The sequence below is a fragment of the Heliconius melpomene genome, unplaced genomic scaffold (genome assembly GCF_056956725.1).
Source record: "Heliconius melpomene rosina isolate 202511_hmr_F unplaced genomic scaffold, ASM5695672v1 ptg000031l, whole genome shotgun sequence".
NCBI lineage: Eukaryota > Metazoa > Arthropoda > Insecta > Lepidoptera > Nymphalidae > Heliconius > Heliconius melpomene.
The window spans coordinates 771,997-916,175 of NW_028181865.1; the positions used below are offsets into that span (position 1 = coordinate 771,997).

Here is a 144,179-nt window from a genome sequence, read left to right on the forward strand (position 1 = left end):
GGCTGTGCGCCTTCCTTACTAGACCTTATGATAGTCTCTTCAACAGAGAATGTTGCTACATTTGGCCAAATATCAGCTGATGCCTTTTCGTATCACGACTTAATTTATCTATCTTATAAAATCCGCCCACCTAAGCCTAAACCTACAGTGGTGATGCGAAGATGCTTTAATAGCATAGACAATGAAAAATTCATGCATGATTTAAATTGTATCGACTGGGATTGTATATTTGGCGCTAAGTCTGTCAACGACCAAATAAACATCTTTAATTCCCTTTTGATCGAACTATTTGATATTCATGCACCTCTTAGGCCTATTAAATTAAAACATCTCCCTGCTCCGTGGTTGACTAAGGATATTAAGCTACTTATGGCCAAACGCAATACTGCAAAGTCCAAATACAAGAAAAATCCTACTAATGAAAACTTGCATAAGTACAAAATACTACGGAACAGATGCAATAGGACTTGCAGAGATGCTCGGCGTAGCTACATTTACGCATCAATTGACAGCAACAACTCTAAAAAAACTTGGAAATTTCTGGACGCGATGGGTATAGGCGGAAGGCGTACAAAACATTCATCTGTCATAAGCAACTGCATGGATTTAGAAAGCCTAAATAGGTTTTTCTCAACTGTCAATCGGATGAATAGTAATACCAAAATGAAAACCCTCCAATCACTATCACTACTTCCTGATCCTTTAACTATCCCCTTTCTATTTACATCTGTTACTCCAGCAGAAGTACGAAGGCATGTGATGGCTATCAAATCTGATGCGACAGGTAGCGACAACATAAGCCGACGCATGATTTTGTTAACCCTTAATTCAGTTCTTCCTATCCTATGTCACATTTTCAACTGCTCCTTATCCTCTTGCGAATTTCCTGATGCTTGGCGTCATGCATTAGTGATCCCTATTCCAAAAATATCCAACCCCACTTCCTTTTCAAACTATCGTCCAATTTCCATACTTCCTTTCCTTTCCAAAGTACTTGAACGCATTGTGCACGACCAGCTATACCTGTTCCTATATAAAAACAATATCCTGTCCTCTTTCCAGTCCGGCTTCCGTCCTGGCCATAGTACAGTTACAACACTCAACAAAGTATGTGATGACATTAGACATGGCATTGATAACCAACAGGTTACTGTACTTGCGTTATTGGATTTTTCTAATGCGTTCAATACAGTTGACTTCGACATCCTTTTAGCAATTCTAAGGTCCATTAACATTTCTTCAAAAGCTACTGAATGGTTTTCCTCATATCTTCACGGCCGCACTCAAAGCATTAAGCATGACGGGAAGCATACTTCTCAATGTCATTTAGGCGCTGGCGTACCGCAAGGAGGTGTGCTGTCTCCCTTACTGTTCTCCATTTTTATTAACAATCTCACTCCACATATATCAACATCTTATCATCTCTACGCCGACGATTTACAAATTTATAAGACGGTACCTGCTAATGACACGCCCAGAGCGATAGATGAAATTAATTCCAATTTACAATTAATTAGTTCTTGGAGTAAATCGTTCGGACTATCTATTAACCCAAGTAAATCTAATGTATGTATGTTTGGGCATCCTAAGCAGTTATTTAAAATAAAACCAAATCTCCCTCAAATCCTTTTTGACAATGTCTGCTTAGAGGTTAGTGATAGTGTCAAGAACTTAGGAGTCAGAATGGACAGCACATTTTCTTGGTCGCCTCAAATTGCCGAGCTCAGCCGTAAGATCTTCTGTGCTATAAGAAGTTTGAGAAGATGGAAGAACCTACTACCATTAAAGACTAAAATCTCATTGGCTCAAACTCTTCTTCTCCCTATACTTGATTATGCCGACTCGTGTTACTTAGATTTATCTCAACAACTACTAAATAAGCTTGAACGGATGCAGAATCTTATAATCCGATTTATCTTTGGATTGCGAAAGTTTGATCACGTAACACAATACCGTACTCAGCTTAAATGGCTCACTGTAAAAGACCGACGACAATTACACTCTCTCACTCTCCTTTTCACAATCCTTTACCACCCTGTCACTCCTTCGTACCTCAAAGAACGGTTTAAGTTCTTGGGGTCGAACGCCCTCCACTCCCAACACCTTCGTTCCCGCAACAACAACCTCCTAGAAATCCCCTCATGTCACACTAAATGCTATGGAGACTCTTTTACTGTCCAAACAGTAAAACTCTGGAATGCTCTGCCAGGTGAAGTTAGACGATCTCCGTCAGTAAATATTTTTAAGCGTAGGCTTAAAAATTACTACTTAGAAAAATATTTAAAATAAAGTATCATAATATGTACGTATGTATACATTTCCGTATTATTTTAATATGTATATATGTATGTGTCTATGTATGTATGTATGTATGTATGTGTATGTATGTATGTATGTATGTAGTTTGTGTGTATATGTTTCTATTTTTGTATGTATGTGTATTAAATAAATATATATATATTATTTATTTAATTATATATATTTTTTTTTTACTTTGTTAAATAATACTTTTTGCGCTACTACTTACTACTATAATTTCTTGCATAAGTCCTGCACTTTTAATGGTTGCCTGTAAGAGATCACTTGCAGTGATAAGGCCGCCATTGCACATGTTAATTTAAGTACCTATGTATCCTTCTTTTTCTTTTTCTTTTCTTTCTTTTTTTTTCTGTGTAAATTTTATATGACTCGGTTACGTCGGAGGAGGTTGCCGCAGCTGTCAGCAGAGTCGGTGGTTGCGATGTCGGCGCCATCAAGGTCGGGGAGGTTCGGCGTGACCGTGGCAGTCTTGGCACTGCCTGGGTCCGCTGTCCGGTAGTGGCTGCCAAGAAGGTGAGCGGAGGTCGCCTTCTGGTGGGTTTCGTGTCAGCGAAAGTGACGCTGCTGCAGCAGCGGGTGCTGTGTTGTTTCCGCTGCCACGAAACGGGGCATGTAGCGGCAAAATGTGTGGGTGTGGACAGGAGCTCACAATGTTTTAGGTGTGGGCGTCCCGGGCACAAGCAAGCCACGTGCTCGGATGCTCCACACTGCCCGGCGTGCGAGGATGCGCAGAGACCTGCAGACCACTTGGCCGGCAGCGCAGCATGCGCAAAGATCTGTGCGCAATCGAAGCGCAGCAAAGGCGGAAGAGGGAAGGCGACGTCGAGCCAAGCCCAACCTGAAGCCCAATCTAGGGCCGCGGTGGAGCAGCCTATGCTCGTTTAACAATGGCCGAACGAGTTCTGCAGGCGAATATCAACCACTGTGCCAGAGCCCAAGACTTATTGGTCCAAAGCTTGGCGCAGTGGTCGATACATGTGGCGGTTGTTTCGGAGCCTTACAGCGTTCCCGACAGAGACAACTGGGTAGCCGACAACACCGGGGTGGTGGCTGTGATCACCCAGGTCGCCGCGGGCTCCCCGCCTTTCTCACGAGTAGAGAGGGGTGCGGGATGCGTCGCCGCACTTGTCGGCAACCTCGTTGTCGTAGGGGTCTACTTTTCCCCCAATCGAACTCTTGCGGAGTTTGAAGAGTTCCTCATACGATTGGGGGAAATGGTAGAGCGATTTCGTCCGGCGGAGGTGTTGGTGGCCGGCGATCTCAACGCGAAGTCCAGCGTGTGGGGCTCCGCAACGACGGATGTGCGTGGTGTGACGCTGTCCGAGTGGGTGATTACCACCGGTTTGTCAGTACTCAACCGGGGGACGACAAACACGTGCGTGCGAAGGCTGGGCGGATCCGTCGTGGACGTTTCGTTCGCGAGCCCGGCCCTAGCGAGTCGTGTTCGGGGTTGGCGAGTGCTGGATGATGTGGAGACTCTCTCGGATCACCTTTACATCTCTTACGAGATCTCCACACATTCGGCGGTGCAACCAACCCCCAGTCCAACCTCGCGAGAGTGCGGACCGCGGTGGCAATTGGGTCGCCTCGACAGGCAATTGTTGGAGGAGGCCGCGATAGTGGAGTCCTGGCTGCCCCAGAGCTTGGCGTCTGCAGAAGACGCCGCATCCTGGGCGCAGGGGGCGCTGACGCGTATTTGTGACGCGTCAATGCCCCGTTCCGGGCGCCGCCCTCAACGGCGGCAGGTGTACTGGTGGTCGTGGGAGATCGCGCAACTGCGTACCATCTGCGTTGCGGCGAGACGCCAGTACAGCCACTATCGCAGGCGGGTACAGAAGGTGCAGGAGGAGGAAGACCGACTGTACCAATTGTATGTCGAGGCGAGAACGCGGTTGCAGGAGGAGATCGGTCGTGTGAAAGGCGAGTCACACGACCAGATGCTCGCGGAAATAGACCAAGACCCGTTTGGCACGCCTTACCGTATGGTACTTGGCAAGCTACGGGCTTGGGCTCCGCCACTGACGCAGACACTCCGACCGGACATTCTCCGAGGGGTTCTGTCGTCACTGTTCCCGCAGCGGGCCAATTTTACACCACCAACTATGGCCCGCCCTGCACCGCAAGAGGAGGAGGACAGCGTCGCACCACAGGTGGAGGAGGAGGAGCTGGAGGAAGCAGTTCGCCGATCTCGCGGCAAGAGCACCGCACCCGGCCTTGATGGCGTTCCCGGGAGGGCGTTAACTCTGGCCCTTAACATCCTTGGGTCCAGAGTGAGAGGACTATTCTCTGCCTGTCTGGCTCAAGCCATAATTCCACAGCGGTGGAAGACAGGCAGGCTAGTCCTCCTTAAGAAGGAGGGTCGCCCGGCGGACTCGGCCTCGGCCTACAGGCCAATTGTGCTCTTGAGCGAGATCGCCAAACTCTTCGAGCGGGTTGTGACGAGGAGGTTGCAGCGTCACTTGGAGCGGACAGGTCCGGACCTCTCGGACCTCCAGTATGGCTTCCGCAGGGGGCGCTCGACGGTGGATGCCATACTGAGGGTGAAGTCCCATGCGCAGGATGCGGTGGCCCTGGGCGATGGAGTCTTGGCGGTGTCTTTAGACATCGCCAATGCCTTTAACTCCCTGCCCTGGCCCTGCATTGAGGAGGCACTCATCTATCACCGAGTGCCTCCATACCTGCGCCGCGTCATCGGGGCTTACCTGTCCGGGAGGTCCGTGACGTTTCCGGCTCCTGGAGGAGGATGGGAGGCGTACGAAGTGTCGTGCGGTGTTCCACAGGGCTCGGTTCTCGGGCCACTCCTGTGGAACATCGGGTACGACTGGGTGTTGAGAGGCGACACCCTACGAGGAGTTGGAGTCCTCTGCTACGCCGATGACACGCTGGTCTTGGCGCAGCAGAGGACTTATCGCGAGGCTGCGGTGCTCGCGACGGCCGGAGTGGCCGACGTCGTCGGCCGAATTAGAAGGTTGGGCTTGGAGGTTGCCCTGAACAAGTCCGAGGCGTTATACTTCCATGCTCCTCGAAAGGGCCCACCGGCAGATGCCCACATCGTCGTCGGTGGCGTCCGAATCGACGTCAAGAGGAGTATGAAGTACCTCGGACTTGTTCTAGACGGTCGGTGGAGTTTCCGGGGCCACTTTACATCCTTGGCCCCGAAACTGTTGAAGACAGCGGCGGCATTGGCGCGCCTTTTGCCCAACGTCGATGGGCCGAGCGCCTCTAGCCGTCGGCTGTACACCGGAGTGGTCCGATCGATGGCGCTCTATGGTGCTCCCGTATGGGCGGACGCCCTGGATCGGCACAACATCACTCTGCTGCGACGTGCGCAGAGGGTGATGGCCATCCGGGCGATACGGGGGTACCGGACCATCTCCGGTGAGGTGGCGTGCGTGCTGGCTGGAGTCATGCCGTGGGATCTGGATGCTCTGTCTCTGGCGTCGGTCTATTGCCGGCGTCGAGGCCTAGTGTCCGGGGAACCGGCAAGTCAGGCACGCACGGAGGAGGCGCGGGAAACCGCGGTAAGAATGTGGGAATCCCGGCTGGCGACAACATCTGCCGGCCGGTTGACGATCGAGGCGGTTCGTCCAGTTTTCCGAAAGTGGTTAGCGCGGCGTCACGGCGTCCTAACCTTCCGCACCACACAGGTGCTCACGGGGCATGGTTGCTTCGGGGGTTACCTGTGTCGGATCGCTGGGAGGGAGCCCGACGCTCGCTGCCACCACTGCGACGACTGCCTCGACGAGACGGCCCAGCACACGTTGGAGGTGTGCACAGCCTGGGCGTCTCAACGTCTGGCGCGTGCGCCAGAACCAACAAATCCCAACTACTCACGCCTCAACTCAAACAAATACATCATTAACAACACTTCAATTAGAACATGAACAAAATCCGGAACAAAGTCCTTATAAGATGCAACTAAATATCAATAAATTAACTAATGATTTGGAAACTGCTCTTATTCAATATACAGGAATAGATCCCACAGCCCGTCCTAAATTGCCTAAACTAAAAGAAAATAAGAGGCTATACGAGTACTTAGATATATTTAATAAACAAATTCTTAAACAATTTTACTTCATAGATTCTGATTTAAACCATATTCATACTTTAATTTACTGTAGTGCATTAGTAATAGCCGAACATTCTGGATATAATATTCGTCACTTGCAATCAAATTTACCAACTACAAACCGTAAACCTCAAAAACCTGCATGGCAAATTAGACTTGAATTAGATATAAAAAAATTAAGAGCCGATTTAGGAAGAGTGACACAGTATATAAATGGTAATAGATCTTCAAAATTAGTTAAAAAAGTCCAAGATATTTTTAAAAGATTATCAGTACATTCTATACACGAAAGCAAAAACAGTAGACCTGAAGAATTCCTTGATACGCTTAAGCAAAAATTAAGTTTAAAATCTCAGCGATTAGCAAGGTACAATAAAGCATTACGGAGAAAAATAGATAATGTTTTATTTCATAATAATGAGAAAGTATTTTATAGGAACTTAAACGAAAAACAAGATGCGGTTAATAGTGAAATACCTGAAAAAGAAGCACTCACAAACTACTGGACAGATTTATGGAAGAAGAAGGAAAGCCATAACGAGGAGGCCGAATGGTTGAGTGATGTGGAAAATAGATGGAAAGATGTAAGCGATATGGAATTTGTACAGTTTACCAGAGAAGATATTGAAAAAGTAGTCAGGCATGTTAAAAACTGGAAAGCAGCAGGAATAGACGGTATTCACAACTTTTGGTACAAAAAGTTCTACGTTCTTCATGATATATTAGCTAATATAATTACGGATATTGTCAATAATAAGCAAGTGCTACCAAAATTTGTTACAAAAGGAATTACTTATATGCTTCCTAAAAATAGTGATACAATAAACCCTTCCCAATATCGACCTATCACGTGCTTACCAACTATTTATAAACTTATTACAGCTTGCATAACACAAAAAATTAATAAACATTTAATTGAAAATAGTATACTTGCAGAGGAACAAAAAGGATGTAGGCAAAACCATAAAGGATGTAAAGAACAGTTAATAATAGATTCAATAGTTTTAAAACATGCTAATACAAATAAAAAAAATCTTCACATATCATATATAGATTATAAAAAGGCATTTGATAGTGTCCCTCATTCTTGGTTACTTAAAATACTTAAAATATATAAGATAAATCCATCTATTGTAATTTTTTTACAAAATGCCATGGCGGAATGGAGAACTACGCTGCATTTATCAGTCGGAAATAACAAAGTTATGACTGACGAAATTTATATTGAAAATGGTATTTTTCAGGGAGATTCTCTTAGCCCGTTATGGTTTTGCCTCGCCTTAAATCCCCTATCTCATCTTCTGAACGCTATGTCATCATGCGGATATAAATTAAATAATGATACTGCTATCACACATTTGATGTATATGGATGATATTAAAATTTTTGCAAAGACTAAGACTTCAGACTTCAAACTCTCCTCAAAATGACTACTCAATTTAGTCAGGATATAAATATGTCTTTTGGGGTAGATAAATGTAAAATAATTCATATTAATAGAGGCAAAATCGACAGTAAAGTTAATAACGAAGAAAATATTTCATTTAATTTAATGGAGTCAGGTGATACATATAAATACCTAGGAGTACATCAATCTAATAGTATAAATCATATTCAAATAAAAAAACAGTTAAATATGGAATTCAGTAAACGATTAAATGCAATATGTAAAAGGCAACTTCATTCAAAAAATCTTTTTAAGGCAATAAACACTTACGCTATCCCAGTTTTAACATACACCTTTGGAGTAATAAAATGGACTAAAACTGACATCAAACGGCTTCAGATAAAAACAAGAACAACTTTAACTAAATATAATTATTTACATCCAAAACCAGCAATAGAGAGAACCAATATTAAAAGAATAAAAGGCGGTAGAGGACTAATAAATCTGGAAGTGTTATGGGAAGGACAGGTCAAGAACCTTAGAGATTTCTTTTACACAAAATCAGAAAGCACTTTACATTCTGCAATAATAGATTTAGATGATAATTTCACTCCACTTAATTTAAAAAATAGATCAATTTCATTCAAACCACTTCAAGACCATGTAGAACAACAATTCAATAATTGGCGTAAAAAAGAACTGCATGGTCGACACCTTCATGACTTGGAACAGGTGCATATTGACTCGGAGGCTTCGAACAAATGGCTAAAATTAGGTTCTTTGTTCCCAGAAACCGAAGGTTTTATGATCGCCATCCAAGATCAAATCATAGCAACAAAAAATTATAGAAAATTCATTGTCAGGGATCGTAATATACAAAATGATAAATGTAGAAAATGTCATAGACAACCGGAAACTATTCAGCATATAACTAGCGCTTGTTCTTCCTTAGCACAGACAGATTATACTCATAGACACAATCAAGTTGTACAAATTGTGCATCAAAAGTTGGCAATAATAAATAAGTTAATACAAGATAAGCCCCACCCATACTATCAATACGTACCAAAACCTGTGTTGGAGAGCCCCAATTGCAAGATGTACTATGATAGAGCAATTCTAACTGACAAAACAATACACTACAATAGACCTGATATAACATTTATAGACAAAATAAATAAACAAACATATTTGATAGATATCACAATTCCGAATACCCATAATCTGCAAAAATCTATAACAGAAAAAATTAATAAATACACCGAATTAAAAGAAGAAGTTACAAGAATATGGAAAATGAACAAAGTATATATTGTACCATTGGTGCTTTCCAGCACAGGAGTTATACCAAAAAGTCTTTTACATTATTTAGAGCAGATAAAATTACCTATAAACATATACATAACTATGCAAAAAGCCGCAATCCTTAATACTTGTCGCATTGTCAGGAAGTTTTTACAGGAAGACATTACTTCCCAACCAATTCCAGGAAATGGACCACACTTGGCTTGAAGCTCGTGGGGTTCATATTAACCGAAATTATATTTCGAGAAAAATATATATAAAATAATAATAACAAGCCCCCCAAAATCCTACCTTACGTCCTAGCTGAACACCTTGCTAACGTGGGGGGCGGTAACGTGTACTTACGAAACTTACACGGCTAACAAGGTAAAGGTTACCCATAAAAATGGAGACACGGTTACAAAAGAAACTGACAGGGGCCGCTTCCCGAGGGTGATCGTCGGGGCACACCTGGAGCTGACGCTGGGTGTTTCAGCATGCGAACCGTCGGCGGTCTGGAGTTGAACAGGCGGGCTCCCACCGACAAATATACTACAGCCGAACACACATCCCAACCTAATAGTCCAATAGAACCATATAGTCCAAGTAGTGAATCTTACACACCTTCTATACCATCATCACCTTCTTCAAACCATACAGTTGAACACGTACTAACTTTGAGTGTTGCGCAGGAGGCAAACGCCTTTTTGCCTGCGTCCACCAAAGCTGGAAAGCCAAGAGTACGCATGAGATGGAGTTCTGAAGTCAACATGTTTATTATGCGTACCTACTACCGAATCACAAAGTTAGAAACAGATTTTTCCACATATAAACAACGCCTACACGAACTATTCTGTCAAAAATATTCTTACATTACCGTTTCCGAGCAAAGAGTATCTGATCAAAGGAGAACTATAGTTAGAAATAGGTTGGTACCTCAGGACTTACTAAATCAAATAAAAGGAGAAGTAAAACGTGAAATAGAATTAGAAGAAATAGAAATGGATAATATAACTAGAAATCAAAATCAAAGTCATTTAGTTTTATCAAACATAACAACTGCTGTATCCCAAGTTGGCGAACAATCACAAAATTATTTTAATACCCAAACAACACAAACTTCTACGCAAACAGAATCCTTAAATTGTTTAATAGAAAATGAAATAGAAACACTAATAGTACCTACTAATTACACGGACGAATTTATTACAAATTTAAGAGAAAAATTATCAACCACACTGAATCTTTTTTCTGGACTTGATCCATCAATTCGACCAAATTTGCCAAAATTAAAATATACTCGTAAACTTACTGAACTAATACAAATATTTAATTTTAAAATATTAGGTAACTATAATTCCAATGACATTTAATTAATAGACATACATGCATTGATATATTGTACAGCTTTAGTAATAGGAGAAGAGTTAGGTTATAAAATCATACAAAGAACAAATACGGGACAAAGAAAAAAATACAAAAATAAACCATCATGGCAAATAAGATTAGAAAAGAGTATAGAAAAACTTAGAGTAGATATTGGACGTCTCACACAATATATCAATAACAATAGATCCAAAAAAGTAGTTAAGACAGTCATGAAAATTTTCCGTCATACAACGTTACATACTAAGCATGAAAATGATAACCAAAAATTAGAAGAATTTCTAGATACATTAAAACAAAAATTAGCTCTGAAATCACACAGATTAAAAAGATACAAAAAGGCACAGAAAAGAAAAGACGACAATATCTTATTTACAACAAGAGAAAAAACATTTTACAGACAACTTTCAAAACCACATCATCAATCGCAAGATATAAATAAAATGAGCATCCCTACAGAAGAACAGTTAACTACGTATTGGTCAGACATATGGGAACAAGAATTAAAACACAACGAAACTGCTAAATGGATTTTAGACGAAACAGATAAATATAAAATAATAGATACAATGAATTTTAGCGAAATAACCGAAACCGAAATTTTAAAAATTACTGTCAAACTACACAATTGGAAGTCACCCGGTGCTGATAAAGTACATAACTTTTGGTATAAGAAGTTAACCATATTTCATAGAGCATTAGCAAAAAATTTTACAGATATTATTTTAAATAAGCAGAATATACCCAATTTTATGGCAATCGGAATTACATACATGATACCAAAAAACAAATTTTCGTCAGAACCTTCACAATATAGGCCCATAACATGTTTACCCACAATTTACAAGATCCTCACTTCAGTTATAACATCTAGAATCACGACACATATAGAAAAGTACAATGTAATAGCAGAGGAGCAAAAAGGGTGTAGGCGAGGCCATATGGGATGCAAGGAACAACTCATTATAGATTCTACCATCCACAAACATGCTACAACAAAAAATAGAAATTTACATTGCACATATATTGATTACAAAAAAGCTTTTGACAGCATACCTCACTCTTGGTTAATACAAATATTAAAAATATATAAAATAAGCCCATTTATCATAGAATTTCTGAACATTATTATGTTTCAATGGAAAACAACCTTGCAGCTTAATTACAATAGTACTACGGTGACTACCAGACATATTCAAATTAAAAGAGGAATCTTTCAAGGGGATTCCTTGAGTCCCTTATGGTTTTGCCTTGCCCTAAATCCGTTATCTAATCTACTACAAAATAGTCGTTTGGGATACAGCTTCAGTTCACGCACACAGAATTCTCTAATATCACACCTTATTTATATGGACGACTTAAAACTATACGCCAAAAAAGATAAGGACATGAAAACGCTAATAGATATAACTACAGAATTTAGCAACGACATTCAAATGCAATTTGGCCTAGATAAGTGTAAAACTCTTCATATAACTAAAGGCAAAATCCAAAAAGGTAATTATTCTATAAATGATCATAACACTATTACAGCTCTTCAAATACCTAGGATATAATCAACTAAAAGGTTTAGATCATACAATTATAAAACATGTTTTAATTACAGAATTTAAAAAAAGAATATATGCTATTTGCAAAACACAATTATCCGGGAAAAATCTCGTTAAAGCGATAAATACCTATGCTATCCCAATATTAACTTACTCCTTTGGTGTTATTAAATGGTCCAAAACAGACATAGAATAGTTAATTTATAGAACTAATTGTGAATGATTTTAACTATTATGTAATATTAAGTAATCTTATATTTTTGTTATATAATTATTATTATTTTTTTCTATAGTGTAAATTAATCATTGTTATTATTGATGAATGATGTGTTCTCCTATAATCAGTTGTACATAATAGTATTAGTATATCCTAAGAATGTATGTAATGTAAACCAATATGTACGACAGTTGGAGATCCGTATAAATAAATAAATAAATAAAAAATAAAATAAATAGAAAACTTAGAAAGACTTATACGTAGTACATTAACAAAACACAATTATCTTCACTGTAAATCTGCAATAGAAAGGCTTACCATAAAAAGACTGCATGGTGGAAGGGGTATTATTAACATTAATACTTTATGGCAAAATCAAATAAAATCGTTACAAAAGTTTTTTATTAATAAATCAAATAATAGTAAAATACATAAAACAATAATAGATAATGACCATAATTACACTCCACTAAATTTGAATCAAATAACTGATATACAAAATGATCAAAATATAAATCAACAAATGCAACAAATAGATAACTGGAAAAGAAAAGTGTTACACGGAAGACATCCTCATGATTTGGAACAAGCGCATATTGATTCAATAGGTTCAAATATGTTTCTTAAAGTTGGTAGTTTATTCCCCGAAACTGAAGGATTTATAATAGCCATTCAAGACCAAGTCATAAACACAAAAAATTACAAAAAATATATAATTAAGGATACCACAGTCACAAATGATAAATGCCGTAGATGTCACAGTCAGCCAGAGACCATTCAACATATCACGGGTGCTTGTTCCAATCTTACACATTCCGACTACACACATAGACACAACCAAATATGTAATATAATACATCAGCAACTTGCACACAAATGTAAATTTATTAAGAATATTGATACTCCTTACTATAAATATGCCCCTGAAACCATACTAGAAAATTCTACCCACAAATTATATTATGACCGGGCTGTTCTTACTGATAGTACAATACATTTTAACAGACCAGACATAATATTGCAAAATAAAAAACATAAAATAACTTACCTTATAGATATCGCCGTGCCTAATACCCACAATCTCCAAAAGACAATTGCGGAAAAAATAAATAAATACGAAGAATTAAAAGAAGAAATAGTAAGAATTTGGAAACAGAAAACAGTATATACAGTACCTATAGTTCTATCTACCACCGGAGTTATACCAAAACATCTTCACCATAGCCTAAATATGTTAAATTTAAAAAGTACAACTTATATTACATTACAGCGAGCAGCAATATTAAACACGTGTAGAATAGTAAGGAATTTTTTGCAAATAGATGAACAAAACACTAATATACCACATTAAATAAATTGTATCTACTTGGTGACAACCCGTAGATACAATAGAAACCAGTTTCGTACTGAGTAAATAAAACATATACAAATAATAATAATATTTTATTCAGATCAAACAATAACATTTTTTGAGAATTACAACACAATACACATACTTATTTAATTTAATTGTAATATTTGATTTTTCCTTATTATTTGTAGATCTGTCTGCCAATCGGCAAAGGCCTCCTCCAATCTTTTCCATTCAGTTCTCTCCAGACTAACCATCTGGTTACGACAATAAAATTTTTTAGTGCACTTTTTTTGGCCACAAGTGTATGTCATCAGAATTTTTTTTAAAAGTTCACTAATACCATCCCACTTTGTTTTTGTGCGTGAGGTCAAAGATAGGGGTTGACAACTTATGGCTCTCGAGCCGCATGTAACCTTTTAGCTCCATATGCAATTTTTTCAAAAAAAACATTTAAAACTGGTTCCGATTAAATATTAGAATAAGCCACCGAATTGTTTTCTCAACCACTTATACTCATTTTTTATCACTTCATCTGCTTAAAAAGCGTCACTGATCCGTTAGATGTATGATTTAAATTTACTTTTGATGAAAAACAAGCTGGCATTGTTACTTTACTACTATACGATTTTATGTACAGTTTGTTATAACTAAAAGGCTTTGCGGCAAATTATCTTCGCAAAATATGTATGTGCTTATATTATTAGTAATAATAAATAATTTTATAAAGGTAGGTAGCATAATCACTACCATTTATCCTCTTAACAATATCGTGTATTGAAATAATTTTTCCCCTCCTTTTCTAAGAAAAATGAAAAAAATAAAGCATAAATAGCTGTTTAAACTTTTTATTGAAATATAAATAGAAATTTTCATATGTTTAATGAACATTTAATGCGCATTAAGTTCAAATATAATTGATTTTAATGAAATCGGTTTAATAGCAACTGATGCAGCCAAAAGCTTGACAGGAAAAAATAATGATGCAACGACGATTCTTTAGAGCAAAATAAATCATTAAATACTACTTTTTTACCGGATAATACACTAGGAAGCGCTTTTCATTGAAACATTTTCGGACGAAATAATTCGGATCATGAATTTTGTTATCAAGATTATTAACGACATCTTATCAAAAGCACTTAATTATTGTCAATTAAAAAATTTTGTAGCTAAATGAAACTCAATATTTCAACCATTTTCTTCTAATAAAGTGCAACGGTTTTAAAAGGTAAGGTGCTAAAACGCTTTACTTTGTGTCGAATGAAATTAACACATTTATAAATGAAAAAGGTTTTAATAACCTGAACTAGAGAACGATAAATAGCTGCAAGAAATTATTTTTTTTGCGGAAGATATGCAGTGTTGTAAATTACTTCGTTTTCGATTTTTAAAGAATCAGAAAAACCCCAATTTAATTTTTGATTCAAATTGTTTCAGCGCAATTATAAAAAATAAAGGATAAACTTGTCAACATATTTAAGCTTTTCTTAGCTTTGAAACTACACTAGAATTTATAGTAAATCCACGTTGAGTCATTTAAACCTGATGCTGAATCTTTAAAAATGCAATTGATCGGTTTAAAAAGTAAAGTTTTGTGAATTGGAAACTTTATAGGGTTAAAAAGCAAATTGGAAGAGTTGATGTACAGAAATATATGTACAAAAAGCAATAAAAGTGAATAGGTGAAAGAAATGCCGAAAGAAGAACACCTATATCCAATGCATGAAAAAATCTTTTAGATTGTTACAGTACGTTAAAAAAGTCGGTATTAGAAGATTAATTATCTTTGGAATGACTAATCATTACGAGCGCGCGTTCTCTTGCATAAATATATTTAATGTAAAGAAGAGGCCTATTTACAAATAAAAAATTAGAGTCATGTTTAAAACTTTAAACAACAGATCATGCTTAAAAATTATTTAACTTTGTTAAAATCATGTAAAATTAGCATTCTCATTAAATTTGTTTCCAAACCTTGATTGCATGTACATATTTTCTGATTTTTCTTGTAAAGAAACACATATATATAAAATTAGTTTTTTTATCAAAAAACTGCATTTATACGAGTGCTAATTGATTTCATTACACATTCACAACATAAAATACTATATTTTTCTTACCCAAACCCTTTTCTCACATTAAATTTGACGTATTTTAAGGATTTTTTGATCAAGAATGGAGTAGAATAACAAATAGATATTTATAAAATCTTACCATGCGACAGCTCCTTGCTATAAAGAAGAATCTAGTTTAATGTGACACTTGTTAAATCTAATAAATTTAGATCCTTTTTTGGTAATATATGCGTCTAGATAAATCTTATGTGTTATAACAGAGGTGCGCAACATTTTTAGATTCATGGTTTCATTAGATAAATAATTATTTAAAAATCCTGGAATTTACTCAATTTCTCTATTATAAAATTCAAAAGTTTTTTCACAAGAATTTTCTTCAAAACATAAAAAAACATATATAATTCAAGTTATTCTGCTTAAATCCTCTTTTTAAATTTTTGTGTAGGAGTATTAATATATCTTATATGTGTCGCAGTGGAATGATACAATTAGGGATTTGACCAATTCCCGGTAAATGATAAAACAAAAATTTTATGGGTCATTTCACTAGAGAAAATTAGTAAGGTGATTTGACCAAATCACCTTACTGTTTAGTGAAATGACCCATAAAATAAACAATTTAAATTGATACGACTTCTTTTTTCCTTATATTCATTCATTCTGGTATTTTTGAAGGCGGTCGCTTGAAAATTTTGTATTTAAGCTTGTATGCATAAAAAATAAATAAAATACTTTTAATGAGACTATGAAAAAAAGATTGTAGGAAAGACCAAAAGAGAACCACAAACACCTAGCAGAACATCCACAAGGGCAAACCAACAGAAAAACTTTAGATTTATCAAAAAAGAGCTACACCATATCAGCCATACAGCCAGCATATCTTCATACGAAGACTTCGCTTATAAGGGAAACAAGAAACCAAAGAGATACAAGCCATAAGGTCGACCCATTTAGCAACAGGAGAACAGTTCATACTTTTAAAAGCGGATTCGACCGCCGTATCTCAGCGATGCAGCATCATGCAGTCCTTTCCAGGACACAATTCGACCTGATGGAATTTAATCCATACTATTTAATGATAGTTTTATGGAAAACTACCAAACCATACTTTATGGAATGATTTTTAAAGGAAAAACCATCAAAACCACACTAAGCACATTTACTAGAACAAGTTAGATACAATCTAGGGGCATTATCTCGTACGATAGATCTTAATTCTCTGTATTAACAGTAGCTCAACTCTCAGCTACAGCGTAGCCTCTACCATTTGAGAGTTTCTCGGACATAGAACATAATCCATAAGACCTAACTGGTTATTCAAAACACGGCGCACTCTTTTCAAGCACATTGTACAGGGTTGTAACTTGACTCCGATTAATTTTTGGCAGGAACCTATAAAACTGAACCTCTCATACGATCAGTTCGATAGATCTTAGTTACTGTAGTAACAGCTATCCCGCCCTCAGCCACGTGGAGGCCTCTATCCCTTGAGGGCAGTTTTTTTGTGAAGCATCTATTTTATTCTTGAGACTGAAAAGTTATATTTTCTCTAAAAAAACTTGTATTTGAACCATTTAATCTTTCAAAAATATTAATCAAATAGCAAAGCTTACAGATCCCGTCCTTGTTTGTGAACTAGTTTGACAAAAAATTTAAATAATAATTCTCAATTCGTCCTAAAATTTTGCCACGAGATGACTATCTAACTTCTTTATGAAGTAGTAGAGTTTCATATACAGAGTATTGTAAAGAGCCGACTACCTAAACTATATCATTTGATTAATGCTTTCGAGACGAAAGCTTGTATAAGTAGAATGCAGTGAATAAATTCTATAGCAGAAGAAATAAGCTTTATTAATTCTTGCTAAGAATCCTATAGCTCAATGAGTTGGCTACTAGTCCTAGGGGATGCTAATAACGGGGTTGACTCCCAATGGAACCTAAACAGTATTCATGAGGAGGGCTAGACTAAGTAGGGAAAAAGGTTCTGCGGATATGACCTATCAAAGAATTGGGCACACGGCTCGAAACAGATAGATGACTAATGTCCAATCTTTATGAGAAGTTAGTGTGGAAAAGTGTGCTAGCAATCAATTAGAACAGCGATACACAACGTTTTTATACTCATGGCCCCTTTTTAGTCAAAAAAAATCTGGCAACCCCTCTTTTTTTACAGATCAACATGAAAATACTAGAGTCAGGGGTTAACATTTTTATATTCCTCTTCTTGTTTTTTTCGTATTCCCATTTTTTTATGAAAAATTGCAAAATTATTGTAGGAATTTAAAGAAAAATATGGAGGTGTGGTAATAAATAGCAAAGCAAAAATAGAATAAATTTAGTTACAACTTTTATTTTTAATTAACTTTTTATATGTATTTTAATGTTAGAAAGTAAACTTAAAGAGGTGAACATGTAAACCTGTAAAATTTTTGTTATTTTTTTGTGTCTTGATTAAAAATATTAAAAGTTAAGCAAAATACATATATTTCTTTATTTTATACAAATAATTCCAGTGTCTCAAAGAATAGCTGAATAGCTATGATCTAGTTTATAGCTTTTACCATATAAGTAATCTTTTCTTATGATTATTTACAAATACATAAAGGATGTAAAGATGAGAATTATCCTGAAAACGATAAAATACTAAAGACTAGGAGAGCTGTTCTGTTTTAAACGGGAATTATGAAAATTTAAATCCTTTATTAAGCTTTTTTCACGGCATCATAACTCCTATCTAAATTTTTTTCTAATTAATAAAACTAGTACATAGCACGTATAAAAATGCTTTAAAAATATATTCAACCCCAAAAATATATAATAATTTCTTATTTGTTTTTTTAAATTTTTAGAAGAAGAGAGCTTAAAAAATTATTTAAAAAATCCTTTTCTTAATGAGATAAATTTTTATATCCAACAAAAACATTTTTATTTGTGTAAATTAATTAAATAACAATGTAATATTTACTACGCTAAAAGTGACACACACAACTTTGTGCTCTGTGTTTTTAGCTTCTGCTCTTATCTCTTGTATAATAGACGAAATTTTTATTTTTTAACAATGTCTAATTTAGGCTATCATTGTGGCTAAAAGTTTTCCGTGAACCCTGGGTGCGCACTGCTGTAGGGGAGAGCGGCGCCAAAAGTTCCGATTTTTTTAACCTCAAATATTGTTACGAATACTTGATTTCAGTATTTATACAATATAATCAAATTCAACTTACATATCTAGACTTGTAATTAAAACAGTAATTTGGGGTATTCTTTATAAGGCTTTTTTATTATGAATTTTTTTATGACTGAAGTCGGAAAGTAACAACTTACCCCGACTTGGGGCAAGTTGTTAACAGACCGGGGTAAATTGTTACCATATTTTTGAAAGCTATTATTTGCAAAATAAAAAACAAAAAATAATGGAACAAAGCCGGTTTATTTAAGGACTTACTATACTATATTTTTATTTGTAATATTTATAAATATAAATATTATAAATATAAATATAAACTGAACCATTCAAAATATATTATATTTTAAACATATTGGTATTATAAAAATTATTATTATTAAATATTTTATCATTAAATTAAATTAAAAATTTGAAAATAATCATTTCCATGAGTTCGAATTATTGAAACTAAAATTGATAAGCCTAAAGCCCCCTAACAAACTGAAAAAACCAAAAAAAACCATTAATATATATATTATAATCAACTATATAACAATATATAACAATAACATCATTAAAGATAATAAAAAAAATATATCTTAAAACAATAAATTCTAATCTTATTAAAACAATTAATAAATGTATTTGTTTTGAAACAAAAATTATATTACCAATAAAAAATATAATAATAATTAAACTTATATTTATCATTTGTTTTTATAGTTTAAAAAGAAACTTTGGTCTTGTAAACCAAAAATAAGATTTTTCTTTAAAAACTTCAAAGAAAAAGATTATCTTTATCTATAATCTCCAAAATTATTATTTTTAAAAAAACTATTCTTTGAAATTATAATTTTTTTTTATCTAATTTAATTATATTTATTTCTTTTTTTATATTTTTTACTAATAATCCTTTATCAAAAGGATTATTTATTTAAATTCAAACTTTATTAACTTGTATTTTATCAGGAATAATAATCAATACTTATTGATTTTCATATATTTCATTTTTAATTTTTTTAGGAGGTTTATTAGTTCTATTCATTTCTGTTTCAAGAATTGCTTCTAATGGATTATTTAAAATTTCAATTTTTAATAAAATTTTAATATTATTAAGAATTATTTTTTATTTATATTATCATTTTATTTTAAAAATAATTTATATTGAATAAATTTATATTTTAATGATGAAATATAATTTTTTTTTATTTATTTCTATTTTCAAATAATGAATTCAGACAATGTATTCTCTCCTCTACCCAAAGGTTGCCTGGAAGAGATCGCTCTCTTAGCGATAAGGCCGCCAATTGTACTGTTCTATGTATTAATACATGTATATGTGTCTTTTCTATGGTACAATAAAGAGTATTTTGTTTTGTTTGTTTGTTTGTTTGAATATAATTTTAATTTAACAAAATTATATAATGAACAAACTTATTTTTTAATAATAATATTAATTATTTACCTATTTATTACTCTTATTGCAGTAGTAAAAATTATAAATATTTTTTTTGGGCCTTTACGTTCAATTATATAAATGATAAATTTATTTAAACCAATTCGAAAAATTCACCCTATTATAAAAATTATTAATGGATCTTTAATTAATTTACCTTCACCATCTAATATCTCTTCATGATGAAATTTTGGATCTTTATTAGCTTTATGTTTAATAATTCAAATTATTACAGGATTATTTTTAACTATATATTACTCAGCAAATATTGATATCTCTTTTTATAGAGTAAATTTGTAGTATTTTCGAGATAATAGAAGAATAAAATGTCAACTGATTTGTACACGTTTAATGTCCGATCACAACTGGGTAAGTCAACGCTTTATTTAGACTTACCCTCAACTTATAATAATCACTGCATCCCTCCACCAATAATATAAAAATATACAAATAAAAACAATTATCCAATTGACAAGTAATCGAAACTATTTTTTACAATTTTACAATATTACTAGTTTATTACAATTATACATTTTTTTATTCCATGTCTTACGAATAGGATACCTTCGACCACTCTCGGCCGTGACGGACACTGGAGTAGTGTCCTCACCAGGTAACATGTTAACATTGTTTTTATCAACAACAGGCAGTGCCTGTTTAGTGCCCATCCTAGAATTTGAATCTACATTGGATTTATTACTCTGGTCTACATTAATTAGAACATCAGGATCCGATGATTCTGTTGCCTCCGATAACTTCTCTCTCTCTCCCACTTGATCCAATGTAGTTTCAGAATTCGCTACAGGGCCGACTTCATCTGTTTTTGGAACACAAGTTACACCAGTATACTTTAACAATTGATCAAAATGTTTCTTAATTAATAAATTTAACACTGGAATGTATACCACAAAAAGTCTAGAACCAATCTTACTTCTAATTACTTCTAAATGGCATGTACATTATTTCCATTATAATAAAAATGTTTAACTAAAACCTGGTCACCTATGTTAAAACAAACATCGCGTACACCGCCATATTGTTTACTTTGTAAATCTTGTTTATAGTTAACTGCTGTTTTAGCAGCAGATGCCAACGACATCGAATTAGGTGACGTTCGAGTATCTTTTAAAAAATCTAATGTGGAAAACAACTTCCTTCCGAGCATTAGTTCTGCGGGTGAATATCCCGTAGTGCAATGTGTTGAATTTCTGTAATCAAACAGAAATTTTAATAATTTTACGTTTGTGGGCTACTCCCACTAATTCTAATTTATTTATTTAATATTTAATTATATATTTACATGTCCCATATTTATTTATTAATTTAAAATCACTTTATTATATTAATATTAATTATTTCTAAAACAAAATTATTTATTTATTTCCTATACAAAACACACAACTCTCATATTATTTAAAATCCGTTAAAACCGCCGGTTCAGGTAACGACGACCGCGCGGACCACGTCACCGTCCGTCGCACGCGTAAGGTGCGTGTGCCAAGTGAACGACACGATTCGTCGTTGGGATGTCGGAATAATTTTAAAATTCCACAATTTTCTGCGGACGATCCTGAGATATGGTTTGCGTTATTAGAAGGACAATTCGATAATTATAATATTACCAACGACCATGCTAAGTACACTCATGTCATAACTAACCTGGACATGACGAATGCGAAAGCGGTAAAAGATATCATCATTAACCCTCCAACGGAAAATAAATATAAGAAAATTAAAATGGAATTAATTCGGCGACTTACTGCTTCTCAAGAAAAGAAGGTTAAACAATTACTCACACATGAGGAGCTTGGGGACAGGAAGCCCTCGCAATTTTTGCGACACCTTCAAGACCTAGCAGGACCTTCGGTGCCGGAAGATTTTGTTAAGACGATTTGGTGTAACCGTTTACCGAAAAATATTCAAACCGTCCTTGCGTCTCAAACTACCCCACACCTCCACAAAGCACAGATCTTTCTGACTTTGCCACCCGAATACGACATTTCGCTTCCCAGTTGCGACCGTCACCAGCTGCACGACACAGCAAAAATAAGATTTTTATATTCAAGGATCTGAGTTCGTGCAGCCATGTCTTTCTCAGGGATGACTCAGTTAGAGGTGCATTACAACCTCCTTATTCTGGTCCTTTTGAAGTTTTGGAGAGAAATGAAAAAACATTTACAATCATGGTTAGGAGCAAACACGTGACTGTATCGATCAATCGCGTTAAACCTGCATACGTACTTGCAGATCCAAATTCTACTCCTCCCTACAGCCACAAGCTCAGTCCAACTCCCGATCCCTCTTCAAATCCTCAGACTAGACTACTCCCACTAATTCTAATTTATTTATTTAATATTTAATTATATATTTACATGTCCCATATTTATTTATTAATTTAAAATCACTTTATTATATTAATATTAATTATTTCTAAAACAAAATTATTTATTTATTTCCTATACAAAACACACAACTCTCATATTATTTAAAAACTTAATTTACTATAATGTAATTGCTACATTAGGCGAGCGGCGTCATTTTAGTCAACAGGTGATCGTTAGCGTTAGATCGTCGCTAGACGCAAATCACCAGCCAGTGAGTCGCAAACGTCCAACTAACGCGGATCCCTTGTCGCTCGCTATTCTATCGGCCATTTAATTAATTACGTCACTATTTTCAACGTTCTCGTATTTTAGCTATTCACTCTTACTCCTTCTCTATTCTTTACATGTGTGGACTATTGTTGTATGTGCAATAAATATTTTGTGTAGTAAAAGACTATTTATTTTTACTAATCACCGCACCAACCACTAAACGTTAATATTTCTTTGGTTAGACTCAGTTTTTAAAATAATTTTTAGTGCTTTTTTAATAGTTTTCACCGTGTTTTCCGCTTGGCCATTTGATGCCGGATGATAAGGTGCAATCGTGACATGTTTTATATTATTGCTTATACAAAAATTATTAAACTGACTCGAAGTAAAATTCGTTGCGTTATCTGTAACAAGAGTATGAACTAAACCAAATCTACTAAATAATTCGTACAACTTCATAAAAACAGCGTCGCTATTTGTGGAAGACATAGAATAACATTCTATCCACTTGGAATGGGCGTCAACTACGATAAGAAAATTTTTCTCGTGCAACGTAAAAAAATCTAGATGTACTCTTTCCCATGGACGTTCAGGATAAGGCCAGGGAGCCAGTGGAGCTCGAGGCGGGGAACTGCGGAAAGATGCACACAAACTGCATGAACCTATCTTTTCTTCAATCTGTTTATCTATATTAGGCCACCACATACGACTCCTGGCTTCCGTTTTAATCTTTACTATTCCGAAATGAGAGGAATGTAATTCATTTAGTAACCTATCTCGAAAAACTGCTGGAATTATAATCTTTTGTCCCCGTAACAAGCAACCATTTTTTAAAGACAATTCTAAACGACACAAAAAATAAGGTCTCACTTTCACGTCATTCACGTTACGCGGCCACCCATTTTTTAAGTGATTAATCACTATTTTTAGAATTTCATCCCTCTCAGACTCTTTCCTAATTTCATTAACCGTTACAGGTTTTAAAAAAATATCCGATACAAAATTTACAATACTAGACAATAATTTCCTTATCGTTTATCTCACTGTTATATCCAATGGGCACAGACCGCGATAAAAAATCAGCTGTATTATTTTCACCCTTAACAAATTCTATATTATAATTATACGCGGATAGGAATAACGCATAACGCTGCAAACGGTTTGCGGCTAGTTCAGGAATGCCTTTTTTGTTCCCATAATCGATAACAACGGCTTATGATCAGTGCGTAACGTAAATGGAACCGTACGGCCGTATAAATAGTGGTGAAATTTCTTTACTGCAAATACTATCGTCGTCGCTTCTTTCTGTATTTGTGCATAATTACGTTCCGCCTTAGACAAAGACCGCGACGCGTACGCCACCACGCGCTTGATAGTATCTTAAAATTATACATTTATTGTATTATTCTAAATTCTATCGTTAAGAATATTATAATACTAAAATAAAAAAAATATGAATTTGACAGTATCTTAAAATAATACAATTTATTAGAAGTATTTTGACTAAATTTATGATGGTGGTTCCCCACCATTATAGGTCGGTAGTTTATAAATTGAAGTGCAGTGCTTTGTAAAGACATTCTGTGACGAGCTGCCGGACTGAACAGACGTAAGTGCTGCTTTCTATTGATTTTTTTTTTAAATGACTACAGATAAATTATTGTGCTTTTGCTTATTATTTCTATTATTTAACTGAATATAAATTATCTTGTGCTTTTATTTAATATTTCTATTATTTATTTAATTATCAAATATATAATGATGTATTTACTGAATTTATTAAATAAAGGAAATATAATAAATTAGTTTATGAATTATGAAATTGGTATATATTCAAGAATATTTAGAGGTCAAACATGTATGGAATTAATGTCTATTAAATGTAATAGACGTTGCTGTCAGCTAATGTAATAAATTGTATCATTGATTTTGAAAAGAGCAACTGTTGTTGTTTCTTGCCGGTTCTTCTCGGTAGAACTGCTTTCCGAACCGGTAGTAGCTTTTTGTTCATATGTTCATTCGACAATTCAAAGTGCTTATAATAAAAGTCTATTTGAATAAATATTATTTTGAATTTATTATTTGTTTCTCTTATCCCGTCCATATAAAGCAGTTATAAGAATTTAAATAACTTTTCAGTAATAGATTATTTTTATACATTTTAAATTATTAAATACTTAAATATTATATATTTTTACAAATATTATATATTTTATATTATTTTTGATATAATTTCTATTATAGAAATTAATAAATTCTAACAAGTAATAGATTACTTTTATATAATATAAATTATTAAATACTTGAATATTATATATTTTTATAAATATTACATATTATTATTGATATATTTTTTTATTATAGAAATAAAGAATTTCTGACATCAGAAGTGGGATCGTATAGCCATAATTGTTAACACCTATTTGTACAAGTTTCAGAATGGATTCCGAAGCAATAAGTGGTCTTCTCCGAGCAATTCGCGATGCCGTTACTGCTACTCATCAAAAGGATGATGACATTGCACTACCAGTGTTTGCCCCGATCACGACGACTGTGGAGCCGCCAGCTGGTGCAACAGTGTGGAGTCCCTCGCTAAGGAGTTGAACTGGAGCAGCATTCGAACAGCGGCTAAATCCGGTAAGGCCCTTAAGTAAGTCATGTAAGTAAGTCATTAAGTAAGTCATGGGAGCCTTCGGACGGCAGATCTTGGGAAAATCTGCGTCAAGACATTATTGACGCTTACCCTGAGAAAAAAAATCTGTCCGAGAGACTTTCAAGAGCAGTCCTTTATTCATCTGATGCCTTAGAATCCTATGGAGATTATGCCAGAGAAAAAATAAGGTTACTACGCATCACTAAAGTAACCTTTACAGATTAGCAACTAATTGAGCTGATGTGTGGAGGCATAACTGATGTTGATGTCAAAATGGCATCTTTAAATAGCGTTGTCACCACTACTGCAGCCCTTATCTCCTTGTTGTCAACCTATATGAAAAACAGGAAAAGAGCTTTAGACAGTAGTAGTAAGAATACTGGCACAGGATTCAGTGGAGCTAAACGGTCTAAATTTGAAATGGATAGAAGAAAATGTTTTCTTTGTAACCAAACTGGACATGTACAGTCTCAATGTTGGAAAAATGTGAAAAATAAAACGGACCAGGCTCCACAGGTTTCGAAGCAAAATGATATTCATGTAAAGTCATGTACTTATTGTAAAAGAGTAGGTCATGCCGAAAATCTTAGTTTTTATAAACTAAGGGCAGATTCAAAAAGATCTGTAACTTCAATCCCTACTAAAGACGTTATTTTTTTAAGAAAACCGAATTAAGCCTCGCACCAGTTTCTATTAATGGTTTATTACTAAATTCCCTGATTGATACAGGGGCAAATTGTAGTTTAATTAGAGAATCCGTAGCTAGAAGACTGGGGTGTCGCTTAATTCCTTTATCCTTATATTTAAAAGGAATAGGCAGCAATAATAAACATGTATTTGCACTAATTACTGTTTGTGTTAAGTTTGAAGATGTCAATTTACAACTCGATATACATGTAGTTTTTTTTTTTTTTTTTGATCAAAAAGTACCTTAAAAGCAATATTCAAGAATTTGTTGGAATCTCAGATAGAATAGCGGTACTGGTAATTGCTCTTCCTGAATATAAGAAGCCATGGTCTTTAATACAAGTTTACGCTCCGACTGAACAAGCAGAATTAACTGAACTCGAACACTTTTATGAAGATTTATCACATACAATAAAAAAGGAAAGAAGTAACAATATCCTCCTAATGGGGGACTTCCTCCTAACTTTAATGCACAAGTAGGCACCAAAATGAATACTGCAGAACATGTCCTTGGAGAATTTGGTCATGGCAAGAGAAGTCGCAACGGTCAGAAACTGGTTGAATTTCTTATGGAACATAACTTAACAGTAATGAACTCAGTTTTCCTGAAAAATTACAAAAATAAATGGACATGGATTTCTCCTGGTGGCAAATACAAAAACGAGATAGATTATATTATAAGCAACTCACCAACCAGTTTCACGGATACTACAGTTATATCCAGACTAAGTTTCTTTACCGATCACCGTATGGTTCGCAGCTCTCTAAAGAAATTCCCACCCAGAACCTGCCAAAACTTCAGAAGCAACACTAATCGTCCTGTAGCAAGAAACCTGTGCAACGTAAGTTGCATAAAATTCATAAAAGATTCAAAAAGCATTATGATAGATAAAAACACAGAGGCAACACAAAAATATACAAAATTGGAAAGCCTATTACAGAACCAAGTAGCTTTAAAAAAGGAAAGAAAAAGCAATAAACTTGAATTAAGTGAACAAACTATGCAACTAGTCAACGAAAGGAAGGAACTATTAGGGAAGAAAAGAAACAAAGATAACTTGAAAGCTATTGCTGAAACGAGCAAGAACATAAGAACTAGTATAAGGAAGGATCGCAAAACTAAAAGACTGCAAACTCTGCAATACTATATACAGAGAACTGGAGGTGTGAAAAAAGCACTAATAGAGCTCCGAGAGTCAGGTAAAGAATGGGTACCGAAACTGAATAGAAAGTCTAAAACTATCACACAAAGGAAGCATATAAAAGAAATCGCAACAGAATTTTTTAGCCAGTTGTACCAAAAACAAAATCTTACTGCCGAACCCAAACAAATCCAAGAAATAATCGAACCTAATCTAGATGCTGTCCCTACTATTTTGTCAAGTGAAGTGGAAAAAGCAATAACAATCCAAAAGCTAGGAAAATCCCCTGGGCCAGACTTTATTACAAACGAACTCCTACAAGGAAGTAAAGAGGTGTTGGTGCCTATTCTTACCCAGATCTTCAATGAGTTGCTAAAGACCAATTCCGTACCAGAGCGATGAAAACAATCGCATATCATCTTGATTCACAAAAAGGGCGATAAAGAAGATATAGAAAACTACCGACCCATTAGTCTTATCTCTCACATTTATAAAATATTTGCAAAGATACTACTGGATAGAATAAGCCCTACATTAGACGAACAGCAACCTGTTGAACAAGCAGGGTTTAGAAAGGGGTTTTCAACCATTGACCACATCCATACACTCAAACAGATTATTGAAAAGTACAAAGAGTTCAATAAAACTATATATATAGCGTTTATCGATTACGCAAAGGCATTCGATAGTGTAAGCCACGACTGCATAGACGAGGCCCTCTTACATCAAGGTATACCAGTAGAATACATAAAAATCATTAAAACCATATATACCAATAGTAAAGGTAGGATAAAATTAGAAGAATTAGGGGACGAATTTGAAATAAGCAGAGGAGTGAGGCAGGGAGATCCACTGTCTCCTAAACTGTTTTCAGCAGTCCTGGAAAACACTTTCCGAAAATTAAATTGGGAAAATTTTGGTTTAAATATAAATGGGAAAAGGTTGAACTATCTACGTTTCGCCGACGACATAGTGTTGTTCGAAGAAAACCCAGCTAATTTGCAAATTATGTTGCAGAGCTTAAACGAAGAGAGTGTAAAAATAGGTCTTAAAATTAACACCAACAAAACAAAAGTAATGACCAATTCATTTAGGCACGAGATGAAAATAGAAAACAACACCTTGTCATACACGGACAGCTACACATACTTAGGCCAAATCATTTCAACCAAAGACCAAATTTCAGCCGAAATAAATACAAGGATTGCAATTAGGATGGAAAAAATACTGGTCCCTTAAAGAGATAATGAAATCTAAACTCATAAGTATGGCATTAAAAAAGAAAACCTTTGAGGTCTGCATTCTTCCATGCCTAACATATGGGTGCGAAACATGGGCATTGACAAAATCTCTAAGAGAAAAACTTGCTAAATGTCAAAGGGCTATGGAGAGGAGCATATTAGGTTGGAAAAGAAATGACAGAATAAGGAATACTGAACTCCGAGCCAATACTAAATTGGTGGACATACTGATCAAAATAGATCAACAGAAATGGACATGGACAGGGCATATGATGCGAGACACGAAAGGTAAATGGAGTCAGGTGGTAATGGAATGGTACCCAAGAGATGGCAAGCGAAGCCGCGGGAGGCAACACACAAGATGGGAGGACGAAATTAAGCTAACGGTAGGATCAAATTGGAGAAGAGTCACACGGGACAGGATGCAATGGAAGATGTTAGAGGAGGCCTATGCCAAGAGGCACACCGAATATAGAGACATTCTGTAACTTTAGTTGTAATATTTTGTACTAAACATGAATGTATAAGTGTAACTTAATTTCGGAATAAACGGGCTTATTATTATTATATTATTATACATGTAGTTAGAGATATTGATTTTCAGTATGACCTCCTTATAGGTATAAATGCAGTACAGTACCCGGATATAGAAATTGTTACTGATTCAACTTGTTGTTGTTGATAAATTAAAATTGTCAAATATAGACACTTCTATGATTGATATATCACATCGCCTGGGTACGATAAAGAGTAAGCCCAGGCCCATACTGGTCCGCTTTTCTAATTTAAAGTCAAGAAATTTAGTGTGGAATACCAAAACATCCCTTAAAGGTTCCGGTGTAACTATGTCAGAATTCTTGACAAGACCAAGACAAGAAATCTTTAGTGCAGCTAGAAAGCATTTTGGCATTAAGAATTGCTGGACGGCTGATGGAGTGGTTATGGTGATTCTCCCTGACAAAAGTCGCAGAAAGGTGGTAACAGTACAGGAACTTCAGATCCTTATCAGCAATCATCCCCAGCCAATTAGTTCCAAAGATCCAAAGCCTTCCAGGGTTCGTTGTGGTGTTAAAAACGTTAAATAGTGTGCTTACTACTATATTCTCCTATATAGTTATAGTTTCTAAACCTTGTATTTATGTTAAATTTATTTTATACACTTCATTCATACTCAAATCTCGTTGGCGGCTTACGGACGACTTTTCCTTATCTTGTTTTATTAAAATCTTTTCACTTAACACATTTTAAAAACGCACCACTACAAAGTATATACATTAGTTTTGACAATCACACGCGAGTAACCTTTGTAATTGCTTTGTAACTACTAACTTGCATTGTATTATAGTCGTGCCGCTGACGTCACACTGTTAGCTAGTTCGGATAGTCGTAGTTCGGTAGATGTGTATGCTAAATGTATGGATAATCGAAATATATATATTTATATGTGTATGTGTATGCATGTGTATATGTATTTATATATGTATATTTTGATAAGGAATGATATAGGATTAACTGTGTTTTACTTTCTTTGTTCTATTAAACAAGGTACAAAAAGATAATATATTTATATTGCTTGTAATAATATATCATTGTACTGTACCAAACTTATTAAGTTATGCTTATTGTTGTTTACATTGTGTAAAGAATAATGTGGTTTTTAGTGTTATTGATATTGTAATTTAGCATCCTCTCTTCCGAGCTGCCAGCGAATGTGGGTTTGATTATATTAAAATCTTTTTTTTGGTATAATTATTGGTGTTACTGTGAACATTAGCTGATATTAATATATTAGAAATATTTATTTTTTATTTTTTTGATTTATTTTAATTTTATTTTTATCGTTTTATTGCTGTAAGTATATACATATATAGGATTCATAAATTGTAAATTTTATATAGTATAGTTATATATTTATTTAATTTGCCTTTATATATTTATTTTATTATATTATAAATATAAAGTAAAGTAAAGTATAATACTCTTTATTGTACACCAAACATGTATCACAATCAGGAGAGATAATATTGTTATGATAGTACAATAGGCGGCCTTATTGCTAAATGAGCAATCTCTTCCAGGCAACCTTGGGGTAGAGGAGATCATTAATTAAATGGGAAGAGGTGCACTGAGTATGTCATTATTATAGATACGACAATACATACACTTATAAAAATAAATATTATATATATATATATATGTATATATATGTGTGTATGTATGTGTAGGTTTATTCATATATATATATATATATATATATATATATATATATATATATATATATGTGTGTGTGAAAATATATAAATACATACTTAAACACATTATTTGGGTACATAAATATACAATAAGTGCATTTGTTAATTATTCTTAGGATTATAGTGTCATATAATATTCCTTAAGTCTTTTTTTAAAGGTTGGTAATGTTTTAGCTTGTCTAATTGTTACTGGTAGAGAGTTCCACAAGCGTACGGATTTGATTGAAAAAGAATTTGTGCAAAAGGAAGATGAGTGGGAAGGAATTTTTAGAGATAAGGTATTCTGGGAGCGGAGAGAGAGATCATGTGATTCACCTAAAAACTTGAATCGTTCTTTAAGATATGGAGGGGAAAACTGGTTGAAAAGAACGTTATACGGAAGACAGAGAACATGTGTATTCCGGCGAAGTCGAATTGGGAGCCACTTGAGCTTTGCACGGAATTCGGAAACATGGTCATATTTGCGGAGTCCAAATATGAACCATATGCAGATATTTTGGAGACGCTCAAGCTTGTTAAATTGCTCCTCTTTTAAGTCGAGATAAGAACAGTCAGCATAATCAAGAATTGGTAATAGGAGGGATTGTGTCAGCGCAACTTTAGTAGGAATGGGTAGAAAGTTACGTAATCGACGTAATGATGCAATAGCTGAAAATATTTTTCGGCTAAGCTCACTGACTTGTGGTTTCCAAGACTGATGCTGATCAAATATAATTCCTAACTTTTTGACTTTCTCGGTAAAAGGGATTATTATTCCGTCAAGCGATATATTAGGTAAGTCGTTTAGAGGAATTTGACAAATAAGCCTTGGGCTACCTATTATAATAGCTTGAGATTTTTTCGGATTAATCGACAAGCCCAGAGATTTGCTTCGTATTGAAAAGTTTGTGAGTTCTTCAGACAGTGTTGTTATAGTAAACGGAAGGTCGTGCAACGAACACTGACGATATATTTGAAGATCGTCAGCATAAAGGTGGTAGGGAGAAGCAAGATTGTGACAAAAATAGTTAATAAAAAGTGAAAATAAGAGAGGAGACAACACGCCACCTTGCGGTACGCCAGCAAGCACCGGTGACCATTCAGAACAGGAATCCTGAAGCCGGATACGTTGCTTGCGACCATACAAGTAAGAGTGAAACCAATCAATCACTTTAGGAGATATGTTAAGAGAATACATAATTGCCAGAAGAATATCAAAATCTACGGTATTAAAGGCGTTACTAAAATCAAGTAAAATCATCAATGTCACCTGACGATTCTCCATGCCTAATCGAATATCATCTGATACGTTAACCAATGCAGTAGTCGCACTATGACCAGGCCTAAACCCCGACTGTAAAGGATTAAAAAGGTTATTGCTTATCAGATATTTACTAAATTGCTGGTGTACAAGACGTTCAAGAACTTTTGATAGGAATGGCAGGATTGATATAGGACGGTAATCGGACATGGCGGAAGGATTGCGATTCTTAGGCAGTGGTATTAATTGAGCCTCTTTCCAAGCTGAAGGAAAGGTACAAGTATTTATAGAAAAGTTAAGAATTGTCGTTAGGATAGGAAGCAGGATATCGAGGATTGGTATGATCATTTTACTACTAATACAATCAGAACCAACAGCATCAGAGGTAATCGCCAATATATTCTCTTTAACACCACTTTCAGTGAATTGAGCGAAATTGAAATTAGGATTTTTAGGAGTGGGCAAGGCGCGAATTTGACTTTGGGAACTTAATTTAGCAGTTACATCAATTGTTACAGAAGGTGAGAAATGTTTGTTTAATTTGTTTAAATCTAAATTACAGGAGTTGATATTTTGTTTTGCCTTCCCAACTCCAAGTGTTCTTAGAAAATTCCAGATTTTTTCTGTGCTGTCTTCTTCAACAACAGACTTGTGGATATGGCGTCGTTGATTATCCCTACACACCCTGTTACATCTATTCCGAGCTTTAACATATTTCTCACGGTTAATGTCGGATGAATTACTTTTATATTTGGTCTTTGCATTATTTTTCTTCTCTTGTAGTTTTTTAATATCATCTGTAAGCCAGGGGGCTGGTAGATGCTTAACACGTATTGGTCTAATAGGCGCATGTTTATCGTACAGTTGGATGATAAGCGAATTGAAAACTGATATCTGATGTTCTAAAGTACTTTCTTCATAGATCATGTTCCAATTAATTTTTTCAGCATCCTTACGCAAACTCTCCAAATCCAAACCTGTAAAGTTACGCTGGAGAAGAATTCTTGATTTTGCTTTGGGAGGTTTAACTTTATAAGAAAGAAAGATGAGGTCATGATAAGAGAATGCAGTTGCATTGCATTGACCATGTAGTTCAACATGGTGAATGGAAGAGACTAAAATTAAATCCAAGAGGGAAGGAGTACAGTTCGGAAATGAGTGAGTAGAAGATAGAGGGAGAATGTGCATATTAGTGCTATTTATTACAGCCTTTAACCGACCTGCTCGACTATCGTTTTTCAGGAGGCAGGTGTTAAAATCTCCCATAATCACTGAGTGCTTATACAAAGGAGTCAGTCTTTCAAGCAGCATTTCAAGAGATCCGAAATAGTCCACTGTGAGGGATGGACTATAGTAAACGCCAAGAAGGAATTTTGTATGCGTGAACATCAGTTCAATGAAAAGATGTTCCGGGCCGGCGGCATCACTTGCATTATATTGGGAGTAATTGAGAACTGTAAAAGGTATGTGAGCGCGAAGATAAATGGCAACTCCCCCACCGGTACGACCAGTGCGGTCATTTCGAATCAAATTAAATCCAGGTAACGAATATGCTATTGATGGCAGACAAGGCTTTAACCGTGACTCTGATATTAATATAGCGTGCGCATTAGTATTTTCAAAAGAGGACAGAAGATCAGGATAGTGTGCCGGAATACTCTGAGCATTTATGTGAACCACATTAAAATTTTTTGGATAGGGAGAAAAATGAGAGTTCAAACAGTCATTTAAAGAAGGAATGCTTTGAAAGCTATTTTCAGATGTACTTTCTGAAACAGAAGAAAAAGACAGGAAGGAATCCGTATCATATGAAGTGTCAGACATTTAATAAATATTATAAAGTAACGTTTCAAATAGATTGACAATAATATAAGTTATAAAATAATTAAATTAATATATATATGCACGAATACAAGATATATGATACACTATATGATATGATAAGCTACAAACTACACAGTATATATAAATATAATATAAATGTATAATAAATAAGTAAATACTATAAGTAAGATTGTGATTGTAGTACTTAACTAGTATATAATAATTAAATATATATTATTAAATAATATATATAAAAAGAAAATAAATAGTCTTTAAGTTTTTGAAGTTATTGATTTTTAAAGTTTTTAACCCACCTGCCAGCTGCCAGAAAGATCTTTTACAAAATGCCATTTATATAATGTAATCCATGCAAAATGTTGTACATTCATACTAGTAGTGCTATTATTATTGATATAATTTATTGTAAATGCTTATAATGTAACTGTTGCTTATTATTTATATAATAAAAGCTTATTATTTATAAAAAAGAAAAAATAAACCATACTTGAGGGTAAACAAAATAAAAGTAAATAAATAAAATGAAGGTAGTTATGTTGCCTCATGGTGTGAGAACGGTACAGGTAAACGCCTAATCAGCGTTCCGAGTATGCAACGCGAAACCCCTCACGCCATGGGAAACAAACGTAATGTTTTAATATTAATTTTTCTATTTTTTATTCTTTAGTTGATTAGAGCTTGCACTTCTGCTCAGTCGAACCACTAGTTAAGTTAATTTTAGTTCAATTATAAGAACATACATTTTTGTTCAAGTTTAATAAAAATAAATTTAAATTTAACTTTCTTAGTTATTTTTAAAAGCCCACTCGCGCTCCCGTAAACATGTCTAGGTTGGCATATTATACACACAATATGTAGTTGACAGATTGTAAGCAAACAAATAATTAGTAATTATTTCTTTACAATTCGTTTCGGACGTGCAGTTGTTGTTGTGTGTGCAATTTTGTTTGCGGGAACTATCTTAGGTGGTGACTTAGAATTCATTAAGTTTTCCAGTTCAATGACACATTCGATACGATGCTTTGCTCCGTCAGGTGTTACTACATGAATATTGCCTTCTCTTGTCCAACACTTGTTGACACCGAAGCGCTGCCTCACCTCAAGGAATACAGTATGGCGAGGCTTTGTTAAGAATTCGGACTGTGTGATACCAGTACCTTTCAACTTGGTCTTGGCGTACCAAACCTTATTTCGCGTAGTAACATCCACAAATTTGATAACAATGGGGCGAGATTTTTCCGAAGGCCGTCCCAACCGATACGATGATTTAATACTGGAACTTGAAAAATCGGTTAGATCCAAATTATCACCTATGATAGTGACAACCCTTTTTTTTTTTTTTTTTTTAACGTGAGGAAATTGTTCAGTCCAAATGTTGTAACCGAACACCGCGGCATAGCCTTTGAGCACGTTCCCGGCGCTACTGTTATAAGGCAGTGCATACTCGGACCGCGGACCGGTAGCATTCATTAGCGTATTATCATATAGCAAGCAATAAAGCAACTTTTATTTAAAATATTATCTTTTATTATCGAGCCGCTAATCTCCAGCTAAGCTAGTGTAGGCCACGTCCCCTATATTTTGGTCCTTCGAGCCGGATTAGCATCTAGCGAATTTTGTAAGCAATTTTGTAAAAAGACATTTTTAGCAAAGACTAGCATTTAGTGAATTATCGTGACTTTAATAATTATTTAAGTGAGTGAGTGGAACGAGCAAGCAGAAGAACAATATTTGGCCACGAGGCTAAAATATATAATCAGCAAATAGCAGCAGGACGTAGCGTCACATATCAAGTAAGATCGTTCCTATTTTTTATATATCTAGCTTTATCATCTTTAAAAAATGGAAGACTTATTTAAAACACAAATCGAGATTAGCGAAGCTATTCATAAGATTATAATTAATATTAAAAAAGAAAGCAAGGAAAGAAGATCAGAAACGTCTTTGAAAAGGCGATTAAATAATTTAGAGGCATACTGGTCGGATTACGAGGCCAATGATGATCGTTTACGCGAGTTTAAAAATCTGAGTCATCCGTATTTTCTTAACTCTGAATACGAGAACACAAAGCAGAAATATAATGAAATAAAATCTTTCATACTTAATCAATTAAATCAGTTAGGGGAGCCTCAAGATGAATTTCAAGGAGCACAAGCGGGAACTTCCGCGGCAGGACAGCAAGCGAGCGAGTACGTAAGTACTAAGAAGGTTAGCCAGGGTTCAAATAGCAAACTGGATGACATGCTTAAAAAGCAGTTCGTTAACTTCAAAGCATTTTCTAGGACTATATCAGCGATTGATATGGAATCAATATCGGAGAGATGGGAATACGAGGATATTCTCAAGCAAATACAAGCCCGTTGGACAGCTATAGACACCTTACATTGGGAAATCGATGCTGAATTGAACGGAGAAGGCGGAGAGTACGAATATTTATTTAATAAACATGAAAAAGAATATAGCAACATAAAGAAACTTTTAAACTCTAATATGTTTTCGGTGTCGTATCGCGAAAAGTACACACCGCAAATAAATATTCCATCCTTTAATGAAAATTATCAGCATTGGTTGGCTTTTAAAAATCTTTTTACAGAAGCCATACATAAAAACTCTTCTTTATCTAATTCGCAAAAAATGCAATTTCTTAAAGGTAAAGTTCAAGGGGAACCCGAAAGATTAATACAACATCTTACTATTAGCCATGAAAATTATTTAACATTTGGGAAATTTTAAATCATCGTTATAATAACAAAAAACGTATTTTTACTGCTCATATTAACACCTTATTAAACATAGCGACGGCACAGCAACAATCATTATCGCACATTAAAAAGCTACATGATACAACTTTTGAATGTATCCACGCCATTCGCAATTTGGGTGTCGATACTAGCTCATGGGATCCACTTATTGTGCATATTTTGTCGCAAAAATTAGATTCAGAATCGTATACGTCTTATATAGAATCTTTAAAATATCCATAAGAATTGCCGACTTTACAAGATTTTTTAAAGTATTTAGAAGGGAAGTTTTCTACTCTCGAATCAACAAGAAAGAAACAGGAAGCATCTAATAACCATTTTAATATTTTTAATAATAAAAATCATCCTCAGCTGCATAAAAATTATACACTTCGCAGCAACAATAATTACAAGCCACAAAACTCAAGGCCTTTAAAATCTTTACACGTGGCAAGCACAAAATGTCCTATTTGTTCAGAAGCGCATGGAATTTTCCAGTGCAAAAAATTCATAGAATATCCATTACAAATAAAACATAAAATCGTTTCACAAAAACAATTGTGCAATAATTGTTTGTATAATCATAACGGAAATAGGTGTATTTCATTGAAAAGATGCCGCCTTTGCAATGGAAACCACCACACGCTGTTACACGAAACCGGAATAAATACGACGCCAAACGGACATCAAACAACAGCCATTGCGCAAAATAATTATGTGGAAAACAATGACCACTCAGTCAGCACTTTACATTTACCTAATAATAATTGTAAAGAAATATTATTATCGACGGCTAAAATAAAGGTCATATCTTCAGATGGATCAAAAATCACTATGAGAGCACTTATCGATCAAGGTTCTCAAATCTCTCTAATTTCTGAAAACGCAGCACAAAGGTTAGGCTTAAAGAGATCACAGTGTAAGGGTGTAATTTTCGGAGTACGTGAAAAAGAAAGCAATTGTAAAGGGATGCTCAATATCACCTGTTTTTCAATACACAATAATTTTTCTTTTGATACTGAAGTTTATATTATGAATAATTTAATTAAAAATTTGCCTAATAGAAGTTTCGTGAAGCCAACGTGGACGCATCTAGAGCATATTGATCTAGCGGATCCAGAATTCCACATTAGCAGCCCAGTAGATCTTTTATTAGGGGCCGATATTTATTCAACCATCGTTTTAGCCGGTATTATAAAAAACAATAGCGAAAACCAACCCATAGCACAGCAAACTCAGTTAGGTTGGATTTTATGTGGGAATGCTCAATTTTTTAATTGCAACGTCGTTGTAAATAACATTGACGACATACAAAAATTTTGGGAAATAGAGGATATTTCCGAGGTATCAAATATGTGTTCAGAAGATCTTGAATGCATAAATAAATATAAATCAACAACGCAACGATTAAAAAGTGGTCGATATGAAGTTCGGCTGCCCTTGAAACCCGAAATTCAGAATTTAGGTTCGTCAAAGCACGTAGCTGTAGCACAATTTAAAAATTTAGAGCGTAAATTTAATAAAAATAAAAAATATGCCGACGATTACAAGTTATTTATAAATTAATACATTAATTTAAAACACATGGTATTGTGTACAGAAAACACTAGAAATACGATATCGGAGTGTTATTTGCCACATCACGGTGTGGAGCGAGCGGAATCTATTACTACTAAACTACGTGTAGTCTTTAACGCCTCAGCGAAAACTTCGAACGGAAGTAGCTTAAATGATTTTATGTACCGTGGTCCACATTTACAGCAAGATTTACAGATGCTTATATTAAAATGGAGGAAATATGAATACGTTTTTACAGCGGATATTGAGAAAATGTTCAGAAATATTTTTGTACACGAATCTGATCAAGTTTATCAAAAAATCGTGTGGCGAGAGTCTCCTGAGTGTCCTATTTCATTTTATCAGCTTAAAACTGTAACGTACGGAACTAAAGCAGCGCCTTTCTTAGCACTTACGAGTATGACATTAAGGCAACTCGCAGACGATGAAAGACATAATTATCCCGAAGCAGCAAATATGTTAGAAAATGATTTTTTTGTCGATGATCTAGTTAGCGGAGCATATAGTATTCAGCAGGGTCAAGAGCTAGTTAAAAATTTGGATATGCTTTTAAGGTCTGGAGGATTTCATTTGAGGAAATGGAGGTCAAATCAAGCGGAAGGCGATCCCGGTCGTTAGAACGTCTTTGTTGCCAATAGGGTTAAAAATATAATTAATATAATGCCTAAAGAAAATTGGAGATACGTAAAATCGACGGAAAATCCCACCGATATAGCGAGCAGAGGAAGCTTAGCAACAGAATTACAATTAAACAAATTATGGTGGCAGGGACCACCTTGGCTATTTAACAATGCGATTCCACAATATAAAGAATATTTTAATTAAATTCAGTGACTATTTAAATTCAGTGACGCGCGCGCTTCCGATGTGAGAGCACGTCACTTTGCTCCCAAAGTATTTGTCAATATGGCGTCGTCCAATATAGTTAAGTGTAACAACTGCAATATAGTTATCTCCGAAATATTAGCATTCATTCAAAACAAAGTGGACATTATGGATGAAGAAAGTATTGTGCGTATTTGCGTCTCATCCTTCTCTTCAACGGATATAGAAAGTGCAAAGTGTTTGTTGTTCGAATCTATAAAAACGACAAAGCGAAAAATTAACCGGAAGAGAAGCGGTCGAACTAATCGGGATATATACGATATAATTGCGCTGCTCAAAGAGATTGACCCTGATGAGACCCCGATTTTTGTTGCAAAGGAACTGCATAAACTACCTCCAGTGACCTTTGATCACCTAGATGCAACAAGGCTGTTAAAGGACATCATTTTAATGCAGAGAGAAATAAAAACACTGCAAGAAACATGCTTAACGATAGACCGTTTTAATGATATTAAGTGTGAACTGCAAGGCATTAAAAAACTATCAGTTGATACAACATATGACCGTTACGTAAATAAAAAGCGTGGCGGTAGTGGTGTGACAAATAGTTATTTTATGGATAGCGGGCCTACCGGCCTACCGCATTTTGCAGAAATAAATACAACGCTGATAGGTGGAGACCGCTTAAACAAAAGTAAATCACCTGACAGAGACGACCTTAGCTCGTCCTTGTCGCACACTGACGCCGTTCGGCAATCCGTCTCACTCGTTCAAACGCTTAACGAAAAGGAAGATGGACTCACAGGGGCCTCCGTCATCGCGGATTCGAACAAAAAATAAATTAAAGAAATATATTAAATTAAATAAATTTATTAAAAAAACTAATAAACTTCTGAAATTAAAATTTCCAGCTAGGCAAATAAACATATTAAATAATAGTAAATTAAAATTAATAAATAAACTTAAATGTTATAATAATAGATTAATTCAAAGCAGGTTTATGTATGACCGAGACACATTCCAGCTGCATGATGAAATAAACAACTTAAACAGCTCCCTCAGAGCACTAAGTGAGAAATATGAATCCTCACAAAATCAAATTAAAGAACATATTTTAGCTGCAGGTGATTTGGTTGACCTTTGCAATTACAACATGGAAAGATTTGAATCACTAACAAATAAACATAGTTGTGGTTGTTCAGTTGTAGGTTCCACTGAATCAATTCCCTCGCAAGAGGCTGTGGGTGACTCGGCCATGCATAATTTACTCAATAAAAATAAGAAAAATAATTTACATATTGTCAATTCCTCCCGCTCCTCATCAAGAAATATTTTTGTTATATCTGATAAATTAGGTCAAGGCTTTGGGTCCCTACTTAGTCACCACTTCTCAAATTCAGTATTTAATGCATGTTCGCCTGGAGCCAGTTACCAGTTTAATATTAAGAAAATTATGACTATGAATGTAAATGAGCATAGTACTATTGTACTATTACATGGAAATAGTTTGTCAGTGAGGAGACAAGATGTGGTAAAGAGTATAGAAAACTTGCTTAAATTACATAGTAAAAGTAAATGTAAATTTGTTATATGCTCTTTTCCATATTCTTCTTGCCTTACAGATAGACAAAATAGGTATATTTATAATTTAAATATGACCTTGTATAATGCGACTCAACGTCATAGTGACGCGTTTTTTTATTTAGATTTAAATAAGTTTATTTATAATAGCTGTAAGTTGACAGAAGATACATTGTATCTACCTTTACATTTTAAAAAACAAATTGCTACTTTAGTAGCATATAATATACAAAACCCCGTTGTACATGGTATAACGATAGAAATAAAAAGTACTAATAATACTTCTGTAAAGTATAATGATGTAAGTTCCAATTTAAACTAGACAATAAAACAACGCCTAGGTCATTTAAATTTAAATTTAACATTGTACATCAGAATATGCAAGGCCTAGGAGGCAAAGAACTGGAACTAGAATTATTTCTAAAAAAATTCAATATTCATGTAATGTGCATAACAGAGCACTGGATCTCGAAATGTAATATAGTAAATATTGAAAATTATAAATTGTCAAGTTCGTTCGTTAGAGAGAAGGCCATCCGCGGCGGCTCGCTTATATTAATAAGAAATGATATACGTTGTAAATCACGACCAGATATAGTAGCTCTCTCCGACGAACGTTCTATTGAACTGTCCTGCGTTGAATTTAATAGACATATTATAGTATGCGTGTATCGACCCCCCTCAGGTAGTTTTGAAGTATTTGAAGAGAAAATGGAGGATGTTCTTAATAATTTGAGTTCGAATAGTAAATCTTTAATAGTATGCGGAGATTTTAATATAGATATACTACAGGTGACATCACTAAGCCTTCGTCTTCTAAATTTATTTAAATCTTTTAATTTGTTTAATATTTTCTCTGAACCAACTCGTATAACGAATACGTCCGCTACTTGTATAGATAATGTTTTTTGTCATTGTGAGACTGTAGAAAACCAAATTATTACTAATCTAAGCTCGGATCATTGTGGTCAAATGTTTTCGGTAATAGATAAAACAGTCGCAGAACGTAAACAAATATCAATAAGACCAATTACTGAAAATAAAATTAATCTTTTTAATAATAAAGTGAGTGAAAAAATAGCAACCTTAGAAATAACCGGATTAAATCCGAATCAGGTATATTGTAAAGTTTTTAATTTACTCTCTACAGAGTTTGATAACATTTTTAAAGTTAAACAAATATATAAAAACTCGAAGTTAACTTTTAGCGACTGGGCAACTGCTGGTATATACCGAAGCAGAAACACACTATACGAATTATATAATATGAGGCAATGGAATCAACATCCGGCGTTCTTGTTAAAAGTTACAAATTATTCAAAAATATTTAAAAAGGTATGTGTCCAGGCTAAGTCTATGTATATAAAAGCAAAAATTTTGAACTCTAATAATAAAATTAAAGCTACATGGGATGCTATTACTACTGTAACTGGGAGATCTAGAGCTGTCAGTGAACCTATTAAATTAAAAGTTAATAATATAATCTTAAATTCAGATTTAGAAGTGGCAAATACTTTTCAAAATTTTTTTTCAGATATATCTACTGAAGTAACACGTTCACTGCCATCATCTCCTTCGGAAGCAGAATTAATACTAAAAACTCATGTAAATTGTTGTAGACAAATTTTTGTGTTTAAGAATGTGTCACCGGATGAAATAGTCAAAACTTTTAAAAGCCTTAATTTAAAGAAAACTGGTGACCTATGGGGCATGTCTGTTAAGGTTCTTAAAACAATTATACCTAACATTGCTCCTTATCTAGCTTTAATTTTTAACAATTGTGTAGAATCCGGTACTTTTCCTGATTTAATGAAATATAGTAAAATAGTGCCGCTTTACAAAAGTGGAGATAGATCTGAGCCTGGAAATTACAGACCGATTTCTGTTTTGCCATCCTTAAGTAAAATATTTGAAAAAATAATGTTCAACCAGCTCACAGTTTTCTTAAATATTAACAATTGTTTCCATAGTGAGCAATATGGTTTCACCAAAGGCAAGTCCACTACGGATGCGGGTGCAGCACTCCTAAAGCACATTTATGACGCATGGGAGAAGTCACAAAATGCTATTGGAGTATTTTGTGATTTATCCAAAGCCTTTGATTGTGTAGACCATGAAACTCTGTTATTAAAACTATATCATTATGGTATACAGGGTACCGCCCTTGATCTTATTGCCTCATATCTAAACCGAAGAATCCAGAAGGTTAGTATAAATAATGTAAAATCATCTGGATCTCCTCTAAAGATGGGCGTTCCACAAGGATCTATTCGAGGACCGCCTCTTTTATTTCTTATTTATATTAACGATCTGCCTTTTTATGTGAAGAACCTATGTGATATTGTACTTTTCGCGGATGATACCTCTTTAATATTTAAGGTTGACCGAAATAAAATAAACTATGACGAAGTGAATAGTGCATTGTCGCATATTCTTCGTTGGTTTGATGTTAATAATCTAATGTTAAATGCCAAAAAAACTAAATGTATTGAGTTTACTTTACAAAATGTTAAAAAACATAATTTTAGCCTACTAATTAAAGGAGAAGCTCTTAATTTGTCGGAATCAGCTATTTTCCTAGGTGTAACTATAGATTCCAAACTCCAGTGGAACGCTCATCTGGAAGCACTTGCGGATAAACTCAGCTCTGCCGCGTTCGCAATTAAAAAAGTAAGACAAATGACGGACGTTGAAACTGCCCGACTAGTCTACTTTAGCTACTTTCATAGTATTTTATCTTATGGAATGCTGCTATGGGGCAGTGCTGCAGATATCAATTCAATATTTGTTCACCAAAAAAGAGCCGTGAGATATATTTATAATCTAAGAGCTCGAGATTCTCTGCGAGATGTTTTCAAAGATGCAGGTATTATTACAGTTGCTTCCCAATTTCTATATTATAACATTCTCTTTGTCCGACAAAATATAAATTGTCATAGCAAAAATAGTGACAGTCATACGATAGGAACGAGAAATAAAGATAAGCTTGTTACACCAAGTTTTCGCCTCCAAAAAGTTAATAAATCCTTTATGGGTCTGAGTATACGTGTATATAATAAAATTCCGCAGTGTATTCTTAGTTTGCCACTACAAAAATTTAAAATATCTGTAAAAAAAATTCTAACAAGTAAAGCGTATTACACTGTTCAAGAATATTTAGAGGATAAGCATGTATGGAATTAATGTCTATTGAATGTCGGGCAGGACAGCTGTCAGCTAATGTAATAGATTGTACCATTGACTTTGAAAAGAGCAACTGTTGAGTTTCTTGCCGGCTCTTCTCAGCAGAACTGCCTTCCGAACCGGTGGTAGCTTTTTATTCATATGTTCATTCGACGATTCAAAAGTGCTTGTAATAATTGCCTATTTGAATAAAGAATATTTTGAATTTGAATTTGAATTTGAATTTGATATACAAGCTCTTAGGCAAGATAACCTCACCGTTCCGGGCGGCACTACGGTTTCAAACAAGGAGGTACGACCGTGTATATATGACGGCCTCAGCGACGCGGCCGTAAGCGCAGGGGTGCGTCAACCGCGACTTTTGTCGGGTAAAGCGACGGAGACGGATACATTAGCGGGCATCGTAGGAGTTGGCGGCCAGTGGAAGAAAGAGAAGCGAAATCACGAGTGGGAATTAGTACAAAGAAAAAGACATAGAAATCGTTTTAATACTAATTATCAAGCAATTAATAAATACCTTTCGGCCGTGAATTGGGACCATAAGTTCTCCACTTGTATAAGCGTTAATGAGATGGTGGATGTTTTATATGATGTGATATACGAATCAATGAATCTCTATATACCAAAGAAAACAATTACACAAAATTCAAAACGTCCACCTTGGTTTACTAAAACCCTACTTAAACGTATCAGGGAAAAAGAAATCGTTAGGCTAAGATATAAAAAGTATAAAAATCCAATGGACGAGGTAATCTTAACGATGTTAGAAAAAAGATGCCATAAGCTATCTTTACAGTGCTATAACTCCTATATTAATTTTACTGAAGAGCAAATAACTTCAAATAGTAATTTTTTCTGGTCATTCTTAAAACGTAAAAAACAAAATATCACCAACTCATATCCAGCTGAAATGAATAATGATATTATCAATGTGTCAGGAGGTCAGAATATCTGTAACCTATTCGCAGCATACTTTTCATCTATCTATGATCTGAATAATGTTTCTCAATATGACTACGACAACGTCGAACGGAATTTATGCCTTGATAAATTTGACAGTCGCAGCCTATCTAACGTGCGCCTAAACCTTAGTGAAATCATTAATGTAATAAAAAAGCTCGATCGCAACAAAGGTGCTGGAGCAGATAATATATCTCCTATCTATTTAATAAACTGCGCTGACTCGTTGGCTTATCCTTTAGAAAAAATATATAACAATTCGCTTAAAACAGGTATCTTTCCTACGAAATGGAAGATCGCAAAAGTTGTTCCAGTATTTAAAAATGGTATTAAATCAAGTGTCAAAAACTACAGACCTATATCCATACTTTCTCTATTTGGTAAAATTCTTGAATCTCTAGTTTACCAGAGGATATCTAATTATTTTAAGCATTTTTTTGGCATTCACCAACATGGCTTTATCAAAGGTAGATCCACTTGTACAAATCTTGTTAATTCCTGTGAAATATTGATTGAAGAAGTCGACAAAAAGAATAGAGTAGACGTTATTTATACCGACTTTAGTAAAGCTTTTGATTTGGTGCCTATTCCCTTGCTACTACATAAACTATCTAAGTACGGAGTAGTTAATGCATTGCTCGAGTGGTTAAAATCATATCTCACGGAAAGGCAGTTTTATGTGGTTGCGAACGGATATGAATCAATTAAATGCCGCATCACTTCAGGAGTACCACAGGGTTCTCACTTAGGACCACTCTTGTTTAATATATTTATTAATGACCTGCCAAATTGCTTCTTATTTTCTACACCACTAATGTTCGCAGATGACCTTAAAATTCTCAAACCTATCCGAAATCCAAACGATATTTGTTTGCTACAAAAGGACCTTACTAATTTGAGTAATTGGTGTAAGCTAAATGCTATGGTGTTGAATGTTAAAAAATGTTTTCACGTTACGTTTACGAGAAAGAAACTTAATATACCGGCTAAATATTATCTGGATGGTTCCTCTGTCAGTACAGTGGATATAATTAGGGACTTAGGTGTTATATTCGACAAAGAGCTGACATTTGTACCGCACCTAGAAAATATCGCTGCTAGAGGGAGCAAAATGCTGGGATTTGTAATACGAAACTCAAAATTGTTTAAGAAAAGTCGTACGAAGTTAATCTTATACAAAAGCTTAGTGAGGAGCGTATTGGAGTACGCCAGTGTTGTTTGGAGGCCCCATTACGCTTCTCACTGTCTCAGAATCGAAAGGCTGCAAAAGCGCTTTTTATACCACCTCACCTTTTCATGTGGAAAATTGAGTTCACTTAAAACCTATGCGGATAGGCTTGCGTACTTTAAGTTAAGTAGCTTGGAAAATAGAAGAAAAATTATTGATTCGCTTTTCTTATATAAAACTATCAACAGCTTGTACGACAACCCGTATCTAGTACAAAATTTCTATTTTAAAGTTCCTAGGAATTCCCGCAAAAAAACTAATCTTCTCAAAGTTCCCTGTCGGAGGTCTGTTTTGGGCAATAATTCCCCTATGTCTCGATTTTGCTCTATTGTTAACGAAAGGACCGCTTTCGATCCTTTCGGTGACTCTATTTAATATTGTATTTACTGATGTTTATGTAACTTAACCTCAATTTTAAATTTAATATTTTTGTGTATATTATTGTGTAGAATAATTAGGTACATGGCTATATAGTTACATTAACGCATGTGGTATTCACCTTAAAAGGTAATGCATTTAGCTGTAATTATTTAAATATAAGAAACTTACTGTATGATTAATTTAATGTTATTACCACTGGTGGATCTTAATAAATAAATAAAAAAAAAATACAGTTGAAGGTAAAGCTACAACCAGCCCTAGCGAAAGATTTAAGGCTGCGAATATTAAAATTTCGTTATTTATAAACAACGTATCGAAAGAAACTACGGAAAGCGACATATCCAATTATATCTTTGATAGAACGCAGGTTACAGCTGTTCCTTATAAAATAAATGTAAAGACGCCTAGAGAATACAACGCGTATAAAATCGAGGTACCGAAACCCAAGGTAGCCCTTTTTCTTAAGGATAACTTTTGGCCGGAGGGTGTTACTTTCCGAAAATTTATTGATTTTAAGAAGAAAATAGATGAAGGACTCACCAATAAATAATAGTAACAGGGAAACTTGCACCCGTATGGTAACATTCAATTGTAAGTCGATTAAAAGATCTATAGACGGAGTGAGAATGTTATGTCGGAGTGCGGATATTGTCGCCCTGCAGGAGACTTGGTTATTTCCCCATGACCTGCCTTTCCTGGGGACGGTGGATGGAGATTTCGGCAGCACGGGAACATCAGCTATTGACACTAGTGCTGGCCTTATCGCGGGACGACCTTTCGGAGGAGTGGCGCTTCTGTGGAGATCTAGTGTTTTTCCGTGTGTGTCGGTGGTGGAGTGTTCGAACCCTCGCATATGTGCTATTAAGATATCCCTTAGCAACAAATCCGTTTGTTGTGTGTAGTGTATATATGCCTACGGATGGTCGCGAAAATCTGGCGGAATTCACGGACTGTCTTAGTGCGCTTAGTGCAATTATTGACGAGTGTGCTGTGGAGTCAGTTTTTATGCTGGGTGATTATAATGCCCACCCGTGCGAGTTGTTTTACGGTGAGTTAGAAAACTTTTGTTCAGAACAGTCATGGATTTGTGCGGATATACGCAAGTTACAAACTTTACCGCAGTCTTTTACGTTTGTTAGTGATGCACATGGTAGTAAGAGATGGTTGGATCACTGTGTGGTTACCGAGGCAGCATGGCAATGTATCACTAGCATTTCTATTATATATGACATGTATTGGTCTGATCATCTTCCGCTTACCATTAATTGTAATTTAAATTTAACTTTAGGAAAAGTCAATGTCAACAAAATTGTTATTAATAAAATTAAGTGGGGATATAGAAACGATGAGCAAATTGATTGTTATTTTAATACTTGTAACGATCAGTTAAAACATGTTATTCTCCCAAGTGAGTGTGAAAACTGTTTTGAAAAGTTTTGTCATAATAAAAGTCATAGATGTATTATTGATAATTTGTATGACACTTTGATATCAATATTGTCTAAAGCAGCTACAGTATCTTATGACATTAAGGGTGATAACTCGAGTGCTCGTTCTCCAGACAGGCTGAGAGGCTGGAATATACATGTAAATAATGCGCATAGGGAAGCCAGGTCTAAGTTTCTCATGTGGGTTTGGTATGGCAAGCCCAATAGTGGTACTCTGTACAATGATATGGTAAAGAGTCGTAAAATCTTTAAAAGTAGACTGAAATGGTGCCAAAATCATCAAGAACAAATAAAGATGGATGCGCTTGCCTCTCATCACAGTAAGGGTGATTTTAGTAAATTCTGGAAATTCACTAATAAATTAAGTTCTAGACCTGGGTTGCCGGCGGTCATAGACGGCGTAGGTGAGCCCCAAATTATAGCGAACCTTTTTAAGAATCAGTTTACTGTACAGTCTTCGCAGAAATTGTCAGTTGGGGTGCCTGATGCTGAGATTAATTTAAAAGACATTAACACTTCTGTAAATACTAAAATGGTTACTAAAATTATACAGTGAATGACTAGAGGCAAATCACCTGGCCACGATAGTCTCAGCATCGAGCACCTCCAGCACGCGGGGCCTCGCCTTGCAGAGTTGATAGCGCTTCTTTTTAACTTGTGTATAGTACATTCATACTTACCTCCGAATTTGATGAGAACGATTGTGGTACCGATAGTCAAAAATAAAACAGGAGATTCGGCTAACAGTTCGAATTATAGGCCTATTTCTTTAGCAACAATAATAGCTAAGATACTCGACAGTGTGCTTAGCGCTCAGTTAGACTGTTATCTTCATATTCACGAATTGCAATTTGGATTTAGACCTCAGTTATCCACGGAAAGTGCAATTCTGAGTCTGAAGCATGCTGTCAGGTATTACTCAGATAGAAACACACCTGTATATGCCTGTTTCTGTGACCTGTCGAAAGCTTTCGACCTAGTCATATTATTAGCTGGTGCTGCCGCGGTACTGTAGCGCCTCGAGTATGTTCGCGCACGCAGGGGTCGACAGTTTCCCGGCCATCCTCCGCAAGAAAGCTAGCTCTCTTTTAAGGCGAGTGCGCGGCAGCCGCAACAGTGTCCTGAAGGCTATCTCCGACAGCGGGGACTGTCCGCTGATCCGGCACATGTGTGACATTACAATGTCACTATTAGTTATTAAGTACTAACACTATATATTAAGTTTTATTGTATTATTACTAACATATATGGATCATGTGTTGTCCGAACAATAAACATTTTTTTTTTTTTTTTTTAATAATAATAATAATAATATATACTTTATTGCACTTAAAAATTACATACAAGTAAAACAAAATTGAAAAATTCGTTAACAATGGTGGGCTTATTTCTAAAAGAAATCTCTTCCAGCCAACCAAAGGAAGTGGATATGACTGTCCAACAGCGGGAAGAGATTACAGTGCAGTTTTAAAACAGAGAGAAAAATAAATAAGAAATTAAAAATTATAATAATAATAAAGAAGACACATAATGATTCCAATACATAAATAGCGTATACATATACGTCTAAAGATTGTAATTAAATATTAAATAAATTAATAATAGCAAATACATACATTCTAAATTTATGATAATAAAGAAGTATACATAAATAACATACATATTTATACTTACATACATACACACATACTTACATACATATATATATATTCATATACATACATAAATACATATATACAAACAAGTGGAGTGCGGTTGTTTTACACACGAAAAAAAAATAAAAAAAAAAAAAAAAAAACTGTCTGAATCCAGTGAATTAATTGTTCACAGTAGTGAGTAAATGTTTTTTCAATTGGGATTTAAAAGACATTAGTGAAGGACTTCTTTGGATAGGGATGGTGGATAAATAGGATTCAGAAGGATGGAAAAATAATTCACTCGCAAGGGTGAACAAAGGGCTGCGCAGCCATTTAATAACAGATTCACAAGAGAATGACAAACATAAACGTCAATAGTTGACAGATTATTAACAACTTACAAATAAAATGTTGCTACTTAAAATTTGTTAATTATAATGTATAATAAAGTTAATTATTTAAATTAAGAAAAATAACTATTATTTTAAAATTATTATTTGGTCTTGAACATGCCCCCGGCCGTTGAAAGCTGGCCTTTCAACACGACTCGTTGGCTACTGGAAGTGGACATATTTTACTGAAAGACCTTCGGACCACTCCTGTTGAAGTTTTAATATCGGCCACTCTGTTAACTCCATCACTACCAGGGAATACAGCAACCACTCGACCCAGTCTCCACTTTAATGGTGGTAGATTGTCCTCTTTGAGAAGAACAAGGGAATTCATAAGCAAGCCATCTTTACAGGTACGCCATTTTATTCTTTGTTGGAGCTCCGAGATATATTCCTTGCTCCACCTGGACCAGAAATGCCGTCGTAACTGTTCGATCCGCTGGAATCGAGTTAAGTGATTGTAAGGAGAGTTGCTGTGATCAGGAGTCGGTAAAGACATCAGTGGTCGTCCGATGATAAAATGTCCTGGAGTAAGAGGCATGAAGTCTTCGGGTTCTGGCGATAGAGGTGTAAGCGGTCGGGAGTTGAGGATCGCCTCAATTTGAACTAAAACTGTGTAAAGTTCCTCAAATGTCAAATTACAATTTCCCAACACTCGCTGAAGATGAAATTTGGTTGATTTTACACCTGCCTCCCATAAGCCTCCGAAATGCGGCGAATATGCCGGTATAAAATGAAATTCAATTTGGTCATTGGCGGCAGCCGATGACAGCGAATTACAATTATGCTTTAAAAATTTTGATAATTCGTTGTAAGCACCAACAAATGAAGTCCCATTATCCGAGTAAATATTTAAGGGTTTTCCCCTTCGTGCAATGAACCTCCTTAACGCTAATAAATAATTATTGCTGGTCAAATCGCCTACTAGCTCAATATGAACGGCTTTAGTTGAAAAACAAACAAAAAGTACAATGTATACTTTTACCAATCTGCATCCACGACCTTGACGGCTAGCAGCATAAATTGGACCGGCATAATCAACGCCTACAGATTGAAAAGGAAAACTATTGGATAATACGCGATTTTTGGGTAAATTACCCATGATAGGTGAAATAACTTGACCCTTCATACGACTGCACCTTACGCATTTCCGATAGCAAGCTTTGACGAGATTACGGCCACCGATTGGCCAATATTGTTCTCTAATTGAGGCAAGTAACAGCTGAGGCCCTGCGTGTTTAAGTCGCTGATGTTCGTGATTGACAAGTAACTTAGTGAATTGATGTGTGGACTGTATTAATATAGGAAACTTTTTATCATATGGGTACTCTGAGTTACCCAAGCGACCACCAACACGCATAATGTTATTTTTATCAAGAAAAATATTAAATTTGAGTAATGGGCTCTTTTTTAACAAAGGCTGGTGGTTCAATAGCAACGAATACTCTGGAAATGATTCCTGTTGTGAGACTCTTAATAGTAAATTTAAAGCGTCTTGCAAATCCGTTTTACTTAAATAATTATGACTAATTTTATTCTTTTTACATAATTTAATAAATCTCAAGGCGTACGCAGTAGCACGTATTAATCTAGACATATTCGAAAAACGATTAAAATCTATGAATTGATTATTACTGGAAGACATTTCACACGTGGAAGTAGTGAATAATGAAATTTCTGGTCGTAATTCAGGTAGAATTTTATCAGAGTTCACCGTGACTGGCCAACATAATTGATTCTCCTGTCTTTAAATCTTTTACATTATTATTTAATGTGTTCAGTTGAAGTGACTCATCAATGTTAATTAAATTGCATTTTACATTTGACAACTGATTAGATGAGACTGAACCACATACTAACCATCCAAGCTTAGTTTCACATAACGTAAGGGTACATTGACCTTGACCTAATCTTATGCGCTGAGATCCTAATAGGACCCAGAATACATCAGCACCTAATATCATATCAATCCCGGCAGGTGAATGAAAGTTCGGGTCCGCTAAGCAAATATTGGATGGGAATTTAAACTGCGATAAATCTAATTGCTGAGATGGCACGTTACTTGTAATAGATGGTAAAATAAAACATTGCAAGCTAGTAGTATATTTATTATCCAATGATTTTATTGAAACTGTGCACATTTTATTTACCTGTGACAGTACGCTGTTAACGCCCATTAAGGATTTATCAATTTCAGTTATATGTGTATTCAACTTACTATATAAACGTTCCGTCATAATACATGAAGTACTACCACTGTCGAGAATAACGCGAGCAATAATTTCACGATCATTCTTATCACATATTTTAATAAGTGCAGTAGACAGCAATACTTCATGCTGAGCGCATGGGAGCGGTGACGTAACGCTCGTTGATAAAACAATTCCGTTTTCGGAGCCTGACCTAGAAGGTTCGTTAGATGTGCGTGCGCCATCGACGCTAACCTGTCGGTTACCTTTCTGTTTTGTTTTATAACCAGACAAATGAACAAGAGTGTGGTGTTTACGTTTACACAATTTACACCCTGACTTTTTACATTGATTGGCATAATGTCCTTTTTGAAAACAATTATAACATATTTTAAAAGTAGATAAAATTTGTAATCTCGCGTCAATGCTCAATGAAAGAAACTCAGAACAATTAGACAAGTGATGTTCACCGTTACACTTAGGGCACAGTGTTTTAGGTGGAGAAGATAAAGAAGATGGAGAAGGTATAGTCTCACCCTTGTGGTATGAAATCATAGCTTTATACCTTGAAGGTTTTAATAAGTTACTGTTGTTATTATTATTATTATTAACTGACGATTTAATATGGTGGGATTCCAGTGTCTCTAATAAGTCAGCGCGATTACGAATGAATTCAAGAAGTGATTCTAATTTAATTGGTTGATCCTTATCTAAGCGACCTTTGAACTCCTCCCAGTCACGGAATGCTTTCGCATCTAATTTTTGAGTGATAATATAAATCAACAGTGTATCCCAGTGTTCCGTGGGCTCCCCAAGGGAGCTTAACGCACGAATATTTTTATTTATCTGATCAATTACACTTTTAAAAATAAAGGAGGACTGTTTGTTTATTACCTCAATATGAAATAAAGCTGAGATGTGGTGCTGAACTAATAATCGCTTATTATCAAACCGCTCACACAAAAGAGTCCATGCAGTAATGTAATTCTTCGCTGAAAATTCAATTGACTGGATGACAACTGCAGCAGTCCCTTCTAACGAAGCACGCAAGTAATGAAACTTGTTTATATCATCAATTTCGCTATTTAAATGAATGAGACTGGTAAATGTATCTCGAAACTCGAGCCAATTGCTATAGGAACCACTAAATTTTGGCAATTGAATAGTAGGTAACTTGACCAGCTTATGATTATTTATATGAGACGCTTCATTGATTAATTTACACCTAACATCATCTCGTTGAAAATTTTCTATTAATTGTTGTGCTTTAACAACGCAGGTGAAATATTGAGATTCAAATGACATGCGTTCTTGCAACTGTATATCTAGCACATCTAAACATTCTAAGTTCGTTTGAACCTCATCAAACTGATTATAAACAGTTTCGATCTTACCTAGTCTTAATTGTAACTCACTGATATCGGAAGCCGTCAACGAAGCAGGATCCAATGAATTAATATAACTGACAAACAGTGTCAGTCGACCCTTATAGCTTCCGCGTCTCTTAATGAATTCCTTCTCTTCAGGCATTATGGGAGATAAGCGTTATCACCTGGAATTGTTTACAGTAAACCTTAAATTAATACAATTCCTACCTGAACAAATAGAAAAAGGACATAGAAAAACATGTGAGTACAAATTATAAACCTTTGACTAGTATTTTAATGATCTGACTTTGTTAATTAAATTAAAAATAACAATGTTTGTTAATGAATGCTGTTAAACCAAAGAATGAAAGTTCAATGAACTAATGTGACCAGTACATTGTATTAATGAATTAATGTCTTACTTGAGTGAATATTAATAGACTTGAGTATATTAAATTTATAAAAATTACAGTATTTATAATATATTTCTCAAATCTTACTCAAAAATGACTAAACTTCACCAATTACCTAGTTACATGAATAAATTCGTGTTTATGACACGTGTAAAATTAACTATTTAATTTTACTAACCTGACACAGCATTAAATTTAATTAAATACCTTGCGAGTGATGGGTTGTATTAAGAGAAACACTTAATAATAAATATCTAAAGAATACTTCTTCAAATCGTGATACGATTCCCCGTGACCTTACTTGACCTCTGCACACGTTGACAAATATTTCCTTAAATATTCTTGAAATCCTTTAATTTAATAGATTTTCCTTATTTCTTCTATTTCAGAGAGTGCTCTCAACATCCCGGACGATTTGAATCATGAATACTTCAGATCGTGATGTGATATCTCGCGTGCTTACATAACCTCTGCACACGTTGAAAAATATTTCCTTAAATTCTTGAAATCCTTTGATTTAATTGATTTTCGTTAATCCCAGACGGTGTCCTCAACATCCGGCTCGACATGGACCATGGATAAATAGGATTCAGAAGGATGGAAAAATAATTCACTCGCAAGGGTGAACAAAGGGCTGCGCAGCCATTTAATAACAGATTCACAAGAGAATGACAAACATAAACGTCAATAGTTGACAGATTATTAACAACTTACAAATAAAATGTTGCTACTTAAAATTTGTTAATTATAATGTATAATAAAGTTAATTATTTAAATTAAGAAAAATAACTATTATTTTAAAATTATTATTTGGTCTTGAACAGATGGGGAGATCGTTCCAAAGTGATGCGGCGTACACTGTGAATGATTTCTGGAGGAATTTCGTATTGCTCCTAGGTATGTCGAGCGCCGGAACAACGCACGACCGCCTAGAACGTGAGGGACGAGGAAGAATGTTGAAGCGGGAACGTAGGTAAACAGGAAAATTGTGGTAATTAAGGATCTTGAAAAGTAAAGTAAGGATGTGCATATCACGGCGAAGGCGAATTGGGAGCCAATTAAGTTGAGCACGAAGTTGAGAAACGTGGTCATACTTACGTAGATCGTAAATGAAGCGTATGGCGAGATTTTGAAGTCGCTCTAATTTATTAAGTAGCTCCTCGGTCGCATCCAAATAGCAAACATCAGCATAGTCGAGAATTGGAAGAAGAAGACATTGCGCTAGCATAATTTTGGTTTTTCGAGGCAGGAAATATTGGAGACGTCTAAGAGAATGGAAGGAGAAATGCATGCGCCTGCTGATTGCATTAATATGCGGTGCCCAAGACATATTACAATCCATTATAAGACCCAAGTTCCTAACCTCACTACAATACGGTATTGGCACTCCAGAGTAGCGTATCGCTGGTACAGAATCCCAGTTGATTTTATGTCTAAGTCTATTACTGCCTATAATAATAGATTGTGATTTTTAGGGTTAATTAATAGACCAAAAGATTGAGCCCACGACTGTATAGCACCAAGATCGCTATTTAAGCTTTCGATGGTTTCAGCCAATTCATTTAAATAACTGTGACGGTAAAGCTGCAAATCATCCGCATACAGATGAAAGGGAGAAGTAATGATTCTAGAAATATTATTAATAAAGACAGAAAAGAGAAGTGGAGAAAGAACGCCGCCTTGAGGAACGCCAGCAGTGAGTTCAAGCCAAGTCGATGTGATATCGTTTGCTTTCACACACTGTCGGCGGCCGAAGAGATAAGAACGGAACCAGTTTATCGCTGTAGTAGAAATATTGACTGTTCGAAGAGTGCCAAGAAGTATATCGAAGTCCACAGAGTTAAAAGCACTGCTGAAATCCAGCAAAACCATAACAGTAAGCTTGGTGTTGTCCATAGCGCACCGTATGTCCTCCGTAATATTCAGCAGCGCTCCAACTGTGCTGTGGAAGGGACGGAAACCGGACTGGAAGGGACACAGTAGATTGTTGGATGAGAGAAAGGAGTAAAGCTGGGTATTGACTAAAGATTCGAGGACTTTGGATAGAACAGGGAGGATAGATATAGGACGGTAATCAGTGACATCGGAGGGATTAGATGTTTTGGGTAATGGAATGACATGAGCATTCTTCCATTGTGAAGGAAAGACATTACTTGACAGTGAATAGTTTATAATGTGGGTGAGCACTGGTGCAATGCCCTCCAACACAGGAAGAATCATCTCAAGGCTGAGATTATCAACTCCAAAGGCTTTAGTGGAAATGGAGCTAACACACTTCTTGACATCATCCTCAGATACAGCTGTAAAAGAAAAGGGAATGGAGTCTGGTAGGTCAATATGGGACAATAAACTAAGTGTTTCAGATTTTACTATGGGATTTATATTCAATGGTGGGGTAGTGAAAAAAACATTGAGAGTATTAAGATCCAATGAAACTTGACGAGTTTCAGTGGTTTTGCCTACACCAAATGACTCCAAGAATCTCCATACTTGTGCCTGACTGAGATTCTGAAGAGTTTTATGGAAGTAGCGACGCTTAGCATCCCTACACATTCTGTTGCAGATGTTTCGCAGCTTTTTATACACAGTGAAATTTTCTGGAGTAGGAGATTTTTTGTGTTTAAGTTTGGCTCTGTCGCGTTTTGCCATAATATTCCTAATAGCATCAGTTAACCAAGGGGCAGGCGCATGCTTCATACGAACTGGTCTTACAGGGGCATGAATATTGTAAATGTTAATCAGTTCAGTTGTTAAAGATTCAACCATATTGTCAATATTAGTAGATGACATTATGAAAGACCAATCGATGTTCCTCACCTCCTCTCTTAAGCGTTCAACATCCATTTGCTTAAAATTGCGCTGAAAAAAAATTTTGCCTCTGAACTTAGGCGGACGTAATTTATAGGAAAGAAAGATAAGATCATGAAAAGAAAACGGAGCGGTAGTTTGGCCGTGAGAAGAAACAAGATTAGGGTTAGAGACACAAATAAGATCAAGAAGAGATGGCCTAGAATTAGGAAAGTAATGAGTGGGGGAAGACATAGGTAAAAGATATAAGTTAAACGACTCATATAATTCCTTTAACAAATGTGTTCTATGGTCATTTTTTAAAAGGCAAGTGTTTAAATCGCCCATGCATATCATATGTTCATATTGGGGTCGGAGGATCTCAAGAATACCATCCAGAGTACTAAAATAATTAACTTGGTCATTCGGTGAGTACAAGACTCCGACAAGTACATTTGTATGACGCAACGACAACTCTAGGAAAAGGTATTCAAGAGACCCATTAGGTTGAGGAGGAGAGCAAGAAACGACACGGGCCGGTATGTTGTCGCGAAGATAAATACCAACGCCACCACCACCACGACCAGTGCGATCATTGCGATATAGCTTATAACCTGGAAGAAGGTAAGAGGCAGAGGAAAGCGATGGTTTTAACCAGGTCTCAGAAATAAGTATACAGTCAACTACACCGGAGCTAAAGGATGCGAGAAGATCAGTAAAGTGAGCTGGAATGCTCTGCGCGTTAATATGCACTAAGGAGAGAGCTGTAGAACAATTATTGTCAAAAATTTTCGACAGTTTATCAAAAAGTGGTTCAGAATCAGAGTTTTCATCACTGTCAGCACTATTATAAATACTAGAAGAACTTGAAAAATATTCAAAATCATCCAACATAAGGTTAATATTTAAAAAAATATATAGAATATATAAATAAAAATTATAAAAAATATATATAATATATAAAAATATATAAAAGTATACTAATAAAAAAAAAATACAATATAATAATACCTGCACAAGTTGAATAAAATACATTTTTACACTAAATATTAAATAAAAAAAAAAACAAGTTAAAAGTTACCAGTTATAAAATCTAAGAAAAAAAACCGGAACGTAAAACAAATCAAAATATGACAGTTGACACAATAGATAAATGACATATGTCAAAATGTTAAAAATAAACAAAGTTACATATGGCAGTTCAGTAAATTTGAGGGTTAAAAAAAATTAACTTTTAGATTTGGCTAAATGAGAAATATACAGTGTACCCTACAATGGAGAAGATAATCTATCTATATATTTTTTATTTAATAATCAAGAAGAGAAGAAATGCCAAGCAAATATTGTACAAAATATACAGAACCCATACGACATAATAGCGGAGTTATTAAATAAATTTAGTTCATTTAATAAAATTATAAGAATATTAGCATGGGTCATTCGAGCTATCCACGGCAAGCGAAAACAATGGAGCGGCGAGTATCTCACATTACAGGAACTCAGATATGCAAGTAAATTAATAATAAAACATGTTCAGCGTACAGAGTTTACTTGTGACATTAATAATTTAAAAAATCATACAGCATTACAATCAAGTAGTAAATTACTAAATTTAAATCCATTTATCGATGATTTTGGGCTATTACGTGTAGGTGGGCGACTACGTCACGCTACTATTAGCTCAGATATGAAATATCCCATATTAATCCCACATAAAGGCCGTTTAACAGACTTATTGATTAATCAAGCACATACACTAACATTTCATGGAGGACCTCGTCTTACATTATCAGTATTACGACAAAAATATTGGATTATCGGGGGAAATCGAGCAACCAAACATTTTATACAAAATTGCGTTACCTGCAGAAAGTGTAATACCACTACCAACAATCAATTAATGGGGGAGCTTCCATCAGCAAGAGTAAACTCATCACATCCATTTTATCATACCGGAGTGGATTATACGGGATACGTCGATATCAAAGCGAATAAAGGAAGAGGTATCAAAACTTGTAAAGGATACATAGCCATATTTGTGTGCATGGTTACTAAAGCAGTTAATTTAGAACTAGTGTCGGATTTAAGCTCTTCTGCGTTTTTAGCAGCCCTACGTCGAATGGCAGCAAGGCGCGGGGCACCTGCACATATGTATAGTGATAACGGTACGAATTTTGTTGGCGCAAATCGAGCATTAAGGGAAGAATATTACAATATACAGCAAATTTTCGGTAAAGAATGTCATAAAAATATACAAGAACTAGGTATAGAATGGCATTTTAATGCACCAGCATGGCCAAGCGCTGGCGGATTATGGGAAAGAGCAGTACGTAGCTTAAAATTTCATTTGCGGAGAGTTCTTCTAGGAGAACAAAAATTAACTTTTGAAGAATTCTCCACTCTTTTGGCGCGTCTGAAGGCGTGCTTAAATTCAAGGCCACTTTGTGCGCTATCAGAAAGCATCGACGATTTAGATATATTAACACCAGCTCATTTTTTAACTGGAAGACCAGGCTTGTCCATAATAGATACAGAAGAAGATGCCCGAACGAGATGGCAATTAACAACTAAAATATTTCGAGACTTATGGAAAAGATGGAAACAGGCATATCTTTCTCAGCTATCAGTAAAGAGTAAATGGTTAAAAGCTAAACCAGATATTGAAGTAGGAGATATTGTCGTAATCCATGACGACAATCTACCTTCACAACAATGGAGCCTAGGGAGAGTAGTAGAAATTTTCCCTGGAACGGATAATCACGTACGTGTGGTCACTCTACGTACTTCAAGAGGATTAATCAAGCGACCAATTACAAAGTTATCAATCTTGCCGATTAAGTCGGAGACGAATCTAGCATCAAATAGCATCAAAGAGCGTAAACAATCTAAAGAAAATCTAACGGAAAGCATACAGAGGCCAGCGAAACGCATATCATTTTTATCACTAGCAACTACATTTATCTTATTTATGAATGTTATAAGTCCCACTTCCTGCGATTTTAATATTACATATTTAAAAAATTATAATTCACTGTATTTGAACCCATTATACAATATGAAATTAATTCAAGACAAATGGAAACTCGTGGTTTATTATAATACGTCACCTTATTGGCAAGGAATTAAAGCATATAATCAATTGACGGGCTATATGGGAAAAGTATGTGATAGCTCATATATAACTATCAAAAATTAAATTGGGGTTTTTCTGATTCTTTAAAAATCGAAAACGAAGTAATTTACAACACTGCATATCTTCCGCAAAAAAAATAATTTCTTGCAGCTATTTATCGTTCTCTAGTTCAGGTTATTAAAACCTTTTTCATTTATAAATGTGTTAATTTCATTCGACACAAAGTAAAGCGTTTTAGCACCTTACCTTTTAAAACCGTTGCACTTTATTAGAAGAAAATGGTTGAAATATTGAGTTTCATTTAGCTGCAAAATTTTTTAATTGACAATAATTAAGTGCTTTTGATAAGATGTCGTTAATAATCTTGATAACAAAATTCATGATCCGAATTATTTCGTCCGAAAATGTTTCAATGAAAAGCGCTTCCTAGTGTATTATCCGGTAAAAAAGTAGTATTTAATGATTTATTTTGCTCTAAAGAATCGTCGTTGCATCATTATTTTTTCCTGTCAAGCTTTTGGCTGCATCAGTTGCTATTAAACCGATTTCATTAAAATCAATTATATTTGAACTTAATGCGCATTAAATGTTCATTAAACATATGAAAATTTCTATTTATATTTCAATAAAAAGTTTAAACAGCTATTTATGCTTTATTTTTTTCATTTTTCTTAGAAAAGGAGGGGAAAAATTATTTCAATACACGATATTGTTAAGAGGATAAATGGTAGTGATTATGCTACCTACCTTTATAAAATTATTTATTATTACTAATAATATAAGCACATACATATTTTGCGAAGATAATTTGCCGCAAAGCCTTTTAGTTATAACAAACTGTACATAAAATCGTATAGTAGTAAAGTAACAATGCCAGCTTGTTTTTCATCAAAAGTAAATTTAAATCATACATCTAACGGATCAGTGACGCTTTTTAAGCAGATGAAGTGATAAAAAATGAGTATAAGTGGTTGAGAAAACAATTCGGTGGCTTATTCTAATATTTAATCGGAACCAGTTTTAAATGTTTTTTTTGAAAAAATTGCATATGGAGCTAAAAGGTTACATGCGGCTCGAGAGCCATAAGTTGTCAACCCCTATCTTTGACCTCACGCACAAAAACAAAGTGGGATGGTATTAGTGAACTTTTAAAAAAAATTCTGATGACATACACTTGTGGCCAAAAAAAGTGCACTAAAAAATTTTATTGTCGTAACCAGATGGTTAGTCTGGAGAGAACTGAATGGAAAAGATTGGAGGAGGCCTTTGCCGATTGGCAGACAGATCTACAAATAATAAGGAAAAATCAAATATTACAATTAAATTAAATAAGTATGTGTATTGTGTTGTAATTCTCAAAAAATGTTATTGTTTGATCTGAATAAAATATTATTATTATTTGTATATGTTTTATTTACTCAGTACGAAACTGGTTTCTATTGTATCTACGGGTTGTCACCAAGTAGATACAATTTATTTAATGTGGTATATTAGTGTTTTGTTCATCTATTTGCAAAAAATTCCTTACTATTCTACACGTGTTTAATATTGCTGCTCGCTGTAATGTAATATAAGTTGTACTTTTTAAATTTAACATATTTAGGCTATGGTGAAGATGTTTTGGTATAACTCCGGTGGTAGATAGAACTATAGGTACTGTATATACTGTTTTCTGTTTCCAAATTCTTACTATTTCTTCTTTTAATTCTTCGTATTTATTTATTTTTTCCGCAATTGTCTTTTGGAGATTGTGGGTATTAGGCACGGCGATATCTATAAGGTAAGTTATTTTATGTTTTTTATTTTGCAATATTATGTCTGGTCTGTTAAAATGTATTGTACTATCAGTAAGAACAGCCCGGTCATAATATAATTTGTGGGTAGAATTTTCTAGTATGGTTTCAGGGGCATATTTATAGTAAGGAGTATCAATATTCTTAATAAATTTACATTTGTGTGCAAGTTGCTGATGTATTATATTACATATTTGGTTGTGTCTATGTGTGTAGTCGGAATGTGTAAGATTGGAACAAGCACCCGTGATATGTTGAATGGTCTCTGGCTGACTGTGACATCTACGGCATTTATCATTTGTGACTGTGGTATCCTTAATTATATATTTTTTGTAATTTTTTGTGTTTATGACTTGGTCTTGAATGGCTATTATAAATCCTTCAGTTTCGGGGAATAAACTACCAACTTTAAGAAACATATTTGAACCTATTGAATCAATATGCGCTTGTTCCAAATCATGAGGATGTCTTCCGTGTAACACTTTTCTTTTCCAGTTATCTATTTGTTGCATTTGTTGATTTATATTTTGATCATTTTGTATATCAGTTATTTGATTCAAATTTAGTGGAGTGTAATTATGGTCATTATCTATTATTGTTTTATGTATTTTACTATTATTTGATTTATTAATAAAAAACTTTTGTAACGATTTTATTTGATTTTGCCATAAAGTATTAATGTTAATAATACCCCTTCCACCATGCAGTCTTTTTATGGTAAGCCTTTCTATTGCAGATTTACAGTGAAGATAATTGTGTTTTGTTAATGTACTACGTATAAGTCTTTCTAAGTTTTCTATTTATTTTATTTTTTATTTATTTATTTATTTATACGGATCTCCAACTGTCGTACATATTGGTTTACATTACATACATTCTTAGGATATACTAATACTATTATGTACAACTGATTATAGGAGAACACATCATTCATCAATAATAACAATGATTAATTTACACTATAGAAAAAAATAATAATAATTATATAACAAAAATATAAGATTACTTAATATTACATAATAGTTAAAATCATTCACAATTAGTTCTATAAATTAACTATTCTATGTCTGTTTTGGACCATTTAATAACACCAAAGGAGTAAGTTAATATTGGGATAGCATAGGTATTTATCGCTTTAACGAGATTTTTCCCGGATAATTGTGTTTTGCAAATAGCATATATTCTTTTTTTAAATTCTGTAATTAAAACATGTTTTATAATTGTATGATCTAAACCTTTTAGTTGATTATATCCTAGGTATTTGAAGAGCTGTAATAGTGTTATGATCATTTATAGAATAATTACCTTTTTGGATTTTGCCTTTAGTTATATGAAGAGTTTTACACTTATCTAGGCCAAATTGCATTTGAATGTCGTTGCTAAATTCTGTAGTTATATCTATTAGCGTTTTCATGTCCTTATCTTTTTTGGCGTATAGTTTTAAGTCGTCCATATAAATAAGGTGTGATATTAGAGAATTCTGTGTGCGTGAACTGAAGCTGTATCCCAAACGACTATTTTGTAGTAGATTAGATAACGGATTTAGGGCAAGGCAAAACCATAAGGGACTCAAGGAATCCCCTTGAAAGATTCCTCTTTTAATTTGAATATGTCTGGTAGTCACCGTAGTACTATTGTAATTAAGCTGCAAGGTTGTTTTCCATTGAAACATAATAATGTTCAGAAATTCTATGATAAATGGGCTTATTTTATATATTTTTAATATTTGTATTAACCAAGAGTGAGGTATGCTGTCAAAAGCTTTTTTGTAATCAATATATGTGCAATGTAAATTTCTATTTTTTGTTGTAGCATGTTTGTGGATGGTAGAATCTATAATGAGTTGTTCCTTGCATCCCATATGGCCTCGCCTACACCCTTTTTGCTCCTCTGCTATTACATTGTACTTTTCTATATGTGTCGTGATTCTAGATGTTATAACTGAAGTGAGGATCTTGTAAATTGTGGGTAAACATGTTATGGGCCTATATTGTGAAGGTTCTGACGAAAATTTGTTTTTTGGTATCATGTATGTAATTCCGATTGCCATAAAATTGGGTATATTCTGCTTATTTAAAATAATATCTGTAAAATTTTTTGCTAATGCTCTATGAAATATGGTTAACTTCTTATACCAAAAGTTATGTACTTTATCAGCACCGGGTGACTTCCAATTGTGTAGTTTGACAGTAATTTTTAAAATTTCGGTTTCGGTTATTTCGCTAAAATTCATTGTATCTATTATTTTATATTTATCTGTTTCGTCTAAAATCCATTTAGCAGTTTCGTTGTGTTTTAATTCTTGTTCCCATATGTCTGACCAATACGTAGTTAACTGTTCTTCTGTAGGGATGCTCATTTTATTTATATCTTGCGATTGATGATGTGGTTTTGAAAGTTGTCTGTAAAATGTTTTTTCTCTTGTTGTAAATAAGATATTGTCGTCTTTTCTTTTCTGTGCCTTTTTGTATCTTTTTAATCTGTGTGATTTCAGAGCTAATTTTTGTTTTAATGTATCTAGAAATTCTTCTAATTTTTGGTTATCATTTTCATGCTTAGTATGTAACGTTGTATGACGGAAAATTTTCATGACTGTCTTAACTACTTTTTTGGATCTATTGTTATTGATATATTGTGTGAGACGTCCAATATCTACTCTAAGTTTTTCTATACTCTTTTCTAATCTTATTTGCCATGATGGTTTATTTTTGTATTTTTTTCTTTGTCCCGTATTTGTTCTTTGTATGATTTTATAACCTAACTCTTCTCCTATTACTAAAGCTGTACAATATATCAATGCATGTATGTCTATTAATTAAATGTCATTGGAATTATAGTTACCTAATATTTTAAAATTAAATATTTGTATTAGTTCAGTAAGTTTACGAGTATATTTTAATTTTGGCAAATTTGGTCGAATTGATGGATCAAGTCCAGAAAAAAGATTCAGTGTGGTTGATAATTTTTCTCTTAAATTTGTAATAAATTCGTCCGTGTAATTAGTAGGTACTATTAGTGTTTCTATTTCATTTTCTATTAAACAATTTAAGGATTCTGTTTGCGTAGAAGTTTGTGTTGTTTGGGTATTAAAATAATTTTGTGATTGTTCGCCAACTTGGGATACAGCAGTTGTTATGTTTGATAAAACTAAATGACTTTGATTTTGATTTCTAGTTATATTATCCATTTCTATTTCTCCTAATTCTATTTCACATTTTACTTCTCCTTTTATTTGATTTAGTAAGTCCTGAGGTACCAACCTATTTCTAACTATAGTTCTCCTTTGATCAGATACTCTTTGCTCGGAAACGGTAATGTAAGAATATTTTTGACAGAATAGTTCGTGTAGGCGTTGTTTATATGTGGAAAAATCTGTTTCTAACTTTGTGATTCGGTAGTAGGTACGCATAATAAACATGTTGACTTCAGAACTCCATCTCATGCGTACTCTTGGCTTTCCAGCTTTGGTGGACGCAGGCAAAAAGGCGTTTGCCTCCTGCGCAACACTCAAAGTTAGTACGTGTTCAACTGTATGGTTTGAAGAAGGTGATGATGGTATAGAAGGTGTGTAAGATTCACTACTTGGACTATATGGTTCTATTGGACTATTAGGTTGGGATGTGTGTTCGGCTGTAGTATATTTGTCGGTGGGAGCCCGCCTGTTCAACTCCAGACCGCCGACGGTTCGCATGCTGAAACACCCAGCGTCAGCTCCAGGTGTGCCCCGACGATCACCCTCGGGAAGCGGCCCCTGTCAGTTTCTTTTGTAACCGTGTCTCCATTTTTATGGGTAACCTTTACCTTGTTAGCCGTGTAAGTTTCGTAAGTACACGTTACCGCCCCCCACGTTAGCAAGGTGTTCAGCTAGGACGTAAGGTAGGATTTTGGGGGGCTTGTTATTATTATTTTATATATATTTTTCTCGAAATATAATTTCGGTTAATATGAACCCCACGAGCTTCAAGCCAAGTGTGGTCCATTTCCTGGAATTGGTTGGGAAGTAATGTCCTCCTGTAAAAAATTCCTGACAATGCGACAAGTATTAAGGATTGCGGCTTTTTGCATAGTTATGTATATGTTTATAGGTAATTTTATCTGCTCTAAATAATGTAAAAGACTTTTTGGTATAACTCCTGTGCTGGAAAGCACCAATGGTACAATATATACTTTGTTCATTTTCCATATTCTTGTAACTTCTTCTTTTAATTCGGTGTATTTATTAATTTTTTCTGTTATAGATTTTTGCAGATTATGGGTATTCGGAATTGTGATATCTATCAAATATGTTTGTTTATTTATTTTGTCTATAAATGTTATATCAGGTCTATTGTAGTGTATTGTTTTGTCAGTTAGAATTGCTCTATCATAGTACATCTTGCAATTGGGGCTCTCCAACACAGGTTTTGGTACGTATTGATAGTATGGGTGGGGCTTATCTTGTATTAACTTATTTATTATTGCCAACTTTTGATGCACAATTTGTACAACTTGATTGTGTCTATGAGTATAATCTGTCTGTGCTAAGGAAGAACAAGCGCTAGTTATATGCTGAATAGTTTCCGGTTGTCTATGACATTTTCTACATTTATCATTTTGTATATTACGATCCCTGACAATGAATTTTCTATAATTTTTTGTTGCTATGATTTGATCTTGGATGGCGATCATAAAACCTTCGGTTTCTGGGAACAAAGAACCTAATTTTAGCCATTTGTTCGAAGCCTCCGAGTCAATATGCACCTGTTCCAAGTCATGAAGGTGTCGACCATGCAGTTCTTTTTTACGCCAATTATTGAATTGTTGTTCTACATGGTCTTGAAGTGGTTTGAATGAAATTGATCTATTTTTTAAATTAAGTGGAGTGAAATTATCATCTAAATCTATTATTGCAGAATGTAAAGTGCTTTCTGATTTTGTGTAAAAGAAATCTCTAAGGTTCTTGACCTGTCCTTCCCATAACACTTCCAGATTTATTAGTCCTCTACCGCCTTTTATTCTTTTAATATTGGTTCTCTCTATTGCTGGTTTTGGATGTAAATAATTATATTTAGTTAAAGTTGTTCTTGTTTTTATCTGAAGCCGTTTGATGTCAGTTTTAGTCCATTTTATTACTCCAAAGGTGTATGTTAAAACTGGGATAGCGTAAGTGTTTATTGCCTTAAAAAGATTTTTTGAATGAAGTTGCCTTTTACATATTGCATTTAATCGTTTACTGAATTCCATATTTAACTGTTTTTTTATTTGAATATGATTTATACTATTAGATTGATGTACTCCTAGGTATTTATATGTATCACCTGACTCCATTAAATTAAATGAAATATTTTCTTCGTTATTAACTTTACTGTCGATTTTGCCTCTATTAATATGAATTATTTTACATTTATCTACCCCAAAAGACATATTTATATCCTGACTAAATTGAGTAGTCATTTTGAGGAGAGTTTGAAGACCTTTCTTAGTCTTTGCAAAAATTTTAATATCATCCATATACATCAAATGTGTGATAGCAGTATCATTATTTAATTTATATCCGCATGATGACATAGCGTTCAGAAGATGAGATAGGGGATTTAAGGCGAGGCAAAACCATAACGGGCTAAGAGAATCTCCCTGAAAAATACCATTTTCAATATAAATTTCGTCAGTCATAACTTTGTTATTTCCGACTGATAAATGCAGCGTAGTTCTCCATTCCGCCATGGCATTTTGTAAAAAAATTACAATAGATGGATTTATCTTATATATTTTAAGTATTTTAAGTAACCAAGAATGAGGGACACTATCAAATGCCTTTTTATAATCTATATATGATATGTGAAGATTTTTTTTATTTGTATTAGCATGTTTTAAAACTATTGAATCTATTATTAACTGTTCTTTACATCCTTTATGGTTTTGCCTACATCCTTTTTGTTCCTCTGCAAGTATACTATTTTCAATTAAATGTTTATTAATTTTTTGTGTTATGCAAGCTGTAATAAGTTTATAAATAGTTGGTAAGCACGTGATAGGTCGATATTGGGAAGGGTTTATTGTATCACTATTTTTAGGAAGCATATAAGTAATTCCTTTTGTAACAAATTTTGGTAGCACTTGCTTATTATTGACAATATCCGTAATTATATTAGCTAATATATCATGAAGAACGTAGAACTTTTTGTACCAAAAGTTGTGAATACCGTCTATTCCTGCTGCTTTCCAGTTTTTAACATGCCTGACTACTTTTTCAATATCTTCTCTGGTAAACTGTACAAATTCCATATCGCTTACATCTTTCCATCTATTTTCCACATCACTCAACCATTCGGCCTCCTCGTTATGGCTTTCCTTCTTCTTCCATAAATCTGTCCAGTAGTTTGTGAGTGCTTCTTTTTCAGGTATTTCACTATTAACCGCATCTTGTTTTTCGTTTAAGTTCCTATAAAATACTTTCTCATTATTATGAAATAAAACATTATCTATTTTTCTCCGTAATGCTTTATTGTACCTTGCTAATCGCTGAGATTTTAAACTTAATTTTTGCTTAAGCGTATCAAGGAATTCTTCAGGTCTACTGTTTTTGCTTTCGTGTATAGAATGTACTGATAATCTTTTAAAAATATCTTGGACTTTTTTAACTAATTTTGAAGATCTATTACCATTTATATACTGTGTCACTCTTCCTAAATCGGCTCTTAATTTTTTTATATCTAATTCAAGTCTAATTTGCCATGCAGGTTTTTGAGGTTTACGGTTTGTAGTTGGTAAATTTGATTGCAAGTGACGAATATTATATCCAGAATGTTCGGCTATTACTAATGCACTACAGTAAATTAAAGTATGAATATGGTTTAAATCAGAATCTATGAAGTAAAATTGTTTAAGAATTTGTTTATTAAATATATCTAAGTACTCGTATAGCCTCTTATTTTCTTTTAGTTTAGGCAATTTAGGACGGGCTGTGGGATCTATTCCTGTATATTGAATAAGAGCAGTTTCCAAATCATTAGTTAATTTATTGATATTTAGTTGCATCTTATAAGGACTTTGTTCCGGATTTTGTTCATGTTCTAATTGAAGTGTTGCTAATGATGTATTTGTTTGAGTTGAGGCGTGAGTAGTTGGGATTTGTTGGTTCTGGCGCACGCGCCAGAACCAACAAATGCGCTAGAACACGGGAGTGTGCCAGACCCCGCGCGTCGACTTGTTGATGCGTCGATACTAAAAAAAAAAAAAAAAAAAAGGTTTAGCCCCCCATTTGAATCGATTGCGCCGGGTCCCAGAGCTGTAGCTCTAACCGTTCCAAAGATAGAATTTCGATTAATTAAATGCCACTAGACGCGTCTCTTATCAGTCACCCTCATCAAGCTCGGGCCCGGCCTTATCGCTCGCTTCCCCGAATTGCTAACAACGAACCTACGTCACAGTGCGGTGTTGCTGTCTCTTTCTTGCATTACTTATCACCCAACGACACCACAGTGCCCGTCTCTTTGTCGCTATGTTGCCTAACAATTTGTTTATTAAAAACTTCTCATTTAATATGCAATTTCTATCATTTTAATTTAATAAAAATGTCTAACCTAACCTAACCTACCGAAATCCTGCAATTTCTATCATTTTAATCTAATAAAAATGTCGAACCTAACCTAATTTGTTTATTAAAAACTTCTCATTTAATATGCAATTTCTACCATTTTAATCTAATAAAATGTCTAACCTAACCTACCGAAATCCTGCAATTTCTCTCATTTTAATCAAAGCGCCAGAAACCGCGATACAGGACTGTGTGCTAGAACCCGCGTTATTAATGCAATTTCTATCATTTTCATCTAATAAAAATGTCGAACCTAACCTAATTTGTTTATTAAAAACTTCTCATTTAATATGCAATTTCTATCATTTTAATCTAATAAAATGTCTAACCTAACCTACCGAAATCCTGCAATTTCTCTCATTTTAATCAAAGCGCCAGAAACCGCGATACAGGACTGTGTGCTAGAATCCGCGATATTAAATCGCTTTCTACAAATGATTTTCTTATTACAATCTTTGTGAATTTATTTAGTCTAAATACTTCCATTGTATTTTATATAATGTTTCAAATAATGGTGCGCCGATAACAATATTTTGTTTATTTAAACTTCTCATTTAATATATATATTTTTATGAAATCTAACAATAAGAAATCGAAATGAGAGTATAAAAATGTAAAGAAATGTTCAACCTTTTTTTTTTTTTTTTTTTTTAACGTGAGGAAATCCTTTTACGGATACCGGCCCGAGTGGGGACTCGAGCGGGTTATGTGGGACTCGCGGACTCGGCAGATGTAGGCCGTCCGCATACCCACTAAAACCTCACGGTGCTCCTCCTCGACCGCCACTGGCCGCGAGACGCGGGGACTGGAATCGTCCACGAATTGCGGCGGCGGGAGCCTGCTAGGCACGTCGCGGAGTCAAGGGTGTGTGGGCACCCTCGACGGCCTGCTCGGAGTAGCGCGCGGGAGCGACCTGCGCGCGCCTACTCGGGCCAGGTTGGTAGGCGGCCAGCTTCCCCAAGCTGACCGCCCTCTGGCACATTAGGGCGGAAGGCGGCGGTCGTGTGCCGCCCTCCGGCGACCCGGTCTCTTACGGCGGATGGCGACTTCGGCAAAAGCCTCCCTCGCCCGTTCCGCCGACTCCTTCTCGAGCACCACTGCCTCGCAGAAGGACGAAACCGCGTCCCACGACGTCTCGCTGCCGGCCATGGCCTTGACCACGGCCGGCAGGGAAAGGTCGTCCCCGATGACGTTGAGACGCCCAGGCTGTGCACACCTCCAACGTGTGCTGGGCCGTCTCGTCGAGGCAGTCGTCGCAGTGGTGGCAGCGAGCGTCGGGCTCCCTCCCAGCGATCCGACACAGGTAACCCCCGAAGCAACCATGCCCCGTGAGCACCTGTGTGGTGCGGAAGGTTAGGACGCCGTGACGCCGCGCTAACCACTTTCGGAAAACTGGACGAACCGCCTCGATCGTCAACCGGCCGGCAGATGTTGTCGCCAGCCGGGATTCCCACATTCTTACCGCGGTTTCCCGCGCCTCCTCCGTGCGTGCCTGACTTGCCGGTTCCCCGGACACTAGGCCTCGACGCCGGCAATAGACCGACGCCAGAGATAGAGCATCCAGATCCCACGGCATGACTCCAGCCAGCACGCACGCCACCTCACCGGAGATGGTCCGGTACCCCCGTATCGCCCGGATGGCCATCACCCTCTGCGCACGTCGCAGCAGAGTGATGTTGTGCCGATCCAGGGCGTCCGCCCATACGGGAGCACCATAGAGCGCCATCGATCGGACCACTCCGGTGTACAGCCGACGGCTAGAGGCGCTCGGCCCATCGACGTTGGGCAAAAGGCGCGCCAATGCCGCCGCTGTCTTCAACAGTTTCGGGGCCAAGGATGTAAAGTGGCCCCGGAAACTCCACCGACCGTCTAGAACAAGTCCGAGGTACTTCATACTCCTCTTGACGTCGATTCGGACGCCACCGACGACGATGTGGGCATCTGCCGGTGGGCCCTTTCGAGGAGCATGGAAGTATAACGCCTCGGACTTGTTCAGGGCAACCTCCAAGCCCAACCTTCTAATTCGGCCGACGACGTCGGCCACTCCGGCCGTCGCGAGCACCGCAGCCTCGCGATAAGTCCTCTGCTGCGCCAAGACCAGCGTGTCATCGGCGTAGCAGAGGACTCCAAAAGAAATGTTCAACCTAACCTAACCTAAGAATAAAAATCTTTTGTTTATTAAAAACTTCTCATTTAATATATATATTTTCGATTTATTTTTTAGTTGTTATTGTGGAATTTTAGACATGCTCAAACTTGTAACAGATTTGCTATTACTAACGCCATTGTTTCTTTATTAGTCATAAGTGATAAGCATACAGTTTGAATATTATCGTTATCACTTCCGGTATTTTAATAGGTTTGTTCCGCTACATTGTGCAAGTTAGTATAAAACGACTGTGTATCTTTTTTGGATTCATCACTAAGTTGTTCAGTGTCTTCTTGTTAAGAACTATTGTGCGAGTGTTGTCTAGTAAGTGCTAAGCACATGTCGAACTATGATCATGTTACTAGTGTGTTATTTACTAAAGAACAGGAGATTGAAAGTAATTGCTGGACTGACAAGGAATTGGAAGAAATTTGCGAGATTGTGGAATCAGCAGAATGTGCTATGGAAGCTTTCAACGATAAATTCACCAGTATTGAGTCAAAGACTTTTGATTCACAATTTGATGAAGCTTTGTTCAACATAAGTGAAAGTGTGGAGAAGCAGTAAGTAATAATGATTATTAATGTTTTTTTATTTATTTCTTTTTTTTTCCTGTTTAAATTTATGAGATGTTGAATTTAAAACTTATTTTTTCTTTGTTAACCAGCTTACAAGTTGGCAGAGGCTTGAAACGCGTAGCTCAAGATAACAATAAAAAAGTTGTGAAAATGAGACGTCCAAGCGAACCTTCAACTTCGAGGGATTCAGAACCATCAGTTCAACCATTAAACACTGACATGATCAACTGTGAGGTATGCAAAATACTTGTTAAAAGGAGATATTTAGCAAATCATTACCGAAGTAATATTCATAAAAATAATGCATTACGCATTCATCATAGTTTTCCTAATGTAACATTAATCGAAAAAAAGCATTTGGAAAACGTGTTTATACTTACAGAATAACTCCACTCTCCGTTAGTGATGAGCTTTTGGATTTTAATTTGTTTTTAAATTCCATCAAAGATACTCTTTTTACTTTAGTTAGTGAGAGTATAGTAGCTTTGAAAACCTTCAAAGTTAATTTTATACTCCAAGCTAATTTTATTCAACAATGTAGAGAATTGACAAATATTTTTGATTTTCAAACTCCGAATGTCATCATTAACGAATCTGTTAATCTAAATGAATTTCTCGATTCTTTAAATGAAATATTTGCAAACAAAATAACTGAGTTTGAAAAGAAAGACAGCGGTTGGTCTATTCAGAAAATATTTAGTTTGGATATGAATGTGAATAAATTTAATCCACTTCGCGGATCTTCATACATTGATTTGCCTCACGACATACGAAACAAAAAGGCAGTAATAAATGTAAAAAATAGCGACGTTCAGTGCTTTAAGTGGGCTTTACTCTCAGCATTGTACCCAGCAAATAAAAGTTCAGATCGAGTCACTTCATATTCAAAATATGAAAATAAGTTAAATTTTGATGGTGTTCCTTTTCCTGTGAAGTTAACAGACATCATAAAATCGAAAAGTTGAATAATTTGAGTGTTAACGTTTATGGACTGGAATACAATGCTTTGAGTAAGTCTAACTCTCTGGTTGGTCCATTATATTTTACAAAGTGTCTCAAACCTATTCATATTAATTTACTTTACATAACGAGTGGAAGTAATGGGCATTATTGCTATATAAAAAAATTATCTCGTTTAGTGAGTCATCAGGTTACATCACGAAATAATGCCATTTACATTTGTGACGGCTGCCTTATTTATTTTAACAGTCAGAAAGCTCTCGATAGACATAGATTGAATGATTGCACACATGTCAGAACCGATCTTCCAAATAAAGATATAAGTAAAAAAAACTGGCGTGGTGAAAATGTACCAAGTGATAAGATAAAATTCGAAGGTTATGAAAAGAAAAAGAGAGTACCCTTTGTGATTTACGCAGATTTTGCATCTTTTCTCAATCCAATCGATTCATGTTCCAATGATCCTTTTAAATCTTTCACTACCGACGTTCAAAGACATGATGTGTACAGCTTTGGTTATTATGTCAAATGTTCATATGATAATAAGCTTTCTAAGTATGTTACTTATACCGGCGAAAACTGTGCTAACGTATTTTTGACAAGTTTACGTAAATATATAGAAATTATTTGTAGAGCTAATTCTTTTCAAAAATATCCTCTTCCTCTATCAGAAATAGACAACAAAACAATACAAGAAGCTTCTATATGTTACATATGTGAGAGTGAATTAAAGGATGAACGATATATTGATCACGACTGGCATTTAGGTACTTTTATAGGTGTATGCCATGAGAATTGTAGCAAAAAAATTCATAGCACCTCATTTATTCCTATAATATTACATAATCTGAGCAATTACGATGCTCATTTTATTGTACATGCATTAAATTTTGCCGAAGGTGAAGTACAAATCATTCCACAAAATAAAGAAAAGTATATTTCTTTCTCAAAAATTCTGAATGTAAATGGTAAAAAGGTTGGTTTGAGGTTTATTGACTCTTTCAAATTTTTATCGAGTAGTTTAGATTCACTAACTAAGAATCTTAATGACGATGAGTTCCGCGAAACGAGAAAACAATATCCCTCTGATAAAGACTTTCAGTTGTTAAAGCGGAAAGGTGTTTATCCATATGAACATATGACTTCGTTTAAATCATTAGAATTATCATCTTTGCCGTCAATTGAGTGTTTCGCTAGTACATTGACTGGTGAAAGCATTTCAGTTGATGATTATAAACATGCTCAAAAAGTATGGTCTCATTTCCACTGTCAGAGTATGGCTGACTATTCTAATCTTTACTTAAAAACTGATGTAATACTTTTATGTGATATTTTCGAAAATTTTAGAAATGTTTGCATGAAGACTTACGATTTAGATCCTGCTTATTACTATACCGCTCCAGGGTTAAGTTGGGATGCTATGTTAAAATATACCAAAGTTGAACTAGAATTATTGACAGATTTTGACAAAATTGCTTTTGTCAAATCCAGTATTAGAGGAGGCATATCGCAATGCAGTAATCGCTATGCAAAAGCAAATAATCCACACATGAAAACTTTTGATAGTAATGATCGGCGGATCGGATTTTTTTCGGCGGTAGACGCAAAAAAAGTTAAACGTCTTTTTGTGAGCTCTCTATTTAATATTTTAGTAAAAGTTATAAATACATGTTTATTACAAGTAAAATAATGAATTAGAAGCTAAATAACCTGTCAGCAATACATCCATTCTTCAAGATATATAACATAAGCATTACTGTGATTGTGACATTGATTGTGGTGACTGACCAACTGTGAGTACTCAATTCTATAGAATATTATTATTATGGACTCAATAAAGCACTCAATTCAAGAACTTACACAGCAATTTAACAGCAAAATGACTGAATTCCAACAAAATTTAAATTCATGTGCTAGTAGTATACCAGCTACAAGTCCAACTTCTCACTTGGCAACACAATTTAACGCTTTCCGGTCATTTGTAATGTCTGCACTTGAAGGTCTCCAAATGCAAGTACAACTGTTGTCCAAACAATATGATCAGTTTGAAATGCGCAGCAGAAGAAAGATTCTTTTAGTTCATGGGGTAGCGGAGGATAAGAAAGAAAATACATCTGCTACAGTCATCCAGGTACTGTCTGAACATCTGAAAATCTCTGATCTGTCTGTTAATGATGTGAGCAGATGCCACCGGTTGGGAACTTCTTCTTCTAATAGGACACGAGCCATACTTGTTAAGTTCAAAGATCTCAATTCCAGAAATAAAGTTTGGTTTAGTAAAACTAATCTTAAGAATACGGGGATTACTTTGTCTGAATTCTTGACAAAACCCAGACATGAAGCGTTCCTAGCGGCTAGACAACAATTTGGGATATCTAAGTGTTGGACAAAAGATGGTGTTATAAATGTTATAAGCTCAGATGGGAAGCGCCACACTTTCACTTCCATAGTTGAGCTAAAAAAGATCTCTAGTGTCTCTGAGATTAGGCCACCACACATTTCACCAGGGACAATGACGGCTACTGACTCCAAAATAAATAAAACAACTTTAGTCTCACGTACAAAGAGACAAATTAAAAAGTAACTTTATTAGTCATTTATTAATAAGTTTAATTGCAAAATATCTTTTATTTAGTTAATCAAGTTTCTCATATAAAATTGTTTTATTTATATAATATAATAGCTTATTTTAGTTTATTGTTTAATTTTATTGTAACTTATGCTTAATCTCTTTGTATTTTACTTATATTTGTATTCTTGTCATGCAAACTAGTTTAAACTTTTCATGTAATTTTCTAATACTTCAATTAACATGGGATGTTATGCTGGCGGGAAGCGATGCATAAAGGTTTTTATAGTATTAGATATACATTTATTTTAATATTCATAGATATTTTTATATTGGTTGTATTTATTATTATCTATTATATATACATTTATTTTAACATATCTTTTTATTTATATATATTATTATTTGAACATTACTTAAATTACAATAAGTTTATTTATATATTAGTAATTTGTTTGATAATTTTTATTATTATTTGCTATTATATATACTGCTGCCATGTATATTGGACATAATTCTGAATGTGATGACTCACATGACGACGTTTTTTCTCAATGTAGTTCAGATGATAGTTTCCAGAGTATCCATTCCTTGCCACTTAATTCAGCATTAAATACGACTTTTGAAAACCTTGGGAAAAATTTTAATGTCGTACATATAAATGCACAGAGCATACCTGCCCACTATCCCGATTTACTCAGTTCATTTGAAGCAACGAATATCCATGCGATCCTGGTTTCGGAAACGTTTTTAAAACCATGTTTACCATCGACATCGTTTGCATTGCCAGGGTTTCACTTAATACGCAACGACAGAACTGAAAAGGGTGGTGGAGGTGTTGCTATTTATATGCGCAGTCATATTCCTTTTAGTATACTGGACAAGTCGCCATCACCGTACTCAAGAACATCTGAACATTTATTTATCCAAGTACTTTTCGGGACCTTCAAACTGCTACTCGGAGTATTTTATAGCCCCTCATCTCAAATTAATTACTTCGAGACATTTGAAGAATTACTGGAAAATCACGTACCAGATGCGGATCACGTTATAATAATGGGCGATTTCAACACCTGTCTGCTAAAAAATGATTGGCGTACAAAGCAGTTGTCAAATATCATAAAAAGTGTCAATTTAGATATACTTCCTTCCAATCCTACTCACTTTTTTCCACACTGCCCTCCTTCTTTACTGGATTTAATAATAGTATCGTCTACTGACAGAGTTCTAACGCATGGACAACTGGGAGCAAAAGCTTTTTCATACCACGATCTTATATACCTCTCATATAAAATTCGCCCGCCAAAACAAAAACCAACAGTTGTGATGCGTAGAACTTTCAAGAACTTCAACAACGATAGTTTTTTGCAGGATCTGAACCGGCTACCTTGGGATACTGTTCTAAACGCACCGACAACTGACGATAAAGTTAGTATATTTAACTCATTGCTAATTGACCTTTTCGATGTACATGCTCCTTTACGACCTGTCAAGCTAAAACATTTACCAGCTCCCTGGCTTACGGATGATATTAAAATTCTTATGTCGAAAAGGAATAGAGCAAAAACCAAATTTAAAATAAGTCCTACGGATGCTAACCGCTCCAAATACAAAAAACTACGGAATCGATGTTGCAAAGTCTGTAGGGATGCCCAACGAAAACACATACACGAGTCAGTCACTAATAATAGTCCTGCTAAAGTATGGAAGTTTCTCGATTCTATGGGTATTGGGCGACAACGTAAAACTACACTCATAAACGACAGAATGGATCTTGATCAACTTAATAAGCATTTTACTGCTGTGAACCTCTTAAGCCAGAGAATGAAATCCAGTACTCTCTTGTCACTTTCCTCACAACCTTTCCCGTCTTTTACTCCTTTCAATTTCTCTTCAGTTACTGTCACGGATGTTAGACGGCATATTCTTGCCATAAAGTCGGACGCAATTGGCGCTGATGGGGTGAGCCGTAAAATGATTCTTATGACATTGAATGTTGTGCTTCCTGTACTTTGTCATATTTTTAACTGTTCCCTTACTACCAATTCCTTCCCTAGCTCTTGGAGATTTGCTTATGTTATCCCTATACCTAAAATTACCAATCCTACATCTTTCACACACTATAGAAAATAGAAATATATATATATAATAATATATTTCTATTCTTCCTTTTCTATCCAAAGTTCTCGAGAGAATTGTACATCACCAACTCTCACTGTACCTAGTGAAAAACAATATATTATCATCTTTCCAATCTGGTTACCGGCCGGGACACAGCACTGTTACAGCACTTAACAAAGTATGCGATGATATAAGAAGCGGAATAGACAAGCAAAATATTACCATATTAGTCTTATTAGATTTCTCTAATGCCTTTAACACAATTGATGTCGATATATTTTTAGCTTTACTTAAATCTATTAATATATCGCAAAACGCTATTGAATGGTTTTATTCTTACCTCGTCGATCGTGAACAATGCATTCGTGCTAATGACAAACAGTCCTCATACAATCGACTCAGTGCTGGGGTACCTCAGGGTGGTGTACTTTCTCCGTTACTTTTTTCTATATTTATAAACTTCTTAACTCCACTGCTGACATTGTCCTTTCACCTTTACGCTGATGACTTGCAGATTTATACGACCACGGCAGTTGATGATATTGCTGATGCTATACGGCATATCAATTTTAACTTAAGCATTATTAGTACCTGGAGCAAATCATTTGGTCTGTCGATAAATCCTACCAAGTCTCAGCTGTGCATCCTCGGTAACTCAAAGCAACTCTCCAAAATTGACTACTCCCTCCTTCCTTCCGTAATGCTTGATGATTGCAAGATGGAGTTTGGTACTTGCGTGAGGAATCTGGGTATCAGGATGGATAGTTCTTTGACATGGGTTCCTCAAATAGCAGAGTTAAGTCGAAAAGCTTTTGCTGCTATTGGGAGGGTAAAGAGATGGAAAAATTTATTGCCGCTTAAAACCAAAATATCTTTAGCTCAATCCATTCTCTTTCCCATTCTGGATTACGCAGATTCCTGTTACCTAGATTTGTCACAGCAATTGCTAAACAAGCTCGAACGTCTTCAAAATGTAATAATTAGGTTCATTTTTGGATTGCGGAAGTATGACCATATTACTCAACATCGAGTTCAACTTAAATGGTTGACCATCAAGCATCGACGCAATTATCATGCACTTATCCTTTTATACTCTATCTTGTATCTTCCTTTAACTCCTTCATACCTCAAACAAAGATTCACTTTCCTGGGCTCCCACTCTCAGTCTTTCAATCTCCGTTCAAGATATGACAACGTATTGGAGGTTCCACTATGTCGCACCAAGTGCTACAGTGAATCATTTACCGTAAAAACGGCGAAATTATGGAACGAGTTACCCAGGTGTATCAGGCAGTCGACATCAGTTGGTATCTTTAAGCGCCGGCTAAAGGAGTACTACCTATCGTTATAATCTATGTATCTGTTTTGTGCATATGTATATGTAAGTATTGTATCTCTATATGAATGTATATATGGTATCTATGTGTGTATTTATGTATATATGTATGTATTTATGAATGTATGTATGTATTTATGTATGTATGTATTTATATATGAATAGCGTATGTTTATATGTTTGATATAATAAAGTACAAAATATCTTTATGCAAAGTTAACCGCCACCAATTGTATCATACTATTAGTTTTTGTTAAAAAAAGGGTTGCCTGTAAGAAATCACTTACAGTGATAAGGCCGCCTATGCACTGTATCTAAATTACAAATTTAATTGTGTAATTTAAATCTTCTTTGTGCAATAAAGTGTTTTTGATTTGATTTGATTTGATCTTATTTCATATTTAATTTATCTTGATGCAAACAATTTATATGGGTGGGCTATGTCTCAATACTTGCCTTTGTCTAATTTTGAATGGGAAGATCCTTATGTAAATTATAATGTACCAATCACCTCTGATATTGGATATATTTTAGAAGTAGATCTAGAATACCCCGATAGCTTACATGATGCTCATTCCGACTTTCCATTGTGTCCAGAAAATATTTGTGTGGGTAATTCGAAAGAATCTAAATTAGTTACTAATTTATATAACAAAAAAAAATATGTTATACATTATAGAAACCTTTTGCAATGTGAGAAATATGGTTTGCGAGTACAAAAAGTTCATAGAGTATTAAAATTCAAGCAAAAACCTTGGTTAAAAAAATATATTGAATTAAACACTCAATTACGAACTTTAGCAACATCCGACTTTGAAAAAGATTTTTATAAGCTGATGAATAATTCTGTATTTGGAAAGACAATGGAAAATATCGAAAAAAGAGTAAACGTGAAATTATTAACACATTGGGAAAATCATGGAAAAATCAAAGGTGTTGAGAGTCTCATTGCTAGCCCCGAATTCCACAGTCTTTCCATTTTTTCTGAAAATTTGGTCGCAGTCCAACTTCGCAAAACTAAATTGTTTTATAATAAGCCCATATATTTAGGTTTTAGCATATTAGAGATATCCAAGACTTTAATGTATGACTTTCACTATCAGTACATGAAAAATAAATTTACCAACATAAAATTGTTATATACTGATACTGATAGTCTGATATACCAAATGTTTTGCGGTGATTTTTACAAAGAAATTAAGGAAGATTTAAATTCATATTTCGATACTTCTGATTATCCTTCAAATAATCAATTTCACTTTCCTCAAGTAAATAAAAAGAAATTAGGATTTTTTAAAGACGAGAACAACGGAAAAATTCTTACTGAATTTGTTGGATTGCGATCAAAAATGTATGCAATGAGTGTTGAAGATCGTACTATCACCAAAGCTAAAGGGGTTAATAAAAGTGTAACTAAGAAATTAAATGTTAGTGACTATAAATCATGTTTATTTAATAAAAAAATACAACTTGCTGAAATGTATAGATTTAGAAGCATCAAACATGTTATATTTACACAAAAAAATAATAAAATTTGTTTGTCATACAACGACACCAAGCGACATATTTTGCATAACTCTATAGATACATTAGCTTGGGGTCATTATAAGTTAAAATAGTATTAAGATGTCATTTTTATTGTATTAGTTAAGAAAATATATTATAAAATGTTATGTATTTTTTATTATATGTACATATTTAGTTTTACGTTTTAACTGAATAGACGTACCCTACTACATTTAACATGTTTCATTTTGAACACCCTTTCACTGCTATTATAGCGGGTCCTAGTGGTTGTGGAAAATCAAAGTTCGTATGTGATTTTTTGAAAAACATAAATCATGTTTGTAATCAAGAATTTAACACTAGCTTATGGTGTTACGATGAAATGCAACCATTATACAATTTAAGTGGAGTTAATTACTATCAAGGAATTCCTGACTTGAACATGTTTGATGGGAAGTATCCCCAATTGATTATAATCGACGACCTTATGAGAGAATCTGATGGGCGCATAGTTGATATTTTTACTAAAGGAAGTCATCATAGAAACTTGAGTGTATTCTACATAACGCAAAACTTGTTTCATCAAGGGAAAGGGCAACGTGATATATCGTTAAATTCTAGCTACATCATTTACTTTAAAAATCCTAGAGACAAAACTCAAATACGTTTTCTTGCTCGTCAAATAGTACCTGAGAATCCTAAATATGTTGAAGAAGCATACAAAGATGCCACTAGTAAACCACATGGATACTTGATGATAGATTTAAAACAAAATACAGATGATATTTATCGAATGAAAACTAACATATTTCCTGATGAATATACCATTTGTTACATTCCTAAGAAGGGATATAAATACAATAACTCTAAAGACAATTCCATCATTATTAAACAATGACACATAGAGTAAAGACACATAAAGAGTTTTTAAGAGCGTTACATAGCTTAAAACCAAAATATAGAAAAGTTTTACTTGGCGCTTGTAATAAAGAAGAAATCGATTGCATTTGTGAGTGCATATACAATGTTTTGAAAGGGAAAATTCCGCTGCAAGACGAACACAAAAATAAATTAGATAAGTATAAGAATGTTTTAAGAAAGCTTGTTTCAAAGACAAAGAACAAAGCTAGAAAAAATATTATAATACAAAAAGGTGGAACTTTCTTACCAATTATCTTGAGCACAGTTTTGGGTGCACTATTTAATTCATTGATTTAGAATAAAAATGGACAACGCAAAGAAAATGATATTAATTGAACCTGAAATAATGGAGAAACTTAAGAAAGATAATGCTCATACTACTGTTAACAATTTATCACAACTTGATGAAGAAATGAGTAAAGTTTTAAAAACTAAATTAGACGACAGAGAGAAATGGTCACTTTATCAACAAACTCTTCAGAGATATTTGTATTTTATTGCTAAAGATCGAAAACCAATAGAAATACCCTTAGTAAATTTTGCTGAGTCGGAAAATTATATAAAAGAAGATGCAACAACAAAAAAAACTGTAGACATTAAAGAAGAGCCTTTGAAAACACACGAAAGACTGATTAATGAGAATACTCCACACAAAAGTAATGACTATTACACTAAATCTCAACTGCTTCAACTCATACCAAAGACATATAAAATAAAAGGTGAGCTGTTAATTGATATTTTATTAAAAAATAAAAATAAGATTAATTGGAACGATAATGGTACAATTTTTATAGACAACAAGAAAGTTTATAAAAGTAATATTGTTGACTTAATCAATGATGTTGTAAGACCACTCAAAAACAGTTCGCCACAAGGTTGGGTAGAATTTTCGAAAGTTTTGAAGGATTTAAAAGTACCATTGAGTTATATAGGAAATCCAAAACGAGCAACTTTCATAAATGTTATGTCAAAGACACCTGATTTTGGGAAAACGTCACAAGCTGAGACGGAATCTTCAAGCACCACAAATCAATTAACTCCTCAAACATATCCAAAATCGAACGAAGAAAAAGTAAAACGAAAAATTGCTTGGGAAAGATGGATCCCTTATTAGAAATCAAAAATATTTATTATGATGTTTCTAATCCTGCTGGTTATAGTAGTTTAAATAAATTATCCGAAGCAATGAAAAGTAAAATGACTAAAGAAGATACAAAAAAATGGTTGGAGTCTCAAGAAACTTATACCTTACATAAGCCTGTTCAACGACGATTTTCGAGAAATAAATATGTTTTATCTAATATTAGCGATCTTTGGCAAGCTGATTTAAGTGATATGAGAAATTACAGTGAATATAATGATGGAAATAAATATATTTTATGTGTTATCGATGTTTTTAGTAAATACGCATTTGCTAGACCTTTGCAAAAAAAGAACTCTGAATCTATAAAAAAATGTTTTTCAAGTATATTTTTAGAAGCTAACACTATTCCCAAACACTTACAATCTGATAAAGGTACTGAATTTATGTCAAAGGATGTACAGCAATTTTTAAAAACGCGAAATATTAATTACTATACGACGAACAATCCTGATATCAAAGCCAGTATTGTTGAGAGATTTCAGAGAACATTGAAAATGAAAATGTGGCGATATTTTACACATAAAAATACTTATCGATATGTTGACATTTTACAAGATTTGCTTTATTCATATAACCATAGCATTCATCGAAGTATTAAGATGCGTCCTTGTGATGTTAATCATAATAATATAATGACAGTTTGGCGTAATTTGTATGGTAACACAAATAGTCAGCATAAAACCATTTGTAAATTTCAAATTGGTGATCATGTTAGAATAACAAAATATAAACACATATTTCAAAAAGGATATGAAACAAATTGGAGTGATGAAATATTTATAATTACATCAGTCATAGAGAGATCGCCGTGGTTAGTGTATACTTTAAAAGATTTAAAAGATGAACCTATAATAGGAACATTCTATGAAAAAGAGTTACAAAAAGTAGCATATGATCCCACTACAAAACACAAAATAGATAAAATTATTCGTACTCGGTATTCAGGTCTCAGAAAGGAGTTGTTCGTGAAGTGGAAAGGTTATCCGAATAAATTTAACAGTTGGATATTAGCATCGAGCTTAGAGTCATGAATAACGAAGATTTTTATTTAACACTACTTAGTAACAGCTCAGTTTTATACTTTCCTGATAATAAGACGACACACTTTTCAACAAAACTTCTAAAATCTATCAAACTAGAAGGAGAATGGTCGGTAGGAATTGTAGAATTTCAGTATCCATGTACTATGTTCACTGTCCAAAGTAAACAAAATATAATGTACATAAGTAAAAGAGAGCAGCAGGTTCCCAATGAAGCTAAACCACAGATTGTTACTTATAAAGATCATATCCCAGCATCTAGTTATGAAAATATAGAGGATGTTCTATCAGCACTGAATTCTAGAGAATCATTTAAACTACGCTACGATAAAATTTCAAAATACATCACTTTAACTGGAAATATCGATGACCTCATTTCTCTAAAGTTTTCTTCAAAGTTGAGTCTTCAGCTTGGTTTTGATCCAAATACTGATGTAAGAACTAAAACTACAGGTAAATTTCCAGCTAACCTTTACTTAGGTTTACCATCACAACTATTAATTTACTGTGATATCGTAGAACCTCAAATAGTGGGAGATGTAATGTGTTCATTGTTACGGATTATTTCCTTGGATCCAGTTAAATATGCATATGGATCTAACAAAATGCACATTTTTTCGCCCCCACACTATATCCCAGTAATGCGTAGAGAGTTTGATACAATTGAAATAGATATAAGGTCTAACACCGGAGAAAATATACCATTTGAATTTGGAACGAGCTGTGTTAAGTTACATTTCAAACGCAACTAATTTAAATAAAATTATGTACGAAAAACGTAGTGATAATATTTGTCCATATCAACAATATTACATCCATCAAGCTGGAACTGGAATTGGAGTTATCTATAAGGGTGCGGCACATCAGCGTGGTCATGGTATTGGAAGTTTTTTGGGTGGGTTGTTTAGATCAGTTTTACCTCTATTGTCGAATGGAGCAAGAGTGATTGGAAAAGAGGCATTGAATGCTGGTGTAGGACTTTTATCAGACATGGTACAGGCAAAACCATTAAATGAATCGATGCAAGAACGTTTTAGGAAAGCTACTTCAAATTTAAAAAGAAAAGCTGATGATAAAATAGATCGAGTGATGACAGGATCAGGTAACAAAACCAAGAGACGTCGCCTACAAAGTCTCATTCAGTCGGAGAATCTAAAAGGGAGAACATTGAAAAGAGCTAAAAGAAATTATAAATTAAATTACAACAACGACGATATATTTTCAACAAATTAAAAATAATGTCGTTTTTACATAATCATTCTTGTGAATGTGCCAAATCCGAACTGGACTTATTCGCTTTACCATCTACTCAAACAAGCATAGAAAATGGACAATGGATTCACTACAAACCAATTTCATCACTCAGCGATGATGGGCCATTAGAATTTCAAATTCCTGGATCTGGTGATGATTACATTGATTTGTCACATACATTAATTCATGTCAAAGCAAAAATAGTAAATCAAGATTTAACACCTCTTGAGGATACAACTGTTGTAGCTCCAGTCAATTATTGGCTTCACTCTCTTTTTAGTCAATTAGATGTCTATTTAAATCAAAAACTTATGTCTCCACCAAATAATACATATGGATATCGTGCTTACATAGAAACTCTATTAAATTATGCTCCACATGCGAAACAATCACATCTTACATGCGGATTGTGGTATGAAGATACTGCTGGGAAAATGAACAATACTGATGAAACAAATAAAGGATTCACAGAAAGACAAAAATATGTAAAGGAAAGTAAAGAAGTGGAAATGATTGGACATTTGCATGGAGATATTTTTAATCAAGAAAAGTTTCTGATAAATGGTGTTGAAATGTGTATAAAACTAGTTAGATCAAGAGATTCTTTTAACCTCATGGCTTCAACAAATGATATAAAAGTAAAAGTATCAATCACTGATGCTACTCTTATGATTCGTAAAGCTCGAATAAATCCGAGTGTACTGCTTGCTCATCAAAAAGTTTTAGCATCTACAACTGCAAAATATCCAATCACAAGAGCTGAAGTAAAAGTCTTAACAATTCCATCTGGTGTTCAGGGTAAAACACTTGACAATGTTTTCCTTGGACAGATACCTAAACGGTGTATTATTGGATTTGTTAATAACACAGCTTTTAACGGTAGTTATACTAAAAACCCATACGATTTTGATAACTTCGGTATTAATACGTTTAGTTTATATATCGATGGTATGCAAATACCATCAAAAACTTTACAACCAACGTTTAGTAATGGAGTTCATACTCTTATGTATCATACACTATTTACGGGAACTGGTATTCACTTCTTGAATGAAGGTAATGGTATCAACAGAGATAGATATCCAAAAGGATATTGTCTGATGGCCTTTGATCTAACTCCTGATTTAGCTGCAAACACCTCTTCGCATTGGAATTTAATCAAACACGGGAGTGTTAGGTTAGAAGTAAGGTTTGAAAATGCTCTCACTCAAACAATAAATTGTATTGTTTATGCTGAGTTTGATAATTTAATTGAAATAGACAAGAACAGAAACGTAAGTGTAGATTTTAGTAGTTAATAGACTGCAGGCCTTATAAAATAACATTCTCCATGTGATATATTCTATATATTTGATAACTTTTGTGTGCTATAGACGTAAATATCATGAATACTTTAGAGATAAGTAAATATTTAAAAACAATACATCCCACCTTAACATCAAATGTTTTTGCTGCTAATCGATTGCCGGTTCATATGTCAACTCCTGTTTATTTGATCAGTAATTTAGATCCTGATACAAAACCAGGCTCACATTGGATAGCAATTTACATAGGTACAAATGGAATTGGGGAATATTTCGATACTTTTGGTCGAAAACCAAATAGTTATCATTTATCATTTTTAAAACGAAATACAAGTAGATGGACATATAGCAATAAGATAATTCAAAATGTTTTTTTTTTTTTTTTTTTTTCTTCTTTTTGTGGCGAATACTGTCTTGTATATATATATCTTAAGCGTAGAGGTATGTCTCTCACTAACTTTGTTGAAATGTTTAATCAAGATACAAATAATAATGATCTTCTGTTAAACGATATGTTTCAATCTTTTATATTATTTTAAACAAGAATAACATTATGTAAAAAAATATGTATGAGTGAAATAATAAATGCTAATGTAAAAAATATTATTTGGTTTTATTAAAATGCCTTTCAGATGAAAATAAAACACAGTAAAATTTTAGTAAAATAATTTATTTAGTCTTTTTGTTTAAAGTGATATTTTTTTAGGTTTGGTGCACTAGAAATTTCTTTGGTGATACTATGTACCAACTTTCGTGTAAGCTGGTGGTGGTTATTTTTCTTGTTATAATATTTGACCCTCACATCTGCATGTTTCCAGTGCTCCTCCGGTGGTACATCAACCAGTTTTTTCAGTTCAAATATCTCAATTTTTATGAGATGTGTTGCATTGGATCCATCATCTTCGTTGGTAGTAATATATGAGGTACCATCGTTCGTCGCTCGCCCCACCGATGAAGAACGTAGTTTTGTCTTTTTTATCTTCGGAGGAGGTTCTTGAAAGAACTCGTTTAGAGAGTCACTGCTCTTTGATCTCTCTCGCTTCTTGATAGGGTATGGTGAGGTACGTTCATCGTCAGATGTTGAGAAGTAATACTGTTTATATGTGTTTTCTTCATATTCTGTCTTATTCCCACCCACGCACCACGTAAGCTACAACAATGAATACAATAAATTGTATTGTTTATGCTGAGTTTGATTATTTAATACAAATAGCCAAGCACAGAAACATAAGTGTAGATTTTAGTTCTTAATTAACAGTAGGTCTTCTTATAAAACAACATTCTCCATTTTATATGTTCTATGTATTTGACAGCTTTTGTGTGCTATAGACGTAAATATCGTCGGGAAGTAATACTGTTTATACGGGTTTTCCTTGTATTCTGCCTTATTCCTACCCAAGCAGCAGGTAAACTACAACAATGAATACAAACGAAAATAAGTATAAAATAAAATAAATTTCTATGCTATCTAAAAAACGTTAGAGAGTGGTAAAAAACATAAGTTGTAAAAAATCACAGTAAAATACAAAATAATATGAATAAAAAGTAATACTCACATCCATAATGGTTTCCATGTGGTTAGCACTTACTAGACAACACTCGCACAATAGTTCTTAACAAGAAGACACTGAACAACTTAGTGATGAATCCAAAAAAGATACACAGTCGTTTTATACTAACTTGCACAATGTAGCGGAACAAACCTATTAAAATACCGGAAGTGATAACGATAATATTCAAACTGTATGCTTATCACTTATGACTAATAAAGAAACAATGGCGTTAGTAATAGCAAATCTGTTACAAGTTTGAGCATGTCTAAAATTCCACAATAACAACTAAAAAATAAATCGAAAATATATATATTAAATGAGAAGTTTTTAATAAACAAAAGATTTTTATTCTTAGGTTAGGTTAGGTTGAACATTTCTTCTCCCGTATGGGCGGACGCTCTGGATCGGCACAACATCACTCTGCTGCGACGTGCGCAGAGGGTGATGGCCATCCGGGCGATACGGGGGTACCGGACCATCTCCGGTGAGGTGGCGTGCGTGCTGGCTGGAGTCATGCCGTGGGATCTGGATGCTCTGTCTCTGGCGTCGGTCTATTGCCGGCGTCGAGGCCTAGTGTCCGTGGAACCGGCAAGCCAGGCACGCACGGAGGAGGCGCGGGAAACCGCGGTAAGAATGTGGGAATCCCGGCTGGCGACACCATCTGCCGGCCGGTTGACGATCGAGGCGGTTCGTCCAGTTTTCCGCCAGTGGTTAGCGCGGCGTCACGGCGTCCTAACCTTCCGCACCACACAGGTGCTCACGGGGCATGGTTGCTTCGGGGGTTACCTGTGTCGGATCGCTGGGAGGGAGCCCGACGCTCGCTGCCACCACTGCGACGACTGCCTCGACGAGACGGCCCAGCACACGTTGGAGGTGTGCACAGCCTGGGCGTCTCAACGTCGCGCTTTGCGCGACGTCATCGGGGACGACCTTTCCCTGCCGGCCGTAGTCAAGGCCATGGCCGGTAGCGAGACGTCGTGGGACGCGGTCTCATCCTTCTGCGAGGCAGTGGTGCTCGAGAAGGAGTCGGCGGAACGGGCGAGGGAGGCTTTTGCCGAAGTCGCCATCCCCCGTAAGAGACCGGGTCGCCGGAGGGCGGCACACGATCGCCGCCTTCCGCCCTAATGTGCCAGAGGGCGGTCAGCTTGGGGAAGCTGACCGCCTACCAACCTGGCCCGAGTAGGCGCGCGCAGGTTGCTCCCGCGCGCTACTCCGAGCAGGCCGTCGAGGGTGCCCACACACCCTTGACTCCGCGACGTGCCTAGCAGGCTCCCGCCGCCGCGATTCGTGGACGATTCTAGTCCCCGCGTCTCGCGGCCAGTGGCGGTCGAGGAGGAGCACCGTGAGGTTTTAGTGGGTATGCGGATGGCCTACATCTGCCAAGTCCGCGAGTCCCACATAACCCGCTCGAGTCCCCACTCGGGCCGGTATCCGTAAAAGGATTTCCTCACGTTAAAAAAAAAAAAAAAAGGTTGAACATTTCTTCCCAAGGGAGTTGCTGGTCTCCTACTGGGCGCGTCCCCCGGTGGCGGATAGGGGAAACCACTCGCACTTGCGGGCGAGTGGACCGGGAATTTATTCCCGGCGCGGACCAAAACCAGCTAGGCATGGGCGTGCCTTTAGTCCATTGTTATGGACACGGCCTAGGGGAGCACACCCCGACAGAAAAGCCCAACTGTGGAACAGTATAAATATGTCGGTACTGCAGAATTCTAATTCATTACCCCAGGAGGGTTCCGGTCTCTACGAGGCCGGGGAATCCCTCCGTGCTACGGCACGCAAGCCCCTCGAATCTGGGGGGGGGCAGTCATACCGATGTGTTGTTGGGGAGGGGCCCGAGATGGGCGGAGTGAGTGTGGAGAAGGACGGAGGAGTAGTTGTGCCCGGGATGGGCGAAGTTGGTGTGGACGCTGAGAAGGGAGGAGTAGTTGTGAGCGTCGAGGGTGCGGGAGTGCACGAGAGGAGTGGTGCTCTGCTTGTTGAGCCAGAGGAGAGAGCTGTGGGAGGGACGAGGCCAAGGAGGGCCGATAGTCCGGCAATTTTGCCGATAGGAGGTGCGCTGAAGACGGCGCAAGTCGTGGTTGAACGACTGGACCTGGAGGAGATTGCCTCCATTATTAGTGGAAGGTCCAGGTCGTCCACTTTGTCGCGGGGTCGGTTCTGGGCGGGCTCGGAGTCAGACGCGGACAGTGTAATGTCCGTCGGCTCGACCAGTGCAAATGCGCAAGAAGGGAGTAAGGCCTTGTTCCGGAAGGACAGGAAAAGGCGCCGGAACAAAGAGAGAAACTCTGGGTCCTCGGAAGAAGAAGAGGCAAAGGAGAAGGCAGCCAAGAGAAGCCAGGGCCCACCATCTGCTCCTGGCGAGAACATCGACTTGGCTGCTAGAAAGTCGCTCAATGAGGCCAAGCGCGAAGAGCGTCGGCTGAGGGCGGAAGAGGAGGTAGCGGGTATGACCGCAACTATACAGAGCCGCGCGAGTTCAAGGCTCTCAGACGTGTCGCTAGAATATCGCCCCGAGGAGCCTTTAGTCTCTGACTTGCATTGCCAGGTATCTGAAAGCCTGGCTGTTATTAACAGAGTCGCCACCAAGTCAGGGAACCTAAAGGGTACTTTCACGAAGGCCCTGAAGGAGGCCGCGGGTGCGATATCCAAAGCCGTGAACACCTTGGCGAACAGGACGGCGTCGGAGGAAGTCCATCTCCTCAGAGCCTCGAACACGCGGCTGCAGGCGGAATTGGCGGATCTGAGAGGGGAGTTTGCCCGCCTAAGAGCGGACGTGGAGCGCTCAAGGCCGGTGGAGGCGCCAAAGGCAACGGCGAAGGCTCTATCAGTCGATGACATAGTGCGCACTGTAATGGTGGAAGTGGGCACTATGGTCAGCACAAGGCTGGAGGCCTTCAAGGAGAGACTTCCTCCGGAAGAGAGATTGCGGCCACCATTAGCGGCCGACAGAAGGAAAGAGGCGGGTCAGACACAGGCGAGAGCTGAGCCAGTCGTGACCACGCTTATGGCGCCGGCAAACCCTGCGCCAAAGGGCCCGAAGGGCAAGAAGAAGAAGGGTGCGGGAAAGGTGCCTCTTAAACCAACGGCACCAGCTGAACCCCGACCATTGCCTCCGGCTCCTACCAACCTAGCCGAGGGGTGGAATGTCGTGGCGAAGAGGGGGGCGAAGAAGAAGGCGACCCCTGCCGCGAAGCCGGTGACGCAAAGTGCGAAGCGACCACAGAAAGCACCAAAGTTGCGCCGACCTAGGTCGCAGGTGGTGGTTCTAAAGGTGCAGCCAGCTGTCGCTGACAAGCTCACCTACACCGACGTGCTAACCCAGGTCAAAGAAAACATCAAGCTGGAGGACCTGGGTATTAGCGACCTTAGGTTCCGGGTAGCATCCACCGGTGCCAGAAACCTGGCGCCAACTCTGGTGACAAGGCGGACGCGTTGGCCGAAAAGCTGCGCGAGGTCCTTCGCCCGGAAGAAGTGCAGGTGTCGAGGCCGGTAAAGTGTGCGGAGTTGAGGGTGAGTGGCCTCGACGACTCTGCAACTTCCGAGGATGTCATAGCCGCAATCAGCCGAGTTGGTGGCTGCGCGGCGGCTGACGTCAAAGTCGGGGAGATCCGGCAGGACCGGGCCGGCCTAGGCGCAGCTTGGGTCCGCTGCCCTGTCGGGGCTGCGCAGAAGGTGAGTGGAAGTAGGCTCCTCGTGGGATTCGTCTCCGCGAGGGTGCAGTTGTTGCAGCCCCGAATCCAGCGTTGCTACCGCTGCCATGAAGTGCCAGGCAAAGTGCACCAGTGAAGTTGACCGAAGCAACCAGTGCTTCCGGTGTGGCCAACCCGGGCACCAACAGCGTGGGTGCTCGGCCGATGTACACTGCCCGGTCTGCGAGGCAGCACAGAAGCCGGCAAACCATAAGGCGGGTAGTGCCACCTGCGCTAAATCCAGCGCCAAAAAGGGGGGAAGAAGACGTACGAGGCCGGAAGCGCCAGCTAGTACAAGTCACCCAGCCAGGGAAGGGGAGGTGCAACACATGGAGGACCAATAATGGCCCTCCGTGTGTTGCAGGCGAACATAAATCACTGTGCCCGGGCCCAAGACTTATTGGTCCAAAGCCTGGCGCAGTGGTCTATCCAGGTGGCGGTTGTCTCGGAGCCCTACAGCGTTCCCGACAGAGACAACTGGGTAGCCGACAACACCGGGGTGGTGACTATTATCACCCAGGTCGCAGCGGGCTCTCCGCCCTTCTAACGAGTAGAGAAGGGTGCGGGATGCGTCGCAGCACTTGTCGGCGACCTAGTTGTCGTTGGGGTGGAGTTCGAAGAGTTCCTTATACGATTGGGGGAAATGGTAGAGCGATTTCGTCCGGCGGAGGTGTTGGTGGCCGGCGATCTCAACGCGAAGTCCAGCGTGTGGGGCTCCGCAACGACGGATGTGCGTGGTGTGACGCTGTCGGAGTGGGTTGTTGCCACCGGTTTGTCTGTGCTCAACCGAGGGACCAAGAACACGTGTGTGCGAAGGCTGGGCGGATCCGTCGTGGACGTTTTGTTCGCGAGCCCGGCCCTAGCGCGTCGTGTTCGGGGCTGGCGAGTGCTGGATGATGTGGAGACTCTCTCGGATCACCTCTACATCTTGTACGAGATCTCCACACATTCAGCGGTGCAACCAGCCCCCTGTCCAAACTCGCAAGAGTTCGGACCGCGGTGGCAACTGGGTCGTCTCGACAGGCAGTTGTTGGAGGAGGCCGCGATAGTGGAATCCTGGCTGCCCCAGAGCTTGGCGTCTGCAGAAGACGCCGCATCCTGGGCGCAGGGGGCGCTGACGCGTATCTGTGACGCGTCAATGCCCCGTTCCGGGCGCCGCCCTCAACGGCGGCAAGTGTACTGGTGGTCGTGGGAGATCGCGCAACTGCGTAACACCTGCGTTGCGGCGAGACGCCAGTACAGCCACTATCGCAGACGGGTACAGAAGGTGCAGGAGGAGGAAGACCGACTGTACCGCGTCTATGTCGAGGCGAGAACGCTGCTGCAGGAGGAGATCGGTCGTGTGAAAGGCGAGTCGCACGACCGGTTGATCGCGGGGATAGACAAAGACCCGTACGGCACACCTTACCGAATGGTGCTCGGTAGGTTACGGGCTTGGGCACCACCACTGACGCAGACACTCCGACCGGACATACTCCGAGGGGTTCTGTCGTCGCTATTCCCGCAGCGGGCCAGTTTTGCACCACCCAGTATGGCCTGAGATATTCAGCATGAGCAACTCCGTTCAATCGTTTATCAAGTATTATGCCTAAAAATTTGACGTTTTCTGTTAGATGAATGGGAATATTATCACACAGAATTTTAAAATTTGGAATTACTCTCTTTTTTGTAAACACGACCGCTTGACATTTAGCTACCGACAATGCCAGGCCATGCTCAGAGAGCCACTGGTTAAGATAGTGCAAGGCAGTATTTAAACGAAAAGTTATGTCCTCCACAGAATTTGAGCTGTAATAGAGGACGATGTCATCAGCATACTGAAGGATGTTACAGAAATTATTAACAGATAATTCAAGGTCATGTGTGTATATGTTATACAACAGCGGACTAAGAGCTGAACCTTGAGGAAGACCTTTCCAGACAAGTCTGGAAGGTATAGTAAGAAGCGGATGTCTTACAGATACCGATCTCCCGGTCAGCAGATTACATATGTAATGGGACATCCTCGGCGGAATACTCAGCTGATGCAATTTCTGCCTGAGCACCGGAAGAAGAACATTATCATATGCAGATGCGACATCTAAAAAGACACCAACCAAATACTCTCCTTTGGCAAAGGCTCGTCGAATATCTGTAGTAAGAATACTGAGACTATCAATAGTACTTAGCCCCTTTCTAAAGCCAAACTGAGAGGGCGCTAAGATATTCCTACTTTCCACTATCCATTCCAGTCGATTTTTCAAAAGCCGTTCAACAATCTTAGATATAGTAGATGCCAGGGCAATGGGTCTATAGGAATTAAAATCTGAAGGACATTTTCCAGGTTTGAGGATAGGGATAACAATTTGGGACTTCCATGAGTTGGGTATATTGCCTGATTGAAATATTTTATTTATCATGTTTAGAAAAAGGTGTTTAGATTTATCATTTAATCTTGTAATAAAGGAGTAAGAAATACCATCCTCACCTGGACTGGTATCCTTTAAATCCGTTAAGACGTTTTTAAGTTCTTCAAAGGAAAAAGGAAGATCCATTTCCTCCGAAGATTCAACCGGCGTGGATATAAATAAATCTTGGGATGGGACCAAAAGGAGGAGCCAATTTGTTTGCAAAATCGTTGAGCCAAACAGAAGGATTATTGGAATTGGGACTGCTGACATTGTTAAGAGATCGGCGAAATCTCTTAACATTTGTCCAAACAAGGGAAGGAGAGGAACGAGGACTAAGGGATTCACACAAACTTATCCAACCTCGTTTTTTCCTTTTCCAAATGCAATTTCTAAACTTCGCATCCTTGCGTCTGTAGTCGATAAAATTTTCCATAGTCATACAGGCTGCGTATGACTCCTCGGCAGATGTTCGCCGAAGGACAGAATCAGAGCATTCCTGATCCCACCAGGGATTGAAATGCATCCAATTCTGAATGGAGCGGTATTTGGGGATATGTAGGTCAGCAGCAGACATAATAGCAGAGACAAACCCTTCATAGTAAACAAAGATACTCTCATAATTACCAGACTCAGAAAGATTGCACAACATGCAATCCACAGAGTCGGCGTACTCGTTCCAGTTGGCCTTTTTTAAATTAAATCTATGGGGAAGGGAAGGACTAGGAGTGGAAGGAAGTCTATTATTTAAGGACAGCAAAATCGGGAAATGGTCACTACCATGGGTAGATGGAAGTACAGACCATGATAGTTGGGACGCAAGAGAAGGAGAAGATAAGGAAAGATCAATAGCAGACCTAGGGTTCTGATTTGGATTAACCCTACGAGTCGGTGATCCATCATTGAGAATGCAGAGATCCACATCATCAATCATGTCCAGCAACGAAGGCGAAAATCCATCACAGTAGTAACACCCCCACAAAGTGTGATGGGTGTTAAAATCACCCAGGACCACCACAGGGCTAGGAAGCGAAGAGATAATAGACTTAAGCTGTAAAAAGATGGAAGGGGAAGGATGCGGGATGTAAACAGAAAGGAAAGAAATACCAAGGACCCTCACAGCAACAGCATTCAACTGTTGACTATGAGAAGGGAGAGGAATACGGGAATATGGAGAAGAGTGCTGGATGAGGATAGCACTACCTCCATACCCGTCATTTCTGTCCTCCCTTAAACAGGCGAAACCTGGCACCCTGAATCGGGAGTCAGGCACCAGCCACGTCTCTGAGAGGGCAATATGACAGGATTATGCAGAGAAATAATATAAAGTAATTCATGCTTTTTAGCACGAATACTCTTACTATTCCACTGTAGGAAGGATAGTGGAGCCATTGTGAAGGATATTGAAGATTTTGAGTAGGTTTTGGGCAACGTTGGACGGTAAAGGAAGTTCATCAGCAGTTGAGATTATGCTCACAAGAGTGTCAGTCAAAGCAATCAACAGATCCTTTGTAGATTCTGCTGAACTGTCAGAACCTTGATTAAGTGCACAACCATTAGGAAGGGATGAGGAACAACTGCTAATAATAGACTGGTGAGCTTGTCTATTGTATCCCTTTGCCATAGGAGCATGGGGACGGGGAGCTTGGAAAACTGTTTTAGAGTAGGATTTAGAGGAAGAAGCAGCAGGTCTGCTTTGGTGGGATTGGAGGTTCGTGAAAATAGGAGGTGAAAACATTTCCTTAGCAACATCTGCATAGGAACGTTGGACAGATGGAAACCGAGAGGATGCTTCCATATAGGAAATACACTCTTGCGACATAACCGACTTAATGTTCTGTTGTCTTACATACTCAGGGCACCCTTTATCAGTTGCAAAATGTTTAGCTGTGCAATGGATGCAGGTTGAATTTTCCTGCCGGATGTCACATGCATCACCAGTATGAGACTGGGAACACCTATAGCACCTTGGCTTTGATCTACACTGTGACTTAACATGACCAAAACGACAGCAATTAAGGCACTGGATTGTAGGATATTTATAAAGTTCAATATTAAGGACAGATTTATAGGAGAACACTCTTTCAGGCAATTGTTGGCCACGTATAGTAATTACAACTGTTTGAGTTGGAACCCATGTAACTACACCCTCACTTACATTCTTGCGGTTCATTCGTCTTGCTTTTATAACTTCTCCGCACGCACTAGGGAATATCAGTGAGCCAACAAATTCTTCCTAAGACCATTCAACGGGAATTCCTTTTACAATTCCCATCCTTGTAATATTAAATGTCGGGATTACACAAACATATTTACATAGACTAAGAACAGGATTATTCAAAAATCTATTTGCTGCATCAGCAGATGTAAATTGGACACTGATTTTATTGCGACCAACATTTTTAACTCCATCATTAACTATATCAGTGATTTTATTAGTATGGAGAAATTGACCAAATTTAATGGCTCTTATAGAGGTCCCTGCAGATGGATCAGGAGATTTCCTTGACACATACACGATAAACGGACCTTTATCAGTACTAATATAGGATTTTGGAGTTTCGGACATGGCAGGGTGGATCCATACATTTTGGATGGAAGGGGTAGCGGTGGATGGGTCTATAATAGTTTTTTTAACTATATCTTGGTTTGAGGATGTTTCCTCTCCTTGTCTTTTCCTATTCACTATTTGTACTGTGGGATTTACATAACCCCCCCCCAGGATCAGGGGGGTCAGGTGGAGGATCAGGATCCATCTTAAAATAAAATAACCTAACTATATACTAAAACTAATCTAGACTATAAGACAACACAACTACTTACTATTACCAATCACCTTATTAGTATGGATCTATTTACACTATTATATATTGTTTCCACTATGTAAAATAAACATTTTCAATAGTAAAAAAAGATATTTTCACGAACACGTGTGTCAACCAAAACAAACGTTAGCGAAAAAAAACAACACTAGTTATCTTTAGGTGTTGGATCCCACTTCTGACATTTGTAAAAATGTCAGGTGCTAAGTATAATAAAATACTTAATAACCACAATTTATTGTTCCTCTTTTACGTATACACACTTCTTACACTGTTTCTATATAACACTTTACACTTATACACGTTTTAAAACTCATAGTTCCAACAATGACACTGATTGGTGGGGATTTTATTGTAGTATTTAAGGGGAGATAAATTAAACCACGTAGTACTCAGTACACTCGTACAACAGGAAGACGCTTTATTCATAGACAATATAGACAACCGGAAACTTCACAGATTATGCGCATGGAGGATCGAAATGTACTCATGAATGAATGACTCGGCGTTTTGCGTGAACATATCCCCGCGCGTTGAAAGTCTCTCTTTCAACCAGATTCTTCTCCCTCAGAATAGGCAGGTAATGGGCAAATTTTACTGAAGGATCTGCGAAGGATACCACTGGACGTCCGTACGTCGGCAACTCGGATGACTCCATCTGGGCCAGGATGCACAGCAATCACTCGACCCATCTTCCATTTTAAGGGGGGTAAATTATCTTCCTTTAGAAGCACCAATGAATTGAGTTGTAGCACACCCTTACATGATCTCCATTTAGTTCTGACCTGCAGTTCTGAGATGTACTCCTTATTCCACCGAGCCCAAAAATGTTGTCTTAGCTGCTCGATGCGTTGAAATCGGGTTAAGGAAGTTATGGAGAAGTCTATTAAATTACTTGATGGCAACGAAGTCAAGGGACGCCCAATCAAAAAATGACCAGGTGTTAATGGCATTAAATCTTCAGGATTAGATGTAATCGGCGTCAGTGGTCTGGAGTTTAAAATTGCTTCAATTTGTACTAAAGTAGTATACAATTCCTCAAACGTGAGATTACAAAGGCCCAGCACTCTAACTAAATGATGTTTGGTTGACTTGACACCAGCTTCCGCAAGACCAGCAAAATGAGGAGAATAAGGCGGAATGAAGTGGAATTTAATACCCTCCTTTGCCATTTCTTCCGTAATTGAATCACAGCTTGATTTAAGAAATCTCGAGAGGTCATTGCACGCACCAACAAACGCAGTACCGTTATCGGAGTATATATTAATGGGTTTACCCCTGCGTGCAATAAGCCTTCTTAATGCTAAGATAAAACTATTACTGGATAAATCACCTACTAATTCGAGGTGAATTGATTTTGTTGTAAAGCAAACAAAAATCGCAATGTAAACCTTAACTAACTTAGAACCTCGGCCCTGACGAACCACTGATTGAATCGGACCCGCATAATCCAACCCTATATTTATAGAAAGGGAAAACTCGCTAGAAGCCGCTGCTGTGGTAAATAACCCATAGTGGGAGTAATAGTATCTCCCTTTATCCGACAACAACGTGTACATTTAAGGTAACACTTTCTAGCTAAATTTCTACCTCGGATTGGCCAATATGTGTCTCTGATAGATGACAATAACAGTTGAGGTCCAGCATGAAATAGTCTTTTGTGTTCATATTCAAACATTAGTTTAGTGAACCGATGATTTGAATGAAGTAAAATAGGATGCTTCTTATCATAATTAAAATTGGAATTTTGGAGTCGACCTCCAACACGCATAATATTTTGATCGTCTAAAAATACTTTAAATTTGTGGAGCTGACTTTTCTTAGGTAGCTCAGTTTTATTTAGCAACATGTTATATTCACTAAAGGATTCATTTTGAGAAGTGCGAATTATAACATTTAAAGCTCTTTGCAATTCATCAACAGTTAAAACACCAGTGTGTAGTAAATTTCTACATTTCCTGTCAATAAAACGCAAAACGAAAGCTATGGCACGTTGAATCCTTAAAAAATTTGAAAAAACATTAAAATTTATTATTCCGTTAAACTCATTTTTTAAATTACATTTAACTAATGTAGATACATTTGATTTAATTTCAGGTAACGTAATATCGCCTGATTGTGAAAATTTTGATGGCCAAGATGAAATATCATGTAGAAAAAAACTTGGTCCCGACCACCATTCTGTTAAAGAACCGATTGTTTCAATATCTACTCCACGCGAAATATAATCTGCCGGGTTTTGACCAGAGGGGACGTGTCTCCAATCACCATTTCCGGTCCGAAGATAGAGCCCAGCGGCGCGCCATTGGAGAGGCCCACGTCCAGCAGTGGACGAGGACAGGCTGATGATGATGATGATGAAGTAGTTACCCAAGTTATTTTTTTACCTTGTAATTGATGCCATTAGTACAACATATTTATAACACTAGAGTATTTAATAGAATGCTCTCTAAAATATTATGTACTTAGCCCAATAATATATTCTTATACTGGTCAAACCTTTTAACGCATTTGTAAAATTTAAGACTTGATTTCATTATCACATACTTTGAGTATTACAACTTCACAAAAGCATCAGTGAATGCTTACCCGATCCACAACCAGACCGACAATTCATGATATGAATGTCCTATCTGCTACTTAGGTACAGTTTTGAAGCAAACTGTACTTGATATACGATGCGTTAGAAAATGTGAGTTTATGAGCTCATTAGTTTTTCAACAAAATTCAGGCCGACTAATGATTATATCATTCTTCGAAGTGTAATAAAGTTAGTAATTGATACTACTATACATTTACATATAAAGGTATCAATTTTATAATATTTCAATTATCGCTTCTTAGCTGTATTTTAGAACTACAATAGTTCACTCTCTGAAATTCGCTTTTAGGAGCAACCTCACAGTGTCAAAATATACGATTTAAATACAGATGTACTCAATTTAAACGTCCGACTTCTCCGGACTTAATGATGTCGTACACATCCAACATGCTCTCCGCCATATTGGAGTTGTGACTACGTGTATACCTCGCTAGCCAGGTTCAGTTTATGCAAAACTCATGGCAATATGCGGCGGAATATCTACGTTACGCACGTGGATATCGCCAAGGTATATATGTAACTACCTTTACACAGCCCTCATGTCCCATGAAGACGATCATTTTCATTAGCTTTCCTCAGTTTTGGAACCAAAGTTACAAAAAACGAATGAAACTTCTTGATAGTCTTTTTGCAATATTATTGATTATAATACTTTATGGTATCCAACAACTTAGTAATAAAAGGTTGTCGTCTGTAATTCTCGCATTTCATATTTCGTCATATCTGACAACTTCAGTAATAAGTCGCTCAACTGGCGACATTAATTTGGTCTTGATATGTCTTCTGAATTATTTAGCTGCCTTCTTTTCCTCTTTCTCCTGCTTCTTACTCTTGCTAGATGCAAATTTTACTTCTTTTTCCAAATACCAAGATCAGTCGCCTTCGCATTTTCTAGCTGGATGCTTTTCTTCTAGCTGGATTATAGATTTCTTCCACTACATCAGCTTCAATTCTGATGGCTACTCGAATGCACCACAGGGATGCACGGTATCTATTATATAGTACGTTAGGTATAAAATACTTTTGTCGCGGCACTCGCGGGGATGTGCACTCACTTGCACGAGGATAATGCCAAATTAGCCTAAAGAAACTTTCGGCGACTTTTTATAATACTTGAACCCACTATTTTAGTCAGTTTTTTAATTTAGTTTTGACACATTGCTTCTTTTTATCCATTACTCAACCATCCATATATCAAACTTTTTGTTCTTTTTGATAAACCTTTCGTTATCTATTAGAAAATTTCTTATTGGTTTGCTTTATCAGTTGTCGAACGTGAGTCGAACTATTTTCTATCCTTGCTTTCTCGAACCGCTTGAAAATTCTTATTGGATAAAGAGAGAGATGATATGGAGAATGCTCATTATTAAGTCGAAAAGAGTTTTCAGAGCCCCCAAACCATCTATACCCGTTTCCGATATACCCATAGGCAGCCTCCGTATTTCTTAACACAATTGTATACAGGAAGATATGGTTACATTTAAGTAAAATTATTAACAATCATGCAATACCCTTGTACTAAGTTCTGGGCTTGTGTTACCCGTCGGCGGGTTCTCACTCCATACTGTCGATATCCGGTATGCACTGATACTTGACAATTGCTAATGTATAATTAAACGTGCTAGAGTTTCATACTCAACGCATGCTTCTCAATTTTTGATGCATGTACGGTTGACGAAGGTCTAACTGCTTCAAATAATCTTGGAAAAGGATTATTGGTGGCATGGAGGTAAATGGCTAGATGCATTCCCGCGATTAAACCGGGAAGGGCCTACGGAGCCCAAACCATCAGCCACTGCCTCCGATACGCTCAGAGGCAGCCTCCTTATAACTGCCCCCCTCCCGTACAATTGAGAGCATTAAAATAGTACCGAGCTTTTTTAAATTCTAATGTACGGATAAATGCACTTTAAATAGTTGGACATACCTTATGTCAAGTAATAGCCCGAGTCCCTTTTAAGGCAACTAAGATAAGGTGACTGGCTAGAACTTTTGCCGAAGAGGCCATACAGAAGATCCCGTGATTGCTAAATACTATGGAGCCCATTGCTAAATGTTATGACGTTCACAGCGATGGCAGTAACCATGAATAAGCAGCAAATCCACAATTCTTTTATCCTCACTCCTCCAGGATTGAGAAAATGAACCTCCGATATTCCGTGTTTGAAACACTTTTCCTGCCAGGAGGCTTTGAAATTGTCTTCGAATCCTTGTGTCTAATTCTTCCGAGTATTCGCCTGCAATTGTCAAAAGAAGCCAAAAGAAAGTCCCACGCAGATTTATCCATTGTTAATTGTTAACTCGCTTAGGATACGCTCCCAGCGATTATAACATTTCAACAACGTTAGTAATTATCCTATTACAAATAAATAAAAAAGATTTATCTAAAAATAGACAGACTTATATATGTCGCAGAATAAGGTGGTTGGGACCGGAGCTTGTTCCGATCCCATTTCTGATTGTCATCGATCGGTGTCACGTCAGAGTGACAGGCAACGCCATCTGGTTTTGACAACTGGCAACTATTAAATAATCCGCTTCTCTGATATATATGAGGAGAACAGAATTTTTTATATATTTGATAACTCGCTCAGGATACGCTCCTAACGAATTTATCGTATTTAAACGAAGGTAGTATATTAATGGATAATACAACTAAGTAAACTCGGTGAAAACCGATTTATTTAGTAAACTCCGTTTACATCGCATGACATTATGCCGAGAGCGTTAAACAAGCGATGAGTCCTCTTGCTTTTTGCAATGCCCGTTAGTTGAATAAAATTGGGCCATAACTGCTGAAAATCTGAGACATATACCTAACCTTATTGTAGGTTCTTATTAACACAGCCGTGTTCGGTAAGCTCAGAATCCACTACAGTATTGGTATATATAATACCAAGCAATATAAATATAAATAATAAGCAATACTGTTCAGTATTACATGCATGTAGATACTTGTTAAACAAGAGATTCAAATGACTCACCCGTTGTCCATTTTGTTACCTTTGAATTTCACAAAAGCAAATTCTCTTGATGAGGATGAACATCTTTGCTGGAGGCCTTTCCAGGAGTAGGCCCGATATAGAAATCCGGTTCACGATGTGAAGAAATTCCACCTCCAACACTACACTTACCACAGCACTTTCACTTTTAAACGATGTTACTCTGATGGGAAATAACGACGCTATGAGGTAAGAAGCGTAGTGTCGCCTATTATACGTTAGCTAAAACTTCTGCAACTCTGTTGCGAACAAAAGGCTGAAGCTTATTAGGCAGCATTTTCAACCAACCCAAAACGATTGTGGAGTCGGTCCAAAAATACACGCGCTTTGGTTGCAACCTTAGTGAGACTTTAACCTTCTCATAAATGCGTACTCCTACTAAGGCGCCACAGAGTTCAAGTCTTGGTATAGTTGTCGGCTTAAGTGGTGCAACGCGACCTTTAGCTAATAATAAACGCACTAATATCTCACCCTTGTCATTAACACTGCGGATATACAGACACGCACCGTACGCTTGTTCAGACGCATCGCAGAAAATATGATGTTCTATGTATTTAAAGCTATCAATAATGACGCAACGTGGAATTTTGATTGTATTAATTTGCGGTAGTTTGCTAACTATATCTGACCAAATTCTACTAATGTCCTGTGGCAACTGTTCATCCCAGGACAATTTTAATAACCATAACCTTTGAAGTAGTATTTTCAAAACCATAACACAGGGACCTAAAAGTCCCAAAGGATCGAATATCTGTGAAATAATAGATAGTATTTCACGCTTACTATTATTATCTACAAAAGTTTCACCAATAGGAAAGTATAAATTATCAGGCATCGTTTGCCAACCTAGCCCTAATGTCTTAGTCGCTTCATGTCCTCCAACATTCAAATCTAATGATGAGTGTGGAAAATCGGAATTATTTAATAATCGCATGTCGTTTGACTTCCACTTTCTTAAATGCATTCTTGCTGATGCAAGAGTGGAGGTTATTTTACGACGTAATTCCTTAACTTCATTGATATCAGATCCACCTGTGAGAAGGTCATCTACATAAAAATCATGAAGAATAACTTCAGAAACCTTCTTATCGGCGCATTCTAAGCCTAACTGATGAATACATCTCGTTGCTAAGAACGGGGCGCTAGCTGTGCCGTAAGTAACAGTGTTGAGCTGATAAACTTGTAATGGACATGAGGGACTATCACGCCAGACAATCTGCTGAAGATGTCTGTCACTTGGATGAACAACTACAGTTCGATACATTTTCTCAATGTCTCCAGCTAATATATATTTATGCTGTCTGAACCGTAGTAATATAGACAATAAATCATCTTGAACTACAGGACCTACCATTTGTATATTATTAAAACAAATACCATTAGTTGTTGGGCTGCTAGCATTAAAAACCACTCTCAATTTTGTCGTGGTGCTACTTTCCCGAATGACTCCGTGATGCGGAATATAATAAGAACCTTTAATTACCTTGTCGCACTTAGACATATGACCTAACTGATCATATTCAAGCATAAAGTCTTTATACATTTTACTAAATTTAGGCTTGCATTTAAATCTACGTTCTAATGAAGTAAAGCAATGTTTGGCACGGGATAAAGATTCGCTTAGCAATTGAGGAGAATATTTTAACGGAACCCTCACACAAAATTGCCCGTTATTAAGACGCACAGTATTTTTTACGAAATGTTCTTCGCACTGTTTTTCCTCAGAGGAATAATGAGATGTGGTATGAACATCTTCTAATTGCCAAAACCGTATAAGTAGCTGTTGTATATTATCATTATATTTTTCATTAGTATCATCTGAAATAAGTTTAGAAACATGACATTTATTTTTTGTATAATTTAAATTAATGGTAACACTAGTCGGGCCAGACACAAGCCAGCCAAGCCTAGTCTCATAAAGAATGGGCTGCCCTGTTCCTAATTTTATCATTTGAGATCCTAGCAAGTCCCAAAAGATATCAGCACCGAGTAATATATCTATAGGTCCAGGTGTATTAAAATTTGGATCAGCCAAACATATGTTTTTAGGAATGTCAAGTCCTAGCAAATCTACGTGCGTACTCGGAACGTTGTCAGTAATTGAATTTAAAATGAAACAATTAACATTTGCTTTAAAGTTATCATTCATTGACGCTATTGACACGACGGCTCGTTTATTAATAGTGGACAATGTATTATTAATTCCCACGATTGTGCTGCTTACAGTACTAGCAGATAAACCTAATTTCTCATGGAACTCCTCAGTCATGAGACACGACGTACTGCCACTGTCAAGAAGAGCGCGGGCTGTATGTAACGTTTGATTCTTACCTACTACTTTTATTAATGCCGTTGAAAGCAAAATATCGCCTTGTTTAACATGTGCAGATAACGATAAGCTCGGACCATGCGTTAAAGTAGTGGATGCATTTGTACCACTGTCATTGTCGTTAATGTTCACGGTGGCCTCAGGAGCTGACGCGGGTTTAGACTTGCAGTGTTCTGTAACATGAACAAGCGTGTGGTGCCTACGACGACATATTTTACATCCTGCCTTTTTACAGTTATTAGCATAATGACCTGAAGAAAAACAGTTAAAACATACTTTATAACTTGGCAAAATTTGCCAGCGAGCTTCACTAGTCATTGCTCAAAAAATTGAGGACAAACGCTTAATTTATGGTCACCGTTACACCTTTGACATAATTTAGATTTAATAGAAATAGAATTTAATTTAGAATTAACAACATCAGTTGCTTTATATTTATTATGTCCATCTTATATAATCATTGTTTTAACTTTTACATTTTTAGCATTTGTATGACTAAAGACAGACGGATTCGAAAGTTCTAAAGTTTCTATTAAATCAGCTCGTTCTCTGAGAAAATTCAAAAAAGTCGAAAACAATATTTTACAATTTTTATCAAGACGGCCCTTATATTCCTCCCATTCACGGAACGTTTTACTGTCTAACTTTTGTGTAATCATGTAAATGAGAAGAGTATCCCATTGCTTAACAGGTTCGCCTAATGAGTCTAAAGCGCTCAAATTTTTATTAATTTGATCAATTAAATTCTTTAAAATGACTGATGACTCTTTACGAATTGAGTCTATATTAAACAATGTTGAAACATGGTGTTGAATTAACAAATGCTTATTGTCGAATCGATCACAAAGGAGTTTCCATGCTACCAAATAGTTAGCGGCCGAAAACTGAATCGAGTTAACTACCACAGCAGCGGATCCCTCAAGCGAACACCTTAGATAATGAAATTTATTAATATTATTCATTTCATCGTTACAATGAATAAGGCTTTCGAATGTATCACGAAACTCTAACCAGTTTGTATAAAACCCACTAAATTTAGGAAGTTGTATAGTTAGTAGCTTTACGCATTAAATATTTGAATGTACACTCACTTCACTATCTTGATCTCTTTTCTTATAATCCGCCAGAATTTGTTGAGCTAACGATAGTGATTTATAATAAAGAGATTCGAACTCGCTACGTTCCGCTAACTGACTGTCTATATTGTCAGTACTACACTCCAGTAATAATTGCACTTCGTCATATTGTTCGTACATAGCCTCGAGTCTACTTAAACGCAATTGTAATTCATTTACTTCAGAAGGGCTTAATGTTAAATGTTCTAAAGAATTTAAATAATTAGAGAATACTGTTACTCTTCCCTTAAAACTAGCCCTTTTCCTGATAAGCTCCTTATCCTCTGGCATTTCGCAAGCTAGTACAGACAACCTGGAATGTATACAAAGTAATAATTACTAACAATATAGGTATAATGCTAATTATTACAAATAACGCAGAACTATTATTATATTTGATAATGAAAATATTTAACAAGTGTATCTAATATATTGTTTATTAATTTATTAAGTTAGTTACAACAATAATTACTTTATTAAACTGTATTAACTATGCAAACATACAAACTTTAAACTTTAGCAATTATGTAAAGGATTTTGCTATATAAGTTTATAATTTACTAATAAAAATACATATATTTTATAATTATTATCCTTTTGGATTATATAAACTTTATATAAATGAAAGTAATGCAAATCAAATACACAAATTCCAATATGGCGTATGACGCTAAGTTTAAAAGTAAGATTTACAAAAATATGTTTGATACTAACCTTAAACAATATTTGAAATCTTAAATACTACCTTAAGAGTGTTGGTTAAACTAATCATCAATAATTATTATAGCAGAATATCCTAATTCCAGACCACAGAATCTTCTTGTTCTATAACCTTGTAATGACATTGCAAAATTGCATGTCGAGTTCCGACTATATGTATAATTCTTGATGTCCAACGACTTCTATTATAATCCCTTGTTTAATATTAATTCCTGATGCTGTTCCACACATCCAGGCTCGAATAAGGACCATATGGTGGGGATTTTATTGTAGTATTTAAGGGGAGATAAATTAAACCACGTAGTACTCAGTACACTCGTACAACAGGAAGACGCTTTATTCATAGACAATATAGACAACCGGAAACTTCACAGATTATGCGCATGGAGGATCGAAATGTACTCATGAATGAATGACTCGGCGTTTTGCGTGAACACTGATTTTAAATACTTGAACACTGTCACAATTTTACACCTTACGACAGGCAGAATAACGACGTACTGCCCCAATCCTTCAAAAACGTCACTTTTTATAGCCGTTCCCTTCCTCTTTTATAAATAATTATGTGGGTATTATTATTTTATATTCTGTAAAATACCCTCACACTGACAATTGTCTTACATACGTAAGTTTGTTCAGGGAATCCATGTTGTTAATGAGTTTGTAGTCGCCGTCGTCAGTTTTTCTCATAAATATACGCCCATTTCGAACCCATATATGTTTGTACTGTAACTCTTTTCCTTTTTTACGAGCGGCAGCGTGAAGTGATTTATTTGGTGTCGTTAGATGTTCGCAAACATATACAGGAACCTTGTTTCCACCAATACCAAGATGAGATGAATTAAGTTTGTTGGAGGGGTTACTTTTGTTGTACTTGCTCACAGCTGCTATAAATTGGTCGCGGACCAAGGAAGCACTAAGTTGGACTATAATTGATCTTGGTCTCGTCGATTTTGGATTTATTTTGGCAATGCGAGAACAGTGAGCAATTTCATTATCTTTTATATTGAGGTTTATAGATTTTGAAAGTTCTTTAACTATAGTGATCAGATTTTCAGTTTTAGATTCTGGTACACATTGAATTTCAATATTGTTTGCTCGAGCTTGTTGTTCCATTATATTAATTTTATTTTGTAGAGTATTCACGGTAGTTTGTAGAGCTTCATTATCGTGTTTTAATTGACAAGTTACTTCACAGTGCATGTCGAGTTGCTGTTTCATATCTTCGTATTGATTACTCATGAAAGTAACTGACGTTTGCAATTCTTCAATTTTGTTTTCAAATCTTTTAAAGTTTGTATCAATAGTGTTGGTTATTGTTTTATTAATGCTGACCATTAAATTAGACATTTGTTTCTCAATAGCGTCGCTCACAATATTTCGTATGTTATCGTGGGTAATTTGTTCATTTGTTATTGGTGACGTCGGTGAACTAAGAGCTTGCCTTTTGTATGACCTTTTAGTAACATTAAAATCAGTAGCTTTTGAATTTGTACGGTTACCTGCAGTACGTACAGGCGTCTCATCAGTTGTTTTATACCTATTACACTTAGGACAGTTCCAATTAGTAAGCGCAATTGAATGCGAGTCAATTCCCAAGCAACCGAAGTGGTAACCTTTTTTGCAATGCAAACATTTTATATATCGATCCTTATTCTTAGGCGTATTGCAACATCCCCACGACGATTCTGTTTCCATATTTGCTGTAAAAGCAATTAACTATGTATTACTTACTATGTTATGTTACTTACTATATTATAATAATAATAATAATAATAATACTTTATTGCACATGAAAAGAAAATATATATCTATAAAATTCACAGAAAAAAAAAGAAAGAAAAGAAAAAGAAAGATACATAGGTACTTAAATTAACATGTGCAATGGCGGCCTTATCACTGCAAGTGATCTCTTACAGGCAACCATTAAAAGTGCAGGACTTATGCAAGAGATTATAGTAAGGCGCAAAAAGTATTACTTAACAAAGTAAAAAAAATAAATAATTAAATAAATAATATATATATATTTATTTAATACACATACATACAAATATAAAAACATATACACACAAACTACATACATACATACATACATACATACATACATACACACATACATACATACATATTAAAATAATACGGAAATGTATACATACGTACATATTATGATACTTTATTTTAAATATTGTTCTAAGTAGTAATTTTTAAGCCTACGCTAGTTACATATGTATTTTCCAAGAAGAACGCCGATGCAGGAATTCCTTAAAAGGGGAACAGGTGTTGAGTGTTGACATCATCAGTGTGGGAATGCATAATTGCAATTTGTGAATTATATATTTTATTGTAATTTCTAAATCACTAATCGTTAGAGCTTACATCGAGTAGGTCATACTTTCACTTTTAGTAATAAGTTTAATTGTAATTATTTTTAATTAATTAAAATTAGTTTAAAACAGTTTTCGATCTTCTGGCTGTAGCTAACGTAACTGGCGCAGTCGGTAGGATACTCGCGGGCCGGGTCGCAAGCAACGTAACTTAAAATTCGGGAATATCGAATTTAACGTCTCCGCGGACCACCCGGGTGGCTCTCAAGCACCAGCACGAGTATCCTGAACCTACGGACCAGCTGCAGAACCAGGAGGAGAATCCAGACTTCGATTCACGAGGAGAACCCAGAAATGAAATTTTTGTGAGTACATTTGAACTATTCTCGTGTTGCTCTTTTCCTAGTTGTAATTCCTTTCCAAAAATTATCATCCTAGAGTTTATAGACAACGGGAATCTGCATCGCAGCAGGCCCGTAATCGTAGTATAGATAGTAGTAGAGATTTAGGTTTAGAAAATAATTTTCAAGTTTTAAATAACGAAAAATTCAATATGGCTCAAGACCTTGATAGCGTTTACAAAATCCTTAGGGTTGTGCCGGAATTTGATGGAAACCCTAATGTATTAACTAGATTTATTAATACTTGTGATCAAATTGTAACGCAATATTTAAATAATACGCCAGGCAGTGAATTAACTAATTTATGTTTATTAAATAGGATACTAAATAAAATCACGGGAACGGCCGCTTCTACAATAAATTCTAATTCAAATTCAAATTCAAATTCAAAATATTCTTTATTCAAATAAACTTATAATAAGCACTTTTGAATCGTCGAATGAACATATGAACAAAAAGCTACCACCGGTTCGGAAGGCAGTTCTGCTGAGAAGAGCCGGCAAGAAACTCAACAGTTGCTCTTTTCAAAATCAATGGTACAATCACAATCTGTTACATTAGCTGGCAGCTATCCTGCATTACATTCAATAGACATTAATTCCATACATGTTTGTCCTCTAAGTATTCTTGAACAGTGTAATAAGTTTTACTTGTTACAATTTTTTTTACTGATATTTTAAATTTTGGAAGTGGCAAATCTAGAATACACTGTGGAATTTTATTATATACACGTATGCTCAGACCCATAAAAGATTTATTAACTTTTTGGAGGCGAAAACTTGGAGTAATAATCTTATCTTTATTTCTCGTTTCTATCGTATGTCACTATGTTTACTATGCCAATGTATATTTTGTCGGACAAAGAGAATATTATAGTATATAAATTGGGAAGCAACTGTAAGAATACCTGCATCTTTGAAAACATCTCGCAGAGAATCTCGCCCTCTTAGTTTATAAATATATCTCACGGCTCTTTTTTGGAGGATAAATATTGAATTTATGTCTGAAGCACTGCCCCATAGCAGCATTCCATAAGATAAAATACTATGAAAATAGCTATAGTAGACTAGTCGGGCAGTTTCAACGTCCATCATTTGTCTTACTTTTTTAATTGCAAACGCGGCAGAGCTGAGTTTATCCGCAAGTGCTTCCAGATGAGCGTTCCACTGGAGTTTGGAATCTATAGTTACACCTAAGAAAATAGCTGATTCGGACAAATTGAGAGTTTCTCCTTTAATTAGTAGACTGAAATTATTTTTTATAACATTTTGTAAAGCAAACTCAATACATTTAGTTTTTTTAGCATTTAACATTAGATTATTAACATCAAACCAACGAAGAATATGCGATAATGCGCTATTCACATCGTCATAGTTTATTTTATTTCTGTCAACCTTAAATATTAAAGAGGTATCATCCGCGAAAAGTACAATATCACATAGGTTCTTCACATAAAAGGCAGATCGTTAATATAAAGAAGAAATAAAAGAGGAGTAGTAAGTATAGATCCTTGTGGAACGCTTTAGAGGAGATCCAGATGATTTTACATTATTTATACTAACCTTCTGGATTCTTTGGTTTAAATATGAGGCAATAAGGTCAAGGGCAGTATCCTGTATACCATAATGTTTTAATTTTAATAACAGAGTTACATGGTCTACGCAATCAAAGGCTTTGGATAAGTCACAAAACACTCCAATTGCATTTTGTGACCTCTCCCATGCGTCATAAATGTGCTTTAGGAGTGCAGCACCCGCATCCGTAGTGGACTTGCCTTTGGTGAAACCATATTGCTCACTATGGAAACAATTGTTAATATTTAAGAAAATTGTGAGCTGGTTGAACATTATTTTTTCAAATACTTTACTTAAGGATGGCAAAACAGAAATCGGTCTGTAATTTCCAGGCTCAGATCTATCTCCACTTTTGTAAAGCGGCACTATTTTGCTATATTTCATTAAATCAGGAAAAGTACCGGATTCTACACAATTGTTAAAAATTAAAGCAAGGTAAGGAGCAATATTAGGTATAATTGAATTAAAAACTTTAACAGACATGCCCCATAAGTCACCAGTTTTCTTTAAATTAAGGCTTTTAAAAGTTTTGACAATTTCTTCTGGTGACACATTCTTAAACACAAAATTTTGTCTACAACTATTTACATGGGTTTTTAGTATTAATTCTGCCTCCGAAGGAGATGATGGCAGTGAACGTGTTACTTCAGTTGATATATCAGAAAAAAAATTTTGAAAAGTATTTGCAACTTCTAAATCTTAACTTAAGATTATATTATTAACTTTTAATTTAATAGGTTCACTGACAGCTCTAGATCTCCCAGATACAGTAGTAATAGCATCCCATGTAGCTTTAATTTTATTATTAGAGTTCAAAATTTTTGTTCTTATATGCATAGACTTAGCCTGGCCACATACCTTTTTAAATATTTTTGAAAAATTTCTAACTTTTAACAAGAACTCCGGATTTTGATTCCATTGCCTCATATTATATAATTCGTATAGTGTGTTTCTGCTTCGGTATATACCAACAGTTGCCCAGTCGCTAAAAGCTAATTTCGAGTTTTTATATATTTGTTTAACTTTAAAAATGTTATCAAACTCTGTAGAGAGTAAATTAAAAACTTTACAATATAGCTGATTCGGATTTAATCCGGTTATTTCTAAGTTTGCAATTCTTTCACTCACTCTATTATTAAAAAGATTAATTTTATTTTCAGTAATTGATCTAATTGATATTTGTTTACGTTCTGCGACTGTTTTATCTATTACCGAAAACATTTGACCACAATGATCCGAGCTCAGATTAGTAATAATTTGTTTTTCTACAGGCCCACAATGACAAAAAACATTATCTATACAAGTAGCGGACGTATTCGTTATACGAGTTGGTTCAAAGAACATATTAAACAAATTAAAAGATTTAAATAAGTTTAGAAGACGGAGGCTTAATGATGTCACCTGTATTATATCTATATTGAAGTCTCCGCATATGATTAAAGATTTACTATTGGAACTCAAATTATTCAGAACATCCTCCTTTTTCTCTTCGAATACTTCAAAACTACCTGAGGGGGGTCGATACACGCATACTATAATATGTCTATTGAATTCAACGCAGGACAATTCAATGGAGCGTTCGTCGGAGAGAGCACCTATATCTGGTCGCGATTTACAACGTATGTCATTTCTTACTAATATAAGCGAACCGCCGCGGATGGCCTTCTCTCTAACGAACGAACTTGACAATTTATAGTTTTCAATATTTACTGTATTGTTACATCTCGAGATCCAGTGCTCAGTTATACACATTATATGTATATTAAATTTTAATTCCAGTTCTTTGCCTCCTAAGCCTTGTATATTTTGGTGTACAATATTCAATTTAAACGGCCTAGGTGTTGTCTTGTTATCTAGTTTAAACTGGAACTTATTATGTCATTATTATTTTTTAATGAAAAATTATTATTACAAACTATTTCCTTTGTTATACAATGTATATATATTCTTTATTGCACATAAAAACACATAGGAAATACAAAATTAAAAGTTTAGTTAGCAAAGGTGGGCTTATTTCTAAAAGAAATCTCTTCCAGCCAACCAATGGAAGTGGGTGACTGTCAAATAGCGGGAAGAGAGTACAGTGCAGTTATCAAAGGAGAAAAATCACTAAGAATTTAAATAAAAAATAATAATCACAAAAAAGAGTAAATACATATCCAAATACATAAATAGATACATATACACTAAATTTATAAATACAAACTATATATAATACATATATACTAAATCTATGACAATATACTAATATACATATATAAATAAACATATATATATATATATATATATATATAAATACGTGAAGTGCGGCTGTCATGCTCAAGAAAAAAAAAAAAAAAAAAACTGTCTGAATAAAATTAGGTACTAGTTCATACTAGCAAATAAATGTTTTTTTAGCTGGGATTTGAAGGACAGTAAGGAAGGACTTCTTTGGATAGGGATGGGAAGTTGGTTCCAAAGTGATGTGGCGTACACAGTGAAAGACTTATGGAAGAATTTGGTACTGCTCATAGGTATCTCGAGCGCCGGAACGACGCACGACCGCCTAGAGCGTGTAGGACGGGGGAGAATATTAAAGCGGGAACGTAGGTAGTTAGGAAAATTTTGGTAATTGAGGATCTTAAAAAGTAAGGTAAGGATGTGCATATCACGGCGAAGACGGATTGGGAGCCAATTAAGTTGAGCACGAAATTGAGAGACGTGGTCATACTTACGCAGGCCAAACACAAAGCGTATGGCGAGATTTTGAAGTCGCTCTAATTTGTCAAGTAGCTCCTCATTCACATCCAAATAGCAAACGTCAGCGTAGTCGAGAATTGGAAGGAGAAGACATTGCGCAAGCATAATTTTTGTTTTGTGAGGGAGGAAATATTGGAGACGCCTAAGGGAATGGAAGGAGAAGTGCATGCGCTTGCTGATTGCATTGATATGTGGTACCCAAGACATGTTACAATCAATGATAAGACCCAGATTTCTAACTTCACTACAAAAAGGAATCGGTTCTCCAGAGTAGCGAATCGCTGGCACAGAATCCCAGTCGATTTTTTGTCTAAGTCTACTGCTGCCTATAATAATAGTCTGTGACTTTCTAGGGTTGATTAATAGACCAAAAGATTCCGCCCACGATTGAATAGCACTGAGATCGCTATTTATGCTTTCAATGACTTCAGGCAATTCATTTAAATTACTATGGCGATAAAGCTGCAAATCATCCGCATACAGATGGAAAGGAGAAGTAATGACTTTTGAAATATTGTTAATAAAGACAGAAAAAAGAAGTGGAGAAGAACGCCGCCTTGGGGAACGCCAGCAGTGAGCTCAAGCCAAGTCGATGTGATATCGTTTGCTTTTACACATTGCCGGCGGTCGAAGAGATAATAACAGGGTTTCGAATATTATATGCTACTAAAGTAGCAATTTGTTTTTTAAAATATAAAGGTAGATACAATGTATCTTCTGTCAACTTACAACTATTATAAATAAACTTATTTAAATCTGAATAAAAAATCGCGTCACTATGACGTTGAGTCGCATTATACAAGGTCATATTTAAATTATAAATATACCTATTTTGTCTATCTGTAAGGCAAGAAGAATATGGAAAAGAGCATATAACAAATTTACATTTACTTTTACTATGTAATTTAAGCAAGTTTTCTATACTCTTTACCACATCTTGTTTCTTCACTGACAAACTATTTCCATGTAATAGTACAATAGTACTATGCTCATTTACATTCATAGACATTATTTTGTTAATATTAAACTGGTAACTGGCGCCAGGCGAACATGCATTAAAAACATTCGAAAAATGGTAATTAAGTAGGGACCCAAAGCCTTGACTTAATTTATCTGAAATTACAGTAATATTGTTTGGAGAGGAGTGAGAGGAATTTTCTACATGTAAATTCTTATTCAATATAATGTGCATGGCCGAGTCACCCACAACCTCAGAATTACATATCGTTTGAGTGACACTTGACTCAGTGGACTCCGTAACAGCACAACCACAACTATGTTTATTCGTCAAAGATTCAAATCTTTCTACATTATAATTGCACAAGTCAACTAAGTTATTTGCAGCTAGAATATGTTCTCTAATTTCATTCTGTGAGGATTCATACTTCTCACTTAATGCTCTGAGGGAGCTATGTAAGCTGTCTATTTCATTCTGCAGTTGAAGTGTGTCTTGGTCATACATATACCTACTTTGCTTTAGTTTATTATTATAACACTCAAGCTTTTTAATTAATGTTGAATTATCATTTCTTAATGTGATCATTTTTTTTGCAGAAAACTTAAAATTTACCATTTTATTTGTTTTTTTTATAAATTTATTTAATTTAATATATTTCTTTAATTTATTATGTGTAGAAAAGTTTATATTTTGCATAGCATATGAGTCATCCTTCGTCAGGTCTATTACAACTGGTTTAAGGAATTGTTGTGCGTTACAATCAACCAGCTCATCATATAAGCATGAGGTTTTCTGCGATTCATTACATTCTTTTTGTTTATTTAGTGTAAGAATTGAGGCTTTGGCCTCTTGCAACTCAATTTCAAGCTCTGAAATCCGGTCCAGAGCCCTCTCATGTTCAATGCTGCACTGGTCAAATGTACCCACAACATCATTCAGTTGATCCCGCTGTGCTACTACATCTAAATAGTTTGTATACAGCTCAGCAAGCTCATTTTTTAAATCTGAGTTCTTTTTAATGATTGTGGTAATTTCCACCTCACTGTCCTCACGTTCCTGGAGAAGCTGCTTACACAGGTCTTGAGAGGATTTTAGTTTATGTAAGGCTTGCTTCAGCTTGCTTTCTAGGTCTTTTGTAGAGGCTTTACGGGTCATAATTTGTGATTCCATTGTTAATGTATATAAAAATGTATTTTGTGTAATTTAGTATGTTGTAAATATACAATACTGAAAGAAATACTCCCCGGGTTTCACTGAGAAATTCAAAAGTCCTTCCGTTGGCACAATGACAGACGACAGGTCACGGCGGTTGCACACTTGCACAGTCCAACGTTAGTAATCTTACAGTTAGGAGTATTTATAACACTGATAACACGTATTTAGGTGATTTTAGAATATACACAGTGAATCATATGAATTAATATACATTAAATAATCCTTTTTAATAATTTAAATTACGGAGCCACTATATTGACCAATATATATAACTACATGTTTATTTAACAAATAATAGATAATTTGTAATTATTATATATACATATATGAATAAACTACATATTTAATTACAATGGTATACCAGATAGTTGGCTGGGTATAAGAACTTCATTAATTAATAATTTTTCTGACCAACGTGACGAAACAGCCCTTTACAATGACCTCTCTTTGGCCGTGCAGGGAAATAAGTCTCCCCAGGAATTTTATAGCCACTGTCAAACGCTATTCAGTACTATAATGACTTACGTTACACTACATGAAAGTATACCGACTACAATAGAAGCTAAACGCGATCTATATAAGAAAGTTACGACCCAAGCATTTGTACGCGGCTTAAAAGAACCCTTAGGGTCACGAATTCGAAGTATACGACCCGAAAGTATAGAAAAAGCTCTTGAGTATGTGCAGGAGGAATTAAATGTTATATATTTACAGCAACGTACTGACGGACAAAAACAGCAATCAATTGCTAAACCAAACCCTATACCATTTATACCTCCTAGAATACAAAATTCTCAACCTCCAGTTTTTAATTGGCCAACACCTGTAGGACAACGCCCTGTTCAACAATCACAACCATTTAAATTTGATTTTAATCGGAATCAACCCCAATATAATATGCCTATTCAAACGAGAACGCAACAAATGTTTAGCGCATCACCCCCTAATTATAATCCACGTAGCAACGTTTTCCGGTTGCCCCCTAGAAATAATCCACCTCAAAATTCTATGCCTAGACCTATGAGTGGAGTCCAGAATTTTACCCCCAGACCTTTACCCCACACTTTGATGACTGGACATGACTGGCGAAAATCGGGTAATCCGCCACCTACAAATTATTTTAAAGCACGTGAAATGAATATGAACAAATGTTTGCCTTATGAAAATATGCATTATAATTACCCTGAATATTATTACGAGCCAGAGTATAGTTATTATAATGAATATGATATTTATGACAATGACTACAGACCCGACTTTTACGATAATAATTTAATTACATATAATGACACGAATGACGATAATTTATTAAGTGAAACTGAAGCACCATTGGATTCTAATGTTTTAAATCAGGATTTTCGGTCGAAAGAGAAATCACTCAGACCAAAATAGATTTAAATTTACAGACACAGAGACAGCTTCCCTATATTCAAATTAATAATCCCCCACTTAAATTTTTAATAGACACTGGTGCAAACCAATCATTTATTAGCCCCAGTGCTGTAGCGAAATATTTTTCAAATGTTTCCCTTAATTATGACCCTTTTGAGGTCACAAATGTGCATACAATTAGCAGGAATGAGTATTCTATAACTTTACCATGCTTTGAGGAGTTCAAGGATACGGGAAATATAAAATTATTTATATATAATTTTCACGATTATTTTGACGGACTTATAGGACTAGACTTATTAACAGAATGGGAAGCTAAAATCGATTTAAAGGACGGATATTTAATTACTCGCTCTGCTTCGAATCCTATTACTATGTATAATTCGCATAATGTTAATCTTTACGAAGACATAATACCAGCCGGGACCTCGAAAATAATTCGTATTCCCATAAATTCCCCAGACGGCGAAGTTTTTATTAAAGAACAATTTATTTGTAATTGCATTATTCACGAATGTATTACCACTGTAACTAATAACCGCGGCTACCTAGAGGTACATAATCCGACACCGAATGACATCATACTATCTCTCGACCGGCCGGCAAGCGCTGAATTGTTTAATATTGAGAACACTTGCACTCGATATACGACACGCAGACAAGACGTAATATCGCGATTAAGAACCGACCATTTAAATAATGAGGAAAAAGGTAATCTTATTGCTCTCTGTTCTAAATATTCGGATGTTTTTTTATATCGAAGGTGAAGCTTTGACTTTTACTAATAAAATTAAACATAAAATTAGGACAACTGACGAAATTCCCGTACATGCAAGAACTTATCGTTATCCTTTCGTACATAGACAAGAGGTTAGGGACCAGGTCGCGAAAATGCTCGTATAATACATACGACCATACGACTCTGCCTGGAGTTCACCAATCTGGGTAGTACCTAAAAAGACTGATGCTTCCGGTAAACAAAAATGGCGACTTGTAGTTGACTTTCGGAAATTAAATGAAAAAACCATAGATGACGTACTAGACAAGTTAGGGAAATGCCACTACTTTAACACCCTAGATCTCGCGAGCGGATTTTATCAAGTGGAAATGGATCCTCAGGATATTTCTAAAACTGCATTCAATGTAGAGCACGGTCACTTTGAGTTTCTTCGTATGCCCATGGGGTTGAAAAACTCACCCTCTACGTTTCAGAGAGTAATGGATAACGTATTACGAGGTTTGCAAAATGAAATATGTCTTGTTTACCTAGACGATATCATAGTTTTCAGTACATCCTTACAAGAACATATAAATAATTTAGAAAAAGTATTTCAGAGACTCCGTGAGTCTAATTTCAAGATTCAGATGGACAAGTCTGAGTTCCTTAAGCTGGAAACAGCTTACCTTGGACACATAATTAGCAAGGACGGTATCAAACCAAACCCGGACAAAATTTCCGCTATAAAAAAATACCCAATTCCAAAAACCGCCAAAGAAATAAAACAATTTTTAGGACTTCTCGGTTACTACCGTAAATTTATTCCAGATTTTGCCCGCATTTCGAAACCTCTAACGCAATGCTTAAAAAAAGGTAAAAAGGTTACCCTTGACTCTGAATACATAAGCTGTTTTGAAAAATGCAAAACTCTCTTGACTAACGACCCCATTTTACAGTATCCAGACTTTACCAAGGACTTTAACTTGACAACTGATGCATCAAACCTAGCTGTTGGAGCTATCTTATCCCAGGGGCCAATAGGACCTGACAGACCCATATGCTTTGCATCCCGCACTCTAAATGATAAAGAAATTAATTATAGTACGATCGAAAAAGAGCTTCTTGCCATAGTGTGGGCAACTAAATACTTTAGACCATACCTTTTCGGACGAAAGTTTAAAATACTGACAGATCACAAGCCTCTACAGTGGATGATGAATTTGAAGGAGCCGAATTCACGTCTCACTAGATGGCGACTGAAATTAAGCGAGTACGATTTTACAGTAATATATAAGAAAGGAAAAATGAATACCAACGCTGACGCTCTCTCGCGAATTGAAATTCATATTGAGGAAACTAAAACTTTAATTGAGGAAATTGACGAACTAAACTCTCTTTTTGGAAATCCTTCTGAACAGGTACCACTTCTATCAAATTCTTCGACTGACACAGTACACTCTGATAGGGAAAATCCTATATTAAATATACCAATTACAGACGACCCTCTAAATAGATTTAGTAGACAAATATGTTTTACAGTAGTTAGCGACGTTAAAAGAAAACCGACAGTGACCAAACCTTTTGACAACCATACACGAACTTCTGTACAATTATTAGAAACCAATCTGGAAGAAGATGTTATTAACGCTATAAAGGAATATGTTAATCCGAAAATAAAGACTGATATCCTTATTAATCCACCCCTCGCAATGTATTCTATAATTCCTATTATTCAAGATAAATTTAAAAGTTCATCAATGAACCTTGTCTTAGCCAAAATTGAAATAGAAAATATTAGAGACTATTTACGACAACAGGAAATTATATCCCACTATCATAATGGTAAGACAAACCACCGAGGAATAAACGAATGTTACCTTGCTTTATCTCGGAAATATTACTGGCCTAACATGAAAGAACACATTTCCAAATTTATTAATGAGTGCACAATTTGTGGTCAAGCTAAGTATGATAGGAACCCAATAAGACCCCAATTTAATGTTGTACCCCCAGCTACTAAACCTTTTGAAATTATACATCTCGATTTATTTACGGTACAGAATGAAAAATATATAACTTTTATAGATGTTTTTACTAAATATGGGCAAGCCTATCATCTACGCGATGGAACGGCCATTAGCATTTTACAAGCTCTATTAAAATTTTGTACGCACCATGGTGTACCTATGACAATAGTGACTGACAACGGGACGGAATTCACTAATCAATTGTTTTCTGAATTTACAAGATTACATAAAATTAATCATCACAGAATTTTAGCCCACTCCCCTAATGATAATGGTAATATTGAACGTTTCCACTAAACTATATTAGAACACATTCGAATCCTCAAGCTACAGCATAAGGATGAATCGGTAATTAATCTTATGTCGTACGCTATTATAGCTTATAATAGCTCGATACATAGTTTTACTAAATGCAGACCCTTTGACTTACTGAACGGACACTTCGACCCGAGAGACTGTCATGACGTAGACTTTAACCAACATTTATTGCAACAATATATCATTAATCATAAAGAGAGCATGAGGAAAGTTTACGAAATTATAAATAGTACATCCCTTGAGCACCGTAGAACTTTAATAGACAATAGGAATAAAAGTCGCGAGCCAGAAATTGAGTATGCACCCCAACAACAAATTTTTATAAAAAATCCAGTTGCTAGTCGTCAAAAGGTCGCACCTCGATATACGCAGGATACAGTTTTAGCTGACTTACCAATCCATATATACACCTCAAGGAAACGTGGTCCTGTAGCCAAATCCCGCCTAAAACGAGTTCCTAAAGGGGCTAACTTGTTACAGGATACTGGTAGTGCTGACAATCCACACGACGAACCCCTCCGAAATAAGACTTGAGAGCTTGGACAATGGACCTGGAGTGTTACCTTACAAACTTGGACCTATACGACTGACAACTCATTATCATTCTTTCCTACAATATATTAAATTAGACTGTATAGAGGACAAAATAGAACTTTTAATGACCCAGTTAGACAGACTTCAAAGCCTCAGTAATGAAACTTACCTACTCTATGAATTGCAAATAAATTATCTTACTGAAAAGCTTGCCAGGCTTTCTGACCAACTCAAATCATTAGAACCAAGTCGTGTCAAAAGAGGTCTTGTGGACGGCTTGGGTTCCATAATCAAAAGTATAACAGGAAATTTAGATTACAAGGACGCTTTAAATTAAAATAATGCAATAAAATTATTAGAAGATAATCAACACAAAGTAGTATCCGAATTTAATAACCATGCATGCATGCATGCAACCATAGTTTAAGTAAGGAATGGATGTCGAAACATAGTAGCATACTTACTCAATTAGTTGAAAATCAAATTAAAATTAATAACACTTTAGAACTCATTTTAAATTCAAATATCTATAAGAGGGATAGTTTAATGAAATATGCAAAATTTGCGCAGCTTTTGGTAATTATAGGAGAAAATATAGAAGATTTAATGGACGAGTTAATTAGGGTAGAAAATATGTTAGCTTTTATTCGTGTTTCAACTACACACCATTCTATGATAGAGATAAGTGTTTTAGAATTAATGATAGACAAATTAAGGAAAATATATAATAAGGATCAAATTATAGACTTAGAATTAAGAGACTATTATGATATTATAGAACCAGGATGCTATTATATAGATAAGCAAATAGTGATAATTTTTAAATTTCCAATAGTTTCTGCAGATATCTACGACCTCTATAAACTTTCCATTGTACCTAACAAAGCCCAAAATGTCATTATACCTCCATATCCTTTCATAGCAATTAACGAGAACTCGTTCCTGTACATGGAGACTGAATGTCGAAAGGTTAAACACTGGTATCTGTGTGAAAAGGAAGTGAATCAACGTGTTCGTAAGGACACTGACTGCGTGCAGCAACTGATTGTTAATCAAGTTTTAAATGATTTTTGTCAACATACAACGATAACTCTAGCAAAAGAGGCAATGGAAAAGCTAGATGATCAACATTATGTTCTATCCTTCCCGCATCTCAGCAAAGTACAGTTAGTCTGCAACAGAAAAGAAGTTACATCGCTCCAGGGCAGCTATTTAATCAGTATTCCCGTAAAATGTTATATGAAAACTGCGGAGTTCACCATCATAAATGACAGTGATGAAGTAAAAGGACAGCCACTGAAATTGATGCAAATACCGTTCAGCGCAGAGAATCAAAATAATGTTCCTACTCACCTCAACGTTAAATCAATAGATTTACAAGAACTTCATAGCATTCGAGAAAAAATAATTCAGGAAAAACCATTACAACTAGATAAGCTCCATTCAAATACATTTTATCATACTACAATACCCTTATATGTTTTGATATTAGGTGCAGGTGCACTGATTATAGGCATCGCAACCCATCGTTATAAGTTACGGAAAAGCCGAAAACATAATGAAGATACAACCTTAACTTCAAATGATAACATAAATGAGCAGCAAGGTGAAACAGGGACATCAGGGATGCATAGTAAGATGCCAGCAACATTTTATCTCAATATCCTAAAATAGTTGCTGATCTGAGGGTGGAGGAGTTACATATGTATTTTCCAAGAAGATCGCCGATGCAGGAATTCCTTAAAAGGGGAACAGATGTTGAGTGTTGACATCATCAGTGTGGGAATGCATAATTTACATTATTTACTGTTTGGACAGTAAAAGAGTCTCCATAGCATTTAGTGTGACATGAGGGGATTTCTTTCTTTTTCTTCTTTTTCTTTTTTTTTTGTTGTTGCGGGAACGAAGGTGTTGGGAGTGGAGGGCGTTCGACCCCAAGAACTTAAACCGTTCTTTGAGGTACGAAGGAGTGACGGGGTGGTAAAGGATTGTGAAAAGGAGAGTGAGAGAGTGTAATTGTCGTCGGTCTTTTACAGTGAGCCATTTAAGTTGAGTACGGTATTGTGTTACGTGATCAAACTTTCGCAATCCAAAGATAAATCGGATTATAAGATTCTGCATCCGTTCAAGCTTATTTAGTAGTTGTTGAGATAAATCTAAGTAACACGAGTCGGCATAATCAAGTATAGGGAGAAGAAGAGTTTGAGCCAATGAGATTTTAGTCTTTAATGGTAGTAGGTTCTTCCATCTTCTCAAACTTCTTATAGCACAGAAGATCTTACGGCTGAGCTCGGCAATTTGAGGCGACCAAGAAAATGTGCTGTCCATTCCACACTCCTAAGTTCTTGACACTATCACTACCCTCTAAGCAGACATTGTCAAAAAGGATTTGAGGGAGATTTGGTTTTATTTTACTTACATACTTTATATTATGTTACTTACTATGTTATTTCACTTGCTATGTTATATTACTTACTATGTTATTTACTGTGTTATATTGCTTACTGTATTATATTACTTATTTTGTTATGTTTTAATATTAAGTTTTGTACTTCGAGGAGCGAAGAACTGTCAGTATGGCCGTGATAGTATCTTAAAATTATACATTTATTGTATTATTCTAAATTTTATCGTTAAGAATATTATAATACTAAAATAAAAAAATATGAATTTGACAGTATCTTAAAATAATACAATTTATTAGAAGTATTTTGACTAAATTTATGATGGTGGTTCCCCACCATCTTAGGTCGGTAGTTTATAAATCGAGGTGCAGTGCTTTGTAAAGACATTCTGGACGGGCTTCCGGACTGAACAGACGTAAGTGCTGCTTTCTATTGATTTATTTTAAAACGACTATTTACAGATAAATTATTGTGCTTTTGCTTATTATTTCTATTATTTAATTAAATATAAATTATCTTGTGCTTTTATTTAATATTTCTATTATTTAACTAATTATCAAATATATAATGGTGTATGTACTAAATTTATTAAATAAGGGAAATATAATAAATTAGGAAACATAATAAATTAAATTATGAATTATGAAATTGTATTTAATATTCAAGAATATTTAGAGGACAAATATGTATGAAATTAATGTCTATTAAATGTAATAGAATGTAGATAATAAATTGTACCATTGACTTTGAAAAGAGCAACTGTTGAGTTTCTTGCCGGTTCTTCTCGGCAGAACTGCTTTCCGAACCGGTAGTAGCTTTTTGTTCATATGTTCATTCGACAATTCAAAGTGCTTATAATAAAAGTCTATTTGAATAAATATTATTTTGAATTTATTATTTGTTTCTCTTATCCCGTCCATATAAAGCAGTTATAAGAATTTAAATAACTTTTCAGTAATAGATTATTTTTATACATTATAAATTATTAAATACTTAAATATTATAATATTTTAAAAATATATATTTATAAAATATTATATATTATTATTGATATATTTAAGTTTCAGAATGGACTCTGAAGCAATAAGTGCACAGCAGCTAAAGCCGGTAAGGCCCTTAAGGGCTCTGCTTTACTTTGGTTTGCGTCATGGGAGCCTTCGGACGACAGATCTTGGGAAAATCTGCGTCAAGACATTATTGACGCTTACCCTGAGAAAAAAAATCTGTCCGAAAGACTTTCAAGAGCAGTCCTTTATTTATCTGATGCCGTAGAATCCTATGGAGATTATGCCAGAGAAAAAATAAGGTTACTACGCAACACTAAAGTAACCTTTACAGATGAGCAACTGATTGAGCTGATCTGTGGAGGCATAACATATGATGTCACTGGACAATCGTAGAACTTTATTAGATATTCGCTTTGTTTATAAAATATTAAATAATTATATCGACTGTCCTCAATTGTTAAGTAGCTTTAATTTCAAAGTCCCTCGTTGCTATCCTAGGTCTAAAATTGCACCACTATCTATCCCATTTCGTCGCACTGTACTCGGTTCAAATTCAGCAATTCCTCGTTTGAGCAAACTTCTAAACGACTATAGTATGGTTACGGATGTATTTTATGATTCGATAAGTAAATTTCACAATAATATCTTGAAAAATCTCAAATAAGTTTCATCAACTAGTGGCTAGCACTTAAACTGCATACAAGTTGATTAGCATTTAATTTAATAAACATTAGATTTAAGTAAAACAATTGTGTGATTGCATGCTGTGTTTACCTTTGTATAGTTGTACAATTAACTTCTTTTTTTTGTGAAAGTGAATGTGTTAGATTATAAGTATTATTGTAACAACTGCTGGTGAACCTTTTACAAAATAAAATAAAAAATAAAATAACTGATGTTGATGTCAAAATGGCATCTTGAAATAGTGGCGTCACCACTACTGCAGCCCTTATCTCCTTGTTGTCAACCTACATGAAAAACAGGAAAAGAGCTTCAGACAGTAGTAATAAGAATACTGGCACAGGATTCAGTGGAGCTAAACGGTCTAAATTTGACATGGATAGAAAATGTTTTCTTTGTAACCAAACTGGACATGTACAGTCTCAATGTTGGAAAAATGTGAAAAATCAAACGGTTCAGGCTCCACAGGTTTCGAAGCAAAATGATATTCATGTAAAGTCATGTACTTTTTGTAAAAGAGTAGGTCATACCGAAAATCTTAGTTTTTATAAACTAAGGGCAGATTCATAAAGATCTGTAACTTCAATCCCTACTACGGACGTTAATTTTTTAGGAAAACCGAATTAAGCCTCACACCAGTTTCTATTAATGGTTTATTACTAAATTCCCTTAAAAAAATTAATACAGGGGCAAATTGTAGTTTAATTAGAGAATCCGTAGCTAGGAGACTGGGGTGTCGCTTAATTCCTTTATCCTTATATTTAAAAGGAATAGGCAGCAATAATATACATGTATTTGCACTAATTACTGCTTGTGTTCAGTTTGAAGACGTCAATTTAGAACTCGATATACATGTAGTTAGAGATATTGATTTTCAGTATGACCTCCTTATAGGTAGAAATACAGTACAGTACCCGGATATAGAAATTGTTACTGATTCAACTTATTGTCGTTTAATTAGAAAACCTATCAAAAACATACCAGAGGCGAATTTAATTTCTTCTGTAACAGAATTATCTGATTTAGCATCGAAGATTTGTCACTTAGATTTAATTATACAAAATAAAATTTGTAGTGTTTTTCAGAAATATCCCTCTGTCATGGATGAGATAGTTCACTAACTATCCGTTTAAAAAGTAATGAAATTGTCTATTACCGCCCTTATCGGTTGGCCCCTGTCGAAAGAGAGAAAAAAAAGATGGTAATGATAGGTTATGTGTAGATTTTAGAGCATTGAATAAAATTATAGAAAAGGATCGATATCCACTTCCTCTCATCGAAGATCAAATCGATAAGCTTGGGTCAGCAAGGTATTTTATATCACTGGATATGAGAAACGGGTTTTATCAAATACCAGTGGCCTTAGATTCTAGAAAATATACAGCGTTTGTGACGCCAACTGGTCATTACGAATTTATTAAAATGCCATTTGGAATTTGTAATGGTCCAGCTGTGTTTCAAAGATCCATCACGAAGGCTGTGCAACACTTAAAATTTCTCTTAGTATACATTGATGACATCCTTATCCCATTTTCCACAATCGACGAAGGATTAGATTATTTAGAAAAAACAGTTAATGCTCTTAGTTCTGCAGGATTTATTATTAATTTGTCGAAATGTAAATTTTTTGTTGACAGTATTGAATATCTCGGAAGACACATATCACAAGAAGGTGTAAGACCTAGTGAAACAAAAGTATCTGCCCTGGTAAATTATCTAGTACCTAATAATATTAAACAGGTGCGCCAGTTTATGGGGTTGGCTAGTTATTTTAGGAAATTTATTCCAAATTTCGCAACGCGTACGGCCTGTATCACGAATTTAACTAAAAATAATTTCAAATTTCATTGAGGACCCGAACAGGACGAGGCTAGGGATTATGTCATTAAGCATTTGTCATCCAAACCTTTATTAACTGTATTTGACCCAAAATTACTTACAGAACTTTACACTGACGCTAGTTCAATAGGCTATGGAGCAGTTTTGGTGCAAAAAGTAAATAATGTAAAATCAGTTGTAGCTTACTTTAGTAAAAGAACGTCTCCTACAGAATCTAGATATTGTTCGTATGACCTAGAAACTTTAGCTATTTATAACGCCTTAAAACAATTTAGGGTATACCTTGTAGGTATCAAATTTATAATCATTACCGATTGTAATGCTATTAAAGCTACATTTAATAAAAAAGATTTATCTCCACGTGTAGCCCGTGGATCTTTATGCAAGATTTTGAATTTGATATTGTATATAAAAAGGGTAAATGTATTGAACACGTTGATTTCCTTAGTCGCAATCCTGTTGGGAGTCCTGTTTCTGTTAATCTTGCTAAAATTTCCTATCAAAATGCTCCAAGTAATGTTTCTACACTTAAAAATAGTCTATGCTCACCTACTGAATTCTTAAATGTCAATTTTATTAATGAGACGCCATCTTGGTTAGAAATTGCTCAACAAAATGATCCAGAAATTCAAAATTTAATTAGTTGAGTTACAGCTGGTGACCTTGATGAAAACCGTTATCTTTTAGAGAACCATTTATTATTTTATAAAATTAAATCTGGGGAGCCAAAATTGTATGTACCAAAAGGGGCTAGATTTAATCTTTTGCAACTTTATCATGACAACAATTGTCATGTAGGTTCATTCGAGAAAGTTTTACATAAGCTTCGTGAAAATTTCTGGTTTCCGAGAATGATTCCATTCATTAAGAAATACTTAAAACACTGTTTAATTTGTGTAGAACGAAAAAGCCACTCTGGCCCAAAGCAAGGTTTCTTACATCCAATTGAAAAAGCATCCATATTCCTTTTCACACGATTCATTTAGACTGTACGGGTCCATTCGTACAAACAAATGACGGTTACAAATATATTTTGTTACCCTTAGATGCTTTCACCAAGTTTTGTGTGTTAAAACCACTTAAAACGCTCGGTGCTGTAGAATTGGTACCACTTATTCGAGATACCATTACATTGTTCGGTACTCCCTCATTAGTAATAACCGATAGAGGCACTAACTTTAGTTCTCTCCAAATTAGGTCAATGTTTACGGAATTACAATGATATCAACCGGTACGCCAAGGGGAAATGGTCAGGTAGAGCGATATATTGCGACACTTATCAATATGTTGAATACTACCTGTAACGGTTCGTCAGACTGGCCAAGCGGTTTATGGAAGGTCCAACAGTCTATTAATACCACTGTCCAAAAATCAACTGAATTTGCTCCGATTCGCTTACTTATAGGTGTAAATGCTAACATACCTTGTATACAAGCTCGTTTAAATGATGTTAGTGTCCCAGGGTCCAGTATTGATTTAAGAGCCGATCGCGAGTTAGCTACCAGGCGTTTACAATTAGAAGCCGAAAGGTTTAGAAATCGATTTGACAGTGTAAGGCGGGATAATATGTCTTTTGAGGTAGGCAATGATGAGTGATGATAAGTTCCTGACCGATTTCGGCCACAGCGACTGACATCTGGCTATCAAGAGCTTCGTTGATGAGCTCTAATGTGACTGACATAACCGACTTTACCAGAAAAAGTTCGGCCACATTCACTACATGTCAGCACTCCCCCCAAATAATTATAATCAATAGCCTCAGGTCAGCCTTAAGCTCGTCGCGTCTAAGATTGAGCTCATGTCGTCGTTTTATTTCAAACTCCGACACCTTAGTGCTAAGGATGCGTCTCCATTTAAGCCGATCAGCTGCAATTGTCTCCGCACATCCTTGTACCGCAATAATTGGCCGCCATGTTTCCGCTTGCCTACCTGCAGTTCGGAATAAAAGATGCGTTTTGCCATTCTCAGTTCCGTCATTCGGGAGATATGACCAGCCCAACGCAACTGTCTTCGCATCAAGAAGGCTTCCATTCCGTCGATCTTCGCACGTTGTAGAACTTCTGTATTACGAACACGGTCCCACCAACGGATATTCATAATATCGCGTAAACACTTGAGATGGAATCGATCAAGTGTAGTAATATGCTTGCGATAGAGCGGCCATGTTTCAGAGGCATATAAGAGAGACGAAACTACAGCTGTATACAGCTATTTTTGTAACGAGCTTTAAGTCATGCGAGCGGAATACCTTGTTGCGCAGCCTGCCAAAGGCTGCGGCAGCAGCTCCAATTCTGCCGTTAATTTCGGTATCAAGGAGGTATTTCGATGTAATGGTGCTACCCAGATATCTGAAATGGTCTACCTGTTTAAGCGGGTAATCATCGAGCTTTATCTCAGCTGAGCCTCCGTTCAGTGTGTCATGTACCATCACTTCAGTTTTCTTTACACTGATCTTGAGGCCAAATCTTCGACATGACTCAGCAAGACTCGTGATAAGTCTTTGAAGACCCATTGGAGATTCCGCTACGAGACACAGGTCATCTGCATACACTAACTCGGTGACAGTTGCATAAGACACTTTGGTGCGAGCGTTTAGTCTAGTCAGATTAAAGATACCGCCGCCATCAGTACGACAACGAATATGAATTCCTTCTGATAAAGTTTGCAAAGCCTCCCGAACTACAACTGCAAAGTACAGTGCGAACAGAGTTGGTGCAAGCACGCAGCCCTGTTTGACGCCACATCTTACCGAGAAGAACTCAGAGTTTTCACTTTGCATTCTAACACAGCATCGCATGCCATCATGGAGGAGACGAATCATTCTCACAAACTTATCTGTGCATCCAAGTTTCTCCATTACCACCCATAAGGCTTCACGAGGCACGCTATCAAAGGCCTTCTCTAAGTCGACAAAGCATAGATATAGAGGTTGACCCTGTTCACGACTCTTCTTTTGTAGTTGTCGCACTGCAAAAATAGCCTCACACGTGCCTCGGTTCGGTCGAAAGCCGTATTGGGTTTCGGGCAATATAGATTCAGATAGGGGCAACAAGCGGTTAAGTAAAATTCACCCAAAAACTTTTCCGGATGAAGTAACCAAAGAGATTCCTCTATAAGAATTGCAATCTGCTCTGTTGCCCTTGTTCTTGAATAGAGGACAAACACGCGATGTACGGAAAGTATCAGGTACTTGCTCTTTTTCCCACATTTGTGCAAAAAGCTCCCACATATATATATGTAATTCTGGGCCCCCGTACTTCATTAACTCCCCCGGTACACCGTCAATGCCAACCGCTTTTCCATTCCGCAATTGTTGAATGGCAACATTTACCTCACGCAGAGATAGTGGCTCATCCAGCTCATTGAGTTTGGGAAGTGGTATAATCGATTTTATGTGAGTAATATCCACAATTCGATCAACATTGAGCAATGTGTTGAAATGCTCTTCCCATCTTTTAAGCATGTCCTGTTTGCTAGTTAACAAAAGTGTGCCATCGAGAGATTTCAAGGGTACTCTAGTAAGAGGGCTAACGCCAATAAGTTTGCGGATCTCATCATAAAAAAATCCCAACTGATTAGTATCTGCGAGCCACTGTATGCGTTCCGCTTTTTCACGCCACCACTTGTCTTTTATTTCTCGCACATATCTCCGTAGGTCATCGCCAACCTGCTTAACCTGCCTTACCTGATGGTCGTCTTGGTGGCAGCGCAATAGAATTCGATGTTTCTGAATGGCCTTGGTCAAAATTTCATCGTTGTCGTCAAACCAATCCTCGTGTCTATTAGGTTTAATACCAATTAGCAACGAAGTCACCATCCTCAACATCCATAGTCTTAAGCTTAATGCTGACTGCCTGAGCGTAAATCTCGCGTGACTCTGGGTTTTGTAATTTTTGTATGTCTATTGTCTTAAGCTTAACTCCTCCTGATTTACGAGGAGGTTTTAATCGAAGCCTTATCTTGGTGATGACGAGGCGGTGATCTGAATGACAAATCGCATTAGAGTTGCGCATAACGCGAGTGATATGCACCTGGGAGATATTTCTTTGACGAACCATTATATAGTCAATCAGATGCCAGTGCTTCGATTTCGGATGCATCCATGTGGTTTTATACCTAGCAGGAAGTTTGAACATGATGTTGGTAATGGCTAGTTCAAATTGGGCACACAACGACAGAAGAAGTTGCCCATTACTATTCATATTTCCGACGCCGTGTCTTCCTAAGACTTTTGGCCAAGATTCAAAATCGCGTCCGACACGTGCGTTAAAGTTTTTTTTTTTTTTTATAAATTTGTCCAAGACAGTCTTACTGACAGGTGGAGGAATATACGTTGCACAAAGAGCTATCGTACGACTTTGATTAATATTTACTGTTAGCCACAAATCTTCTCAAGAAATCTCCCATTCCACCAAGCGGAGGAAGCCATTAATATTTCTCCACCGTCTTTTTTTTTTTTTAGCAATGATCCTTACCTCTTCGATAAACAGTATAATTATCACTAAACAATTAAGAGCCTAAAACACCACTATTTAATCAGGTTTCAGTTATAATAATAATATCATAGCTATTACAGTTTACGTTTCTGTAGAAATCATGTGTTTTGGTGCGCAGACCTTTTACATTCTGATAATACACATTTAATAGATTATATAAATAATTGCATGCAATATTGTATGTTTTACGTAAGTTTGTTCAGGGAATCCATGTTGTTAATGAGTTTGTAGTCGCCGTCGTCAGTTTTTCTCATAAATATACGCCCATTTCGAACCCATATATGTTTGTACTGTAACTCTTTTCCTTTTTTACGAGCGGCAGCGTGAAGTGATTTATTTGGTGTCGTTAGATGTTCGCAAACATATACAGGAACCTTGTTTCCACCAATACCAAGATGAGATGAATTAAGTTTGTTGGAGGGGTTACTTTTGTTGTACTTGCTCACAGCTGCTATAAATTGGTCGCGGACCAAGGAAGCACTAAGTTGGACTATAATTGATCTTGGTCTCGTCGATTTTGGATTTATTTTGGCAATGCGAGAACAGTGAGCAATTTCATTATCTTTTATATTGAGGTTTATAGATTTTGAAAGTTCTTTAACTATAGTGATCAGATTTTCAGTTTTAGATTCTGGTACACATTGAATTTCAATATTGTTTATAAAGGGGCTCAGAATAAAAGTACAATTTAGTACAAAGCTTTATTCGACCGTCCACTGCGACGTCTCAGACTAGACTGCCATACCAAATTAAAAACACTTTACAAGAAACCTTAGACAATTATGCTTTTAAGCAGGTAGATAACAATATGACTCACTGACAAATATTGACAAGTCTCGACAAGAATACAAAATAATGTCTATACAATTATATGTAACTTATATAAACTCTAACAGCTCGGCCTTCCTGAAGAGAGGCGAGTCCTCTCGCAACAGCATTAACATTAAATAACTAAGCAACTTATGCATATATTAACTTACATTATACCAAGTATTACATTAATTTATCTGATTAATCATACATAATACAATAGTCGTTATTATTAACGTTAACGTTATTTTATTCATTAGCATCACACACGCTTAATGATTGTTTACTATTTACTCTATGGTCAAAAAAAAAAAAACAAAACAAAGTTGTAAATGAAGCTCTTTTAACCGGACCAATCGCGCATATTTGGAAGTCCGCGGTCACGGGCAGACTGAGGTGGCATTTGTCTGTCAGTTGACTACTGCCAACGATTTCCTAATTTCCTCGCGTACTGCCCTGAACTCCTGCAGAATGAGCTGACTGTATCTGGCCTTCTGGTTTGGTAGGTTTGTGATTTCAAGGATGTTAGTCTTCTGACAACGCTGGCGGTAAACTGGCAGCTTATTCTGATGAAGGGAATTCTTCCCCTGGGGAAACTAGTCCCCTAGGTGATCAGCGTCGCAGATGCTCTCTGAAACAAATATTTGCCAACGGTAGATAACTGTGATAGGGTAGTGGTGCAATTCACCATTGAGGTATCTATTCGTGTGCGTGGTGTCCTATATATTGTGCGGTCTATTCTGTCATTGGGACACATCAAGGGAAGCTAAGGAATTACTTGCCTGTAATTCTATTGTGAATTGAATATTGTTATTAATGAAATGAGATGGTTCAGGAATATGTAAATATTGTCCATACGTAAAATTGTAAAAGTGTCATCTACGTACCACTTAAATATCCTAGGTAGACAAGGCGCAGAGCTAAGAGCCATCTCCTCAAAGTTCTGCCACACAAGCGAACCCATAGCAATTCACCTTCTACCTCCGTATTGACTATCACAGGCCTATGAATGCTGCAATCTACTGGGGATATCCATGACATCAATGTCACTCACCACTCAGCTCACAACATTATAGTCTGCCCTCTACACTGACTAAATCACGGGCCTATGAATGCTGCAATCTGCTGGGGATATCCATGCCATCAATGTCACTCACCACTCAGCTCACAACATTATAGTCTGCCCTCTGCACTGACTAAATCACGAGCCTATGAATGCTGCAATCTGCTGGGGAATATCCATGCCATCAATGTCACTCACCACTCAGCTCACAACATTATAGTCTGCCCTCTGCACTGACTAAATCACGGGCCTATGAATGCTGCAATCTGCTGGGGATATCCATGCCATCAATGTCACTCACCACTCAGCTCACAACATTATAGTCTGCTCTCTGTCATCTGTGCATATAATCATGACTCTGATACATCTGTAGCCTACATCTGCGCATTCTGCTAAAAAAACTATCTGTGCCAACTTCTGGCACTAGCTGTAGTCTGCTACTGTAATCATCTGTAACTAACAATTAGCATGGTACTCATTACTCTGTGTTATTACTGTTTTCTTCAAATTCGAAGCTAGAAACATCTCGTTGAAAAGTTATCCATTGATTATTTTATCGATTGCAACTATGTTTTTATACTTATTGGATTTTCTATAATTCGACTACTAACCTCAACCCTAACCGTTACGAGTGCATTTTCAGACAACCGTTTCTCAGTGTCATAATATATTTCGTTAATTATGTTTTATGTGCTACCAATTATTTATTCAAATTCGATTCAAATTCAAATATTTTTTATTCAAAATAAAGTTACATGTTTTATTCTTTTTGAACGTCAAATAATTTACCACCAGTTCACTTAAGTTAGTGGCTCAGACCTGAGAAGAACCGGAGCAAGAAACTCAGCGGGACATATTTTTTTTTAAATTTTAAACAAATACAAATATTTAATTATTTGTAACAATGATTTCTTTGAAACAGACTGGAGCGAGTATCCCAAGGCGTGTTATCATTTATGAAATCATTAATTTGGTAATAACCTTTAACACACAAATGTCTTTTCACAATTTTTTTTTTAGACCATGATATAGAAAATTCTCTGACGTTTTCTGGGATCTTGTTGTAAACGCGTACACATTGTCCCATAAATGAATTACGGATTTTATAAGCGAATAATAACTTTTTTTTGAGTAGTTTTACGAATAGTTGTATTTAAACCTAACTGAATATCGCCTAAGCATTAATTATAATTAAGATATTGAAACTATATTTAAAATATTGTTTGATTAAATCGTTTGAATTTACCATTTTCTCTCGGTGTTGCCACCGTATTAAGAATATGCTTTATACTACGACTTTTATGAAACGCTTTAAATTGATTGCTAGAAAAACATGATCCTCTATCCGTGCTAAGTCTTAGTGGATTACCAAAAAAGCTAAAATGTTCTTTAAATACGTTAATGGTGGTAGACGTTTTGGTATTCTTCACAGCTGACATATTAATAAATTTTGTAAAAGCGTTAATTATAACCAGTATAGATGTGTTATCCTTTCGACTATAATATGCTACCGGTAACAATAAATTATCAACTCTGTTTGCAATTCAGTTATAAGATTTTGATCATAAAGCACTAATAAAGTCGTTCTACTAATTTTCCTTTTAACATATTAAATGATTCTTCTTGTTCATTAATCCATTACCAAGAGACATTCTGTCTAAAAGATCAGTCACTGTTTTAGCAATAAGTGCAAAGTTTTTAATCAACATTCTCAAAAAAAACTTACCAAATCAATAAATCTTCTCATATCGTGTACATTTTTCGGTATCGGAAATTCTGTGATAGCATTGTGTTTCGTGAACCTGATCTAATACAATTTTTGATAACGTCGAAAATAAATCTAGTAAAACAAATAAATTATTGCCAGCTAACAAATCTAACTGATTATCTATAAGCGGTAACGAATAGTGTTATTTTATAGTTTTATTATTAAGAGCACGATAATCAACACAATCTTTTATCTTATGAAGAATTTGAGCATATGAAGAATTTGACTTTTTAATAACACCGGCAATTAACATATCTTGAACCATTACCCTTACTACTAATAGTAACTACTGATCGTAACTTATGTGGTCGATATTTAACAGGCTTAAAATCAGTTAACTCAATGTCCAAGTCAATAATATCGGTAAACCCTAACTCTTCTAGTCCACTCGACAAACAAGTTTCGAATTCATCATTCTCATTCAAATTCAAAATATTCTTTATTCAAATAAACTTATTATAAGCACTTTTGAATCGTCGAATGAACATATGAACAAAAAGCTACCACCGGTTCGGAAGGCAGTTTTGCTGAGAAGAGCCGGCAAGAAACTCAACAGTTGCTCTTTTCAAAATCAATGGTACAATCTATTACATTAGTTGGCAGCTATCCTGCATTACATTCAATAGACATTAATTCCATACATCTTTATCCTCTAAATATTCTTGAACAGTGTAATAAGCTTTACTTGTCAGATTTTTTTTTTTTTTTTACAGATATGTTAAATTTTCCACGTATGCACAGACCCATAAAAGATTTATTAACTTTTTGGAGGCGAAAACTTGGAGTAACAATCTTATCTTTATTTCTCGTTCCTATCGTATGATTGTCACTATGTATATTATGACAATGTATATTTTGTGGGACAAAGAGAATATTATAGTATAAATACATTATCATTACTTAAACCTTCCCCTATATTAACTTTATCTAAATCTTCTGAATTTATAATATTATTAGGTATTTCTTCGACAATTATCTTAGCTCAGTTTATTTCTTTTCTTTCTTTAATTTTTAAATCATTGAGAGAAATATTTGAGTATTAAAATTGAACCCTGACCATTTTCAAGTTCGTATTGGCCTTAAATAGAATTCACATTTTTGTAAACGTCAACACACACACATTTTTGAACCGCATCTTCACTATACCAACTGTTTACGCGGGTCTATTGGACAATAAACGTAATTTTTCGCTACATTTTGTAAAATGTACTGTAAACCTCTTGGCATTTTAGTAATAACAATACCAAATTGTCCGTAAATAAATGACCTACTAATATAGGATAGCTGATAACGTCATCACTTACAATTAACACTTCAATGGTTTCGCAAATATTTTGTATGTTAATTTTAACTTCAGTCTTACCGAATAGTAAAATAAAATTATTGCTTAGACCTCTTAAATTAGGCAAATTATTTTGATACCATTTTAAATGAAGTTCGATAACAATATTTTCAGGTATTAATTTACACCGACTACCTAAATCCACATAACCTACCAATAATCTATTATTTACCTTCATATTTAAAATAAACTTATTATTATTGTAAGTCTTTATTTATTTTTAATACATTCTTGTAATTATTTATTGCTCTAATTTACCAATTTCTGGCACGTAGTCACTAGATGATCTATTTTGTTACATATTGTACACTAGCGGTCCGCCCGCAGCTTTGCTCGCTTGAACAAGAAATTAGAAGACACTCCGTTTAGTCTCACTCAAGAACAGAATTAACTGACAACTGTCATTATAAAATGATGTCTAGTACATTTTTTATTACTTTTAACGTGTATCAATCTTTTAATATGACTTTGACTCTTTTGCCTAGTACATTATTGTAATTTCTATAAGAAATTTGAATGAATTTTTGAATTTGAATTTCGAATTTAAAAATATGATCAATGTTGATATTTGATATTCATATACTTTTAGAAATAATAATATACTTTGAACTTAATGCTTTAGACTTCCTTACATTCTTTTTATATTTTATATATTACTAGCGGCCCGCTCGCGGTTTCACCCGCGTGAACTGTTATTATTAATTTCTGTCTCCACTACGTCCTAGTGACGTCTATGCAAAATTTGTTACTCCTAGAATTTGTAGTAACGATGTTTCATACAAACTTTCAACCCCAAAAACAACCCCTTAGAAGTCGAATATTGCAAATTCCCGTCTTAGCGAGCACCTACGTCCTATAAATAACTCCTATGCAAAATTTTAGATTCCTAGCACATGTAGTTTCTGAGATTTCGTGATGAGTGAGTGACCTTTCGATTTTATATATATATAAGATATACTAGATAAGATCTTAAAATATGTTTCGTACATTTATAGTATAATATCCTGGTTCATTACAATTATAACAGACTCTCTTTGTGCTCGTTTTGACCTATTCTTATTATTATTAAAATTATGATAAATTTATCTGATAAATTTAGAATTTTATCTGTGAAAAATTTATTACGATTTATCAATTGACTTAAATATCTAAACACTTGTTCGGGCTTCGTAGGATAAGATTCTAATAATTTTTCTTTCCATTCTGTTCAACTAAATAATAAAGAAGGTAATTCTTCGTACTATGATTTAACCAAACCAAATAATTTCGGCAAAGCATAATAAATAATCTGTCTATCAGACCAACCGTATTTCGTGAGCACTCTTCTACTTACAAATCTACGTATTAATTGTTTAATCTTTTGACATAGGGTCAAATTCTAATATAACGTTACCTACCATGGCAATTTATCATCGCGATTCTATGACTTATTCATTGATTGCAACATTTCACGTATGAGTAAATGAGTATCATGCAAATTATCATCAATGTTACTACGTACCCTCTTTCTTTCACTGTTGGCAATGTTGTCACTGCTATGGCGCCATCGTCGGCCACTTCAATTCCTCAAATGGGATGACGTTGAAACTTCACTGCTGCTACTGCGATGACGCCTTCGATTCCGCTTCTAATGGTGACTTCTTAGACCCCGTCGCTTACTTCTAGTAAATCGTGTGTAACTGACATTACTTGCACTGCTTACACTTGTGCCGTCGTTGGATTGGCGACGGCGCCGCACTGAATGTCGTAATTTACTACGAGCAGTACTGCGTACCGCCCTTTGTCTCGAAAAATGTGCACGAGTATCTTCCTGTGATGGTCGTGTTAAATCTTCTCTCATATGGACGGCCGTGCTTATGCCTTGACGACAATTATTTATCGTATCCATTGTAACTGATGTTGATTAGCCGAGTATTTTCTTAGCGGGTACCACTTCTGAGATATAAAGGGGCTCAGAATAAAAGTACAATTTAGTACAAAGCTTTATTCGACCGTCCACTGCGACGTCTCAGACTAGACTGCCATACCAAATTAAAAACACTTTACAAGAAACCTTAGACAATTATGCTTTTAAGCAGGTAGATAACAATATGACTCACTGACAAATATTGACAAGTCTCGACAAGAATACAAAATAATGTCTATACAATTATATGTAACTTATATAAACTCTAACACGACGTAGTGATGCGACAGCTGAAAAAACTTTCCTGCTTACTTCACAGATTTGTGGCTTCCAAGATAGATGTTGGTCGAATATAATTCCTAAATTCTTAACTTTCTCAGTAAAAGGAATTAATACTCCGTCAAGCAATATATCAGGTAAATCGTTAAATGTGATTTGACAAATAAGCCTTGGACTACCTATTATAATAGCTTGCGTTTTCTTAGGATTTATAATTAAGCCTAATGATTTGCTTCGTGTAGAAATATTAGTGAGTTCTTGAGATAATGCTGTTATAGTATTCGGAAGATTATGCAACGGACATTGACGATAAATTGGTGTAATGAAAATCAATTAAAATTGAACTATCAGAGGTGTTTTGCTATTACGTTCAGTAGAAAGGTACATAACTTTAATTTTAATAATAACTTAAATGGAGAGACACTGAATAAGACAAAACATCACAATTGACAATAAGTTAAGCTTTGTACCTCATATTGATAATTTGTTAAAAACAACATTAAAGACTGTAGGATTTATCATAAGAAACAGTAAAGAATTTAAAAAATCAAAGACTAAACTAATATTATTTAATTCAATGGTGAGAAATGGTTGGGAATCCGTTCTATCAAATACATACTGACAGGATAGAGAGAGTACAAAAGAAATTCTTAAAATATTTAAATTATAAGGATAATGGGATAAACAAAAATAAAAGGTATAAAGATATTTTAAAATTTTATAAAACGCTTTCCCTATCCAGCCGTAAACTTATAAATGGAGAAGTGGACTGCAATAAACTGCTTGAAAAAATTATGCTTGCTATACTAAGACAAGAGTACGAACAAAGAAAAATACACTTTTCTAAGTAGAAAAGTAAGATCTAACCTGGGTACAAATGCCCCTATAAACCGAGGCATGAAAAACTGTAACGCAATTTTTAACATGGCAAATATTGATATTTTTAGAGATTCAGGTACATTATTTAAAAAAAAATTGAAAAATATTTTTTACAATGTGAATAGAGAACTGTTTTTTAACATTATTATTTATTTTTTGTTTACTCTTATTATATATTTTTTAACTAATGTAATATCTAGTTATGTTGCCTCATGGCGTGAGAACGGTACCGGTAAACGCCTAATCAGCGTTCGGCGTATGTAACGCGAATCCCTTCATGCCATGGGAAACAAACGTAGTGTTTTAGTATTAATAATTCTATATTTTATTCTTTAGTCGATTAGAGCATGCACTTCTTCTCGGTCGATTCACTAGTTAAGTTAATTTTAAGTTAGTTATAAGAACATAAAACTTTGTTCTTATTTTAAATAAAATAAATTTAAATTTAACTTTCTTAGTTATTTTTAAAAGCCCACTCGCGCTCCCGTAAACATGTCTATCTATATACATATTTTTTATACATAAATTTTGGTAGTATGGTTGTAGAATCATTTTTAATTGTTTTTAAATTAGGTGTAGAATATTAGGTTTTTCGAATACCTGCCTTTAGTTATAATCATATTGAGCTAGCCTGTAAGTGTGATGTACAATGTAAAACCTTTGTACTTTGTTTTTTAAATGTTTGTATCTTTTGTATGTTACGTTGGCTTGCCTTATAAATAAAAAAATATATAAAGGTATGTGTCCACCTCATATCTCCTTAGGTAGCTCTAAAATCTCTACTGAGTTTGTGTATATCTACATAATTTTTATTAGGTATATTATGGCTTACAAGAAATGGCTGGCTATCGTATTGACTTGTGGTGTGACTATGAATTATTTTCATCGGTCTGCTCTGGAAACACGAAACGCAGCGTCGAATTCGGGTATTTACGACGCAACGTCTCACATTCAGTCAGAAGGAAGAATCGAGTGTCTAGGTTACATAGTACACTATTAGATACAGAGTAAAGACGTAAAGCTATAAATAAAAGCTTTTACCATTTACCCTGAGTTCCCCACAAGACAAAGTCTTACAGAAATAAAACATTTAGATAGGTACCTACAACAATACACATAAAATAGATATTTATACTAATATAATAAAGCGTAAGAGTTTATTTGGTTGAACGCGCTAATCTAACAACCTACAGGTACGAAATGAAAAATTATTTTTGCGTTGGATCGTCAATCTATGAAAGAAGACAATAAGTTACATTAAGCAATAAAAATATCCAAAAAATTAAAGAACATTCTTTTTAACTATAAGTTAGCTTTAAGTTACATGTAAACATTTATTACAACGCAAGCATAATTTATTTTATTAAATAAATAAATGTCTTCTTTATCAAATAAATATAGTTCAAGCGGGTGTAGCCGCGGGTGTGTCACTAGTGCAACATGTAGGGAAAAATATTTCAAGCCCATACGTAAAAAAAATATCAAGTTACGTCAACGGTTTAGTTAGACGTAGGATTTTTTTTTTCAGGAGAGCTACGTGATACTTATATGGATGAAGATGAAAATATACAATCTAACACTAAGCCTACCAGTAGCGGTCAAATTGACCGTTTTCAAACTTTTTGTCCAATTTACAGTTTTAATGTTATAATATTGTTATCAAACTATATGATAATTCTTAGAATATGCATATAATATTTTCTTCACTCTTTACTTTAAGGTTTTTTTTTCTTTTTCCAAAAAAAAAATTGTTATGTGGCCTACCTACCGCGGTCGGTCAATATGACCGGTGGGAAAAACTGTTGTAAAGTTATTTCAAAGTAATTTTTTTACGATTATCTCAGAGTCGCTTAGAGTTGAAAAGAGTAGATAACAATAGTATTGATTACAATCTCAAGTAGTGCACTTCTAAACAGAATTTTTGCAATTTTTTTACCATTATTTATTTAAAGAAGAGAAGCTAAAGTATCGTTTGTAGATATTTACCCTAAAAATGTCAAAGCATTTGAAAATTACAAATTACCTAAAAAATATAACGGACATAGAAGAATTTTCAGAACATGATAAACAAGAAACTTCTGTAATTGAAAAAAACATGGAAATAGACCAAGAACTATTTACAAGTGAATTAGAATCAGAAAGCGATAGCGAAGAGGAGAATATTATAAATAAGTTCAGGGCAGAAAAAAAAGAGGGTTTTATTGTCATCCGAAAGTGAAATAGATTTAGAGGATCAACGCATCAAAACTGCTGCTGATGGAACAGTCTGGGAAGAAATAGACGGAAGACCCAATCTTGGCCGGTTACCAGCGCATAATATTTTTAGGGATATGTCAGGACCAACAGGATACGCTAAACGACATATAATGAAAGGACAAATGAAGACGGCATTTAGTCTTATCATTGATCAGCACATAATATGTCATATTATAAAATTTACAGAAGAAGCATTTAAGGTGTTGGGGATTGGTTTTCAATGAACGTGTCTGCCATTTGGTTTGAAGACTTCAGAGAATATTAACTAGTATTATTAGGAAGCATTTCAACAATTTTACAGTAAATTTCATCGATGATATTTTAGTATTTTCTCAGACATTCACTGAACACATGAAACATGAACACATGAAACATGAAGCAAATATCATTACTGTTGGAAGCAATCTCAAAAGAAGGGTTTAGATTAAAATTCTCCAAATTTAAGTACATACAGGACTCTGTAAAGTACTTGGGTCACATCATAACAAATAATACAGTTACTCCACTTAAGGATAATTTAATAGCCATACAATATTTGTAAAGAAATATTATTATCGATGACTAAAATAAAGGTCATATCTTCAGATGGATCAAAAATTTTGAGAGCACTTATCGATCAAGGTTCTCAAATCTCTCTAATTTCCGAAAACGCTGCACAAAGGTTAGGCTTAAAGAGATCACAGTGGCGTAAGGGCGTAATTTTCAAAGTAGGTGAAAAAGAAAACAATTGTAAAGAGATGCTCAATATCAGTTGTTCAATATACAATAGTTTTTCTTTTGATACTGAAGGTTATATTATGAATAATTTAATTAAAAATTTGACGAATAGAAGTTTCATAAAGTCAACGTGGACGCATCTAGAGCACATTCATCTAGCGGATCCAGAATTCCATATTAGCAGCCCAGTAGACCTTTTATTAGGGACCGATATTTATTCAACAATAGTTTTGGCAGGTATTATAAAAAAAACAACAGCGCAAACCAACCAATAGCTCAGCAAACTCAGTTGGTTTGGATCTTATGTGGGAATGCTCATTTTTTTATTGCAACGTCGTTATAACTAACATTGACGACATATAAAAATTTTGGGAAATAGAGGATATTTCCGACGTATCAAATATGTCTTCAGAAGATCTTGAATGTGTAAATAAATATAAATCAACAACGAAACGATTAAAAAGTGGTCGATATGAAGTTCGGCTGCCCTTGAAACCCGAAATTCAGAAGAATTTAGGTTCATCAAAGCAAGTAGCTATAGCACAATTTAAAAATTTAGAGCGTAAATTTGATGAAAATAAGAAATATGCAGAGGATTATAAGCTATTTATAAACGAATATATTAATTTAAAACACATGGTATTGTGTATAGAAAACAATAGTAATACGATATCGGAGTGTTACTTGCCACATCACGGTGTGGAGCGAGTGGAATCTATCACTACGAAACTACGTGTAGTCTTTAACGCCTCAGCGAAAACTTCGAACGGAAGTAACTTAAATGATTGTATGTACCGTGTTCAAGACCAAATAATAGTTTTAAAATAATAGTTTTTAAATTTAAATAATTAACTTTATTGCAGATTATAATTAACATATTATAATTTAAGTAGCAACATTTTATTTGTAAGTTGTTAATAATCTGTCACTGTTGACGTTTGGTTTGTCAATCTCTTCTGGTTAAATCTGTAATAAAGGAAGCGCAGCTCTTATCACCCTTGCAAGTAAATTAATTTCCATCCTTCTGAATCCTGTTTATACATGGTCCATCTCGAGCCGGATGGTAAGGACACCGTCTGGGATTAACGAAAATCAGTTAAATTAAAAGGATTTCAAGAATATTTAATGAAATATTTGTCAACGTGTGCAGAGGTTAAGTAAGCACACGAGATATCATATCACGATTTGAAGTATTCATGATTCAAATCGATCTGGATGTTGAGAACACCATCTGAAATAGAAGAAATAAGGAAAATCTATTAAATTAAAGGATTTCAAGAATATTTAAGGAAATATTTGTCAACGTGTGCAGAGGTCAAGTAAGGTCACGGGGTATCATATCACGATTTGAAGAAGTATTCTTTAGATATTTATTATTAAGTGTTTCTCTTAATACTACCCATCACTCGCAAGGTATTTAATTAAATTAAATGCTGTATCAGGTTAGTAAAATTAAATAGTTAATTTTACACGTGTCATAAACACGATTTTGTTCATGTAACTAGGTAATTGGTAAAGTTTAGTCATTTTTGAGTAAGATTTGAGAAATATATTATAAATGCTGTAATTTTTATAAATTTAATACACTCAAATCTATTAATATTCACTCAAGTAAGACATTAATTTATTAATATAGTTTACTGGTCACATTAGTTCATTGAACTTTCATTCTTTTGGTTTAACAGCATTCATTAACAAACATTGTTACTTTTAATTTAATTAACAAAGTCAGATCATTAAAATACTAGTCAAAGGTTTATAATTTGTACTTACATGTTTTACTGTGCCCTTTTTTTTGGGCAATAATTCCCCTATGTCTCGATTTTGCACTATTGTTAACGAAAGGACCGCTTTGGATCCTTTCGGTGACTTTTTCTTTAAATATCGCCGAAACGTAACACACTGTAGTATTTAATATTTTATTTACTGATGTTTAAGTAACTTAACCTCAATTTTAAATTTAAATTTTTTGTGTATATTATTGTGTAGAATAATTAGGTACATGGCTATACAGTTACATTAATGCATGTGGTATTCACCTTAAAAGGTATGGTAGGTATGCATTTAGCTGTAATAATTTAAATATAAGAAACTTACTGTATGATTAATTTAATGTTATTACCACTGGTGGATCTTAATAAATAAATAAAAAAAAAACTGTAACGTACGGAACTAAAGGAGAGGCTTTCTTAGCACTTATGACATTAAGGCAACTCGCCGACGATGAAAGGCATAATTTAAGAAAATGATTTTTTTGTCGACGATCTAATTAGCGGAGCATATAGTATTCAGCAGGGT

At 35.6% G+C, this 144,179-nt stretch overlaps 14 protein-coding genes and 3 pseudogenes across 15 annotated transcripts in view; 8 read left to right on the forward strand and 9 right to left on the reverse strand.

The window, feature by feature from the left end:
- Positions 1 to 3,204, forward strand: part of LOC146526520 (uncharacterized) — a 3,321-nt gene extending 117 nt beyond the window's left edge. Inside the window, exons 1-2 of the mRNA XM_085207090.1 lie at positions 1 to 2,232; positions 2,704 to 3,204. The exon at positions 1 to 2,232 is cut by the window's left edge and continues 117 nt beyond it. Of these exons, the coding sequence (XP_085063216.1) occupies positions 1 to 2,232; positions 2,704 to 3,204 (2,733 nt within the window). The remainder of the gene's footprint in view (positions 2,233 to 2,703) is intronic.
- A 1,217-nt stretch (positions 3,205 to 4,421) lies between these two features.
- On the forward strand, positions 4,422 to 9,290 carry LOC146526521 (uncharacterized). The gene is made up of 5 exons (XM_085207091.1): positions 4,422 to 4,589; positions 5,100 to 5,287; positions 6,444 to 7,342; positions 8,230 to 8,878; positions 9,227 to 9,290. The coding sequence occupies exons 1-5, from the start codon at positions 4,422 to 4,424 to the stop codon at positions 9,288 to 9,290; spliced, it is 1,968 nt and encodes a 655-aa protein (XP_085063217.1).
- Positions 9,291 to 9,369: 79 nt separating this feature from the next.
- On the forward strand, positions 9,370 to 12,981 carry LOC146526522 (uncharacterized; annotated as a pseudogene).
- A 13,707-nt stretch (positions 12,982 to 26,688) lies between these two features.
- On the forward strand, positions 26,689 to 27,744 carry LOC146526523 (uncharacterized). The gene has a single exon (XM_085207092.1). It carries the CDS (start codon positions 26,689 to 26,691, stop codon positions 27,742 to 27,744), a length of 1,056 nt encoding a protein of 351 aa, XP_085063218.1.
- Positions 27,745 to 49,787: 22,043 nt separating this feature from the next.
- LOC146526525 (uncharacterized) lies at positions 49,788 to 53,452 on the reverse strand. The gene has a single exon (XM_085207051.1). The coding sequence runs from the start codon at positions 51,514 to 51,516 to the stop codon at positions 50,017 to 50,019; it is 1,500 nt and encodes a 499-aa protein (XP_085063177.1). The 5' UTR covers positions 51,517 to 53,452; the 3' UTR covers positions 49,788 to 50,016.
- LOC146526524 (uncharacterized) lies at positions 49,788 to 54,657 on the reverse strand. The gene has a single exon (XM_085207049.1). The coding sequence runs from the start codon at positions 53,588 to 53,590 to the stop codon at positions 51,575 to 51,577; it is 2,016 nt and encodes a 671-aa protein (XP_085063175.1). The 5' UTR covers positions 53,591 to 54,657; the 3' UTR covers positions 49,788 to 51,574.
- Positions 54,658 to 58,527: 3,870 nt separating this feature from the next.
- On the forward strand, positions 58,528 to 59,823 carry LOC146526526 (uncharacterized). The gene has a single exon (XM_085207094.1). It carries the CDS (start codon positions 58,528 to 58,530, stop codon positions 59,821 to 59,823), a length of 1,296 nt encoding a protein of 431 aa, XP_085063220.1.
- A 1,999-nt stretch (positions 59,824 to 61,822) lies between these two features.
- LOC146526527 (uncharacterized) lies at positions 61,823 to 65,434 on the reverse strand (annotated as a pseudogene).
- Positions 65,435 to 65,513: 79 nt separating this feature from the next.
- On the reverse strand, positions 65,514 to 68,570 carry LOC146526528 (uncharacterized). Its single transcript, XM_085207095.1, has 3 exons — positions 67,460 to 68,570; positions 65,926 to 66,574; positions 65,514 to 65,577 (listed from the first exon to the last, which is right to left on the reverse strand). The coding sequence occupies exons 1-3, from the start codon at positions 68,568 to 68,570 to the stop codon at positions 65,514 to 65,516; spliced, it is 1,824 nt and encodes a 607-aa protein (XP_085063221.1).
- Positions 68,571 to 71,264: 2,694 nt separating this feature from the next.
- Positions 71,265 to 72,243, forward strand: LOC146526529 (uncharacterized). The gene is made up of 2 exons (XM_085207096.1): positions 71,265 to 71,841; positions 71,946 to 72,243. Exons 1-2 carry the CDS (start codon positions 71,618 to 71,620, stop codon positions 72,241 to 72,243), a joined length of 522 nt encoding a protein of 173 aa, XP_085063222.1. The 5' UTR covers positions 71,265 to 71,617.
- A 1,737-nt stretch (positions 72,244 to 73,980) lies between these two features.
- On the forward strand, positions 73,981 to 75,594 carry LOC146526530 (uncharacterized). Its single transcript, XM_085207036.1, has one exon. The coding sequence runs from the start codon at positions 74,642 to 74,644 to the stop codon at positions 75,398 to 75,400; it is 759 nt and encodes a 252-aa protein (XP_085063162.1). The 5' UTR covers positions 73,981 to 74,641; the 3' UTR covers positions 75,401 to 75,594.
- A 9,097-nt stretch (positions 75,595 to 84,691) lies between these two features.
- Positions 84,692 to 86,114, forward strand: LOC146526531 (uncharacterized protein F54H12.2-like). Its single transcript, XM_085207097.1, has 2 exons — positions 84,692 to 85,896; positions 86,081 to 86,114. The coding sequence occupies exons 1-2, from the start codon at positions 84,692 to 84,694 to the stop codon at positions 86,112 to 86,114; spliced, it is 1,239 nt and encodes a 412-aa protein (XP_085063223.1).
- A 550-nt stretch (positions 86,115 to 86,664) lies between these two features.
- On the reverse strand, positions 86,665 to 88,274 carry LOC146526532 (uncharacterized). Of its 2 annotated transcripts, none has more exons than XR_014879394.1 (2): positions 87,568 to 88,274; positions 86,665 to 87,422 (listed from the first exon to the last, which is right to left on the reverse strand). XR_014879394.1 is itself a non-coding variant. In XM_085207037.1 (2 exons), exons 1-2 carry the CDS (start codon positions 87,583 to 87,585, stop codon positions 86,685 to 86,687), a joined length of 495 nt encoding a protein of 164 aa, XP_085063163.1. In that variant the 5' UTR covers positions 87,586 to 88,098; the 3' UTR covers positions 86,665 to 86,684. The 2 variants fall into 2 exon arrangements, 1 of the variants encoding a protein (XP_085063163.1); XM_085207037.1 differs by having other exon boundaries at positions 86,665 to 87,161; positions 87,568 to 88,098.
- Positions 88,275 to 96,854: 8,580 nt separating this feature from the next.
- On the reverse strand, positions 96,855 to 101,859 carry LOC146526533 (uncharacterized). Its single transcript, XM_085207035.1, has one exon. It carries the CDS (start codon positions 98,022 to 98,024, stop codon positions 97,014 to 97,016), a length of 1,011 nt encoding a protein of 336 aa, XP_085063161.1. The 5' UTR covers positions 98,025 to 101,859; the 3' UTR covers positions 96,855 to 97,013.
- A 421-nt stretch (positions 101,860 to 102,280) lies between these two features.
- Positions 102,281 to 104,716, reverse strand: LOC146526534 (uncharacterized). The gene has a single exon (XM_085207098.1). It carries the CDS (start codon positions 104,714 to 104,716, stop codon positions 102,281 to 102,283), a length of 2,436 nt encoding a protein of 811 aa, XP_085063224.1.
- A 1,821-nt stretch (positions 104,717 to 106,537) lies between these two features.
- On the reverse strand, positions 106,538 to 108,053 carry LOC146526535 (uncharacterized). The gene has a single exon (XM_085207034.1). The coding sequence runs from the start codon at positions 107,929 to 107,931 to the stop codon at positions 106,834 to 106,836; it is 1,098 nt and encodes a 365-aa protein (XP_085063160.1). The 5' UTR covers positions 107,932 to 108,053; the 3' UTR covers positions 106,538 to 106,833.
- Positions 108,054 to 127,445: 19,392 nt separating this feature from the next.
- Positions 127,446 to 137,732, reverse strand: LOC146526536 (uncharacterized; annotated as a pseudogene).
- Positions 137,733 to 144,179: the final 6,447 nt, after the last annotated feature.

Bases quoted from the DNA above. Each gene is read 5' to 3' on its own strand.
- LOC146526529 (XM_085207096.1), top strand. From the start codon at position 71,618: ATGTCGAACTATGATCATGTTACTAGTGTGTTATTTACTAAAGAACAG. The intron at 71,842-71,945 runs GTAAGTAATAAT...TTTGTTAACCAG, and splicing joins AGTGAAAGTGTGGAGAAGCA to CTTACAAGTTGGCAGAGGCT.
- LOC146526535 (XM_085207034.1), bottom strand. From the start codon at position 107,931: ATGGAAACAGAATCGTCGTGGGGATGTTGCAATACGCCTAAGAATAAG.
- LOC146526531 (XM_085207097.1), top strand. From the start codon at position 84,692: ATGTCGTTTTTACATAATCATTCTTGTGAATGTGCCAAATCCGAACTG. The intron at 85,897-86,080 runs GTTTGAAAATGC...TGTGTGCTATAG, and splicing joins AGTGTTAGGTTAGAAGTAAG to ACGTAAATATCATGAATACT.
- LOC146526526 (XM_085207094.1), top strand. From the start codon at position 58,528: ATGGGGGAGCTTCCATCAGCAAGAGTAAACTCATCACATCCATTTTAT.
- LOC146526534 (XM_085207098.1), bottom strand. From the start codon at position 104,716: ATGACTAGTGAAGCTCGCTGGCAAATTTTGCCAAGTTATAAAGTATGT.
- LOC146526525 (XM_085207051.1), bottom strand. From the start codon at position 51,516: ATGTCTTCCAGTAATAATCAATTCATAGATTTTAATCGTTTTTCGAAT.
- LOC146526533 (XM_085207035.1), bottom strand. From the start codon at position 98,024: ATGTACACGTTGTTGTCGGATAAAGGGAGATACTATTACTCCCACTAT.
- LOC146526530 (XM_085207036.1), top strand. From the start codon at position 74,642: ATGGACTCAATAAAGCACTCAATTCAAGAACTTACACAGCAATTTAAC.
- LOC146526528 (XM_085207095.1), bottom strand. From the start codon at position 68,570: ATGCAACTAAATATCAATAAATTAACTAATGATTTGGAAACTGCTCTT. The intron at 66,575-67,459 runs GTAGGCAAAACC...ATCCAAAACCAG, and splicing joins TGCAGAGGAACAAAAAGGAT to CAATAGAGAGAACCAATATT. The intron at 65,578-65,925 runs GTACTATGATAG...TCGCATTGTCAG, and splicing joins GAGAGCCCCAATTGCAAGAT to GAATTTTTTACAGGAGGACA.
- LOC146526524 (XM_085207049.1), bottom strand. From the start codon at position 53,590: ATGCCTGAAGAGAAGGAATTCATTAAGAGACGCGGAAGCTATAAGGGT.
- LOC146526523 (XM_085207092.1), top strand. From the start codon at position 26,689: ATGAATACTGCAGAACATGTCCTTGGAGAATTTGGTCATGGCAAGAGA.
- LOC146526521 (XM_085207091.1), top strand. From the start codon at position 4,422: ATGGCCCGCCCTGCACCGCAAGAGGAGGAGGACAGCGTCGCACCACAG. The intron at 5,288-6,443 runs GTTGGGCTTGGA...AATTTACTGTAG, and splicing joins GTCGTCGGCCGAATTAGAAG to TGCATTAGTAATAGCCGAAC. The intron at 8,879-9,226 runs GTACTATGATAG...TCGCATTGTCAG, and splicing joins GAGAGCCCCAATTGCAAGAT to GAAGTTTTTACAGGAAGACA.